The sequence below is a fragment of the Oncorhynchus clarkii genome, chromosome 4 (genome assembly GCF_045791955.1).
Source record: "Oncorhynchus clarkii lewisi isolate Uvic-CL-2024 chromosome 4, UVic_Ocla_1.0, whole genome shotgun sequence".
Classification (NCBI taxonomy): Eukaryota; Metazoa; Chordata; class Actinopteri; order Salmoniformes; family Salmonidae; genus Oncorhynchus; species Oncorhynchus clarkii.
In genome coordinates, this window is record NC_092150.1 from 86,352,423 (window position 1) to 86,496,601 (window position 144,179).

At 43.4% G+C, this 144,179-nt stretch overlaps 4 protein-coding genes across 13 annotated transcripts in view; 3 read left to right on the forward strand and 1 right to left on the reverse strand.

The window, feature by feature from the left end:
• Positions 1-2,155, forward strand: part of LOC139407402 (serine/arginine-rich splicing factor 5-like) — a 7,775-nt gene extending 5,620 nt beyond the window's left edge. For 4 of the 5 annotated variants that reach the window (XM_071151159.1, XM_071151157.1, XM_071151158.1 and 1 more), the window contains one exon: positions 1-2,155. This exon is cut by the window's left edge and continues 544 nt beyond it. The gene's annotated coding sequence lies outside the window, so the exon portion shown is untranslated. The other variant, XR_011634096.1, reaches the window with a different exon arrangement.
• LOC139407401 (hepatic sodium/bile acid cotransporter-like) lies at positions 2,151-10,187 on the reverse strand. The gene is made up of 6 exons (XM_071151155.1): positions 9,965-10,187; positions 9,698-9,784; positions 8,446-8,558; positions 4,820-5,024; positions 4,301-4,485; positions 2,151-4,029 (listed from the first exon to the last, which is right to left on the reverse strand). The coding sequence occupies exons 1-6, from the start codon at positions 10,166-10,168 to the stop codon at positions 3,813-3,815; spliced, it is 1,011 nt and encodes a 336-aa protein (XP_071007256.1). The 5' UTR covers positions 10,169-10,187; the 3' UTR covers positions 2,151-3,812.
• A 10,532-nt stretch (positions 10,188-20,719) lies between these two features.
• LOC139407400 (protein max-like) lies at positions 20,720-40,192 on the forward strand. Of its 6 annotated transcripts, none has more exons than XM_071151149.1 (6): positions 20,720-20,959; positions 21,366-21,392; positions 34,538-34,657; positions 34,952-35,023; positions 35,684-35,822; positions 38,634-40,192. In XM_071151149.1, exons 1-6 carry the CDS (start codon positions 20,924-20,926, stop codon positions 38,822-38,824), a joined length of 585 nt encoding a protein of 194 aa, XP_071007250.1. In that variant the 5' UTR covers positions 20,720-20,923; the 3' UTR covers positions 38,825-40,192. The 6 variants fall into 6 exon arrangements, with proteins under 6 accessions (XP_071007250.1, XP_071007251.1, XP_071007254.1 ...); XM_071151150.1 differs by having other exon boundaries at positions 20,759-20,959; positions 34,538-34,645; XM_071151153.1 differs by lacking the exon at positions 34,952-35,023 and having other exon boundaries at positions 20,791-20,959.
• A 16,781-nt stretch (positions 40,193-56,973) lies between these two features.
• On the forward strand, positions 56,974-92,934 carry LOC139407885 (RAB15, member RAS oncogene family). Its single transcript, XM_071151759.1, has 6 exons — positions 56,974-57,265; positions 82,400-82,460; positions 82,777-82,837; positions 85,760-85,837; positions 86,392-86,547; positions 91,420-92,934. Exons 1-6 carry the CDS (start codon positions 57,142-57,144, stop codon positions 91,576-91,578), a joined length of 639 nt encoding a protein of 212 aa, XP_071007860.1. The 5' UTR covers positions 56,974-57,141; the 3' UTR covers positions 91,579-92,934.
• Positions 92,935-144,179: the final 51,245 nt, after the last annotated feature.

A 144,179-nucleotide genomic window follows, 5' to 3' on the forward strand; every position in this document is an offset into this window, starting at 1 on the left:
ACCTACTTTTGTATGGTGAGTGTTCTCAGTAAAAGCGTGGCTCTTGCTGTGAACACAACGAGGGCTTCGTTTTCAATTTGAGCATCAAGTCTAAAACCTTCTGGGGGTTTTGGTTAGTATTTTTATTTGTAATAATGGATGGAATTCTTGGTAAGGTATTACATTTTTTTTATTTTTTATCATTCAACACTCGTGTGGTGACACCCCCCCCCCCCCCCCCCCCCCCTCTACCAGCTTTTGTTTGTCAGCTCTGATATCATGAGCTGTTGAGAATTCAAGTCCCGTTCCATGATGGCTATGAATGTGATTGGCTAAGGTTTTGGGTCGAACCATTCTGATCTCAGTGTAGGGTTCTTTTTTGGGGGGATTTGATTAGTTTTATGCTGTGATTTATTTGATTGAACGCCATTCTTCTTTTTTGGGGGGTTTATCAGATTGTGATCAGTTTTTTGGGGGGTGTATCAGATTGTGATCAGTTTTTTTGGGGTGTATCAGGTTGTGATCTGTTTTTTGGGGGGTGTATCAGGTTGTGTTTTGTTTTTTGGTGGGGTGTATCAGGTTGTGATCTGTTTTTTGGGGGGTGTTTCAGGTTGTGATCAGTTTTTTTTGTGGCGGCAATAAAGGTCCTCTTTAAGACGTCTGGTGAAAACATTGTGGCAGGCTGCGTTATTATTTCACCCGTTTTGTTTTGACCGTTTTAACGGAGTGGTTGTCTGTGTCTGTACTCTTTTGTTTCTATAAAGCATTATACACGTTTCCTTTCACAAGGTATTGTAATGAAGCGTCGACACAACCTAGAGAATAGTTTGGAGAATAACTATTTTTAATGCTAAATGAAGTCTTTTTTGTTTGTTTTGTTTTGTTTCTCTCTCCGTGTTCAATATGAGGGCTGTAATTTGTACTTAATTGAAAAAGAACAAGACACAGCAAACGACAAATGAAAACCGTTTTAAATAAAGCGCCCAGGGCATTTTGTATGTCAGAACTTGAGAATAAAGTTAAACTTCCACAAAGAGTTGTGCCACTGTTTGTAAAAATGTTCTTAGTCATGGATTTAGATTTTATTGTTTGAAACATTCAGTATTAAAACGTCACTTATTACAATGTTTTCTATAGCTTGTACACACAGACATACTGCACTAGCTTGCCTTGATCATAAATACACGTGTAGTACAGAGAGAACGTACTTATAATTACCAATTTCATTCCGGAAATGTGTCATACGGTAGTCAATTGGCGCAATCGCTCCACCTGTTCAAAACGACAGCAGCCGTGCCTCACCATCAATGGAGACACCGATTTGTAAATGCAGTTACTGGGGGTGTTTTCAAGTCGACTGTACTTATCGTAATGGTTCATAGTAAATCATCAGACTGATGTGATTGTTTCTGGATGCTCGAGAGAAATACTGATCATTCGGAGAGAGATACTGATCATTTGGAGCTTCCGGAACATTCTGTGACCGTTAGGGATCCCTGTTAGTTCAGCCGATGCAGCAGCCACTCTGCCTGGGCTACAAAAATGACTTGCATGATAAAACAGTACATCATAGTTACATTCTGCATTGTACATATGTGGTGTATAATACCACCATACAACAATATTACAATGTTTGTGTGCATATGCTTGTGTCTGAACCTTCGTGTGTGTCTCTTCACAGTCCCCGTTGTTCTACAAGATGTATTTTTATCTGTTTTTAAATCTAATTTTACTACTTGCATCAGTTACCTGATGTGGAATAGAGTTCCATGTAGTCATGGCTCTATGTAGGACTGTGCACCTCCCATAGTCTGTTCTGGACTTGGGGACTGTGAAGAGACCTCTGGTGGCATGTCTTGTGGGGTATGTATGGGTGTCAGAGCTGTGTGCCAGTAGTTTAGACAGACAACTTCTAGCCTTGATTTTTCACTCTTGATACCATATCTACAGTCTTTCACCTTTTAATGTGTATAGTGTTACATACTAGGTGTTGTCCAATGAATTCCTGTAATCACTCCGGCTTCAAATCAGGGTTGATTGAAAAAAGCTGTTCAAAAGAGGATAATGCATATCTTTGTACTCCCTGACGAAGGCCATGCAGCCAAATTGTGTCAAGTTTTTAATCTTTGTTTCCACTGATCATGCCATTCAAATAAAGGCATTTTAAGTAATTATATGAATAGTACCTTGGATCTCAGTTCATTCAGCTTGTCAACACTTCTTACAAAAACAAGTAGTGACGAAGTCTCTGCTCCACTTTGAACCATAAGAGATTGACATGCATATTATTGTTATATCTCCGTGTACATATAAGGGCCAGCCGTGCTGCCCTGTTCTGAGAAAAATTACAATGGTCTTAAGTCCCTTTTGTGGCACATGACCACACGACTGAACAGTAGTCCAGGTGTGACAAAACTAGGGCCTGTAGGACCTTCCTTGTTGATAGTGTTGTTAAGAAGGCAGAACAGCGCTTTATTATGGACAGACTTCTCACCAACTTAACTACTGTTGAATCAATATGTTTTGACCATGACAGTTTACCAACCAGGGTTACTCCAGACAGTTTAGTCACCTCAACTTGCTCAATTTCCACATTATTTATTACAAGATATAGTTGAGGTTTAGGGTTTAGTGAATGATTTGTCCCAAACACAATGGTTTAAGTTTAGGAAATATTTATGACTGACTTATTCCTTGCCATCCACTCCGAAACTAACTGCAGCTCTTTGTTGACTGTTAGTCATTTCAGTCGCTGTAGTAGCTGACGTGTGTAGTGTCTGCATCGTCTGCATACATAAACACACTGGCTTTACTCAAAACTAGTGGCATGTCGTTAAAGAATTTTAAAAGTAAGGGGCCTAGACAGCTGCCCTGGGGAATTCCTGATTTTACCTGGATTATGTTGGAGAGGCTTCCATTCTAGAACACCCTCTGTGTTCTGTTAGACAGGTAACTCTTTATCCACAATATAGCAGGGGGTGTAAAGCCATAATACAAGTTTTTCCAGTAGCAGACTATGGTCGATGATGTCAAAAGCCGCACTGAAGTCTAACAACACAATTGTCATCGTCCGGGTTAGGGAGGGTTTGGCCGGTAGGGATATCCTTGTCTCATCGCGCACCTGTGGCGGGCCGGGCGTAGTGCGCGCTAACCAAGGTTAGGTAGCGGAATGACTTTTGCTTCCCTCCAGGCCTGAGGGCACACATATTTATTTTGCTTCTTTGCACCCCATTATTTATATCTCCACTTTGCACATTCTTCTACTGCAAATCCACCATTCCAGTGTTTTACTTGCTATATTGTATTTACTTTGCCACCATGGCCTTTTTTGCCTTTACCTCCCTTATCTCATCTGCTCACATTGTATTATTGACTGTATGTTTGTTTTACTCCATGTAACTCTGTGTCATTGTATGTGTCGAACTGCTTTGCTTTATCTTGGCCAGGTCGCAATTGTAAATGAGAACTTGTTCTCAACTGGCCTACCTGGTTAAATAAAGGTGTTCTCAACTGGCCGACCTGGTTAAATAAAGGTGTTCTCAACTGGCCGACCTGGTTAAATAAAGGTGTTCTCAACTGGCCGACCTGGTTAAATAAAGGTGAAATAAAATAAATACATTAAAAAAAAATCATAAAACATCTCAGAGTGCTGATCTAGGATCAGTTTGGCCTTCTAACAAAATAAAGAATAAGACCGGGGATACCTGATCTTAGATCAGTACTCCTCCTCTGAGACACTTTGTGATGACAAAACTGATGTAATCATAAGGGACCTGATGTCCAGGTCTCAGACTAGATGCTTTTTGTAACTGTATATCATTCAAAGACAAGGGTCAGTCAAGCCCACCTTTATTTGTTGTTTTAAAGAACCTCTGGTGAACCCAGAAGAGGACGATGAGCAGTAAGGCCTCTCCCACTTGGAACACTATGTAGACTATAGGGAAGAGGTAGAGCGGACCAATCACATCGGGAGGGAACGCCACCTTCAAAATGGCGGAACACAGCTGGATGTTCTGACATCCCGTCTCCATGGCGATGGTCCTCTGCCCCCTGAGGAAAGAAGGAAGGATGTCCAAATAAGGATTTGATTGCTTGACATTGAATTCTAACTGAGGTAAATGAGTTTCTTTCCTCCAAGCATTTAGCATTAGACATCTACTGAGCTGGAATATACTTTTACTAGAGGAATAGGAAGATACGTTGTTTTTTTTTATTATAGAAAAACTTCACATGCAATCTATCAACATAATTATAATCTTGATCCTAATCTTCATCAATATCATAGTTTACCTTCAACATCATCCTCATCACCATGACTTACGATCTGTTGACTCTGAACAGGTATGAAAGGACGTATCCTAAAGTGTAGCCAATGAGGGGCATGAGGGCAGCAGTGGCCATTAGTTGAGGGGACAGGACGGTCAGCATCACATTCATTCTTCCTCTGGTCACGCTGGCCAATAGGCCGATCACTACCATGGATATCAACAGGAGGGACAGACCGATCTGAAGAGCAGGAGGACATTCAGCCACAAACTGTATATTATTATCAATTTATGCTGGGCTGTCTAAAACAACCTGTATGTTTTCAATGTTTTGAACTTTTAAAATGAGGCCCTTTACCAGATTTGTGTTTTTCAACAAGATTGTAAAATCGAACTGTAAACCTAACTACCCAGTTGAAGATATTACTCAAAAGCTAGCCTTGAAGCCCTCCAGGCTTCCCTAAAACAGGAAGGGAGTTTCCCTAAAACTCCTCCAAGGAAGGCATGACAACGACATGATTTTGGAGGTATGGCAACGTGAGACTACCCAAAACGCAGACCATTATCTGTCATACCTTGGTAATGGTCTTGGAGTACTGCGGCCTGTAGTAGTTGATGAGGATGCCGATGCCACAAGGGAACAGAGTCATGACCAGGGCCAGAGTGATGCCAGCGTAGGGGACAGCACTCTCCAGGTTGGAGAAGCCCTGGCAGTATAGGTAGAGGAGCAGTGGCATCATACCCAGGGCTAGGAATGTAGAGCAGGTAGTCATCACAATACTGAGGAGGGAGAGAGAAGGAGGGACGGAGAGAGAGACAGAGTGGGGGGGATAGAGAAAGGGAAGGAGAGAGAGGAGGCGGGAAAGGGGGAGAGAGAGGGATAGAAAGAGAGGGAGAGATAGTCGTGTATAAACAGCAGGGTTAGTTACATATGTGTGGGAAGGAGAGAGAGGAGGAGGGAAAGGGGGAGAAAGAGAGATAGAAAGAGAGGGGGAGAGGGAAAGGGATAGATAGAGAGAGGGAGAGATAGAAAGAGAGGGGGGAGAGAGAGAGATAGTTGTGTATAAACAGCAGGGTTAGTTACATATGTGTGGGAAGGAGAGAGAGGAGGAGGGAAAGGGGGAGAAAGAGAGATAGAAAGAGAGGGGGAGAGGGAAAGGGATAGATAGAGAGAGGGAGAGATAGAAAGAGAGGGGGGAGAGAGAGAGATAGTTGTGTATAAACAGCAGGGTTAGTTACATATGTGTGGGAAGGAGAGAGAGGAGGAGGGAAAGGGGGAGAGAGAGAGATAGAAAGAGAGGGGGAGAGGGATAGAAAGAGAGAGGGAGGAGAGAGAGAGGGAGAGATGGAAAGAGAGGGGGGAGAGAAAGAGAGAGGGAGGAGAGAGAGCGGGAGAGATAGAAAGAGAGGGGGGAGAGAAAGAGATAGTCGTGTATAAACAGCAGGGTTAGTTACATATGTGTGGGAAGGAGAGAGAGGAGGAGGGAAAGGGGGAGAGAGAGAGATAGAAAGAGAGGGGGAGAGGGAGAGGGATAGAAAGAGAGAGGGAGGAGAGAGAGAGGGAGAGATGGAAAGAGAGGGGGGAGAGAAAGAGAGAGGGAGGAGAGAGAGCGGGAGAGATAGAAAGAGAGGGGGGAGAGAAAGAGATAGTTGTGTATAAACAGCAGGGTTAGTTACATATGTGTGGGAAGGAGAGAGAGGAGGAGGGAAAGGGGGAGAGAGAGAGATAGAAAGAGAGGGGGAGAGGGAGAGGGATAGAAAGAGAGAGGGAGAGGGATAGAAAGAGAGAGGGAGAGAAAGAAAGAGAGGGGGGAGAGAGAGAGATAGTCGTGTATAAATAGCAGGGTTAGTTACATATGTGTGTATTTCCATTCTTCCTAACCTGGCGAACGTGATGTTATGGTACCAGAGCCACGCTCGATATTCCACATTGACGGAACGTGGAACAACACATAGCTGTGACCTTGAAATCACAACTCGGACATTTCTCTATTGGGTCAATGCCAAGGGGGCAGTCATCTCAATAGAAGTGTTAGTTGACAATGTCGGGAAAACTAAGTGCAAGTTTCAAAGGGTCAGAAGTCCATGTGTTGTGATTCTGGATGGCCAGAGACCTAGCAACAATGACGTTTCAGCTCCTTGTATCTTGATACCATGTCTTGTTTTGAGTTGTTTTGAATAATGGCATATCTAATCCTAATATGGTAATACATTCGCTAGTTAGCTAACCAAACAACTGTAACCATGTTTTTTCTGAGACTCATTGTGCAAATGTAGTTATGTTTTCAATAAACATTTGGAGACTAACTAAAGTCAGCAATCTAAGCCAAACCCCATCTGTTTTGTCCTATACTTCTGCAAGCATCTGTTTTGTTGCTAAACAACCAACTATAGTGTCATTCCGGTTGTTCTGTTATCTAGTTTGTCTTTTTCTGTGGATAATGTTATACTTTTTTTTAAAACAGTAAGAAAAATATCTGAAATCTGAATCTATTTGTCCTATAGCCTGACAGACAGCACTCGTGTATATGTCATCTCTGCACACATAAACAAGAGACTAGTGTGAGTAAAATATTTGGCAGTTGGCCATATTAATAATGAACAGTAGGCAAGTCCTTGAGACAGTCAGAGACAGTGTTCATTCAGATGATACCTACAGGGGGGGTAAGAGGAGTAAAATCTCCTCTGCATCTCTAGGTATCGTGTCCTAATGGAGGTTTCCAGGTACGTTTTGGGGTTAATGACTGACTAGGTGGTTAAAACGAGGGTGAAAGGTGTGACGTGGTATCTGATGACGTTGTTTAATATCTATGATAATTATGTTAAGGTCTTGGACGGGTAGTGGCCAATAGAGGAGTTGGGGATCTGCCAGTTCCAACTAAAACATGGGATGGAATCCATTCATGGGATGGATGGGGTGTCTGATGGTGGAATTCATTCATGGGATGGATAGGGTGTCTGATGGTAGAATTCATTCATGGGATGGATGGGGTGTCTGATGGTAGAATTCATTCATGGGATGGATGGGGTGTCTGATGGTAGAATTCATTCATGGGATGGATGGGGTGTCTGATGGTAGAATTCATTCATGGGATGGATGGGGTGTCTGATGGTAGAATTCATTCATGGGATGGATGGGGTGTCTGATGGTAGAATTCATTCATATAATAGTTTTATGATCTGGGTCAGGGATCATCAACTAGTTTCAGCCACGGGCTATTTTTTCTTAAGCGAACGGTCAGGAGGCCGAAATTCATAGTAACACACCAATAAGAAGAAGAGACTTGGGTCAAGAAACACAAACAATGGACATTAGACCGGTAGAAATCTGTCCTTTGGTCTGATGAGTCCAAATTTGAGATTTTTGATTCCAACCGCTGTGTCTTTGTGAGATGCAGAGTAGGTGAACGGATGATCTCTGCATATGTGGTTCCCACTGTGAAGCACAGAGGAGGAGGTGTGATGGTGTGGGAGTGCTTTGCTTGTGACACTGTCAGCATGGCTACCACAGCATTCTGCAGCGATACGCCATCCCATCTGGTTTGCACTTATCATTTGTTTTTCAACAGGACAATGACCCAACACACCTCCAGGCTGTGTAAGGGCTATTTGACCAAAAAGGAGAGTGATGGAGTCCTGCATCAGATGACCTGGCCCCCACAAACCCAAACTCAATGTAGGTCTGAAAACAGGGTGATTACCAAGGGTTTTCTAATGATCAATTATCCTTTTAAAATTATAAACTTGGATTAGTTAACACAATGTGCCATTGGAACACAGGAGTGATGGTTGCTGATAATGAGCCTCTGTACCCCTATGTAGATATTCCATTAAAAATCAGCCGTTTCCAGCTACTATAGTAATTTAGAACATTAACAATGTCTACACTGTATTTCTGATCAATTTGATGTTATTTTAATGGACAAAAAATGTTGCTTTTCTTTCAAAAACAAGGACATTTCTAAGTGACCCCAAACGTTTGAATGGTAGTGTATGTAAAATGAGATGTAGTTACCAGGAATATGTCAAATTTGGGGAACAGTCAGTGACTAATGAGACCAGTCTTTAGGGTGGAGACCCAGTCAGAAACAAGATGATTTTCACCTGAACGTTAATGCCACACTGTGATAACGGGAACATTTGGAGGAGAATAGATCAAAGTGTATAGAGGTTCATGTGAATAGTTAAGAATGTTGTCTACCTGAGGTTCACGTCTCCCTTCAGTGCCAGGGCCAGTATATTGGAGATGTTTCCCCCTGGACAGCATCCACAGATCAGCACCGCTACAGCCTCCATCGGCCCCAGCTGTAACACCTGAAGACACAGGACAGGACGCACACCTGAGGCTACACTGAACAGCTTGACATAGTCCTGTCCTGTCATTCCTGAAGGCCTGGGAGCCAGACTGTAAAACGCCAAGACAGCTATGGAAACTAATAACCTGAGCCAATGAGAAATACTAGCCTGAGCCAATGAGTAATACTAGCCTGAGCCAATAAGAAATACTAACCTGAGCCAATGAGTAATACTAGCCTGAGCCAATGAGAAATACTAGCCTGAGCCAATGAGTAATACTAGCCTGAGCCAATAAGAAATACTAACCTGAGCCAATGAGAAATACTAGCCTGAGCCAGTGATAAATACTAGCCTGAGCCAATGAGAAATACTAACCTGAGCCAATGAGAAATACTAGCCTGAGCCAATGATAAATACTAGCCTGAGCCAATGAGAAATGCTAACCTGAGCCAATTAGTAATACTAGCCTGAGCCAATGAGTAATACTAGCCTGAGCCAATGAGTAATACTAGCCTGAGCCAATAAGAAATACTAACCTGAGCCAATGAGAAATACTAGCCTGAGCCAATGAGTAATACTAGCCTGAGCCAATAAGAAATACTAACCTGAGCCAATGAGAAATACTAGCCTGAGCCAATGATAAATACTAGCCTGAGCCAATGAGAAATACTAACCTGAGCCAATGAGAAATACTAGCCTGAGCCAATGAGAAATACTAGCCTGAGCCAATGAGAAATGCTAACCTTAGCCAATGAGAAAAACCAACCTGAGCCAATGAGAAATACTAGCCTGAGCCAATGAGAAATACTAGCCTGAGCCAATGAGAAATACTAGCCTGAGCCAATGAGAAATGCTAACCTGAGCCAATGAGAAATACTAGCCTGAGCCAATGAGAAATGCTAACCTGAGCCAATGAGAAATGCTAACCTTAGCCAATGAGAAATGCTAACTGTAGCCAATGAGAAATGCTAACCTTAGCCAATGAGAAATGCTAACCGTAGCCAATGAGAAATGCTAACCTGAGCCAATGAGAAATGCTAACCTTAGCCAATGAGAAATGCTAACTGTAGCCAATGAGAAATGCTAACCTTAGCCAATGAGAAATGCTAACCGTAGCCAATGAGAAATGCTAACCTTAGCCAATGAGAAAAACAAACCTTAGCCAATGAGAAGGCAGTGAGGGGCATTACTCCGAACTGTGCCACCACTGCGATGGCTACTCCTTTAGGTTTCAGGATGTGGGTCTATAGAAATAGATTAATAACAATATTACATGTTATGAATATAATATTTAATATGTATACATTTCATAAACCTTAAAACTGCTTTAATCACAAAAAAAACATCAAAGAAAGAAAATGAAATGAACCACAAAAAGTCTGAAACAACCAGAAACTAGATATGAACACCATCATGAGAATCACCTTGATCTTGGACACCTCCATGGTACAGCCCAGTGAAACCATGGTGATGAAGAGGACCACTATGATGGTGAAGCTGATGGTCTGGTCTATTATGGGTGGCAGGGGGGGGAAGTGGGTTGGTGTGATGTTGAAAAGTAAACTGTCATTGGACGCCAGGTACTGATAAGAGAACACCCCCATGGCGGTGTCAATGGTATCTTCCATTTGTATCTTCTTCTCTGGTTGGAGCCTTTGACAGAGAGAGAAGGGGGGGGGGGGGGGTCATTCTATTTGGCAAAAATCCTTCAAATTCCAGTCCTTTGTCCTTAAAATACTATTGACTAAACCAATGCTTGCAGCATACTAGTCTAGCCTGTCTTGTAAATATAAAATGAAAGATTTACAGCAGGTAATACTCACATTCTGTATCTCACTATCTCCTAGTTAATGATCTGTTTTTGAATGCTGTTTGTTGCTTCTGCATGAGTTATGCAGGCAGTTTCATGTCTTCAGGTTAAATCTCTGTGACATTCAGAGACAGTACCGCCTTTTGCCTTTGCTTTCCCACCTCAAAGCATTACGCCCCTTCGGCTTTGATGCCAAGCTGCTCACCTCATCCCTCCCTACTCTCTATATCTCAGCCACATCCTCCCTTCCACTGCTGTGAGGGATGTTGTTTTTAGTATGCTGCCTGTAGACTGTGTTCACATACTGTTTAAACACACAATAACTACATACCACAACTCTCCTACCTCTGCTACTAGTAGTCCACGAGAATTTTGATGTAGAATTGGTATTTGAATACTATGGAAAACTGTAAAAAAAAAAAAAAGGGATGCACACACACAACATCTTGTGTTGAAGTGCCAAACATTATTCAACTGTTAAAGGAAGAAGGTCTTTCTTTACAAGGGAGCAGTCGGTAGGAGCTGTGTTCTTTTGAACGCATGGGAACTACCATATTGTAATCCCTTAATTAAAAGTAGACCATCGTTGTAAATAAGGATTCGTTCTTTAACTGACTTGCCTTGTTCAATAAAGGTAAAAATAAAAATAAGAAATGTCAAACCCTCATTTTTACTGAGAGTGTGCAAAAGTTGAGAATAGATGTAGGATCCAAATGGCCTCCTATTCCTAAAAAGTGCACTACCCTAATAAAAATCAGTGCACTATATAAAGAACAGGTTGCTATTTGGGATACAGCCTGTCACGTTGTATGAGTCTCTTTACAGTTCTGCCAGTGGATTATCCAGAAACATCCAACAGCATCAGATATGACACTAAACCCTGACTGCTTTCTCCTCTGAAAAGGAAACTACGAGCTGAAGTGAGAGTGTGAGTCAACTAATATAGCATTTTTCACAATCAACACCAATATTTAGGTGCTTACCTTCTAGGTGTATGTCCCCCTTCCCTTCACACTGCCTGCGTTCGGTCGGTGTTGTCAAATGAAGTCCTTGTGTGATGTGGTCTGTGTGTGTGTGTGTGTGTGTGTGTGTGTGTGTGTGTGTGTGTGTGTGTGTGTGTGTGTGTGTGTGTGTGTGTGTGTGTGTGTGTGTGTGTGTGTGTGTGTGTGTGTGTGTGTGTGTGTGACCTTATTGCAGCTGTATACAAAGCAATTAGATCTGCCATATAAAAACCCTGAAGTGCTGTGTTATGTCAGTATGTACTACTAGGTCACCATAGACAACGTAACCATTGACTCTGTATTCATGTATAATTACTGTCCAGTGTTAGGACGTGTTGTCTTATACACGGTAATAAACCAGAAGCAGAGAAACGACATTAATGCCTCTGAGCTGGAGTGTCCATTAGCGCCATCTAGTGTTTCCTTGAAGTACCCGGCTTGAAGACGACAAAAGAGGTGAAAACAGTAATACATCATTAATTCAGCACTGGACTGATGAACTCTGACAGCCCTAGTAAGTAGATAGTAGATTGCACTGATGAACTCTGACAGCCCTAATAAGTAGATAGTAGATTGTACTGATGAACTCTGACAGCCCTAATAAGTAGATAGTAGATTGCACTGATGAACTCTGACAACCCTAATAAGTAGATAGTAGATTGCACTGATGAACTCTGACAGCCCTAATAAGTAGATAGTAGATTGCACTGATGAACTCTGACAGCCCTAATAAGTAGATAGTAGATTGTACTGATGAACTCTGACAGCCCTAATAAGTAGATAGTAGATTGCACTGATGAACTCTGACAGCCCTAATAAGTAGATAGTAGATTGTACTGATGAACTCTGACAGCCCTAATAAGTAGATCGTAGATTGGACTGATGAACTCTGACAGCCCTAATAAGTAGATAGTAGATTGTACTGATGAACTCTGACAGCCCTAATAAGTAGATAGTAGATTGTACTGATGAACTCTGACAGCCCTAATAAGTAGATAGTAGATTGGACTGATGAACTCTGACAGCCCTAATAAGTAGATAGTAGATTGTACTGATGAACTCTGACAGCCCTAATAAGTAGATAGTAGATTGTACTGATGAACTCTGACAGCCCTAATAAGTAGATAGTAGATTGTACTGATGAACTCTGACAGCCCTAATAAGTAGATAGTAGATTGTACTGATGAACTCTGACAGCCCTAATAAGTAGATAGTAGATTGTACTGATGAACTCTGACAGCCCTAATAAGTAGATAGTAGATTGTACTGATGAACTCTGACAGCCCTAATAAGTAGATAGTAGATTGTACTGATGAACTCTGACAGCCCTAATAAGTAGATAGTAGATTGCACTGATGAACTCTGACAACCCTAATAAGTAGATAGTAGATTGCACTGATGAACTCTGACAGCCCTAATAAGTAGATAGTAGATTGGACTGATGAACTCTGACAGCCCTAATAAGTAGATAGTAGATTGCACTAATGAACTCTGACAGCCCTAATAAGTAGATAGTAGATTGTACTGATGAACTCTGACAGCCCTAATAAGTAGATAGTAGATTGTACTGATGAACTCTGACAGCCCTAATAAGTAGATAGTAGATTGCACTAATGAACTCTGACAGCCCTAGTAAGTAGATAGTAGATTGCACTGATGAACTCTGACAGCCCTAATAAGTAGATAGTAGATTGTACTGATGAACTCTGACAGCCCTAATAAGTAGATAGTAGATTGCACTGATGAACTCTGACAACCCTAATAAGTAGATAGTAGATTGCACTGATGAACTCTGACAGCCCTAATAAGTAGATAGTAGATTGCACTGATGAACTCTGACAGCCCCATAGTTGATTTCTTCAAACCAAGCTGCTTACCTATTGCAGATTCAGTCTTCCCAGCCTGGTGCAGGTCTACAATTTTGTTTCTGGTGTCCTTTGACAGCTCTTTGGTCTTGCCCATAGTGGAGTTTGGAGTGTGACTGCTTGAGGTTGTGGACAGGTGTCTTTTATACTGATAACAAGTTCAAACAGGTGCCATTAAGACAGGTAACGAGTGGTGGACAGAGGAGCCTCTTAAAGAAGAAGTTACAGGTCTGTGAGAGTCAAAAATCTTGCTTGTTTGTAGGTGACCAAATACTTAGTTTCCACCATAATTTGCAAATAAATTCATAAAAAAATCCTACAATGTGATTTTCTGGATTTTTTTCTTCTCATTTTGTCTGTCATAGTTGAAGTGTACCTATGATGAAAATTACAGGCCTCTCTCATCTTTTTAAGTGGGAGAACTTGCACAATTGGTGGCTGACTAAATACTTTATTGCCCCACTGCAAACAGTTGAGGTCGGACGTTTACATACACCACTTTATTTTAAGAATGTGAAATGTCAGAATAATAGCATTGCCTTTAAATTGTTTAACTTGGGTCAAACGTTTTGGGTAGCCTTCCACAAGCTTCCTACAATAAGTTGGGTGAATTTTGACCCATTCCTCCTGACAGAGCTGGTGTAACTGAGTCAGGTTTTTAGGCCTCCTTGCTCGCACAGACTTTTTTCAGTTCTGACCACATATTTTCTATAGGATTGAGGTCAGGGCTTTGTGATGGCCACTCTAATACCTTGACTTTGTTGTCATTAAGCCATTTTGCCACAACTTTGGAAGTATGCTTGGGGTCATTGTCCATTTGGAAGACCCATTTGCGACCAAGCTTTAACTTCCTGACTGATGTCTTGAGATGTTGCTTCAATATATCCACATAATTTTCCTTTGCTCATGATGCCATCTATTTTGTGAAGTGCACCAGTCCCTCCTGCAGCAAAGCACCCCCACAAAATGATGCCGCCACCCCCATGCTTCACGGTTGGGATGGTATTCTTCGGTTTCCCTCTTTTTCCACCGAACATAACGATGGTCATTATGGCCAAACAGTTCTATTTTTGTTTCATCAGACCAGAGGACATTTCTCCAAAAAGTACGATCTTTGTCCCCATGTGCAGTTGCAAACCGTAGTCTGGCTTTTTTATGGCGGTTTTGGAGCAGTGGTTCCTTCCTTGCTGAGCGGCCTTTCAGGTTATGTCGATATAGGACTCGTTTTATTGTGGATATAGATACTTTTGTACCTGTTTCCTCCAGCATCTTCGCAAGGTCCTTTGCTGTTGTTCTGGGATTGATTTGCACTTTTCGCACCAAAGTACGTTCATTTCTAGGAGACAGAACACGTCTCCTGAGCGGTATGTGTGTGCCCAAACTCTTGACTGGTACTGTATATACTGTATTCTATTCTACTGTATTGTAGTCAATGCCACTACGACATTGCTTGATGGATTATTTCTATATTTCTTAATTCCATTCGTTTACTTTTAGAGTTGTGTGTGTTGTGAATTTCTTTTAGATGCTACTGTATTGTTGGTGCTAGGAACACAAGCATTTCGCTACACCCGCAATAACATCTACTGAATATGTGTATGTGACCAATAACATTTGATTTGATTTGATTTGAATGACAAATACAAAAACAGAAATACCTTATTTACATAAGTATTCAGACCCTTTGCTATGAGACTCCATGCATCGGCAAGACAGAACAGCTGCCTCTGCTAAGGCAAGGGGTGGCGGTATGTGTCTATTTGTCAATAACAGCTGGTGTGCGAAATAAAATATTAAGGAAGTCTTGAGGTTTTGCTCGCCTGAGGTAGAGTATCTCATGATAAGCTGTAGACCACACTATTTACCAAGAGAGTCTATATGTTTCGTAGCTGTCTATTTACCACCACAAACCGATGGTGGCATTAAGACTGCACTCAACGAACTGTTATAAAGCCATAAGCAAACAAGAAAATGCTCATCCAGAGGTGGCGCTCCTAGTGGCCGGGGACTTTAATGCAGGGAAACTTCAATCCGTTTTACCTAATTGTGCAACCAGAGGAAAAAAACTCTAGACCACCTTTACTCCACACACAGAGATGAGTGCAAAGCTCTCTCGCCCTCCATTTGGCAAATCTGACCATAATTATATCCTACTGATTCTTGCTTACAAATAAAACGAAAGCAGGAAGTACCAGTGACTCGCTCAATATGGAAGTGGTCAGATGACGCAGATGCTACATGACTGTTTTGCTAGCACAGACTGGAATATGTTCCGGGACTCATCCGATGGCATTGAGGGGTATTCCACATCAGTCACAGGCTTCATCAAAAAGTGCATCGATGAAGTTGTTCCCACAGTGACAGTACGTACGTATCTCAACCAGAAGCTCTGGATTAAAGGCAACAAAGGGTAGAGCTGCCGCTTTCAAGGAGCGGGACTCAAACCTGGACGCTTATAAGAATTCCTGTTTATTCTTCCAGTGAAATACGGAACTGTTCCGTATTTTATGAAACGGATGGCATCCCTAAGTCTAAATATTGCTGTTACATTGTACAACCTTCAATGTTATGTCATAATTATGTACAATTCTGGCATATTAGTTCACAGTTTGCAACGAGCCAGGTGGCCCAAACTGCTGCATATACTCTGACTCTGCTTGCACTGAATGCAAGACAAGTGACACAATTTCCCTAGTTAATATTGCCTGCTAACATGAATTTCTTTTAACTAAATATGCAGTTTAAAAAATATATACTTCTGTGCATTGATATTAAGAAAGGCATTGATGCTTATGGTTAGGTACATTTTTCACGAATGTGCTTTTGTTAAATCATCACCTTTTTGGCGAAGTTGAAGTAGGCTGTGATTCAATGATAAATTAACGGGCACCGCATTGATTATATGCAACGCAGGACAAGCTAGTTAACCTAGTAATATCATCAACCATGTGAAGATTGATTGTTTTTTAAAAGATACGTTTAATGCCAGCTAGCAACTTACCTTGGCTCGAGCCTCCCAGGTGGCGCAGTGGTCTAAGGCACTGCATCGCAGTGCTAGCTGTGCCACCAGAGACAAGTAGCCCAGGCTCTGTCACAGCCGGCTGCTACATGTACATACTACCTCCATAAGCCTGACTAACCGGTGTCTGCATAAAGCCTTGCTACTGTTATTTTGTTGTTTTATTTCTTTGCTTACCTACACACACACACACACACACACACACACACAGAGAGAACACACACACACACACACACACACAGAGAGAACACACACACACACACACACACACACACACAGAGAACACACACACACACACACACACACACACACCAAATAAACTTTGATTTGATTTTCTTGTTGCGACAGGGTCCAAATATTGCTGTGATGATGGCACACTGTGGTATTTCACTGTGATATTTCACTGTGATATTTCACTGTATTTCACTGTGATATTTCACTGTGGTATTTCACTGTGATATTTCACTGTGGTATTTCACTGTGGTATTTCACTGTGATATTTCACTGTATTTCACTGTGATATTTCACTGTGGTATTTCACTGTGATATTTCACTGTGGTATTTCACTGTGGTATTTCACTGTGGTATTTCACTGTGGTATTTCACTGTGGTATTTCACTGTGATATTTCACTGTGGTATTTCACTGTGGAATTTCACTGTGGTATTTCACTGTGGTATTTCACTGTGGTATTTTACTGTGGTATTTCACTGTGGTATTTCACTGTGATATTTCACTGTGGTATTTCACTGTGGTATTTCACTATGATATTTCACTGTGGTATTTCACTGTGGTATTTCACTGTGGTATTTCACTGTGGTATTTCACTGTGATATTTCACTGTGGTATTTCACTGTGGTATTTCACTGTGATATTTCACTGTGGTATTTCACTGTGGTATTTCACTGTGGTATTTCACTGTGGTATTTTGTTTTTCAAATTCTTTGTGGATCTGTGTAATCTGAGGGAATCATGTGTCTCTAATATGGTCATACATTGGGCAGGAGGTTAGGAAGTGCAGCTCAGTTTCCACCTCATTTTGTGGGCGGTGTGCACATAACCTGTCTTCTCTTGAGAGCTATGTCTGTCTACGGCGGCCTTTCTCAATAGCAAGGCTATGCTCACTGAGTCTGTACAGAGTCAAAGATTTCCTTAATGTTTGGTCAGTCACAGTGGTCAGGTATTCTGTCGCTGTGTACTCTCTGTTTAGGGCCAAATAGCATTCTAGTTTGCTCTGTTTTTTTGTTAATTCTTTCCAATGTGTCAAGTAATTATCTTTTTGTTTTCTCATGATTTGTTTGGGTCTAATTGTGTTTCTGTCCTGGGGCTCTGTGGGGTGTGTTTGTGTTTGTGAACAGAGCCCCAGGACCAGCTTGCTTAGGGGACTCTTCTCCAGGTTCATCTCTCTGTAGGTGATGGCTTTGTTATGGAAGGTTTGTGAATCACTTCCTTTTAGGTGGTTGTAGAATTTAACGGCTCTTTTCTGGATTTTAATAATTAGCGGGTATCGGCCTAATTCTGCTCTGCTTGTATTATTTGGTGTTTTACGTTGTACAAGGAGAATATTTTTGCAGATTTCTGCATGCAGAGTCTCAATTTGGTGTTTGTCCCATTTTGTGAATTCTTGGTTGGTGAGCGGACTCCAGACCTCACAACCATAAAGGGCAATGGGCTCGATGACTGATTCAAGTATTTTTTAGCAAGATCCTAATATATATGTCAAACATTTTGTTCCTTCTTGCCTTGTCTCTCAGATTGTTCACAGTTTTGTGGAAGTTACCTGTGGCGCTGATGTTTAGGCCGAGGTATGTATAGTTTTTTGTGTGCTCTAGGGCAACAGTGTTAAGATGGAATTTGTATTCGTGGTCCTGGGAACTGGACCTTTTTTGCAACACCATTATTTTTGTCTTACTGAGATTTACTGTCAGGGCCCAGGTCTGACAGAATCTGTGCAGAAGATCTAGGTGCTGCTGTAGGCCCTTCTTGGTTTGTGACAGAAGCACCAGATCATCAGCAAACAGTAGACATTTGACTTCAGATTCTAGTAGTGTGAGGCCAGGTGCTGCAGACTGTTCTAGTGCCCTCGCCAATTCGTTGATATATATATGTTGAAGAGGGTGGATCTTAAGCTGCATCCCTGTCTCACCCCACAGCCCTGTGGAAAGAAATGTGTGCTTTTTGCCAATTTTAACCGCACACTTGTTGTTTGTGTACATGGATTTTATAATGTCGTATGTTTTTCCCCCAACACCACTTTCCATCAGTTTGTAAAGCAGGCCCTCATGCCGAACACTTTTTTTTTAAATCAACAAAGCATGAGAAGACTTTGCCTTTGTTTTGGTTTGTTTGGTTGTCAATTAGGGTGTGCAGGGTGAAAACGTGGTCTGTCGTGCGGTAATTTGGTCAAAAGCCAATTTGACATTTACTCAGTACATTGTTTTCACTGAGGAAATGTACGAGTCTGCTGTTAATGATAACGCAGAGGATTTTCCCAAGGTTGCTGTTGAAGCATATCCCGCGGTAGTTATTGGGGTTAAATTTGTCTCCACTTTTGTGGATTGTGGTGATCAGTCCTTGGTTCCAAATATTGTGAAATGTGCCAGAGCTCACTCTTTCTCTGCCTCTCTCTCTCTCTACCTCTCTCTCTTTGCCTCTCTCTCTCTCTCTGCCCCTCTCTCTCTTTCTCTCTCTCTGCCTCTCTCTCTCTGCCTCTCTGTCTCTCTGTCTCTCTACCTCTAACTCTCTACCTCTCTCTTTCTCTCTCTCTGCCTCTCTCTCTCTCTACATCTCTCTCTTTGCCTCTCTCTCTGCCCCTCTCTCTCTCTCTCTCACCTTTTTCAGTCCAGTGTGATTGTTAAATACAAAAACCATGTCACACGGCAAACATGACTATACACTTAACCCAGCTTTTTTTCTGCAATATTTATATATTTTGAAGTGAAACAACACTCAGGAAAATTAAAATTGATTTTTCTTGACATTTTAGTTGATCATTATTTTTTCTTCACGATAGCTGAACAACCACACGTTTGCTCCTCCTGTCTAGAATCACACGTCCCTTCAGCCGTCTTCCTAGCCCTCCTGTGGTACTTGCAGAACAGAAGAAGCTAGATGGAGAGCTCCCGAGTGGCGCGGCAGTCTAAGGCACTGCATCGCAGTACTAGACCCTGGTTTGATTCCAGGCTGTATCACAACCGGTTGTGATTGGAAGTCTCATAGGGCGGTGCACAATTGGCCCAGGGTTAGGGTTTGGCCAGAGCAGGCCGTCATTGTAAATAAGAATTTGTTTTTAACTGACTTGCCTAGTTGAATAAAGGTTAAATAAAAAAAATTGACTGTGTCCTAAATGACACTCAATTCCCTACATAGTGCACTACTTTTGACCAGAGCCCTATGGGACCTGTATAGTTAAAAGTAGTCCACTATATAGGAAGTAGGGTTCCATTTGGGAGACAAACATAGTGGTTCCGCAGCGCTGCCTGAATGCATTATTAAAGCCTGGCCTTTTGTGTTGTCATCCCTTTAAATGGACTGTTATGCTGCTACGGCCCTCTAACTGGGTGACCCTGTTTAGCCTACAGCTTTATGTACACTGCTGCTGCTGTGGGACAGGGCAAAAGAGGGAGGGAGGGGGGAGGGAGGGAAAGACAGGGGGTGGAAAAAGAGGGATGGCAGGAAAGGTCTGAATCTGTGTGGGTGGGGGGGATCTGGTCAGAGAGAGGGAGAGAGCTAGTCTGCGGATAGAATGAGGGATGAAGGGAGGGAAAGAGAGAGAGGATGGATGGGGGTCACTGCGAGTGTGTACGTGGTTGGTGGGGGTGTCGTTGGCAGCTGCCAGTGCCCTCCTGACCTGTTGGGGAATGGATGCTACTCTCACTATGCGTGTTTTTACACATTTGCCGATCCGCTGATGGAGCAGCTCAAATAATCCACTCTGTAAGCTCCTTATATAGAGTACAATTTTGTGGAGAAAAAAAGCCTAGATTATTCCCTATACGCTCAGGGCTGCCCCCACAATCTTTATGCAGAGTAGGGAAGCTTAATAGTTGACCTTGATGAAAAATACGTTCATTTTAAACAAGGAAACACTTTACAATCAGTAGATGCAATGTAAAGCACAGTTGCAGGATTTGCACAGCAAAGACAAATGTGGTAAAATAAATGTTCATGCCTATTACACATGTATATCGCAATTGTTTACTAAATAGAAAAATAAAGAAATAAAGAAGATAGTATTCAACATTGACAGTATAAAGAGGCCGATATCGCTATTGTAGCGATCCACGTGTCTCAATCGTTGCCCCACTGAAGCAGCTCCTGTCTAAACTACACATCCCAGCCTTCATTGCGAGGAAAAATAGAACGCTTTTGACGTTATTCTGACGCACTGCATTACGTTTCAGTTGTGGGTAATGTAGTTAATAGACAAGCCACATCATGGTTTTGAGTATTTGGTAATAATAGTACAAAAAAACTACAAATCCCATACACCTACAGGCATATTGCGGAACGGTAGCTGTCTGTGTTGAGGCAGTCACGTGTAAAATAGTGTTCTTTTAGTCTTATTTCTTTCGTTCTTGACTGTAGGGAGAAGAGGTCTTGTCTTGTCTGTGCATTTTCCTCATCGTCAGGTGTTTGCTTCATGTTGTGAGCTATCCTTTCATTTTAAATTCACCATTTCACCGAAGAATGAGTGATAACGATGATATCGAAGTCGATAGTGACGTGAGTAAATGTATATATTTCGTTACTTTGCTATAGCTTGTTGACTCGGTAACGAGCCATTTAAAAAAGCCTAGTATTGATGAACCCGTGGCTGCTAGCTAGTTGCTAACTACCCGTCTAGTACAGTAACTGGTAGCGAACTAACGTTAATCCACAAACACATCAACAGCTCATAAAAGGTTAGCTAGCTCAGCTAGTAGCAAGCACTAGCAGTGCTGACTCACAAATGGATTATGTTCACTTACCAGCGAGCTACAGATATTCTTTGCATTAGGTTTGCTGCAATTATATGAGGGGGGGGGGGGGGGTTATAATTGATTGCTAACTAAGTTAGCTAGTTAGCTAGATCAAGCTACATGGAATTGTGGCCTACAATCGTACTTTTCTGTTCTGTTTCTTTTTACAGGAAGACTCACCGAGATATCACAATGTGGTGCGTAATGTTAAATATATCCAAATGTATTGGAATTCTATCAAATGTATTGAAATGATGCCGTGATCATATCAAAATATTTTAATATATGTATATATATATATGTGTGTTCCTCCTGCTAGCTAACGTTAGATGATACACATTCCCGGTAAACTTAGCAAGTGATGGTGGGAATGGATACTGTGTCGGAATAAAAGGGTGTCCTGCATTTTTAGTGAGTGAGAATAAATCAACCAACCATGTTAACTAGCATGCAAACCTAGCCACATACCCCCCCCCCCCCCCTCTCCCGAATATACCATTACACACTACACACACGGAGGATGTAACTAGTAGCCAGAATGCAAGGAGGTAGCTGAAAACTGGGGGGTTTGGACAGGAGTTGGCAATTTGTCCTGTGGCAACTATGATTTTGCTTTTACATAATGCCTGGGATATATCCATCAAGCTGATGTTTTTGCTTTCACACATATCATCTTATCCATATATTGAAGTGTATGTTCATCCCACATGCGGCTAAAGGGGAGACACGGAATTTATGCTATATTTAGAATAAATCCAATCCTGAAAAACAAGGCAGCAAGCCGAAGCATAGGTACAAAAAATACTAACCAGCTTCTCCTAGGCTGTTCACGACCAGATGCGCTTTTGCCAAATTACACTTCTAGGTCATCTGTTTAATCATGAAGTGGCAATTAAATCGCCAATGTGATACTTTTGAAATGGTAATTTACTATATATAGCTGGCTAGTGACAACGGTGTCCGTTTAGTTAATAAATGACTGCATCGTCAAGTAAGGAAAGGAGAAGTCACGGAGCCACTGTTTTGTTTTTAGGGGATTCAGAGTGAAAATTATATCAAATTGTATTTATTTGTCACGGTCTACACCTGTCGTTTAAGAAGCACAACAGTGAAATGCTTACTTACAGGGCCGGTCCTAACAATGCAGAGTTAAAGATAAAACAAGAAGTATAAATAGTGACACAAGGATTAAAGAGTGTGTAACAATAACATGGCTATATACAGGGAGTACCAGTACCAAGTCAATGTACTATGTAATTGAGGTAGCTATGTACATATAAGTAGGGTTAAAGTGATTAGGCAACGGGATAGATAATAGACAGTAGCAGCAGAGTTTGTGGTGAGTGTGTATGGCGTCAGTATGGGTGTTGGTGTCGGTGCAAGAGTTTCGCTAAATAGTTAATCAAATGTTTACACAATCTTGTTTAGCAGTCTTATGGCTTGGGGGTAGAAGCTGTTTTAGGGTCCTGTTGGTTCCAGACATTGTACTTGTACAGCTTGATGTGCAGTAGCAGACAGAACAGTCTGGCTTGGGTGGCTAGAGTCTTTGACCATTTTTTGGGGCCTTCCTCTGACACCACCAGGTATAGAGGACCTGGATGGCAGGGAGCTCGGTCCCAGTGATGTACTGGGCCGTACTCACTACTAAGGTTGCACATTTTGGGGAATATTCAGAGATGGAAATTATCCATGGGAATTAATGGAAATGTATGGGGGAATATATGAGAATATATGGGAATTAATGGGAATATATGAATATTTATGGGAATGAATGAGAATATATGGGAATTAATGAGAATATATGGGAATTAACAAAGATATGCACATTAATATTAATACAATTTTAAATGTAATTGGATTTTTGCTTTGGATATATTTACCATATCATATGGAGACATAAACATAAACCTTTAACCTCATAAGTAGATATAATTACAAATGGTTAAATCCTTCATATATATATATATGTGTGTGTGTGTGTGTGTGTGTGTGTGTGTGTGTGTGTGTATGTGTATATATATATATATATATATATATATAGATATATATAGATAGATATAGATATATAGAGATATAGATAGTTACAAATTGAACTTTTAATTAAATGAGTTGACTCTTCACATAATTTCACTGAAAAACAAAAGAAAGGGAATATTGAATGATCCATCACATCTGTAAAATGATAGTCTAGAAACTAAAGCTCAGGCTTCCATGTCTTCTCCATGGACCTCCTCAATGACCACCTTTTGAACATCAGACTCTGAGGCTTCCTCTTCACTGTCACTTTCCAACCTTGTTGAGGATGACTCGTTGTCAGGCTCAAAAAGCCTCAAATTTGTCCGAATGGCCACCAATTTTTAAACCCTTGTATTGGTCAGCCTGTTGCGTGCTTTGATGTGTGTGTTCTCAAACAAGGACCAGTTGCGCTCTGAGATGGCTGATGTTGGTGGGATTTGGAGGATGAGGGAGGCAACAGGGGAAAGAGCCTCAGATCCACAAAGTTCCTTCCACCAGGTGGCTGATGAGATATGTTGGCACGACTGGCATATTGCATCTCCATCCCAAAGCTCTTGCTTGGAAGTGTACTTCGCCAGACTGCCAAGAACCTTGCCCTCATCCAGGCCAAGGTGGTGAGACACGGTAGTGAGACACGGTAGTGATGACACCATAGGCCTTGTTGATCTCTGCACCAGACAGGATGCTCTTACCCCTTTTTCTCCCCAATTTCGTGGTATCTAATTGTTGTCGTAGCTACTATCTTGTCTCATTGCTACAACTCCCTTACGGGGTCGGGAGAGACGAAGGCTGAATGTCATGCGTCCTCCGATACACAACCCAACCAGCCGTACTGCTTCTTAACACAGCGCACATCCAACCCGGAAGCCAGCCGCACCAATGTGTCGGAGGCTACACCGTGCACCTGGCAACCTTGGCTAGCGCGCACTGCGCCCGGCCCGCCACAGGAGTCGCTGGTGCGCGATGAGACAAGGAGATCCCTACCGACCAATCCCTCCCTAACCCGGACGACGCTAGGCCAATTGTGCGTCGCCCCACGGACCTCCCGGTCGCGGCCGGTTATGACAGAGCCTGGGCGCGAACCCAGGGACTCTGATGGCACAGCTGGCGCTGCAGTACAGCGCCCTTAACCACTGCGCCACCCGAGAGGCCTTGCCAGCATACTTAAGGTCCAACATGTACGCTGCGGGGTGTACGGGCTTCAGGCAGAGGTTTTCACGCTTTTTGATGTATTTCAGAACTGCTGTTCCCTCTGCTTGGAGCAACAGTGAAGTGGGCAGGGCAGTACGGATTTCTTCTCTTATATCTGCAAGCAGAGTCTGAACATCAGACAGGATGGCATTGTCTCCCTCAATCTGTCCAATGGCTACTGCTATAGGTTTCAGGCTGCTCTTGTAGAATACTGGTTGAGGGGTGGAGATGATGTAGTTAACTATTCCTTGCCCACGAACATTCAACCACCCATCAGAGATGATTGCAATACAGTCTGCTTTCTCTGATTTGCTCGACCTTCACTTGAACTCTGTTGAACTCTGCATCCAGCAAATGAGTAGTTAAAGCATGTCTGGCTGGAGGGGTGCATGCTGGGCGAAGAACATTCAGAAATCTCTTCCAACACACATTGCCTGTGAGCATCAGAGGTGAACCAGTTGCATACACGGCTCGAGCAAGACATTCATCAGCATTTCTCTGACTACGTTCCTCCATTGAGTCAAAAAACCTGATTCCAGGAGGACCATGAGCTGTTGCTATCAATAAGGTGTCTGATTCATCATTTTCACCTCGACTAGAAGTAGAGGGACTATTGTCAGAGGTTGCGCTGTTGTGAGCGCTGAGGGAACTTTATGCACTTGGCCAGATGATTCTGCATCTATGTTGCGTTCTTCACATATGATTTGGCACAGTGTTTGTAAATGTACACCGCTTTTTCTTCTACATTAGCTGCAGTGAAATGTCTCCACACATCAGAGTTCCTGTGGCAATTTCCTGTAAAGATTAGAAAAAAATAAGTTAATTCCCAAATACAATGTACACATAAATAGTTAATCAGTTAGATTAAACAACTCCTTTGTAAGATAAATGTTTTAAAAAGAAACGTGTATGGAAACAGGTGAATTAACACTCCTCAGTTAGCAGGCTCAAGCAAGCTAAAACCCACATGGTAGCAAAAAGTAACTAGTAGAAATTAACAAGTTAGAAATTATTTAAACTAGAGGTCGACCGATTATGATTTTTCAATGCCGATACCGATTATTGGAGGACCAAAAAAGCCGATACCGATTAATCGGCCTATTATTATTTTATTTTTTTCTAATAATGACAATTAATTAATATAATACATCAATAAAATCAATTTAGCCTCAAGTAAATAATGACACGTTCAATTTGGTTTAAATAATGCAAAAACAACGTGTTGGAGCTCAGAAGCTGAGTCAGATACTTAGATACTTGTATGCTCAGTCAGATTATATGCAACGCAGGACACGCTAGATAATATCTAGTAATATCATCAACCATGTGTAGTTAACTAGTGATTATGATTTATTGTTTTTTATAGGGTAAGTTTAATGCTAGCTAGCAACTTACCTTGGCTTACTGCATTCGCGTAACAGGCAGTCTCCTTGTGGAGTGCAACGAGAGAGAGGCAGGTCGTTATTGCGTTGGACTAGTTAACTGTAAGGTTGCAAGATTGAATCCCCCGAGCTGACAAGGTGAAAATCTGTTCTGCCCCTGAACAAGGCAGTTAATCCACCGTTCCTAGGCCGTCATTGAAAATAAGAATGTGTTCTTATCTTTATTTAACTAGGAAAGTCAGTTGTAAAAAAATTGACGCCCAAAAATACAGATTTCCGATTGTTATGAAAACTTGAAATCGGCTCTAATTAATCGCCCATTCTGATTAATCGGTCAACCTCTAATTTAAACGCACTTTGCTGAAAGGCTACTATTTACTAGTTAACAAAAAATGACAAAATATATTACATTTTATACAATGTACATATGTCACGTAAAATATGTTCACCCCACCCAGTATTGTAATCAACTTACCAGAGAGCATGTAGTCCTTGGCTCAGACTGTATGGTAGTGTGGACTCAATGGCATCTCGTTAGTGTGTAAGATCTTGAGAATCAGCTGTACATGTGATGGAAGAAATGCACTGCCCCATGTGATGGAAGAAATGCACTGCCCCATGTGATGGAAGAATGCACTGCCCCATGTGATGGAAGAAATGCACTGCCCCATGTGATGGAAGAATGCACTGCCCCATGTGATGGAAGAAATGCACTGCCCCATGTGATGGAAGAATGCACTGCCCCATGTGATGGAAGAAATGCACTGCCCCATGTGATGGAAGAATGCACTGCCCCATGTGATGGAAGAATGCACTGCCCCATGTGATGGAAGAATGCACTGCCCCATGTGATGGAAGAATGCACTGTGCATGCAGAGGGTTGCAATTCCATTGAATTGGGGATAGTTTAACCAAAATATGCCACAAGACCGAGAATTGCCTTGTATTTATCCCACAAAGGTTCACTGTTATAAGCTAACATTTTGGATGAATTTAAGCAACATTCCAAGGCTTACTCACCACCCTATATATAGATTTTTTTACGTGTTTATTTAAACCACTGTAAATCCACTCCACGGTGGCCAATCGATTTAAAGCTTGTCATCGTCATCATGGACGTCCCTAAGATGATCTGCGATAGTCTTCTCCTCATGAACCATACGCCGGATTCACTCCAGATTTTTGTATTTAAACACCTTACATCAGTCTTCAATGGTCGCACTGTACCTATAGATGCATGTTAGCACATATGCTAACGCTAAAAATAATGTTAAAAAAAATCTTATGTGAAATTGACTGCAGATTTGCTATATAGCCTCTAATAAATATAATAATGATTAGCTGCTTTGTTCAAAGTAACACTGAAAATATTTCACTCATTAGTCAAATTGACCTCTAAATTGGTATGCTATATGAACTCAATGTTAATGACTTTAGACTTCAAGTATAATTACCAGCTGCATTCAAAGATGACCAACTTCCAGCATTAAACTTCACTTGCGTCATCCTTGTGGTATTGAGAGAGAGAAACATGGTAATGCTGTCACTGATTGAACATACAGGAAAGATAGTGCTTGTTTTGTTACCAACTGATCTTGTCCTTTCATCTTCTGAACCCCATTCATTGCTGCTCGCAGCTATATTCTTGTCTGCGTGTTTCAGCTAGCTAGTGATTAGTGCCACGTTTACTGGACAGGTCACAGTGTACTTACTGGGCTGCTGGCAGGCTGAATGAATGACGCGGCCACGTTGCCTACCGGCGAAGAAAACGCGCATGCTGGTGGCAGGACATGCAGTACTTTTGCATACCAGCACATCGTGTTTTTCCCCCTGTCAGCTAGGCCAGTCTTTATCAAACTGATTCGCATCGACTTAACATTTAGCTGCAGAATGTTCTCGATACACAGTGAACACTAATCATCTAGGCAGGGCTTTTATGTCGTATTTTTCAAACTCCACAAATAGTACAACTTACAATATGATATTCAAAAAAACAATTATGTATCATGGTTGACCATTTGGATGAGGATTGGACTATGAGAACAATTAGACTGTTTTTGCACATCTCACTTTTCATGTAACCTACAAAATAATCTTTGTTGTCGACGGTTCCAATCGATTTCCTCATGTAAATCTGTTTTTAATGCGTCTCAAACGTGAGATGTGATGTGACCCATATCTGAGACATATCTTTTTAGTTTTTACATAGTTAACCCAGACATACTGGCTCCTGTAAGACAATAGCTTCCACTGGGACCCACCTAGTCAGTCCCCGAGGAACATTGTTATAAAGTGGAACACACACTGATAGGGATGAGACCTCTCGATAACAGGACATAGTGTACGGACACTGTGTGTGTGTATCAGCACCAGAAGTATCTAGCTGTTTAGTGACACGTTATTCTGAGTGTCAGAATGACCATGTTGGAAGTGCAGTCAGTGACCTGCTGTCTCTCAATGCAACACAGTTCTGAAGACTTTCAGCACAATGCAGGGTGCCACTGGTTTAGTTGGAGAACAGTTACTCTGCTATACTACTGTACTCTAGTCTACTTCACTATTCATTTGTCCCCCATGGCACCCTGTTCCCTGTATAGTGCACTACTTTTGGCTGGAGTCCTATGGGCCCTCGTCAAAAGTAGTGCACTACAAAGGAAAGTGTGCGCAATTTGGGATTCAAACACTTACTCCACTCAGCAACAATTTGGAGGTTTTCTTCCGTTTTTGTAATTGGTCGCTGAACGACCTATGGGAACCTCCTTCCCCTTTCACGCCATGTGATTTGAGATGCTTAATATCAAAGATGTTTATAGTCACGCCACACCCTTACTGTACCCATGTGACCTGTCACTATAAAAAGGCGATGTGGCGTTGTATTTTCTTCACTCTCACGTTTTTGTTTTTTTACATTATGAGATTGCTATTAATCCCTTTTTGGATTACTTTCTTACGGAATTGCGATTCTTCAACGACTCAAATCGGTGCAGTTAGTAGTTGATTTTTGGTGCTGTTAGTAGTTGATTTTTGGTGCTGTTAGTAGTTGATTTTTGGTGCTGTTAGTAGTTGATTTTTGGTGCTGTTAGTAGTTGATTTTTGGTGCTGTTAGTAGTTGATTTTTGGTGCTGTTAGTAGTTGATTTTTGGTGCTGTTAGTAGTTGATTTTTTTTGGTGCTGTTAGTAGTTGATTTTTTTGGTGCTGTTAGTAGTTGATTTTTTTTAATCAAATCCACTCACGTTATTGAGCCTGACCATATTAGCTAACTTTATTTTTGTTTGTTTTTTTTGTTGGGCATTTCCAGCCCTTTGATCCAGCGTTACCACTCTCTCGCTTGTAGTTCAGCTGTGATCACGGAGCTCAGCGACGCTGTAGTCTTCCGGGTCCTCGCTTGTAGTTCAGCTGTGATCACGGAGCTCAGCGACGCTGTAGTCTTCCGGGTCCTCGCTTGTAGTTCAGCTGTGATCACGGAGCTCAGCGACGCTGTAGTCTTCCGGGTCCTCGCTTGTAGTTCAGCTGTGATCACGGAGCTCAGCGACGCTGTAGTCTTCCGGGTCCTCGCTTGTAGTTCAGCTGTGATCACGGAGCTCAGCGACGCTGTAGTCTTCCGGGTCCTCGCTTGTAGTTCAGCTGTGATCACGGAGCTCAGCGACGCTGTAGTCTTCCGGGTCCTCGCTTGTAGTTCAGCTGTGATCACAGAGCTCAGCGACGCTGTAGTCTTCCGGGTCCTCGCTTGACCGAGTCCACCAACGCCGAGACTTGACAGTTCATGCTTGATTGTGCCGTTCAGATGACTTCATGTCGGCGGGAGTTCGAGCCCGGATCTTGATACATATTTAAGCGGGAGTCTCGACCCCGAAGCACGACGGTTGGAGTAACTTTCTCTCGACGCATCCGATACCAAAGGGCAATCGACGCATACACCGAGACACACCGAAACAAAAAGCTACCGTTGTCTTCGAGCACAGCCCTTTCCCTCCTTGGTAAATTGATACTCTGGCTACCTGAATTGCATCTTCTTCGTAAACCCTGTATTTCTAGTTGGAATGTGTTCAGGAAGTTGTGTCGACCGTGCAGAATCGCTATCGTCTCTGCCCAATTCCTGCTATTTTGACTTCCTCCAGGAGCTTATGGCTGCATGGAATACCTCAAGCTACATTGAAAGTATGTGGCAGATTGTGGCTGCATAACCAGGGACACGCCCTCCAGTATCATAGTTCATGAAAGGTGCCAGCAGGCTACGGCTCCCTTAAAACTCCTTCCGTACCTTCACGGGAGTTAGATGTTGTTCTATGATCACTGATAAGCCCACCATTTTTGAGGCCCTGTCTTCACTTAAACTATTTGAGCTCTGTCAATACAAAGTCTGTTTTGAAGAATTTACATTCCATCCTTCATGCCTCAGTTTAGCCGAAGATGGATCTAAGGCATTGCTTCGGCCGTATCCAACCTTCTTACCCGAGGTGCTTTCGTCATCACACGCTAACCAGCCCTTAATCGTAGCGGTATTTCGTCTGCCTCATCGCTCATCGTTGCGTACACTTTGCCGTGTTCGACGTCATGGCAACACACACAACCAGAGGGGTCTTCCTGGACTCGGTGTTGCTGAAATTTGGACCTCGTTGATACTTACTTATCAACTGCCAGTGCAACTGGCACACATAGTACAAGTCAAAAGTTGGACACCTTCTCAAGGGTTTTTCTTTGTTTATACTATTTTCTGCATTCTAGAATAATAGTGAAGACATCAAAACTATGAAATAACAAACATGGAATCAAAATATATTTTAGATTCTTCAAAGTTTTGCCTTTGCCTTGACGACAGCTTTGCACACTCTTGGCATTCTCTCAACCAGCTTCATGAAGTAGTTATCTGGAATGCATTTCAATTAACAGGATTGCCTTGTTAAGTTGCTTTGTGGAATTTCTTTCCTTAATGCGTTTGAGACAATCAGCTGTGTTGTGACAAGGTAGGGGTGGTATACAGAAGATTTGGTAAAATACCAAATCCATATTAAGACCCAGAGTTACCTCAGCTGCAGAGGATAAATTCATTGAACTGCACATCAGAAATTGCAGCCCAAGTAAATGCTTCAAGAGTTCAAGTAGAAGACACATCTCAACATCAACTGTTCAGAGGAGACTGTGTGAATCAGAACTTCATGGTCTAATTGCTGCAAAGAAACCACTACTAAAGGACACTAATAAGAAGAGACTTGCTTGATTGACACACTGTAGAATTCCATTCATTCCTATGGAGGAATGCTCCTTCTGGGGAGTGCCAATATGACCAGCCTCTCTCTGGCCAATACGCAGCATCAGCAATCCAGGGTTTATATACAGTACATAATTGGTTATCAGTCAGAGTCTAGGACCTTTTGGGAGCTACTGTTGCTCTGGGCCTAGCCCTAGTCACGTAACATCTTGTAAATATCTAAAGGCTACGAGTGTTTTTTACAGTGGGTGAGAATGTGCATAAAATAAACAATTTAACTTTGAGGCCTGACGGAGCGGGTTTGACGGAACGGGCCTGACGGAGCGGGTTTGACGGGCCTGACGGAGCGGGTTTGACGGAACGGGCCTGACGGGACGGGTTTGACGGAGCGGGTTTGACGGGTTTGACGGAGCGGGTTTGACGGAACGGGCCTGACGGGACGGGCCTGACGGAGCGGGTTTGACGGGCCTGACGGAGCGGGTTTGACGGGCCTGATAGTCACTCAGTGCAGTATATCTATTTGGTTGATGAAGCCTGTCAAACCTCTATTGTTCAGTCTAGTGTGTAGAGAGACATGGACTAACTATGGCTTGTGTCCCAAATGGCACCCTATACCCTATTGGTCCTGGTCAAAAGTAGTGTACTACATGGGGAATAGAGAGGCATTTGGGACACTAGCTATGTGTGTTAGGTAGATGAGGCCCTGGCAGCAGTATGGTGTGGCTGAGGGAGGGCTGTCTCCGTGTTAGGTAGATTAGGCCCTGGCAGCAATATGGTGTGGCTGAGGAAGGGCTGTCTCCGTGTTGGTTAGATGATCCCAACAAGATTTCTGTTGTGTGTGTGTGTTCTATAGAGACTAAAGGTGATCCTCACTAGACGGCAGATCACAGGGATAATTGAGGTTTGTGTTCAGAACAACAGGCTATATATAGCCATACGCCTAAACCACAAAATGTGCCCACTGTTAGGCCGTAAACAAACATTTTATGAAATGTTCCGTAACAAATACAATAGGCCTTTACAATACATAACAAAAACAGATAATCTGAAGACACATTTCACTGTATAAGAACACACCAGCATCAGTAAATTCATCTATACAGAGTCATCCCCCATGTTACAGTGCCAAATAACACATCCTCAAATTGTTAAATACCAGTCCTAACCCAGAACAGAACTCCTAATAATTTGTAATTTAGTCCTAGTTGTCAGGTGTAGGCGAATTAGAAACTGTAACACTAAAACACGATGCCACCCTTTCACCTCATCTGAATGGGTTTAGTGTCTTTCTCCACCCTGGTGTCAGTTCTAGTCAAACCCTGAAGAACACGGCTGCGCTGGGGTCAGTTCTAGTCAAACCCTGAAGAACACGGCTGCGCTGGGGTCAGTTCTAGTCAAACCCTGAAGAACACGGCTGCGCTGGGGTCAGTTCTAGTCAAACCCTGAAGAACACGGCTGCGCTGGGGTCAGTTCTAGTCAACCCTGAAGAACACAGCTGCGCTGGGGTCAGTTCTAGGCAACCCTGAAGAACACAGCTGCGCTGGGGTCAGTTCTAGGCAACCCTGAAGAACACAGCTGCGCTGGGGTCAGTTCTAGTCAACCCTGAAGAACACAGCTGCGCTGGGGTCAGTTCTAGTCACTCGTGGGGTGGGGTGGTGCCAGTGTTACTATACCAATTTGTAGAAATAAACAAAACCATAGAAATGAATGTAGAATATAATCATAAATTAATATTCTAGATCTATGGTGGCAGTCAGTTTCCTCCGTGAACAACTCCTTAGCTGCCTCGCCAACTCACTGCCTGCCCAGTCTTGGACGGGCCACACACACACACACAACTCTGAACTGGTGCTGGTAGGGATTCATGGGGACGGTTTGTCGCTGAAGCTTGGTGGGGACGGTTTGTCGCTGAAGCTTGGTGGGGACGGTTTGTCGCTGATGCTTGGCGGGGACGGTTTGTTGCTGAAGCTTGGTGGGGATAGTTTGTCGCTGAACTAGAGGTCGACCGATTTGTTTTTGTTTTTTTCAACGCTGATAGCGATTTTATTGGAGGACCCCAAAAAAAGCTGATACTGATTTAATAGGCTGAATTTGATGTATTTATTTATTTTTTGTATTTTTATTAATAAATTTTTTTAATGTATGTGTAATAATGGCAATTACAACAATACTGAATTAACACTTATTTTAACTTAATATAATACATCAATAAAATCAATTTAGTCTAAAAGAAATAATGAAACCTGTTCAATTTGGTTTAAATAATGCAAAAACAAAGAGGAAAGTAAAAGTGCAATATGTGCCATGTAAGAAAGCTAACGTTTCAGTTCCTTGCTCAGAACATGAGAATATGAAAGCTGGTGTTTCCTTTTAACATGAGTCTTAAATATTCCCAGGTAAGAAGTTTTAGGTTGTACTTATTATAGGACTATTTCTCTCTATACCATTTGTATTTCATATACCTTTGACTATTGGATGTTCTTATAGGCACTATAGTATTGCCAGCCTAATCTCGGGAGTTGATAGGCTTGAAGTCATAAACAGCACAATGCTTGAAGCACAGCAAAGAGCTGCTGGCAAATGCAGGAGTGCTGTTTGAATGAATGCTTACGAGCCTGCTGCTGCCTACCACCGCTCAGTCAGACTGCTCTATCAAATATCAAATCATAGACTTAATTATAATATAATAAAAACACAGAAATACGGGCCTTAGGGCATTAATATGGTCAAATCCGGAAACTATCATTTCGAAAACAAGACGTTTATTCTTTCAGTGAAATACGGAACCGTTCCGTATTTTATCTAACGGGTGGCATCCATAAGTCTAAATATTCCTGTTACATTGCACAACCTTCAATGTTATGTCATAATTACGTACAATTGTGGCAAATTAATTAAGGTTTTTGTTAGGAAGTTAGCACAGTTAGCAACGAGCCAGGCGGCCCAAACTGCTGCATATACCCTGACTCTGCTTGCACAGAACGCAAGAGAAGAGACACAATTCCCCTAATTAAAATAAATTCATGTTAGCAGGCAATATTAACTAAATATGCAGGTTTAAAAATATATACTTGTGTATTGATTTTAAAGGCGTTGATGTTTATGGTTAGGTACACGTTGGTGCAACGACAGTGCTTTTTTTCGCGAATGCGTTTGTTTACTTCGCCAAACGGGTGATGATTAGGCTGTGATTTATCATTGAATCAACAGGCACCGCATCGATGATATGCAACGCAGGACAAGCTAGATAACGACACATGGTTGATGATATTACTAGTTTAACTAGTGATTATGATAAGATTGCTTGTTTTTTATAAGATAAGTTTAATGCTAGCTAGCACCTTACCTTGGCTCCTTGCTGCACTCGCATAACAGGTAGTCAGCCCTGCCATGCAGTCTCCTCGTGGAGTGCAATGTAGTTGGCCATAATCGGTGTCCAAAAATGTCGATTACCAATTTGTTATGAAAACCTGTAATCGGCTGTCGACCTCTAGTCCTAACCTCCCTGGACCCCCCCCCCCCTGTGACTTTCTCTCATTGCAGGCAGACAAACGAGCACACCACAATGCACTGGAGCGCAAGCGCAGGGATCACATCAAAGACAGCTTTCACAGCCTGCGGGACTCGGTGCCCGCCTTGCAAGGGGAAAAGGTTGGTAGAGAGGTAAAAACCCAACGCTTTTAGGGAGAGGGGATCCTTTTGGGGAGGGAAGGATTGTTTTTGTTGTGTTCGTTCAGAGCAATGTATTTAGAGTTGGGACACCTTTTTTTTTTTAAATAGAATTTGGAGTGTTGTAATTCTAGACATTCCGTTACGTAGCATTGTTGAAATATTCCTCATGTAACGTTAATGGGGTTCTAACATGGCTGCCATAGAATGTTGTAGTGTCATGTAAAATGCATCATAATTCTCCTTCTGAACATTCTATCCCTCATGTAATGCATTGTCTTACATCAGGTGGCGTCAGTCCTACGCGACGCTCGTCCCTCAACAGGGACCAGTGCAGGCGGAATCGTCGCGCTGTCTGACGTAAGACTGCCGTGGAATGTTGATGGGGTGTTAACATGGCTGTCATTATTTTTCTAGTGTCATGTAAATCATCATAATGCAGAAACCTCAATGTCCCCACTCTCTAAATGCATGGCTCTCTGTGTGTCACGGACTTATCATTCTGAGGATTGTTCAAATGCAATATGGGTAAACAAAGTGAATGTAATTGCAATGTGTTATGATATCTTGAATGTTGAGATATGTGGGTTTGTGTTGCTGTAATTAATATTTGTAAATAATGCCACAGAAAACATAGCTACTTCCTTCAGTGTATCCAATAGATAGCTAGTTGTGATGGGAAGGAGAAGAGATGTGTTCTAAACAGACACACAGAGACACAGGCTAGCGGCAGGAAGTTATGACTAAATCTGTTGCTGCTTCCTGTTTTGACATCTCTTGACATTGAGGGCATCGGAGCGTGCCCAACTGCCCAGGCTATGATCAGGCACAGCACCCTGTTAACTTTTCAAACTAAAGAACCCCGTAGTAGCTGGGTGGGAGGGGTTAGTCGGGGTATTGCAGTAGCTGGGTGGGAGGGGTTAGTCGGGGTATTACAGTAGCTGGGTGGGAGGGGTTAGTCGGTGATGTCACTGCAACCCTTGCCTCATGTCAAATGAGTGTTTCCTTTGTTTCCAACAGCAATCTATCAAACAGGCGTCCCGAGCTCAGATCCTAGACAAAGCCACGGACTATATCCAGTACATGAGGAGGAAAAACCACACCCACCAGCAGGACATCGACGACCTGAAGAGGCAGAACGCACTGCTGGAGCAGCAAGGTGAGTATGATGGAGAATCTACTGTACCATCTACCTGTAGTAGGATGGAGAATCTACCGTACCTACGGACCATCTCTTCCTGTAGTATGATGGAGAACCTACCGTACCTACGGACCATCTCTTCCTGTAGTATGATGGAGAATCTACCGTACCTACGGATAATCTCTCCCTGTAGTATGACGGAGAACCTACCGTACCTACGGACCATCTCTCCCTGTAGTATGATGGAGAATCTACCGTACCTACGGACCATCTCTTCCTGTAGTATGATGGAGAATCTACCGTACCTACGGATCATCTCTCCCTGTAGTATGATGGAGAATCTACCGTACCTACGGACCATCTCTTCCTGTAGTATGATGGAGAATCTACTGTACCTACGGACCATCTCTCCCTGTAGCTTGTGTGTTTGTCTGCTTGTCTGCTTATGGGCCAAATGTTGACCTCTTCATTTCCCCCACCCCTTTCTGTATTCCCCCCTCCCTCGCTCTCTCTTCTCCATCCTCTTTCCTTTCTTTCTCCATCCCTCTTTCCTCCCTCTCCTCCTCTCTCTTTCCTCCTCCTCTCTCTTTCCTCCTCCTCTCTTTCCTCCTCCTCTCTCTTTCCTCCTCCTCTCTCTTTCCTCCTCCTCCTCTCTCTCTCCTCCTCCTCTCTCTTTCCTCCTCCTCTCTCTCCTCCTCCTCTCTCTTTTCTCCTCTCTCTCTTTCCTCCTCTCTCTCTCCTCCTCTCTTTCCTCCTCCTCTCTCTTTCCTCCTCCTCTCTCTCTCCTCCTCCTCTCTCTCCTCTTCCTCTCTCTCTCCTCTTCCTCTCTCTCCTCCTCCTCTCTCTCCTCCTCCTCTCTCTCCTCCTCCTCTCTCTTTCCTCCTCCTCTCTCTTTCCTCCTCTCTCTCTTTCCTCCTCCTCTCTCTTTTCTCCTCCTCTCTCTTTTCTCCTCCTCTCTCTTTCCTCCTCCTCTCTCTTTCCTCCTCTCTCTCTCCCCCCCTCGCGCTCTCTCTCTCCCCCCCTCGCGCTCTCTCTCTCCCCCCTCGCGCTCTCTCTCTCCCCCCTCGCGCTCTCTCTCTCCCCCCTCGCGCTCTCTCTCTCCCCCCCTCGCGCTCTCTCTCTCCCCCCCTCGCGCTCTCTCTCTCCCCCCCTCGCTCTCTCTCTCTCCCCCCCTCGCTCTCTCTCTCCCCCCCCTCGCTCTCTCTCTCCCCCCCTCGCTCTCTCTCTCCCCCCCTCGCTCTCTCTCTCCCCCCCTCGCTCTCTCTCTCCCCCCCTCGCTCTCTCTCTCCCCCCCTCGCTCTCTCTCTCCCCCCCTCGCTCTCTCTCTCCCCCCCTCGCTCTCTCTCTCCCCCCCTCGCTCTCTCTCTCCCCCCCTCGCTCTCTCTCTCTCCCCCCCTCGCTCTCTCTCTCCCCCCCTCGCTCTCTCTCTCCCCCCCTCGCTCTCTCTCTCCCCCCCTCGCTCTCTCTCTCCCCCCCCCTCGCTCTCTCTCTCCCCCCCTCGCTCTCTCTCTCCCCCCCTCGCTCTCTCTCTCCCCCCCCTCGCTCTCTCTCTCCCCCCCCTCGCTCTCTCTCTCCCCCCCCTCGCTCTCTCTCTCCCCCCCTCGCTCTCTCTCTCCCCCCCCTCGCTCTCTCTCCCCCCCCTCGCTCTCTCTCTCCCCCCCCTCGCTCTCTCTCCCCCCCCTCGCTCTCTCTCTCCCCCCCTCGCTCTCTCTCTCCCCCCCCCGCTCTCTCTCTCTCCCCCCCTCGCTCTCTCTCTCCCCCCCTCGCTCTCTCTCCCCCCCTCGCTCTCTCTCTCCCCCCCGCTCTCTCTCTCCCCCCCCTCGCTCTCTCTCTCCCCCCCTCGCTCTCTCTCTCCCCCCCTCGCTCTCTCTCTCCCCCCCTCGCTCTCTCTCTCCCCCCCTCGCTCTCTCTCTCCCCCCCTCGCTCTCTCTCTCCCCCCCTCGCTCTCTCTCTCCCCCCCCTCGCTCTCTCTCTCCCCCCCTCGCTCTCTCTCTCCCCCCCCTCGCTCTCTCTCTCCCCCCCTCGCTCTCTCTCTCCCCCCCTCGCTCTCTCTCTCCCCCCCTCGCTCTCTCTCTCCCCCCCCCCCTCGCTCTCTCTCTCCCCCCCCTCGCTCTCTCTCTCCCCCCCCTCGCTCTCTCTCTCCCCCCCTCGCTCTCTCTCTCCCCCCCCTCGCTCTCTCTCTCCCCCCCTCGCTCTCTCTCTCCCCCCCCTCGCTCTCTCTCTCCCCCCCCTCGCTCTCTCTCTCCCCCCCCCTCGCTCTCTCTCTCCCCCCCCCCCCTCGCTCTCTCTCTCCCCCCCCCTCGCTCTCTCTCTCCCCCCCTCGCTCTCTCTCTCCCCCCCTCGCTCTCTCTCTCCCCCCCTCGCTCTCTCTCTCCCCCCCTCGCTCTCTCTCTCCCCCCCCCTCGCTCTCTCTCTCCCCCCCCTCGCTCTCTCTCTCCCCCCCCTCGCTCTCTCTCTCCCCCCCCTCGCTCTCTCTCTCCCCCCCCCTCGCTCTCTCTCTCCCCCCCCTCGCTCTCTCTCTCCCCCCCCTCGCTCTCTCTCTCCCCCCCCTCGCTCTCTCTCTCGCTCTCTCGCTCTCCTCGCTCTCTCTCTCTCCCCCCCTCGCTCTCTCTCTCTCCCCCCCCCTCGCTCTCTCTCTCTCCCCCCCTCGCTCTCTCTCTCTCCCCCCCTCGCTCTCTCTCTCTCCCCCCCTCGCTCTCTCTCTCCCCCCCCCCTCGCTCTCTCTCTCCCCCCCCCTCGCTCTCTCTCTCCCCCCCCTCGCTCTCTCTCTCCCCCCCCTCGCTCTCGGTCTCTCTTCTCCATCCTCTTTCTATTGTCTCTCCCTTGCAGTGCGTGCCCTGGAGAAGGTGAAGGGGTCGACGCAGCTCCAGGCCAGCTACAGTTCTTCAGACAGCAGCCTGTACACCAACCCTAAAGGCAGCGCTGTGTCCGCTTTCGACGGAGGCTCTGACTCCAGCTCCGAGTCCGAGCCAGAGGAACCCCCCGCCCCCAGGAAGAAGCTCCGAGTGGAGGCCAGCTAGAGCGACGGGCTAGCCCACAGCGCCACGCCTGGCGTGGAGGGGTACTGCATGCACAGTTACTGGTCCAGTAGTCGGTGCTGCTCCTCTATTTCTCACTACCACCTCCTTCCCTCCCTCCCTCCCTGCATATCGCTGAATGTGCTCTCGCTGGAGAGTGGAGGCGCCATCCGTCCCTGCCGATCTGTCTATCCTAACGTTCTTTCATCACGCCATCCCCTGGGGAGGGAGGGAAGCCAGCTGGGAGGGAGGGAAGCCAGCTGGGAGGAAGAAAAGTAGACTGATTTTAGAATAGGACGTGCAAAGCTTCTGTTTTTTTTTTATTCCCCTGTCGGTTCCTTTCTTCCTTTTCTGTCCTCTCTCTCTCTTTCTGACTTCACAGCTTTGGTATCTCTCAGCAACTATCCAAAACCCCAACATGAGGCAGCTTCACTACCTAAAGGACTCGATGCTTTTGTACCCTCTACTACGTACTCTCTCCTCTCGGCTGAAAACTACGGAGAGGAGAGAGGGAGGCGTACTCCAAGCACTGAGAACACGTAATACTTTTGTTTATTTCATCAATTTATCTTGTTAAGAACCTGTTTAAGAATTTATACACACGCTTAGAAGAGTCGTCCTGTCGGTTGGAGAGGCATACCTTCAAAACATTTGTACTTTTTTTTTTTTTTCACACACACAAAAAAAATTACTTTTGATGTGATAAACAAACCTCAGGCCAACAGGATTGCAGATCTTTTCCATTTTGACACGTTTTAGAAATTAAATATCATCCCCCTTTGTGGAAAATAATTGATGTTATGAAAAAAGATTCCAAAACTTGTATTGTATTTCGTCCTTTAGCTTGAACTATAGTGAATGAATTTAGGTGGCAGAGCAAAAGTTAGGAATCTTGATAATAAAAAATAAAAATAAAAATGGTTATTGATTGGATGTTTTCAAGTTCTCTAAAAAAAAAAAATGTGATGCATTTTGTATTCTCACAAAATCATTGAAAAATACCAATTTGTCACTTGTAGTTTTCCTTCAAAGTATGGAATAGATATGGATTGTCAAAAGGTAGTCCATTTTTTATTTTTTTTTCAATATGAGGAGAAAATTAAGTCAATATGTTGTGAATTACACAGTAAAATCTTAAATGTCGCTGACTCAACTAAAAAAAGAAGCATTTTGCATCTAGGAAATGTGTATATTCCCCCCCCCCCCCCCCCCCCTTTTTTTTTAGGGTATGATTAGCGTATACTAGATAGATCTTTGATTCCATTCCATGGAAATTACAAGTATGTTGTACATACTGCCAAGAATTGTCTTGCAAGTTGAGGCCTACCTTTACTATGAGACTATAAATAAAACTATTTTATCCTTTAAAAAGTGTTTGGTGGTTAATTCTGTATTTTGTTGCATCCCCTCAGTGAAGTGGACAATATATCCCGAGCATTTATGGAGTTTATCTGAAGACCATTTTGTTAAATTTGTGATGACATTTTAGTTGTGTGTTTTAACTACTTGTTGCATTGTTGGCAGAAGATGGATCCAGTTTAATGCATAATTGATATCATTCACCAATACCTATTTTTCTTTGGAGTCAAACAAAATTGCAAATCACAGCTGGCCTGGTACATTGTGTCCTTCCACAACCCATTCGGGATGCACCGTTTCAGTTTTAAATGATTCGATATCTAAGAAAACGGACGACTGTAAGGCTGGGAATGATCACAAGTCAGTCATGACGTGGCTAGCTAGCTAATACGCTAGTGCACATGTCAAACAAGGCCTGCGGGACAAATAGTGGACACAAGGGAGTATAAATGAGTCAACAACTTTATGAAAGTGTAGCCCGATGCGCTCTCATTGGTGAATTCAACATCATTTGCGCTTCTTTCGTGTGTCTCGTTCACAGCGCGCAGCGGAGGGAAAGTGTACAGACACATGACACAGTCCTAGCTAGGCTACGGAAATGTTGCAGTCTGGGTTCGGTTTTTAAAGTTTGACAATGAATAACTAACTACACGTAGGCCAATTACAGCAGCATTTGAATAGTAGCCTAGGCTGGCTACTCCACTACAATACATTTTGAGTGCGGCATTCAACCGCACCGGTGATCCATGCAGTGTAAAACAAATACTTAACATTTTACGTTTAAACGTTACAACATATACATTTTGTTTTCTTCGTTATAAATACTTTTGATTTAGGCTCACAGTATTATACACATCTGCAAGCGTAGCAGAAAAGGATGGACAAATATTTATCTTGTTTTAAAGTTAATGCTATCTACAACATCATATATACACACACACACAGTGGGGCAAAAAAGTATTTAGTCAGCCACCAATTGTGCAAGTTCTCCCACTTAAAAAGATGAGAGGCCTGTAATTTTCATCATAGGTACACTTCAACTATGACAGACAGAATCCAGAAAATCACATTGTAGGATTTTTTTTATTAATTTATTTGCAAATTATGGTGGAAAATAAGTGTTTGGTCACTGTGTGTGTGTGTATATATGATGTTGTACAAACAATCAAGATTTCTGGCTCTCACAGACCTGTAACTTTTTTAAGAGGCTCCTCTGTCCTCCACTCGTTACCTGTATTAATGGCACCTGTTTGAACTTGTTATCAGTATAAAAGACACCTGTCCACAACCTCAAGCAGTCACACTCCAAACTCCACTATGGGCAAGACCAAAGAGCTGTCAAAGGACACCAGAAACAAAATTGTAGACCTGCACCAGGCTGGGAAGACTGAATCTGCAATAGGTAAGCAGCTTGGTTTGAAGAAATCAACTGTGGGAGCAATTATTAGGAAATGGAAGACATACAAGACCACTGATAATCTCCCTCGATCTGGGAGATCTCACCCTGTGGGGTCAAAATGATCACAAGAACGGTGAGCAAAAATCCCAGAACCACACAGTGAATTCACCTAGTGAATGACCTGCAGAGAGCTGGGACCAAAGTAACAAAGCCTACCATCAGTAACACGCTCGCCACCAGGGACTCAAATCCTGCAGTGCCAGACGTGTCCAGACCCGTCTGAAGTTTGCTAGAGAGCATTTGGATGATCCAGAAGAAGATTGGGAGAATGTCATATGGTCAGATGACACCAAAATATAACTTTTCGGTACAAACTCAACTCGTCGTGTTTGGAGGACAAAGAATGCTGAGTTGCATCCAAAGAACACCATACCTACTGTGAAGCATGGGGGTGGAAACATCATGCTTTGGGGCTGTTTTTCTGCAAAGGGACCAGGACGACTGATCCGTGTAAAGGGAAGAATGAATGGGGCCATGTATCGTGAGATTTTGAGTGGAAACCTCCTTCCATCAGCAAGGGCATTGAAGATGACACGTGGCTGGGTATACTTATTTTCCACCATAATTTGCAAATAAATTCATTAAAAATCCTACAATGTGATTTTCTGGATTTTTTTTCTCTCTCATTTTGTCTGTCATAGTTGAAGTGTACCTATGATGAAAATTACAGGCCTCTCTCATCCTTTTAAGTGGGAGAACTTGCACAATTGGTGGCTGACTAAATACTTTATTGCCCCACTGTAATATAAACTGAACGAAAATATAAATGCAACGTGCAACAATTTTACTGAGCCGAAATCAGGCTGTAATGTTTGGGTTTCACATGACTGGACAGAGATGTAGACATGGGAGGGCATAGGCCCACCCTCTAGGGAGCGAGGCCCAGCCAATCGGAAGGAGTTTGTCCCCACAAAAGGGCTTTATTACAGACAGAAATACACCTCCATTTCATCGGATGTCTGGGTGTCTAGTCAGATGATCCCGTAGATGAAGAAGTTGGATGTGGAGGTCCTGGGCTGTCCTGGGTTTCACGTGGTCTGGAGGTTGTGAGGCCGGTTGGATGTACTGACAGATTCTCAAAAATTACATTGGAGGCAGTTTATGATAACTGAACAATAATTTCTCTATTTGGCAACAGCTCTGATGGACATTCCTGCAGTCAGCATGCCAATTGCATGCTCCCTCAAAACTTGAAACATCTCTGGCATTGTGATACAGTGAATTACAAGTTAAATAATCTGTCTGTAAACAATTGTTGGAAAAACTACTTGTGTCATGCACAAAGTAGATGTCCTGACCAACTTGCCAAAACTATAGTTTGTTAACAAGACATTTGTGGAGTGGTTGAAAAACGAGTTTTAATGACTCCAACCTAAGTGTATGTAAACTTCCGACTTCAACTGTATGTGTGAACTCCTTCAAGACTGTTGGAAAGCATTCCTCGTGATGCTGGTTGAGAGAATGCCAAGAGTGTTTAAAACTGTCAAGGCAAAGGGTGGCTACTTTGTAGAATCTGAAATAAACAAATCTATAAAAAAATATAATATTTTATAACACTTATGGTTACTACATGATTCTATATGTGTTATTTCATAGTTTTGATGTCTTCACTATTATTCTACATTGTAGAAAATAGTACAAATTAAGAAAAACCTTTGAATGAGTAGGTGTCCAAACCTTTGACTGGTACAGTATATTTTTTGGGGGGTGGGAATTTACGCGTCCCCCCTTGCCGACCACTAAGGGGTGCACCCCGCAGTTTGGGAACCACTGCCTTAGGGCAGCACTGTGATTGTTTCTGTAGATTTACCTTCTTTGAAGAGGGTAGCAGGGGGAGCAGCCCGGCCTGCCAGAAGGAGTAGCAGCCACCAGTTTGTTACAACGACCCTGGAACCATCCCTCAAACCTCATCTGTCTGCTGGCCACCCACCGCTATGGAGACAGGGAGGAGGAGGAGGAGAGGAGGAGGAGAGAGGGAGTAGGAGGAAGAGGAGAGGAGAGGGGAGGGAGGAGGAGGAGAGAGGGAGGAGGAGAGAGAGGGAGGAGGAGGAGAGAGGGAGGAGGAGGAGAGAGGGAGTAGGTGGAGAGAGAGGGAGTAGGAGGGAGAGGAGAGGAGAGGTAAGGGGGGAGAGAGAGGGAGGAGGAGAGAGAGGGAGGAAGAGGGGAGAGGGAGGAGGAGGAGAGAGAGGGAGAAGGAGGAGAGAGGGAGGAGGAGGAGAGAGGGAGGAGAAAGAGAGATAGGCAGTAAGAGTGAGAAAAAGAGAGAAAGAGAGAGTAATGTGGTTGCTATTGTCACTTATCACAATGAAAGAAACTGACAACATTTTACGAACAGTCCCAGCAAGGCCATTTTCTATCCAGCCATACAGTGTAAATATAGCTTGGTTTGTATAACCAGCCTATTATGGTTCAATGTCCACAGTGAGATATGTTTGAGTTTCATCCAGCCCTTTATACTGTTTGAAAGCAGCCAGATGATGAAATCCACGAGGTTCCTATCAGAGAAGGGCTAATAATATGAATTGATATTTGCAAACAGAGAAATGTGGACCCGGTTGCTATAGCAACCACTAATTGGAGTCCTTCTAAAACACGAGGACTGGATCCTTATTGAATTGGTGTAAATACCAGCTGGAGTCTTCAATCCTGTCTGTTGTCCTAGGGACCTGGGCTAGAGAAGATAGCCTAGCGAAAATGACTTTACATTTATTTTGTGGTGTGGACTGATGCAGAGTGGGGTGGTATCAGTGTGGGGTGGTATCAGTGTGGGGTGGAGAGGTGTGGTGTGCAGAAGTGTGGGGTGGTATCAGTGTGTGGTGGAGAGGTCTGGACTGATGTAGAGTGGGGTGGTATCAGTGTGGGGTGGAGAGGTGTGAGGTGGAGAGGTGTGGGGTGCAGAAGTGTGGGGTGGTATCAGTGTGTGGTGGAGAGGTCTGGGCTGATGCAGAGTGGGGTGGTATCAGTGTGGGGTGGTATCAGTGTGGGGTGGAGAGGTCTGGACTGATGCTGTGGGGTGGTATCAGTGTGGGTTGATATCAGTATGGGGTGGTATCAGTGTGGGTGGATATCAGTGTGGGTTGATATCAGTGTGGGGTGGTATCAGTGTGGGGTGGATATCAGTGTGGGTTGATATCAGTGTGGGGTGGTATTAGTGTGGGTTGATATCAGTGTGGGGTGGTATTAGTGTGGGTTGATATCAGTGTGGGGTGGTATTAGTGTGGGGTGGTATTAGTGTGGGTTGATATCAGTGTGAGCTGAAGAGGTCTGGACCAAAATGGCACCCTGTTCCCTCTATAGTGCACTACTTTTGACCAGATCCCCATGGGCCTTGCTTAAAAGTAGGGGACTATTTAGGGGGTAGGGGGCCTCCGACCTACAGGGGCCTCTGTGTATCTCCTAAATGCTTTACGGTCTCTGGGGTTACTCTGGTTACCATTGATAAAGTAATCTGAATTATCTGGGGACAGGAAGTAGTGACATGGGATACCTCTGCAGAGGACACCAAGTGACATTGGGCATTTGCAGGGAACTGGCTGCTACAGAGGACAAAGTTAAACTGGCTGCTACAGAGGACAAAGTTAAACTGGCTGCTACAGAGGACAAAGCTAAACTGGCTGCTACAGAGGACAAAGCTACTGTCGGCATTTAGGCTTACCACCACAAATAACCCCTTTTAACTGTGTTAAAACAAACACACACACACACACACAAACACACACACACACAGTAGTTCTGGACGAGTCTATTACCATCAACTAACTCACGTTGTAGAGAACTCACCAGCAGGGTCTTGAGATCCAGCATGTGCTCCTTCCCCAGGATGACCACGGCAGCCGCCCCACAGAAGGTGTACCCTCCATGGGCCTCTAGCCCCGGGACGCCCCCTAGACCCCCCTCCCAGTTCTGACAGCTGGAGGGAGACAGAAAGGACAGTGAGTAAGCATTTACTGTCTTCCTATAGAACTACGGAAACACATGCTCACTACACAGTATAGGATCCCAAATCCTTGATATTATTCTATTCAACAAAGAATTACACTGATAGTACGACTACACAATTAAAACAAATAAATGTGATTTAAAGGTTTAATATAAAAATGACGTTAGGTCACGCCCAGGCTCTGTCGTAACCGGCCGCGACCGGGAGGTCCGTGGGGCGACGCACAATTGGCCTAGCGTCGCCCGGGTTAGGGAGGGCTTGGTCGGTAGGGGTGTCCTTGTCTCATCGCGCACCAGCGACTCCTGTGGCGGGCTGGGCGCAGTGTACGCTAGCCAAGGTGGCCAGGTGCACGGTGTTTCCTCCGGCGCATTGGTGCGGCTGGCTTCCGGGTTGGATGTGCGCTGTGTTAAAGAAGCAGCGGCTTTGTTGGTTGTGTATCGGAGGACGCATGACTTTCAACCTTCGTCTCTCCCGAGCCGGTACGGGAGTTGTAGCGATGAGACAAGATAGTAGCTACTACAACAATTGGATACTACGAAATTGGGGAGAAAAAGGGGTAAAATTCAAAAAAAAAAAAATGACGTTAGGAACGCTAGCCAGTTAAATAAGCCACAAATTAACTAAATGGTGTGTCTGTGTGGGACACGTGTTGTGTGGGACACGTTGTGTGGGACACGTTGTGTGGGACACGTGTGGGACATGTGTGAGCTCTATACTGCAGTACCTGACGATCCATGTACAGGGGGGAGAACAAGTATTTGATACACTGCCGATTTTGCATCATACCATGTGATTTTCTGGATTTTTGTTTTAGATTCCATCTCTCACAGTTGAAGTGTACCTATGATAAAAATTACAGACCTCTACATGCTTTGTAAGTAGGAAAACCTGCAAAATCGGCAGTGTATCAAATACTTGTTCTCCCCACTGTAGGTGTGTCCTGGAACAGTGTGGGTGTCATGATGTTGGTGAGAGGCGCCACTGACGCAGCACAGTACGCACTCCTACAACACCAGAGAGGTAGGAGTTAACACACAATACACCAGAGAGAGAGAGAGACAAGAAGAGGAAGAGGAGAGACAGATTTAACTTAAACAGGCTGTTGTAGAGAGGCTGTTGGTTAGGTGAGAGAGTGGCCTGAACTGCCACATTTCTGTCTGCTACCAAGATAGAGAAAGCAAATGAGTTAAACAGTGAGACATAGACAGAGAGGACAGCAGGGGTGAGAGAGAGAGAAATGGACAGGGAGACACAGAGGACAGCAGGGTGAGAGAGAGAGAAATGGACAGGGAGACAGAGGACAGCAGGGGTGAGAGAGAGAGAAATGGACACAGAGGACAGCCGTGGTGAGAGAGAGAGAAATGGACACAGAGGACAGCAGTGGTGAGAGAGGGAGAAACGGACACAGAGGACAGCAGTGGTGAGAGAGAGAGAAATGGACAGGGAGACAGAGGACAGCAGTGGTGAGAGAGAGAGAAACAGACACAGAGGACAGCAGTGGTGAGAGAGAGAGAAACAGACACAGAGGACAGCAGTGGTGAGAGAGGGAGAAACAGACACAGAGGACAGCAGTGGTGAGAGAGGGAGAAACAGACACAGAGGACAGCAGTGGTGAGAGAGGGAGAAACAGACACAGAGGACAACAGTGGTGAGAGAGGGAGAAACAGACACAGAGGACAGCAGTGGTGAGAGAGGGAGAAACAGACACAGAGGACAACAGTGGTGAGAGAGGGAGAAACAGACACAGAGGACAGCAGTGGTGAGAGAGAGAGAGAAAATGGACACAGAGGACAGCAGAGAAGAGGAAGTTTGGTTGTTATCACGTGTCAGCAGTGCTCCAGTCACAGTGAAACCATGGCGATGGAAAGAAGGCTGCTCAGCTGTCTCACCTGACGTCCACCTCTCCTCCTCCGTGCATCACAAAGGACCCATCTGTCTGCTTCACAGAGAACAGGAAGGAGAGCAGCTTCTCCCTGGGAGGATTCAAAACAACATCACACCTGCTGCTGCTACACCTAAGGTCATGTTGATTAGTTCAGTAGGCGGTACTATAATCGGAAACATTTCCTATCTTGGCTTCCTTTGGGGTTTTAATTTAGGTGTTAGAACTTTTTAGACGTTTAGACCATTCCCTACCCAGGCCCGATTGCTTCTGCCAAATTTCAGGCCGAGCCCAGCCCCGAAATAGCTTCCTACCTTAGCAAATCCATGCTGCTCTCGGGCTGTCACTCCCTGTACGCAGGCAGCTCGCTCTGCATGCACTCTGCTCATGGTGCTTTGAGTCAGTTAGTATCCATAGCAACGGCTACGCTTGAGCTGCTCTGCTCAATGAAGAGACATGAGAGAGCTGTTAGCTGTTAGCTACTTTATCACTCTAAACTACGACAAAACTCAAACATTGTTTTATATTTGATGACGTTGAAGCACTTCTGACACCATGTTATGATCTCAGTCAGATCTGACTGTACTTTGCAGCAGAGCAAATGCCCCTAGTTACTGATGAGACAACAGGCCCTGCCCGGCCCCTAGTTACTGATGAGACAACAAGCCCTGCCCGGCCCCTAGTTACTGATGAGACAACAGGCCCTGCCCGGCCCCTAGTTACTGATGAGACAACAGGCCCTGCCCGGCCCCTAGTTACTGATGAGACAACAGGCCCTGCCCGGCCCCTAGTTACTGATGAGACAACAGGTCCTGCCCGGCCCCTAGTTACTGATGAGACAACAGGCCCTGCCCGGCCCCTAACCCAATGTATAATGCCGAGGCCTGTTGGTTCGGGTAGCAGAGCTCTAGTTGGTAGTGACGGCCAGTAGGTTGGCATTATGGTTGGGGTGGTGTGTGTTGGGACAAGGTGTGTTACAGTGTCAGTATATATCTGTTATGTTAGTGTAGCAGAACAGTGGCTGTACTCTCTGAGGCAATGGAGGTGGGGACAGTGGCTGTACTCACTGAGGCGATGGAGGTGGGGACAGTGGCTGTACTCACTGAGGAGATGGAGGTGGGGACAGTGGCTGTACTCACTCTGAGGAGATGGAGGTGGGGACAGTGGCTGTACTCACTGAGGCGATGGAGGTGGGGACAGTGGCTGTACTCACTGAGGAGATGGAGGTGGGGACAGTGGCTGTACTCACTCTGAGGCGATGGAGGTGGGGATAGTGGCTGTACTCACTGAGGCGATGGAGGTGGGGACAGTGCCTGTACTCACTCTGAGGCGATGGAGGTGGGGACAGGTTCCTCCAGCAGCTCCAGACTGTGTAGGATCCAGTAGCACAACCAGGGCCTGCTGGCGTCTAGACACCACAGAGAGAACATCTATCTGACTTCCCTACAGTCAGACAGATTCTACACTACAGAGAGAACAGTCAGAGACTATAGTGACACAACCTACTGGCTTCAAGACACTTCGTGTAGGTTGACTCATAATCTGCTTGGTGGGCGGGTTGAGAGTCATGAAATATTGTGTGGATGAAAGGCGTGTGGGTGTGTTGGGCGGGTTGAGAGTCATGAAATATTGTGTGGATGAAAGGCGTGTGGGTGTGTTGGGCGGGTTGAGAGTCATGAAATATTGTGTGGATGAAAGGCGTGTGGGTGTGTTGGGCGGGTTGAGAGTCATGAAATATTGTGTGGATGAAAGGCGTGTGGGTGTGTTGGGCGGGTTGAGAGTCATGAAATATTGTGTGGATGAAAGGCGTGTGGGTGTGTTGGGCGGGTTGAGAGTCATGAAATATTGTGTGGATGAAAGGCGTGTGGGTGTGTTGGGCGGGTTGAGAGTCATGAAATATTGTGTGGATGAAAGGCGTGTGGGTGTGTTGGGCGGGTTGAGAGTCATGAAATATTGTGTGGATGAAAGGCGTGTGGGTGTGTTGGGCGGGTTGAGAGTCATGAAATATTGTGTGGATGAAAGGCGTGTGGGTGTGTTGGGCGGGTTGAATGAAGAGAAAACAATGCATTCAAATTCCATAAATGTATAATTCTGGATCATATCTGTAGGCTACATTGAGGGTTTTTTCCCCCATATTTTATCTGCCGCTAGTTGCGTAGCCTCAGCGTAAGCTTTAGGGTCTAACTGTAACTGCCTAATACACACCAATAGCCAAATGCTGTCGGGAACTTGGGCAGGAAAATGTTCACGTCGATCCACTGAGGCTAAAAGGACAATGTCAGAGTTTAATTCAATGAGAGAAAAGCTACGAAATGGAGAGTTGAAAATAAAGAGAAGAGAGGTGCAGAAAAGTAATGTTTGGGAAAGATTAGGTGGAGTGGGAAAACAGGACGATGGCAGGTTATGTTAACGTTATGTTATGTCTATGTTATGTTAACGTTATGTCTATGTTATGTTATGTCTATGTTATGTTAACGTTATGTTATGGCTATGTTATGTTAACGTTATGTTATGGCTATGTTATAACTATGTTATGTTAAAGTTATGTTATGGCTAGGTTATAACTATGTTATGTTAAAGTTATGTTATGGCTATGTTATAACTATGTTATGTTAACGTTATGTTAACATTATGTTATGGCTAGGTTATAACTATGTTATGTTAACTTTATGTTATGGCTATGTTATAACTATGTTATGTTAATGTTATGTCTATGTTATAACTATGTTATGTTAACGTTATGTTATGGCTAGGTTATAACTAGGTTATGTTAACGTTATGTTAATGTTATTAAGTTAACGTTATGTTATGGCTCTGTTATAACTATGTTATATTAACGTTATGTTATGGCTATGTTATAATTATGTTATGTTAACGTTATGTTATGGCTATGTTATAACTATGTTATGTTAACGTTATGTTATGGCTGTGTTATAACCAAGTTATGTTAACGTTATGTTTTGGCTATGCTATAACTATGTTATGTTAACGTTATGTTATGTCTATGTTATGTTAACGTTATGTTATGGCTATGTTATAACTATGTTATGTTAACGTATGTTATGGCTATGTTATAACTATGTTATGTTAATGTTATGTTATGGCTATGTTATGTTAATGTTATGTTATGTCTATGTTATAACTATGTTATGTTAACGTTATGTTATGGCTGTTTTATGTTAACGTTATGGCTATGTTATGTTAACGTTATGTTATGTCTATGTTATAACTATGTTATGTGAACGTTATGTTATGGCTAAGTTATGATAACGCTATGTTATGTCTATGTTATGTTAACGTTATGTTATGTCTATGTTATAACTATGTTATGTTAATGTTATGTTATGGCTATTTTATAACTATGTTATGTTAACGTTATGTTATAGCTATGTTATGTTAACGTTATGTTATGGCTATGTTATAACTATGTTATGTTAACGTATGTTATGGCTATGTTATAACTATGTTATGTTAATGTTATGTTATGGCTATGTTATGTTAACGTTATGTTATGTCTATGTTATAACTATGTTATGTTAACGTTATGTTATGGCTATTTTATGTTAACGTTATGGCTATGTTATGTTAACGTTATGTTATGTCTATGTTATAACTATGTTATGTTAACGTTATGTTATGGCTAAGTTATGTTAACGTTATGTTATGTCTATGTTATGTTAACGTTATGTTATGTCTATGTTATAACTATGTTATGTTAACGTTATGTTATGGCTATTTTATAACTATGTTATGTTAACGTTATGTTATAGCTATGTTATGTTAACGTTATGGCTATGTTATGTTAACGTTATGTTATGTCTATGTTATAACAATGTTATGTTAACGTTATGTTATGGCTATGTTATAACAATGTTATGTTAATGTTATGGCTATGTTATGTTAATGTTATATCTATGTTATAACTATGTTATGTTAACGTTATGTTATGGCTATGTTATAACTATGTTATGTTAACGTTATGTTATGGCTATGTTATGTTAACGTTATGTTATGTCTATGTTATGTTAACGTTATGTTATGGCTATGCTATAACTATGTTATGTTAACGTTATGTTATGGCTATGCTATAACTATGTTATGTTAATGTTATGTTATGGCTATGTTATAACTATGTTATGTTAACGTTATGTTATGGCTATCCAACTTGATTGGAGTCCAGCTGTGGTAAATTCAATTGATTGGACATGATTTGGAAAGACACACACATGTCTATATAAGGTCCCACAGTTGACAGTGCATGTCAGAGCAAAAACCATGAGTCATGAGGTCGAAGGAATTGTCCGTAGAGCTCCGAGAAAGGATTGTGTCAAGGCACAGATCTGGGGAAGGGTACCAAAAAATTTCTGTAGCATTGAAGGTCCCCAAGAACACCATTCTTAAATGGAAGAAGTTTGGAACCACCAAGACTCTTCCTAGAGCTGGCCACCCGACCAAACTGAGCAATCGAGGGAGAAGGGCCTTGGTCAGGGAGGTGACCAAGAACCCGATGGTCACTCTGACAGAGCTCTAGAGTTCCTCTGTGGAGATGAGAGAACCATCCAGAAGGACAACCATCTCTGCAGCACTCCACCAATCAGGCCTTTATGGTAGAGTGGCCAGATGGAAGCCACTCCTCAGTAAAAAGGCACGACAGCCCGCTTGGAGTTCGCCAAGTGGCACCTAAAGGACTGTCAGACCATAAGAAATAAGATTCTCTGGTCTGATGAAACCAAGATTGAACTATATGGCCTGAATACCAAGCGTCAGGTCTGGAGGAAACCTGGCACCATCCCTACGGTGAAGCATGGTAGTGGCAGCATCATGCCGTGGGAATGTTTTTCAGTGGCAGGGACTGAGACACTAGTCAGGATCGAGGGAAAGATGAACGGGGCAAAGTACAGAGAGATCCTTGATTAAAACTTGCTCCAGAGCTCTCAGGACCTCAGACAGGGACGATGGTTCACCTTCCAACAGGACAATGGCCCTAAGCACACAGCCAAGACAACACAGGAGTGGCTTCTTTGAATGTCCTCGAGTGGCCCAGCCAGTGCCCAGACATGAATCCGATCGAACATCTCGAGAGACCTGAAAATATCTGTACAGCGACGCTCCCCATCCAACCAGACAGAGCTTGAGAGAATCTGCTGACAAGAATGGGAGAAACTCCCCAAATACAGGTGTGCCAAACTTGTAGCATCATACCCAAGAAGACTCGAGGCTGTAACCGCTGCCAAAGGTGATTCAACAAAGTACTGAGTAAAGGGTCTGAATACTTATGTAAATGTGATATCAGTTATAAAAAACTAAAAAAATGTAAACTTGTTTTGCTTTGTCACTATTGTAGATTGACAAGGGGGTGGAAAAACGATTTAAATCAATTTTAGAATAAGGCAGTAACGTAACAAAGTGGGGAAAAAGTGAAAGTTTCTGAATACTTTCCGAATGCAATTGTGTTCGTTGTCCGTAGCTTATTCCTGCCCATACCATAACCCCACCGCCACCATGGGGCGCTCTGTTCACAACGTTGATATCAGCAAACCGCTCACCCACACGACGACATACACGTGTGTGGTTGTGAGGCGGGTTGGACGTACTGCCAAATTCTCTAAAACAACGTTGGAGACGGCTTATGGTAGAGCAATTGACATTGAATTATCTGGCAACAGCTCTGGTGGACATTCCTGCAGTCAAAATCAAATCAAATCTTATTGGTCACATACTGTACACATATTTGGCAGATATTATTGCGCATGTAGCGAAAAGCTTGTGTTCAATTGCACGCTCACTAAAAACTTGAGACGTGTGCCATTGTGTTGTGCGCCAAAACTGCCTTTTATTGTCCCCAGCACAAGGTGCACCTGTGTAATAATCATGCTGTTTAATCAGCTTCTCGATATGCCACACCTGTCAGGTGGATGGATTATTTTGGCAAAGGAGAAATGCTCACTAACAGGGATGTAAACAAATTTGAGCACAAAATTTGAGAATAATAAGCTTGTGTATGGAACATTTCTGAGCTCTTTATACACATGTTGCGTCTATATTTTTGTTCAGTGTAGTTCTTCAGTTTCAGATAAAACAGAATTTGGAATACTTAAGAGACTTCAACTTGCAATGGGTCGGAACATTGGCTCCAAAGTATAAATTCTTAACGCAACTTAGAAACTATGACGAGGATGACAGGAGGCAGGAGACCATTTTAGAATATGAGGCACATCTTCAGTTCTGACCAGTAGCAACGAAGAAGAATATCTTGATTAAGCCCCCCCCCCCCCCCCCCCCCCCCCCAAACCACTTGTTTTTTCCTACTAGCACTGATTTTGCTGATAGCTACTATGTTGAGGAAACATGTACTTACTGTGACATGCGGTTGACTCACCTAGCTATCTTTAGAAGAACACAAATAAGTGATGGAGATGAGTTCTGAGAGATGACATAAGCCCTTCTTCAGATAAATGGCATATATTATATATTGTATGTGGTCATCAATGATATGCTTTGTGGGAAATACTCTTAGGTAATTAGTTATTGTGCAGGCTCAGAGTTCCTACAGTTGTCTGCCTGGCAGTAGTCTCCATACCACATAAGCATCAGAGAGATGACGCAATCCCTTCTTCGGGTACTGGTAGTGCTGGTCTCTCAATAGAGTGGGCCTGAGGAGAAAACACAGAGTGGAAATCCATACACCGTACACATACATGGTTGCTAATAGGCTGAGCGCCAGTTTGGTTGTGCTATCATGCCAACTCACTGCCATGTATGGCTTGCAATGGAGTAGGCGAGAGTATAAACTGATCTGGGACCAGGGTACATTATGGCTGCTAAAGCTAGTGACACATCTATCACTCCAGTGTTAATGCTAAATTGTAATTATTATTTCGCCTCTATGGCCTATTTATTGCCTTTACCTCCCTGCTCTTCTACATGTGCACACACTGTACATAGATTTTGATATTGTTTTATTGACTGTACGTTTGTTTACGTGTAACTCTGTGTTGTTGTTTTTGTCACACTGATTTGCTTTATCTTCGCCAGGTCGCCGTTGTAAATGAGAACCTGTTCTCCACTGGCCTACCTGGTTAAATAAAGAAATCTGATATTGGCTTGGATACAAACATAACACAGGCTACACAATAAGCTAAATACATTTGGGGTACCTTAAACTACTAGGATACCTTTTATGCATAAAAATGCATTTTTTTTATACGTTTAAAGTGACTGTACATTCTACTTAGAGTGACTTCTTTAACAACTTCAGAAGTAAATCATCTCTCTCCTTTCTCCCAAATAACCAACTCAGTACTGTTGATCTGCAGGTGCCAACAGTGACACGTGCACATCCATTCCTCTGCGTCAAAGGCTGTGTGTGTGTCACATCACACCCGACACTCCCCCTCCTCTCCCGAGTAAGTAACCTTTCCTCAGAGGTGTGTGTGTGTGTGTGTGTGTGTGTGTGTGTGTGTGTGTGTGTGTGTGTGTGTGTGTGTGTGTGTGTGTGTGTGTGTGTGTGTGTGTGTGTGTGTGTGTGTGTGTGTGTGTGTGTGTGTGTGTGTGTGTGTGTGTGTGTAGAGGTGCATGTCATTAGAATCCGTCTGCTATGTTCAGTACAGGCTTAGTCACTGAGTTAGTCACAGATCAGCTGGCATTTCATTATTACCCTACTGTACAATAAAGAACATCACAACACCCCAGCAACCACGCAGACGTGAAGTCTTCAAGCACTACAGCATGTGGAAAGCATACGGTCCTTTCAAAAATGTTTGGACTAGGACGGATAATAACTTTACAGGCTAATCACAATTAAAATTAGAAGTTGTAATTTGTATTCAGATGTGCTGGTCTGTCTTCATCTAATCTCATATATATATATATATATATATACATATAGTGCATCCCTAATAAATATATCGATGAACATATCGTAATCGGATGATATTAGCTAAAAATGTCAACATCGATACCGGCCCGATGCCTAGTTTAACGGTGATGTTAAAAACCGATGTCAAGGCTGACGTGCCTACGTTATATAGGTACGCACATGGCATAATGACGCCGTGTAAAATGTTACGCTATACGTGCAACACAGCATTCCTAACCTCACCCACAATGTCTGCTGTGTGGATCGAGCAGTCAACAAGTGCAGCAGTCATTTGAAAGAGTAAGAACATTTCAGAGAGACAACTCAAAAGGCGAAATCGATTAACGCCAAGATAATGGAATTGATTGATTCAACCGTTTTCTGTCGCCGACTGGTTGAGCACGGGTACACACTACCAAGTGCGTAATTTTTCAGATGTCGCCCTAATGGAGTTACACAGTGATAGCGTCACTGCTATTAGCTTCCTGACTTACATACTATGGAACGCCGTTTGGGTCTTTGCGTGTCAAAAAAAGACACAGCAGCACTGTCAAAGCTGTACAAAAAAAGTCTACAAACAAGCAAACACCGGCCACGAACGATGTGTTTACAATACCGCGTTGGTAATAAGGCACAAAGTTTGACCACAACTTCTGGGGTAGCTAGCTTTAGCTTGATACCTAGCTAGCACCAATACAACCAGCACTGAAGGTGCGCGAGACAACTTTACCAGCATCATAGCATACAGCATCATAGCATACTTATCGATGAATCGCTGTGACATATGAAATACGAGTGATCGTGTAATCAATGTGTCATAACTTCGTAAAACATTTATGAACCCGTTAAATTATTACGTGACGTGCCGTCCTGATTGGTCAACAAGTGTGTTATTTGACATGTCAAATAGTGTTAAATAGTATATTTTTTGACACGCAAAGACCCAAACGGCGTTCCATTGAAATCCTGGTTGAGAATGAAACGACTTGACGAAACAGCACAGCAAGTAAGTGAAAGAAATAGGTTTTGATGATGTTTTACTGGTAATGGGGACATACGTAAATGCCAACAAATTAACTTTTTGGTCAGTGTTGTGTATGTGTGTAACCTTTATTTAATTTGCTGTCATATTAGTGCATGAATATTCTGATGAATCCTAAAATACATGCCTAGGGGTAGGGGTCATTTATGAAAAATGTGTTAACTCAATCCAACCATGCTTTATTTGTTATGTGGTAAAACGTCTACTAGAATCCTTTTCAGATAAACATGTAGGGTACTTGGCACATCATAAAATAACTATTATTTTAGGCTGTAGGAACTAGGATTTTAGGCTGTAGGAACTAGGATTTTAGGCTGTAGGAACTAGGATTTTAGGCTGTAAATAGCCCTATTTAATTTAGCTCATTTTAGGTAGCCCGTGTTTTCTTTGCACAATTACTCTTCCTGGTGTAGTTTACGGACAATAAAATAATAAAGGTGTTTCTTCTGTACTGTCGTGTTACTCCCGCGCTTTCTCAACCAACCATCTCGCGTGTCGGTGATGTCAAGTGAAAAGCGGATGCTGCTGGGAGCTTCCCCCGCCACCGCACCCATCAGAGGAGGAGTGGGCTGGGTGGAATCCCTTCTCTTATTCCTAGGCTTTGTTACTAAAGAGACCGCTCCTCTTGGTTTGATAGACAGAGCTGCTCACCGGTTCCTCGAAAGACTATCAAAAGACTTGATTGCATTTTGGGCCGACATGGGCTGGGGTGTAGCTGTGTTGCTTTTGGAAATTCGTTGCTGAGTTAGCTTTGCTGGCTGTTCTAATTTCTAAGACGCTATGGCTAAGCAGTATGATGTGCTCTTCCGACTCCTGCTTCTCGGAGATTCGGGGGTCGGAAAAACATGTTTATTATGCAGATTCACGGACAACGAATTTCACCCGTCTCACATTTCCACAATCGGTAAGACCATTCCTTTGATGCACGAATACATTATTTTATTTATTTTTTTTTTTGGGGGGGGGGGGGGTTGATCAGAATGCACCTAATCAGATCTGATTATCTCTATGCTAAATAGTGTAGTCGAATATAATTGTCGCTCTATCAATTAGCCTATTGAAAAGAGCATGTACATTATTCTACGTTTTCTTTGTGCAGAATGTACCAATTTGCTATTAGACATTTACAATTAGTCCCATTGTGTATTAACATGAAGTGTCCCTCTGTATCTCAAAGCATTGTATAATTCTATTGTTTTACATATCTGAGCTTTGATTACAAAACGAATTAGTTTCATTCATAGAAAATAGAAAAACACAAAAAAGAGGGGGGGGGGGGGGGGGGGGGGGGGTCCACTTGGTAAAATATCCAACTGCACTAATGATGACCACCAGTAGACTACACTTACTGCAGTTGCTACCTGGATACAGAGTGATACATGGTATACCACATCAGATGTTATCTGCAAACTATGAGCAGGATATTGAATATGTTTATGTTATTTTGAACAAAGTAAAAATGCATGAATACAAGTAGAGTATAACAAGAGGTTATGTAGCCTATGGGACTATCAGTAACTGTTAGAAACAATTGGGACACATTTGTTACACCATTTTTTTGTGAATAGCTGCTTTTTTTACTAGAAGAAATGCACGTGAACAAAAGTAAAGTGACATTTTTTTTGTGAGAAAATGTGTCACGTTTACCCACAGTTACCTCAGGGTAGCCTAGTGGTTAGAGCATTGGACTAGTAACCGAAAGGTTGCAAGTTCAAATCCCCGAGCTAACAAGGTACAAAATCTGTCATTCTGCCCCTGAACAGTTAACCCACTGTTCCTAGGCCGTCATTGAAAATAAGAATTTGTTCTTAGCTGACTTGCCTAGTAAAATAAAGGTAAAAAAACGACTTGTACCCCTGCACATTGCCTCGGTACTGGTACTCCTTGTTTATAACCTTGTTGTTTTTTTTATTGTGTTACACTTTCCTTTTTTATTCAGCAAATATTTGTCTTACGTTTTAACTCGACACTGTTGACACTGTTGGGAATGGACACTGTTGGGAATGGACACTGTTGGCACTGTTGGGAATGGACACTGTTGGGAATGGACACTGTTGGGAATGGACACTGTTGGGAATGGACACTGTTGGGAATGGACACTGTTGGGAATGGACACTGTTGGCACTGTTGGGAATGGGCACTGTTGGGAATGGACACTGTTGGCACTGTTGGGAATGGGCACTGTTGGGAATGGGCACTGTTGGCACTGTTGAGAATGGGCACTGTTGGGAATGGACACTGTTGGGAATGGACACTGTTGGGACTGTTGGGAATGGACACTGTTGGGAATGGACACTGTTGGCACTGTTGGGAATGGACACTGTTGGCACTGTTGGGAATGGACACTGTTGGGAATGGACACTGTTGGCACTGTTGGGAATGGACACTGTTGGGAATGGACACTGTTGGGAATGGACACTGTTGGCACTGTTGGGAATGGACACTGTTGGGAATGGACACTGTTGGCACTGTTGGGAATGGACACTGTTGGCACTGTTGGGAATGGACACTGTTGGGAATGGACACTGTTGGCACTGTTGGGAATGGACACTGTTGGGAATGGACACTGTTGGGACTGTTGGGAATGGACACTGTTGGCACTGTTGGGAATGGACACTGTTGGGAATGGACACTGTTGGCACTGTTGGGAATGGACACTGTTGGCACTGTTGGGAATGGACACTGTTGGCACTGTTGGGAATGGACACTGTTGGGAATGGACACTGTTGGCACTGTTGGGAATGGACACTGTTGGGAATGGACACTGTTGGGAATAGACACTGTTGGGACTGTTGTCACTGTTGGGAATGGACACTGTTGGGACTGTTGGGACTGTTGGGAATGGACACTGTTGGGACTGTTGGCACTGTTGGGAATGGACACTGTTGGCACTGTTGAGAATGGACACTGTTGGCACTGTTGGGACTGTTGGCACTGTTGGGAATGGGCACTGTTGGCACTGTTGGGAATGGACACTGTTGGCACTGTTGGGAATGGACACTGTTGGGACTGTTGGCACTGTTGGCACTGTTGGGAATGGGCACTGTTGGCACTGTTGGGAATGGACACTGTTGGGACTGTTGGGACTGTTGGCACTGTTGGGAATGGACACTGTTGGCACTGTTGGGAATGGACACTGTTGGCACTGTTGGGACTGTTGGCACTGTTGGGAATGGGCACTGTTGGCACTGTTGGGAATGGACACTGTTGGCACTGTTGGGAATGGACACTGTTGGGACTGTTGGCACTGTTGGGAATGGACACTGTTGGGACTGTTGGCACTGTTGGGAATGGACACTGTTGGCACTGTTGGGAATGGACACTGTTGGGACTGTTGGCACTGTTGGGAATGGACACTGTTGGCACTGTTGGGAATGGACACTGTTGGGACTGTTGGCACTGTTGGGAATGGACACTGTTGGCACTGTTGGGAATGGACACTGTTGGGACTGTTGGCACTGTTGGGAATGGACACTGTTGGCACTGTTGGGAATGGACACTGTTGGGACTGTTGGCACTGTTGGGAATGGACACTGTTGGCACTGTTGGGAATGGACACTGTTGGGACTGTTGGCACTGTTGGGAATGGACACTGTTGGCACTGTTGGGAATGGACACTGTTGGGACTGTTGGCACTGTTGGGAATGGACACCGTTGGCACTGTTGGCACTGTTGGGAATGGACACTGTTGGCACTGTTGGGACTGTTGGCACTGTTGGGACTGTTGGCACTGTTGGGAATGGACACTGTTGGCACTGTTGGGAATGGGCACTGTTGGGAATGGGCACTGTTGGGAATGGGCAGTGTTGCGAATGGGCACTGTTGGCACTGTTGGGAATGGACACTGTTGGGAATGGACACTGTTGGGAATGGACACTGTTGGGAATGGGCACTGTTGGGAATGGACACTGTTGGGAATGGGCACTGTTGGGAATGGACACTGTTGGGAATGGGCACTGTTGGGAATGGGCACTGTTGGGAATGGGCAGTGTTGGGAATGGGCACTGTTGGCACTGTTGGGAATGGACACTGTTGGGAATGGACACTGTTGGGAATGGACACTGTTGGGACTGTTGGCACTGTTGGGAATGGACACTGTTGGCACTGTTGGGAATGGACACTGTTGGGACTGTTGGCACTGTTGGGAATGGACACTGTTGGCACTGTTGGGAATGGACACTGTTGGGAATGGACACTGTTGGGAATGGACACTGTTGGCACTGTTGGGAATGGACACTGTTGGGAATGGACACTGTTGGCACTGTTGGGAATGGACACTGTTGGCACTGTTGGGAATGGACACTGTTGGGAATGGACACTGTTGGCACTGTTGGGAATGGACACTGTTGGGAATGGACACTGTTGGGACTGTTGGGAATGGACACTGTTGGCACTGTTGGGAATGGACACTGTTGGGAATGGACACTGTTGGCACTGTTGGGAATGGACACTGTTGGCACTGTTGGGAATGGACACTGTTGGCACTGTTGGGAATGGACACTGTTGGGAATGGACACTGTTGGCACTGTTGGGAATGGACACTGTTGGGAATGGACACTGTTGGGAATAGACACTGTTGGGACTGTTGGCACTGTTGGGAATGGACACTGTTGGGACTGTTGGGACTGTTGGGAATGGACACTGTTGGGACTGTTGGCACTGTTGGGAATGGACACTGTTGGCACTGTTGAGAATGGACACTGTTGGCACTGTTGGGACTGTTGGCACTGTTGGGAATGGGCACTGTTGGCACTGTTGGGAATGGACACTGTTGGCACTGTTGGGAATGGACACTGTTGGGACTGTTGGCACTGTTGGCACTGTTGGGAATGGGCACTGTTGGCACTGTTGGGAATGGACACTGTTGGGACTGTTGGGACTGTTGGCACTGTTGGGAATGGACACTGTTGGCACTGTTGGGAATGGACACTGTTGGCACTGTTGGGACTGTTGGCACTGTTGGGAATGGGCACTGTTGGCACTGTTGGGAATGGACACTGTTGGCACTGTTGGGAATGGACACTGTTGGGACTGTTGGCACTGTTGGGAATGGACACTGTTGGGACTGTTGGCACTGTTGGGAATGGACACTGTTGGCACTGTTGGGAATGGACACTGTTGGGACTGTTGGCACTGTTGGGAATGGACACTGTTGGCACTGTTGGGAATGGACACTGTTGGGACTGTTGGCACTGTTGGGAATGGACACTGTTGGCACTGTTGGGAATGGACACTGTTGGGACTGTTGGCACTGTTGGGAATGGACACTGTTGGCACTGTTGGGAATGGACACTGTTGGGACTGTTGGCACTGTTGGGAATGGACACTGTTGGCACTGTTGGGAATGGACACTGTTGGGACTGTTGGCACTGTTGGGAATGGACACTGTTGGCACTGTTGGGAATGGACACTGTTGGGACTGTTGGCACTGTTGGGAATGGACACCGTTGGCACTGTTGGCACTGTTGGGAATGGACACTGTTGGCACTGTTGGGACTGTTGGCACTGTTGGGACTGTTGGCACTGTTGGGAATGGACACTGTTGGCACTGTTGGGAATGGGCACTGTTGGGAATGGGCACTGTTGGGAATGGGCAGTGTTGCGAATGGGCACTGTTGGCACTGTTGGGAATGGACACTGTTGGGAATGGACACTGTTGGGAATGGACACTGTTGGGAATGGGCACTGTTGGGAATGGACACTGTTGGGAATGGGCACTGTTGGGAATGGACACTGTTGGGAATGGGCACTGTTGGGAATGGGCACTGTTGGGAATGGGCAGTGTTGGGAATGGGCACTGTTGGCACTGTTGGGAATGGACACTGTTGGGAATGGACACTGTTGGGAATGGACACTGTTGGGACTGTTGGCACTGTTGGGAATGGACACTGTTGGCACTGTTGGGAATGGACACTGTTGGGACTGTTGGCACTGTTGGGAATGGACACTGTTGGCACTGTTGGCACTGTTGGGAATGGACACTGTTGGCACTGTTGGCACTGTTGGGACTGTTGGCACTGTTGGGACTGTTGGCACTGTTGGGAATGGACACTGTTGGCACTGTTGGGAATGGGCACTGTTGGGAATGGGCACTGTTGGGAATGGGCAGTGTTGGGAATGGGCACTGTTGGCACTGTTGGGAATGGACACTGTTGGGAATGGACACTGTTGGGAATGGACACTGTTGGGAATGGGCACTGTTGGGAATGGACACTGTTGGGAATGGGCACTGTTGGCACTGTTGGGAATGGACACTGTTGGGAATGGACACTGTTGGGAATGGGCACTGTTGGGAATGGACACTTTTGGGAATGGGCACTGTTGGGAATGGGCACTGTTGGGAATGGGCACTGTTGGGAATGGGCAGTGTTGGGAATGGGCACTGTTGGGAATGTGCACTGTTGGGAATGGACACTGTTGGGAATGGACACTGTTGGGAATGGGCACTGTTGTGAATGGGCACTGTTGGGAATGGGCACTGTTGGGAATGTGCACTGTTGGGAATGGACACTGTTGGGAATGGACACTGTTGGCACTGTTGGCACTGTTGGGACTGTTGGCACTGTTGGGACTGTTGGCACTGTTGGGAATGGACACTGTTGGCACTGTTGGGAATGGGCACTGTTGGGAATGGGCACTGTTGGGAATGGGCAGTGTTGGGAATGGGCACTGTTGGCACTGTTGGGAATGGACACTGTTGGGAATGGGCACTGTTGGGAATGGGCACTGTTGGGAATGGACACTGTTGGGAATGGGCACTGTTGGGAATGGACACTGTTGGGAATGGGCACTGTTGGGAATGGGCACTGTTGGGAATGGGCACTGTTGGGAATGGGCAGTGTTGGGAATGGGCACTGTTGGCACTGTTGGGAATGGACACTGTTGGGAATGGACACTGTTGGGAATGGACACTGTTGGGAATGGGCACTGTTGGGAATGGGCACTGTTGGGAATGTGCACTGTTGGGAATGGGCAGTGTTGGGATTGGGCACTGTTGGGAATGTGCACTGTTGGGAATGGACACTGTTGGGAATGGACACTGTTGGGAATGGGCACTGTTGGGAATGGGCACTGTTGGGAATGGGCACTGTTGGGAATGTGCACTGTTGGGAATGGACACTGTTGGGAATGGACACTGTTGGGAATGGGCACTGTTGGGGTTTGTAAATAAGCATTTCACTGTGAAGTCTACACCTGTTGTATTCAGCGTGTGTGACCAATGATTTTATTTTGATTTGAAATACACTGCTCAAAAAAATAAAGGGAACACTAAAATAACACATCCTAGATCTGAGTGAATGAAATATTCTTATTGAATACTTTTTTCATTATATAGTTGAATGTGTTGACAACAAAATCACACAAAAATTATCAATGGAAATCAAATTTATCAACCCATGGAGGTCTGGATTTGGAGTCACACTCAAAATGAAAGTGGAAAACCACAAAACAAGTCAAAATGAGGCTCAGTAGTGTGTGTGGCCTCCACGTGCCTGTATGACCTCCCTACAACGCCTGGGCATGCTCCTGATGAGGTGGCGGATGGTCTCCTGAGGGATCTCTTCCCAGACCTGGACTAAAGCATCCGCCAACTCCTGGACAGTCTGTGGTGCAACGTGGCGTTGGTGGATGGAGAGAGACATGATGTCCCAGATGTGCTTAATTGGATTCAGGTCTGGGAATCGGGCGGGCCAGTCCATAGCATCAATGCCTTCCTCTTGCAGGAACTGCTGACACACTCCAGCCACATGAGGTCTAGCATTGTCTTGCATTAGGAGGAACCCAGGGCCAACCGCACCAGCATATGGTCTCACAAGGGGTCTGAGGATCTCATCTCGGTACCTAATGGCAGTCAGGCTACCTCTGGCGAGCACATGGAGGGCTGTGCTGCCCCCCAAAGAAATGCCACCCCGCACCATGACTGACTCACCGCCAAACCGGTCATGCTGGAGGATGTTGCAGGTAGCAGAACGTTCTCCACGGCGTCAAATATCCAACTGCACTAATGATGACCACCAGTAGACTACACTTACTGCAGTTGCTACCTGGATACAGAGTGATACATGGTATACCACATCAGATGTTATCTGCAAACTATGAGCAGGATATTGAATATGTTTATGTTATTTTGAACAAAGTAAAAATGCATGAATACAAGTAGAGTATAACAAGAGGTTATGTAGCCTATGGGACTATCAGTAACTGTTAGAAACAATTGGGACACATTTGTTACACCATTTTTTTGTGAATAGCTGCTTTTTTTACTAGAAGAAATGCACGTGAACAAAAGTAAAGTGACATTTTTTTTGTGAGAAAATGTGTCACGTTTACCCACAGTTACCTCAGGGTAGCCTAGTGGTTAGAGCATTGGACTAGTAACCGAAAGGTTGCAAGTTCAAATCCCCGAGCTAACAAGGTACAAAATCTGTCATTCTGCCCCTGAACAGTTAACCCACTGTTCCTAGGCCGTCATTGAAAATAAGAATTTGTTCTTAGCTGACTTGCCTAGTAAAATAAAGGTAAAAAAACGACTTGTACCCCTGCACATTGCCTCGGTACTGGTACTCCTTGTTTATAACCTTGTTGTTTTTTTTATTGTGTTACACTTTCCTTTTTTATTCAGCAAATATTTGTCTTACGTTTTAACTCGACACTGTTGACACTGTTGGGAATGGACACTGTTGGGAATGGACACTGTTGGCACTGTTGGGAATGGACACTGTTGGGAATGGACACTGTTGGGAATGGACACTGTTGGGAATGGACACTGTTGGGAATGGACACTGTTGGGAATGGACACTGTTGGCACTGTTGGGAATGGACACTGTTGGGAATGGACACTGTTGGCACTGTTGGGAATGGGCACTGTTGGGAATGGACACTGTTGGCACTGTTGGGAATGGGCACTGTTGGGAATGGGCACTGTTGGCACTGTTGAGAATGGGCACTGTTGGGAATGGACACTGTTGGGAATGGACACTGTTGGGACTGTTGGGAATGGACACTGTTGGGAATGGACACTGTTGGCACTGTTGGGAATGGACACTGTTGGCACTGTTGGGAATGGACACTGTTGGGAATGGACACTGTTGGCACTGTTGGGAATGGACACTGTTGGGAATGGACACTGTTGGGAATGGACACTGTTGGCACTGTTGGGAATGGACACTGTTGGGAATGGACACTGTTGGCACTGTTGGGAATGGACACTGTTGGCACTGTTGGGAATGGACACTGTTGGGAATGGACACTGTTGGCACTGTTGGGAATGGACACTGTTGGGAATGGACACTGTTGGGAATGGACACTGTTGGGACTGTTGGGAATGGACACTGTTGGCACTGTTGGGAATGGACACTGTTGGGAATGGACACTGTTGGCACTGTTGGGAATGGACACTGTTGGCACTGTTGGGAATGGACACTGTTGGCACTGTTGGGAATGGACACTGTTGGGAATGGACACTGTTGGCACTGTTGGGAATGGACACTGTTGGGAATGGACACTGTTGGGAATAGACACTGTTGGGACTGTTGGCACTGTTGGGAATGGACACTGTTGGGACTGTTGGGACTGTTGGGAATGGACACTGTTGGGACTGTTGGCACTGTTGGGAATGGACACTGTTGGCACTGTTGAGAATGGACACTGTTGGCACTGTTGGGACTGTTGGCACTGTTGGGAATGGGCACTGTTGGCACTGTTGGGAATGGACACTGTTGGCACTGTTGGGAATGGACACTGTTGGGACTGTTGGCACTGTTGGCACTGTTGGGAATGGGCACTGTTGGCACTGTTGGGAATGGACACTGTTGGGACTGTTGGGACTGTTGGCACTGTTGGGAATGGACACTGTTGGCACTGTTGGGAATGGACACTGTTGGCACTGTTGGGACTGTTGGCACTGTTGGGAATGGGCACTGTTGGCACTGTTGGGAATGGACACTGTTGGCACTGTTGGGAATGGACACTGTTGGGACTGTTGGCACTGTTGGGAATGGACACTGTTGGGACTGTTGGCACTGTTGGGAATGGACACTGTTGGCACTGTTGGGAATGGACACTGTTGGGACTGTTGGCACTGTTGGGAATGGACACTGTTGGCACTGTTGGGAATGGACACTGTTGGGACTGTTGGCACTGTTGGGAATGGACACTGTTGGCACTGTTGGGAATGGACACTGTTGGGACTGTTGGCACTGTTGGGAATGGACACTGTTGGCACTGTTGGGAATGGACACTGTTGGGACTGTTGGCACTGTTGGGAATGGACACTGTTGGCACTGTTGGGAATGGACACTGTTGGGACTGTTGGCACTGTTGGGAATGGACACCGTTGGCACTGTTGGCACTGTTGGGAATGGACACTGTTGGCACTGTTGGGACTGTTGGCACTGTTGGCACTGTTGGGAATGGACACTGTTGGCACTGTTGGGAATGGGCACTGTTGGGAATGGGCACTGTTGGGAATGGGCAGTGTTGCGAATGGGCACTGTTGGCACTGTTGGGAATGGACACTGTTGGGAATGGACACTGTTGGGAATGGACACTGTTGGGAATGGGCACTGTTGGGAATGGACACTGTTGGGAATGGGCACTGTTGGGAATGGACACTGTTGGGAATGGGCACTGTTGGGAATGGGCACTGTTGGGAATGGGCAGTGTTGGGAATGGGCACTGTTGGCACTGTTGGGAATGGACACTGTTGGGAATGGACACTGTTGGGAATGGACACTGTTGGGACTGTTGGCACTGTTGGGAATGGACACTGTTGGCACTGTTGGGAATGGACACTGTTGGGACTGTTGGCACTGTTGGGAATGGACACTGTTGGCACTGTTGGCACTGTTGGGAATGGACACTGTTGGCACTGTTGGCACTGTTGGGACTGTTGGCACTGTTGGGACTGTTGGCACTGTTGGGAATGGACACTGTTGGCACTGTTGGGAATGGGCACTGTTGGGAATGGGCACTGTTGGGAATGGGCAGTGTTGGGAATGGGCACTGTTGGCACTGTTGGGAATGGACACTGTTGGGAATGGACACTGTTGGGAATGGACACTGTTGGGAATGGGCACTGTTGGGAATGGACACTGTTGGGAATGGGCACTGTTGGGAATGGGCACTGTTGGGAATGGGCACTGTTGGGAATGGGCAGTGTTGGGAATGGGCACTGTTGGCACTGTTGGGAATGGACACTGTTGGGAATGGACACTGTTGGGAATGGGCACTGTTGGGAATGGACACTTTTGGGAATGGGCACTGTTGGGAATGGGCACTGTTGGGAATGGGCAGTGTTGGGAATGGGCACTGTTGGGAATGTGCACTGTTGGGAATGGACACTGTTGGGAATGGACACTGTTGGGAATGGGCACTGTTGTGAATGGGCACTGTTGGGAATGGGCACTGTTGGGAATGTGCACTGTTGGGAATGGACACTGTTGGGAATGGACACTGTTGGCACTGTTGGCACTGTTGGGACTGTTGGCACTGTTGGGACTGTTGGCACTGTTGGGAATGGACACTGTTGGCACTGTTGGGAATGGGCACTGTTGGGAATGGGCACTGTTGGGAATGGGCAGTGTTGGGAATGGGCACTGTTGGCACTGTTGGGAATGGACACTGTTGGGAATGGGCACTGTTGGGAATGGGCACTGTTGGGAATGGACACTGTTGGGAATGGGCACTGTTGGGAATGGACACTGTTGGGAATGGGCACTGTTGGGAATGGGCACTGTTGGGAATGGGCACTGTTGGGAATGGGCAGTGTTGGGAATGGGCACTGTTGGCACTGTTGGGAATGGACACTGTTGGGAATGGACACTGTTGGGAATGGACACTGTTGGGAATGGGCACTGTTGGGAATGGGCACTGTTGGGAATGTGCACTGTTGGGAATGGGCAGTGTTGGGATTGGGCACTGTTGGGAATGTGCACTGTTGGGAATGGACACTGTTGGGAATGGACACTGTTGGGAATGGGCACTGTTGGGAATGGGCACTGTTGGGAATGGGCACTGTTGGGAATGTGCACTGTTGGGAATGGACACTGTTGGGAATGGACACTGTTGGGAATGGGCACTGTTGGGGTTTGTAAATAAGCATTTCACTGTGAAGTCTACACCTGTTGTATTCAGCGTGTGTGACCAATGATTTTATTTTGATTTGAAATACACTGCTCAAAAAAATAAAGGGAACACTAAAATAACACATCCTAGATCTGAGTGAATGAAATATTCTTATTGAATACTTTTTTCATTATATAGTTGAATGTGTTGACAACAAAATCACACAAAAATTATCAATGGAAATCAAATTTATCAACCCATGGAGGTCTGGATTTGGAGTCACACTCAAAATGAAAGTGGAAAACCACAAAACAAGTCAAAATGAGGCTCAGTAGTGTGTGTGGCCTCCACGTGCCTGTATGACCTCCCTACAACGCCTGGGCATGCTCCTGATGAGGTGGCGGATGGTCTCCTGAGGGATCTCTTCCCAGACCTGGACTAAAGCATCCGCCAACTCCTGGACAGTCTGTGGTGCAACGTGGCGTTGGTGGATGGAGAGAGACATGATGTCCCAGATGTGCTTAATTGGATTCAGGTCTGGGAATCGGGCGGGCCAGTCCATAGCATCAATGCCTTCCTCTTGCAGGAACTGCTGACACACTCCAGCCACATGAGGTCTAGCATTGTCTTGCATTAGGAGGAACCCAGGGCCAACCGCACCAGCATATGGTCTCACAAGGGGTCTGAGGATCTCATCTCGGTACCTAATGGCAGTCAGGCTACCTCTGGCGAGCACATGGAGGGCTGTGCTGCCCCCCAAAGAAATGCCACCCCGCACCATGACTGACTCACCGCCAAACCGGTCATGCTGGAGGATGTTGCAGGTAGCAGAACGTTCTCCACGGCGTCTCCAGACTCTGTCACGTCTGTCACGTACTCAGTGTGAACCTGCTTTCATCTGTGAAGAGCACAGGGCACCAGTGGCGAATTTGCCAATCTTGGTGTTCTCTGGCAAATGCCAAACGTCCTGCACGGTGTTGGGCTGTAAGCACAACCCCCACCTGTGGACGTACCACCCTCATGGAGCCTGTTTCTGACCGTTTGAGCAGACACATGCACATTCGTGGCCTGCTGGAGGTCATTTTGCAGGGCTCTGGCAGTGCTCCTCCTTGCACAAAGGCGGAGGTAGCGGTCCTGCAGCTGGGTTGTTGCCCTCCTACGGCCTCCTCCACGTCTCCTGATGTACTGGCCTGTCTCCTGGTAGCGCCTCCATGCTCTGGACACTACGCTGACAGACACAGCAAACCTTCTTGCCACAGCTCGCATTGATGTGCCATCCTGGATGAGCTGCACTACCTGAGCCACTTGTGTGGGTTGTAGACTCCGTCTCATGCTACCACTAGAGTGAAAGCACCGCCAGCATTCAAAAGTGACCAAAACATCAGCCAGGAAGACTACAGACCACTGAGAAGTGGTCTGTGGTCACCACCTGCAGAACCACTCCTTTATTGGGGGTGTCTTGCTAATTGCCTATAATTTCCACCTGTTGTCTATTCCATTTGCACAACAGCATGTGGAATTTATTGTCAATCAGTGTTGCTTCCTAAGTGGACAGTTTGATTTCACAGAAGTGTGATTGACTTGGAGTTACATTGTGTTGTTTAAGTGTTCCCTTTATTTTTTTGAGCAGTGTATATACATAATCTACATGCCTGGTCATTTTACTGCAATATAATATATATATTATAGTTACTAATAGTATAAAAGTCATTTTACTTCAATATAATATATATATTATAGTTACTAATAGTATAAAAGTCATTTTACTGCAATATAATATTTATATTATAGTTACTAATAGTATAAAAGTCATTTTACTGCAATATAATATATATATTATAGTTACTGATAGTATAAAAGTAATTTTACTGCAATATAATATATATATTATAGTTACTAATAGTATACAAGTAATTTTACTGCAATATAATATATATATTATAGTTACTAATAGTATGAAAGTAATTGCCATGCAAAATACTGTAATTTCACCTACTCTTCATCCTTTGTCATTGCTTTGCCTCGGTCCAACCCTTGTAGAGAGAGAGAGAGAGAGAGAGAGAGAGCATTAAAGCAGTGGCCTACGGACCCAACAAGGTTTTTCCCTATAGTGAATATGGGCTGTCATACTCCATTCCCCAAATGAACAGCTCCTCACTCTACTCCACTGCCTTCCTATTGAGCCCGGTGAGCTATCAGAACCGCCCCGTTCTCCTCTTTACCGACCTGTACCAGTCATTCTCCTATCTTCCCAGTCAAGGCAGGTTTTCCTTTCTGTGACTGAACTCCTCCTCCCCGGGTTCAGGGACATCACAGAGAAATATCAGATTATGTTCCAAATGGAACCCTATTCCCTATATAGTGCACTACTTTTGACCAGGGCCCTATTCCCTATATAGTGCACTACTATTGACCAGAGCCCTATTCCCTATTATAGTGCACTACTATTGACCAGAGCCCTATTCCCTATATAGTGCACTACTTTAGACCAGGGCCCTATTCCCTATATAGTGCACTACTTTAGACCAGGGCCCATACCATGGTCAAAAGTAGGGTGCCATCTGGGACACATATACAGTTCTCCCTCTGCAGAGGAAGGTAGTATTATAGGAAGTAATTGGTTGCCTTAACCGTGGCCACGGGAAGTAGTGTGTGTGTGTGTGTGTGTGTGGGGGGGGGGGGGGGGGGGGGGGAGGGGGGCTCTGCAGGCCAGTGAAGTTCTTCCACACCGATCTCAACCAACCATTTCTGTATGGACCTCACTTTGTGCAAGGAGGCATTGTCATGCTGAAACAGGAAAGTTCCTTCCCCAAACTGTTGCCACAAAATTGGAAGCACAGAATCGTCTAGAATGTCATTGTACGCTGTATCGTTAAGATTTCTATTCACTGGAACTAAGGGGCCTCAACCATGGAAAACAGCCCATTATTCCTACTCCACCAAACTTTACAGTCGACACTATGCATTGGGGCGGGACGCGTTCACCTGGCATTCGCCAAACCCAGATTCGTCCGTCGGACTGACAGATGGGGAAGCGTGATTCATCACTCCAGAGAGCGCGCTTCCACTGCTCCAGAGTCCAATGGCGGCGAGCTTTACACCACTCCAGTCAACGCTTGGCCTTGCGCATGGTGATCTTAGGCTTGTGTGCGGCTGCTCGGCCATGGAAACCCATTTCATGAAGCTCCCGACAAACAGTTCTTGTGCTGACGTTGCTTACAGAGGCAGTTTGGCACTCAGTAGTGAGTGTTGCAACCGAGGACCGTTCCCGTTCTATGAGCTTGTGTTGCCTCCCACTTAGCGGCTGAGCCGTTGTTGCTTCTAGATGTTTCCAATTCACAATAAGAGCACTTAAAGTTGACCGGGGCAGTTCTAGCAGGGCAGAAATCTGACGAACTGACTTGTTGGAAAGGTGGCATCCTATGACGGCACCATGTTGAAAGTCACTGAGCTCTTCAGTAAGGCCATTCTACTGCCAATGTTTGTCTATGGAGATTGCATGGCTGTGTGCTCGATTTTACACACCTTTTAGCAAAGGGTGTGGCTGAAACAGCTGAATCCACTAATTTGAAGAGGTGTCCACATACTTTTTAATATTCAGTATAGTGTATGGATAAATAGGTGTACGGTAATCTAGACCCAAACGTGTATATATATTTTTCCCAGGGTATTCTGCTATTGACACACTAGTTGAATTATGCAACAGAACGTGACAACAACAATAATAAGCAGGCAGTGTAGACAGCGCAGGTGAATGTAGGCAGGCCTTGTCAGAGGATGTTATTGGGGTTGCAGACTTGTTCCACCCCTTTATGCTAATGTATCAAATATACAAATACACCACACTAATTATGCAAATGATGTACTTTTATTTATTTTAACACTGAATATCAAATAAATACCTGACACCATTAGAAAATGTATATATGAGATAATTCTAAGCGTTTTGATGACTGTTGCCAGAGTACATTATCAACATTATCAACATTCTAGGATAGAATTTTGGAAGAACCCATTTCTAGAGTTCTATGGTGTTCTCTGTCTAAAGTTCTAGAACCTGGAGTGTTCTTCATAGAACTACATCCCTAGTGATATCTCTGTGGTGTTCTCTGTCTAAAGTTCTAGAACCTGGAGTGTTCTTCAGAGAACTACATCCCTAGTGTTATCTCTGTGTTGTTCTCTGGCACAAAGCATATTGTGTTCTAGAATATAGTGTTCTGTTCTCTGTCCACTGCTCCAGCTTGCCCAGCCGGCTACGTCAGATCAAATAACTGGGTGGGTTGCAGGTGCAGCCAGGTATTCCAGCCAGGAGTGGAGTGGTAATATGTCTGTCTGTCTGCTATAAGACAGTGCTTCTGTACACAGGGTTACAGATGGCCACTCATGTGCCTGTCTGCTATCGGCTGTCTACCAAATGACATCCTATTCACTAAATAGTGCACTACTCTTGACCAGGGCCCATAGAGCTCTGGTGAAAGGTTGTGCACTATGTTGAGAATAAGGAGCCATTTGGGATGCGGTCTGTCTAAGGACCTCTATGGGAGATCAAACAAACCAAATTGAGTCCACAGAGAGGCATAGATCCAGACCGACTGACCAACACTGGCTAACACCACTCTGACTATCAATATAGTGTATACACACACACACACACACACACACACACACGTTGGTTTTACTATCCTTGTGGGGACCAAACAATTGATTTCCATTTAAAATCCTATTTTCCTAACCTAACCCTAACCCCAATGCCCTACCCCTAATCCCTAAACCTAACCCCAGTCCCCTAATCCTAACCCCAATGTCCTACCCCTAAACCTAACCCCAATCCCCTAACCCCAATTCCTTAACCCTAACCCCAAAACCTCAACCTAACCCTAAGCCTGAACCTAACCTCTAAGCCTGAACCTAACCTCTAAGCCTGAACCTAACCTCTAAGCCTGAACCTAACCTCTAAGCCTGAACCTAACCTCTAAGCCTGAACCTAACCCCTAAGCCTAAAATATCATTTGTTATAGCTGCCTCCATGATTTGTATTTCAGTTTGCCTTCAAATACTCAAGTAGGCCCACATGTTCTTCAAATACTCAAGTAGGCCCACATGTTCTTCAAATACTCAAGTAGGCCCACATGTTCTTCAAATACTCAAGTAAACCCACATGTTCTTCAAATACTCAAGTAGGCCCACATGTTCTTCAAATGCTCAAGTAGGCCCACATGTTCTTCAAATACTCAAGTAGGCCCACATGTTCTTCAAATACTCAAGTAGGCCCACATGTTCTACAAATACTCAAGTAGGCCCACACGTTCTTCAAATGCTCAAGTAGGCCCACACGTTCTTCAAATACTCAAGTAGGCCCACATGTTCTTCAAATGCTAAAGTAGGCCCACACGTTCTTCAAATACTCAAGTAGGCCCACATGTTCTTCAAATACTCAAGTAGGCCCACATGTTCTTCAAATACTCAAGTAGGCCCACACGTTCTTCAAATACTCAAGCAGGCCCACACGTTCTTCAAATACTCAAGTAGGCCCACACGTTCTTCAAATACTCAAGTAGGCCCACATGTTCTTCAAATACTCAAGTAGACCCACACGTTCTTCAAATACTCAAGTAGGCCCACATGTTCTTCAAATACTCAAGTAGACCCACATGTTTGTCAAATACTCAAGTAGGCCCACATGTTCTTCAAATACTCAAGTAGGCCCACACGTTCTTCAAATGCTCAAGTAGGCCCACATGTTCTTCAAATACTCAAGTAGGTCCACATGTTTGTCAAATACTCAAGTAGGCCCACACGTTCTTCAAATACTCAAGTAGGCCCACATGTTCTTCAAATACTCAAGTAGACCCACATGTTTGTCAAATACTCAAGTAGACACACATGTTCTTCAAATACTCAAGTAGACCCACACGTTCTTCAAATGCTCAAGTAGGCCCACATGTTCTTCAAATACTCAAGTAGGTCCACATGTTTGTCAAATACTCAAGTAGACCCACATGTTTGTCAAATACTCAAGTAGACCCACATGTTCTTCAAATACTCAAGTAGGCCCACATGTTCTTCAAATACTCAAGTAGGCCCACATGTTCTTCAAATACTCAAGTAGGCCCACGTCTTCATCAAATACTAAAGTAGGCCCACACGTTCTTCAAATGCTCAAGTAGGCCCACATGTTCTTCAAATACTCAAGTAGGCCCACATGTTCTTCAAATACTCAAGTAGGCCCACACGTTCTTCAAATACTCAAGTAGGCCCACGTCTTCATCAAATACTCAAGTAGGCCCACACGTTCTTCAAATGCTCAAGTAGGCCCACATGTTCTTCAAATACTCAAGTAGGCCCACACGTTCTTCAAATGCTCAAGTAGGCCCACGTCTTCATCAAATACTCAAGTAGGCCCACACGTTCTTCAAATGCTCAAGTAGGCCCACATGTTCTTCAAATACTCAAGTAGGCCCACACGTTCTTCAAATACTCAAGTAGGCCCACACGTTCTTCAAATACTCAAGTAGGCCCACACGTTCTTCAAATACTCAAGTAGGCCCACATGTCCTAAATAGTGTTTCTATTAATATCTTCTTCTGAATATTTGTGTTCATTTCAAGTTTAGACTCTCAACTAAGAGCTGTGACTGTGTTTTTGACAGTTACCATTACCACTATTGGCAGACTCACTAAAGGTTAGAGACAGTGATTTAATAGAACAATAACATTCTTCCCTGTGTTCCCACAGCCTGACAGATACCAGGTGTTCTAGCTGTAGATGGCTATGACTAAAATTATGTTGTACCTTACGCTAGGTAGGGCTCAGAGTTGACCTGTCAGGTCATGTGATCCGGTGATGCTGTACCTTACGCTAGGTAGGGCTCAGAGTTTACCTCTCAGGTCATGTGGCCCGTAGGAACTCCTGCCCCCCTCTTGTTCTGTTAGTTTAGAACTGTAGACCTGAATGCATTAATGTTATTAATTTAATAAGGTTCAGGTTAACACACTATTACCATGTGTCCGTCTGGTGGTCCTCTGTAGCTCAGTCGGTAGATCATGAGGCATGAATCACCAAGACAGTGGGTTTGATTCCCAGAACTACCCGTATGTGAAATATTTCAGCACTCATGACTATAAATGTCTTTGGATAAAATCATCTGCTAAGTGGTATATATATTATTGCCACTTTATGTGCAACCTCCACTACCTCCAATGGTCACCGCAGTAAGCAGCTACCGCCAGGCAGCCATGATTTAGGAGACATGTTTAATCACACGATCCATGCATTTAATCTCCCTCGCCTGAGCGGTCGGCCTGTCAATGACCTGTGAACTCCTTGGAGCCTCTGGCTGTCATATTGGCTGTGAGGGATAGTAGGAGGTGTGTGTGTGTGTGTGTGTATACCTGTTTTCCGTGTGTGTGTGTGTGTGTGCGTGTGTGCGTGTGCGTGCGTGCGTGCATGCGTGCGTGCCCTATATCATGAAACAATAAGCAGCTTTTCGAACCCACATCTACTACGTTCCTGGCCCGTCACCCACCATCAGCCCCCCCACCACTGTTAAGTGCTGCTTATTATGGGATAGCTACAATAAAGGGGATGCCCTGGACATGGCTCACTGACAGAGATAGGATACGTCCCAAATAACACCCTATTCCCTATATAGTGCACTACTTTTGACCAGGGCCCATAGTGTTCTGGTCAAAAGTAGTGCACAATATAGGGCAATAGGGTGTCATTTGGCACGCACATATACTTATGCATTCATAGAAATGGTTGGCTAATTGCTACGCTAAGTAGAAACACTGTTGTCAGTATGTTGAATTAAACTGTTGGGTGTGATGAACATAGATCTACTGAATACTATATGACTGTGTGATACAACTCTGGGTTAAACACACTGTAAACACAAAATACTATATCAACTCTGGGTAAAACACACTGTAAACACTCAATTCTATATAAACTCTGGGTAAAACACACTGTAAACAGTAAATACTATATCAACACACTGTAAACACTAAATACTATATCAACTCTGGGTAAAACACACTGTAAACACTAAATACTATATCAACTCTGGGTAAAACACACTGTAAACACTAAATACTATATCAACTCTGGGTAAAACACACTGTAAACACTAAATACTATATCAACTCTGGGTAAAACACACTGTAAACACTAAATACTATATCAACTCTGGGTAAAACACACTGTAAACACTAAATCAACTCTGGGTAAAACACACTGTAAACAGTAAATACTATATCAACTCTGGGTAAAACACACTGTAAACACTAAATACTATATCAACTCTGGGTAAAACACACTGTAAACACTACATACCGTATGACCGTCTGATACAACTCTGGGTAAAACCTACTTAATAGGTCTAGTTGAAAGCTGCTTGTTTTCTTTGCCTTACTTGCCCCAAGGTGGACGCTTTAGTTTATTCTCCCTCCCTTCCCCTGTCCTTTTGTATGTTTCAGTGCTGCCAATGTAGTTTACAATGGACAAGCTTGCTGTTTGTGTCCTAAGCATAGAGTCCCCTGAAGACTACAGTACTGTGAATGGCTTGGCATGGCCTTAGTGAGGAGAATCACTCTGATTCACTCTTATAGGGTTTGCAAAATTCCGTTAACTTTCCCCAAAATTTCCAGGTTTTCCAGAATCCTGGTCGGTGGATTCTGGGATTTAATTCCCACCTGAATCTAGGAATTTTGATACCAGGATTTCTGGAAAAGCTGGGATTTTTTTTGGTGCGGAAAAGTTACTGGATTGTTGCAACGTCTCTCACACTGTGTGACAGATCCAGAGATGTGACTGTAGACTCCTATGGTGTCACTGTCTACAGCCATTTATATTTTAGTCTTTTTAGCAGACTCTCTCTCCTAATCCTAAATGATTTTGCAGTCAGTGCATTCAACTAAGGCAGGTAAGACAACCACATTAGCACAGTCACAGCCATGTTTTAGGGTAAGACAGGCCCCGCTCTCCCCAGTTGTCCCAGCATCTATGTGTCCAACATAAAATCCTGTCTGTCAGTATTAGGCCCACTACCTACAGTACACTCCTGTCGTGTCATCACCTGATGAAGGTAGAAGTGAGCTGTGTCCAAGGTCATTAGACCAGTCACCTCCTTGTACCGATTAATCCTGTACAGCTTCTCCGCCTTGCAGACTGTGATGAAACGCTTACCGTGACAAATTAGCCACGGCTTTCTCAGAGGGGAGCTGTATTTGAGCTGTCATTGTCACGGCCGGGTGTGATGTGTGATGGGCTGTAGAGTCATAGACGGTGTCCATTTCATTCACAGAGACACAGACACTGTGACAAAAGACTTTGGGTCTGCAAGTCGACCGGTACACACCTAGTGATCCTATTGTAGCGACCTCATCAAGGGTGGCGAGCGGCGCCAGCAGTTTAAGGCACTGCATCTCAGTGCTGGAGGTGTCACTACAGACCCTGGTTCGACCCTGGGCTGTAAGCACATCCGGCTGTGATTGGGAGTCCCATAGGGCGGCGCACAATTGGCCCATTGTCGTTAGGGTTTGGCCGGTGTAAGTGTCCCTGTCGGGGTCGTGTCCCTGCCGGGGTCGTGTCCCTGCCGGGGTCGTGTCCCTGCCGGGGTCGTGTCCCTGTCGGGGCCACCCCCCGGAACTCGCTACAATATGAAAACCCCTCTCACCTTATACAAGAATATTTTTCTTCTTCAAATCCGATGTTTGAACACTACTGTGATGTATTCTATCAGATCTTGCTTAGATAGCTGAGCCAACACTTCCCATTCATCTATTCTAGAGGACATCTTAGATAGCTGAGCCAACACTTCCCATTCGTCTATTCTAGAGGACATCTTAGATAGCTGAGCCAACACTTCCCATTCATCTATTATAGAGGACATCTTAGATAGCTGAGCCAACACTTCCCATTCATCTATTCTAGAGGACATCTTAGATAGCTGAGCCAACACTTCCCATTCATCTATTATAGAGGACATCTTAGATAGCTGAGCCAACACTTCCCATTCATCTATTCTAGAGGACATCTTAGATAGCTGAGCCAACACTTCCCATTCATATATTCTAGAGGACATCTTAGATGGCTGAGCCAACACTTCCCATTCATCTGTTTACTCCATGTGTAACTCTGTGTTGTCTGTTCACACTGCTATGCCTTATCTTGGCCAGGTCGCAGTTGCAAATGAGAACTTGTTCTCAACTAGCCTACCTGGTTAAATAAAGGTGAAATAAAAAATAAAAAAATATTCTAGAGGACATCTTAGATAGCTGAGCCAACACTTCCCATTCATCTATTCTAGAGGACATCTTAGATAGCTGAGCCAACACTTCCCATTCATCTATTCTAGAGGACATCTTAGATAGCTGAGCCAACACTTCCCATTCATCTATTATAGAGGACATATTAGATAGCTGAGCCAACACTTCCCATTCATCTATTCTAGAGGACATCTTAGATAGCTGAGCCAACACTTCCCATTCGTCTATTCTAGAGGACATCTTAGATAGCTGAGCCAACACTTCCCATTCATCTATTCTAGAGGACATCTTAGATAGCTGAGCCAACACTTCCCATTCATATATTCTAGAGGACATCTTAGATGGCTGAGCCAACACTTCCCATTCATCTATTCTAGAGGATATCTTATATAGCTGAGCCAACACTTCCCATTCATCTATTCTAGAGGACATCTTAGATAGCTGAGCCAACACTTCCCATTCGTCTATTCTAGAGGACATCTTAGATAGCTGAGCCAACACTTCCCATTCATCTATTCTAGAGGACATCTTAGATAGCTGAGCCAACACTTCCCATTCATCTATTCTAGAGGACATCTTAGATAGCTGAGCCAACACTTCCCATTCATCTATTATAGAGGACATCTTAGATAGCTGAGCCAACACTTCCCATTCATCTATTCTAGAGGACATCTTAGATAGCTGAGCCAACACTTCCCATTCATATATTCTAGAGGACATCTTAGATGGCTGAGCCAACACTTCCCATTCATATATTCTAGAGGACATCTTAGATGGCTGAGCCAACACTTCCCATTCATCTATTCTAGAGGACATCTTAGATAGCTGAGCCAACACTTCCCATTCAACTATTCTAGAGGACATCTTAGATAGCTGAGCCAACACTTCCCATTCATATATTCTAGAGGACATCTTAGATGGCTGAGCCAACACTTCCCATTCATCTATTCTAGAGGACATCTTAGATAGCTGAGCCAACACTTCCCATTCATCTATTCTAGAGGACATCTTAGATAGCTGAGCCAACACTTCCCATTCATCTATTCTAGAGGACATCTTAGATAGCATATACTTTGAAGCTGCACGTCACTCACTCCCAGATCACTGAATGCAGGGATGACTCCAGGAGAGAAGCAAAAGGAAAGATGTAGAGGGAGAGACGGGGAGAGCGAGAAGCATCGAAAGAGTGAGGGGAAGAGAGAGAGAGAGATGCTTGGAGAGAAGCAAGACACAGAGAGAGAAAGAGGGAGAGAACGAGAGCCTTCATGTCTGTGTTTTTTCCTGCTTTCACTCCTCCCAGCCCCAGGCAAGACAAGCCAGTGACCTTTCACTGTGCCACGGTCTGCATACTCCTTCCCTAGTCGCACAGTCCTAGTTGTCACACAGTCCTAGTTGTCACACAGTCCTAGTTGTCACACAGTCCTAGTAGTCAGACAGTCCTAGTAGTCACACAGTCCTAGTTGTCACACAGTCCTAGTTGTCACACAGTCCTAGTAGTCACACAGTCCTAGTAGTCACACAGTCCTAGTTGTCACACAGTCCTAGTTGTCACACAGTCCTAGTAGTCACACAGTCCTAGTTGTCACACAGTCCTAGTAGTCACACAGTCCTAGTAGTCACACAGTCCTAGTTGTCACACAGTCCTAGTTGTCACACAGTCCTAGTAGTCACACAGTCCTAGTAGTTGCACAGTCCTAGTAGTCACACAGTCCTAGTTGTCACACAGTCCTAGTAGTCAGACAGTCCTAGTAGTCACACAGTCCTAGTTGTCACACAGTCCTAGTTGTCACACATTCCTAGTTGTCAGACAGTCCTAGTTGTCAGACAGTCCTAGTTATCACACATTCCTAGTTGTCACACAGTCCTAGTTGTCACACAGTCCTAGTAGTCACACAGTCCTAGTAGTCACACAGTCCTAGTAGTCACACAGTCCTAGTAGTCACACAGTCCTAATAGTCACACAGTTCTACACTCTTAGAAAAAAGGGTTCCCTTAGGATAACCCTTTTTTGTTCCAGGTAGAACCCTTTTTTGTTCCAGGTAGAACCCTTTTTGGTTCCAGGTAGAACCATTTTGGGTTCCAGGTAGAACCCTCTGTGGATAGGGACATATGGATCCCAAAAGGGTCGTACCTGGAAACAAAAGGTTTCGACCTGGAACCAAAAAGGGTTCTCCTGTGAGGACAGCCGAAGAACCATTTTAGGTTCTAGGTAGAAACCTTTTCTTTAAAAAAAAAGTGTTGCTTTACTGTTTCAACAGACCTCTCTGTCTCTCCCTGAAGTGGAGTGAACTCCAGTCTAGGCCCAGGCCTGTGAGAGAGTGTCTATAGTGTTTAAGATGAGTGTCTGAGTGCAGAGACTGTATCAAGCCATCACACGGCAGTATGAAAAGTAGGCCTGTGAGAGTGTCACTAGTTGTCTATCGTGTTTTAGATATGCGTGCCGAGATGAGACTCATTTCGAATGAACACACTGAAGTACAAAAGCAATATGTCACATCTATCAGAGTATCTTTCTCATGGGAGTGCCCTGTCAACAGAAGAGGTGTATATCACCCACAATGGGCATCTCACGGGTTAAGTCTGAGGGTCTGAGAGTGTGGCTACAGGGTCGACAGATGAGCTTCAGTGCCAAAGCCCTTATCAAGTGAACACACTGCAGTTTAAAAGCAGTATTTCTGTCATCTACGCTGCTCATTTTCAATGGAGGGCCTGCTCAGGCTGAGTAGAGGAGGAATGTAACTGATGAAAAACACACCACAGGCAGAGTATCAGAGTGTCTGAGGGACTGAGTATTGATTTGCCACAGTTAACCCTTCACTGGAGTGGAGCCTAACATCATGAGTAATGGTTTGTGAGTCTTTTATCTTTTTTAGTTGGGGTTCATTGGTTAGAGCTGTTTGTTGACTGTTGGGGTGGTTAAATGCCATGTATGTTTACCTACGTATTAGTCTGAGAGAGGATTTCAGATCGGACAAAAACATATTAGTCTAATAGTTTAGGATAGAAAACATATTAGTCTAATAGTTTAGGATAGAAAACATATTAGTCTAATAGTTTAGGATAGAAAACATATTAGTCTAATAGTTTAGGATAGAAAACATATTAGTCTAATAGTTTAGGATAGAAAACAGAAGAGAAAATCTCAGCTCCCCCCCCCCCCTTACCACGCCTCACCCCCCCCCCGTACCACGCCTCACCCCCCCCCCCTTACCACGCCTCACCCCCCCTTACCTTACCTCACCTCACCTCACCCCCCCTTACCACGCCTCACCTCACCCCCCCTTACCACGCCTCACCTCATCTCACCCCCCCCCCTTACCACGCCTCACCTTAACCTCGCCTCACCTTAACCTCACCTCACCTTAACCACGCCTCACCGCCCCCCATTACCTCGCCTCACCTTAACCTCACCCCCCCCTTACCATGCCTCACCTTAACCACGCCTCACCCCCCCCCTTACCATGCCTCACCTTAACCACGCCTCACCCCCCCCCCCTTACCATGCCTCACCTTAACCACGCCTCACCTTAACCTCGCCTCACCTTAACCTCACCTCACCCCCCCCCCCTTACCTCACCTCACCCCCCCTCCCTACCACGCCTCACCTTAACCTCGCCTCACCTCTCGACACATTAAATAGGATTAATTAATCTGAGGTTTCCATACGCACAATATTGACTTGTCTGTTCTTTGTCTCTCCTCAGGAGTCGATTTCAAAATGAAGACGCTAGAGATAGACGGCATCAAAGTGAGGATACAGATTTGGTAAACCAAAAGCAGCCGCATTCATATTCTACATTGACACCATGTTAGTCATTTAGGAGGACACTCGTGTTCAGGCTTACAGTGGCTGACATACGGCTGCTTACAGACGGGACACTCATCAAGTTCAGACAAAAGGACATCCCCTCTCTGTAGTGCACAAAAACCCTTTGCAATGACTCGTACCTCAAGATAAAAAATAATAATTTTTGAACTCACAAAGATCCACCGTGGATCGAAACAGCCTGATATTATCACTATTCACTGGCCTGTATGGTTATTTTCTAAGAGAGGGTGATTGACTTTTGATTTGTTCCAGGGACACAGCAGGACAGGAGAGATATCAGACCATCACTAAGCAGTACTACAGACGAGCACAGGTATGATAACTACTATTCCTCATGATATTGCAGGTACGAGGTCAGATCAGGTATGATAACTACTATCCCTCATGATATTGAAGGTACGAGGTCAGATCAGGTAAGATAACTACTATTCCTCATGATATTGAAGGTACGAGGTCAGATCAGGTAAGATAACTACTATTCCTCATGATATTGAAGGTACGAGGTCAGATCAGGTATGATAACTACTATTCCTCATGATATTGCAGGTACGAGGTCAGATCAGGTATGATAACTACTATCCCTCATGATATTACAGGTACGAGGTCAGATCAGGTAAGATAACTACTATTCCTCATGATATTACAGGTACGAGGTCAGATCAGGTAAGATAACTACTCTCTCTGCTAGTTAGTGTCATAGTAACAGTTTCCTGGTGCTAGTTAGTGTCATAGTAACAGTTTCCTGGTGCTAGTTAGTGTCATAGTAACAGTTTCCTGGTGCTAGTTAGTGTCATAGTAACAGTTTCCTGGTGCTAGTTAGTGTCATAGTAACAGTTTCCTGGTGCTAGTTAGTGTCATAGTAACAGTTTCCTGGTGATAGTTAGTGTCATAGTAACAGTTTCCTGGTGCTAGTTAGTGTCATAGTAACAGTTTCCTGGTGATAGTTAGTGTCATAGTAACAGTTTCCTGGTGATAGTTAGTGTCATAGTAACAGTTTCCTGGTGATAGTTAGTGTTATAGTAACAGTTTCCTGGTGATAGTTAGTGTCATAGTAACAGTTTCCTGGTGATAGTGTCATAGTAACAGTTTCCTGGTGCTAGTTAGTGTCATAGTAACAGTTTCCTGGTGATAGTTAGTGTCATAGTAACAGTTTCCTGGTGATAGTGTCATAGTAACAGTTTCCTGGTGCTAGTTAGTGTCATAGTAACAGTTTCCTGGTGATAGTTAGTGTCATAGTAACAGTTTCCTGGTGCTAGTTAGTGTCATAGTAACAGTTTCCTGGTGATAGTTAGTGTCATAGTAACAGTTTCCTGGTGCTAGTTAGTGTCATAGTAACAGTTTCCTGGTGCTAGTTAGTGTCATAGTAACAGTTTCCTGGTGCTAGTTAGTGTCATAGTAACAGTTTCCTGGTGCTAGTTAGTGTCATAGTAACAGTTTCCTGGTGCTAGTTAGTGTCATAGTAACAGTTTCCTGGTGATAGTTAGTGTCATAGTAACAGTTTCCTGGTGCTAGTTAGTGTCATAGTAACAGTTTCCTGGTGCTAGTTAGTGTCATAGTAACAGTTTCCTGGTGCTAGTTAGTGTCATAGTAACAGTTTCCTGGTGCTAGTTAGTGTCATAGTAACAGTTTCCTGGTGATAGTTAGTGTCATAGTAACAGTTTCCTGGTGCTAGTTAGTGTCATAGTAACAGTTTCCTGGTGATAGTTAGTGTCATAGTAACAGTTTCCTGGTGATAGTTAGTGTCATAGTAACAGTTTCCTGGTGATAGTTAGTGTTATAGTAACAGTTTCCTGGTGATAGTTAGTGTCATAGTAACAGTTTCCTGGTGATAGTTAGTGTCATAGTAACAGTTTCCTGGTGCTAGTTAGTGTCATAGTAACAGTTTCCTGGTGATAGTTAGTGTCATAGTAACAGTTTCCTGGTGATAGTTAGTGTCATAGTAACAGTTTCCTGGTGATAGTTAGTGTCATAGTAACAGTTTCCTGGTGATAGTTAGTGTCATAGTAACAGTTTCCTGGTGATAGTTAGTGTCATAGTAACAGTTTCCTGGTGCTAGTTAGTGTCATAGTAACAGTTTCCTGGTGATAGTTAGTGTCATAGTAACAGTTTCCTGGTGCTAGTTAGTGTCATAGTAACAGTTTCCTGGTGATAGTTAGTGTCATAGTAACAGTTTCCTGGTGATAGTTAGTGTCATAGTAACAGTTTCCTGGTGCTAGTTAGTGTCATAGTAACAGTTTCCTGGTGCTAGTTAGTGTCATAGTAACAGTTTCCTGGTGATAGTTAGTGTCATAGTAACAGTGTCCTTTCCCTTCCCTTCCTTTCCCTCCCCTTCCCTTCCCTTCCCTTCCCTTCCTTTCCCTCCTCTTCCCTTCCCTTCCCTTCCTTTCCCTCCCCTTCCCTTCCTTTCCCTTCCCTTCCCTTCCCTTCCCTTCCCTTCCTTTCCCTCCCCTTCCCTTCCTTTCCCTTCCCTTCCCTTCCCTTCCCTTCCTTTCCCTCCCCTTCCCTTCCTTTCCCTTCCCTTCCCTTCCTTTCCCTTCCCTTCCTTTCCCTCCTCTTCCCTTCCCTTCCCTTCATTTTCCTTCCCTTCCCTCCTCTTCCCTTCCCTTCCTTTCCCTCCTCTTCCCTTCCCTTCCTTTCCCTCCCCTTCCCTTCCTTTCCCTTCCCTTCCCTTCCCTCCCCTTCCCTCCTCTTCCCTTCCCTTCCCTTCCTTCCCTTCCCTTCCCTTCCCTTCCCTTCCCTTCCTTTCCCTGCCCTTCCTTTCCCTTCCCTTCCCTTCCCTTCCTTTCCCTCCTCTTCCCTTCCCTTCCTTTCCCTCCCCTTCCCTTCCTTTCCCTTCCCTTCCCTTCCCTCCCCTTCCCTCCTCTTCCCTTCCCTTCCCTTCCTTTTCCTTCCCTTCCCTTCCCTTCCCTTCCCTTCCCTTCCCTTCCCTTCCCTTCCCTTCCTTTCCCTCCTCTTCCCTTCCCTTCCCTTCCCTTCCCTTCCCTCCCCTTCCCTCCTCTTCCCTCCCCTTCCCTCCCCTTCCCTTCCTTTTCCTTCCCTTCCCTTCCCTTCCCTTCCCTTCCCTTCCCTTCCCATCCCTCATCTCCTTCCTTCCTCTCTTCTCTCCTCGCCCATCCTCTCCCCTCCCCTTCCCTCTCCTTCCCTTCCCTTCCCATCCCTCATCTCCTTCCTTCCTCTCTTCTATCCTCGCCCATCCTCTCCCCTCCCCTCTCCTTTCCTTTTCTCCTCTCTTCAGGGAATCTTCCTGGTTTACGACATCACAAGTGAGCGATCCTTCCAGCACATCATGAAGTGGGCCAGCGATGTGGACGAGGTGAGATCAAGGGAGTCGGGGGTCAGAGGTTCAGGCCAAAATGTTTTATAATGGCACAGGTGCTTTTGTCAAATCATACGGAATGACTCTGTCTCGCTTTCTCTTCCCTCTCTGTCTCGCTTCCTCTTCCCTCTCTGTCTCGCTTTCTCTTCCCTCTCTGTCTCGCTTTCTCTTCCCTCTCTGTCTCGCTTTCTCTTCCCTCTCTGTCTCGCTTCCTCTTCCCTCTCTGTCTCGCTTTCTCTTCCCTCTCTGTCTCGCTTTCTCTTCCCTCTCTGTCTCGCTTTCTCTTCCCTCTCTGTCTCGCTTTCTCTTCCCTCTCTCCCCCTCCCCCGCTCTATCCCTCCCCCTCTTCCTCCCTCCCTCCCTCCCTCGCTCCCTCCCTCCCTCCCTCCCTCCCTCCCTCCCTCCCCATCTCCCTCCCCATCTCCCCATCTCCCTCCCTCCCCATCTCCCTCCCTCCCCATCTCCCTTTCTCACCCCCTGTCCCCCTCCCCCGCTCTATCCCTCCCCTCTTCCTTTCTCCCCATCTCCCTCCCTCCCTCCCTCTCTCTCAGTATGCCCCTGATAACATCCAGAGGATCCTCATAGGGAACAAGTCAGACGAGGAGGAGAAGAGACAGGTTGCTACAGGACAGGGCAACAAGCTGGCCAAGGATTATGGGATGGACTTCTTTGAGACAAGTGCCTCCACCAACTATAACATCACAGAGGTGAGTGGCTGACAGCTCCTGAACAAACACTGTGTATGGTCGCCTGTCTGTCACAGGCCAACGCCAAGCACCACGACCGGACTACTGGTACGCAAACGATTAATGACGGTGTAGTGGAACAACATTTCATCCTGAGTCACTTTGTCTTAGTCTGTATCTCCCAGAGTCCAAGTGATATACACAGTACATATATATATATATATATATACACACACAGTACATATATATATAGAGTACCAGAGTACCAGTCAAAAGTTTGGATACACCTACTTATTTGAGGGTTTTTCTTTATTTTGACGATTTTCTACATATTTGAGATTCTTCAAAGTAGCCCACCTTTTCCTTGATGACAGCTTTGCAAACTCTTGTTTAACAATTGTTTTGGTCACTACATGATTCCATATGTGTTATTTCATAGTTTTGATGTCTTCACTATTATTCTACAATGTAGAAAATAGTAACAAATTAAGAAAAACCCTTTAATGAGTAGGTGTGTCCAAAATGTTGACTGCTACTGTACATATATACACACTACTGTTCAAAAGTTTGGGGTCACATAGAAATGTCCTTGTTTTCCATGAAAACATACATGAAATGAGTTTCAAAATGAATAGGAAATATAGTCAAGACGTTGACAAGGTTATAAATAATGATTTTTTTATTGAAATAATAATTGTGTCCTTCAAACTTTGCTTTTGTCAAAGAATCCTCCATTTGCTGCGATTACAGCCCTGCAGACCTTTGGTCTTTTGAAGCGATTTCACCCCAAGCCAGTTTGTGCTGTTCTGTGAAGGGAGTAGTACAGAGTTGTACGAGATCTTCAGTTTCTTGGCAAGTTCTCGCATGGAATAGCCTTCATTTCTCAGAACAATAATAGACTGAAGAGTTTCAGAAGAAAGTTCTTTGTTTCTGGCCATTTTGAGCCTGTAATTGAACCCACAAATGCTGATGCTCCAGATACTCAACTAGTCTAAAGAAGGCCAGTTTTATTGCTTCTTTAATCAGAACAACAGTTTTCAGCTGTACTAACATAATTGCAAAAGGGTTTTCTAATGATCAATTAGCCTTTTAAAATGATAAACTTGGATTAGCTAACACAACGTGCCATTGGAACACAGGAGTGATGGTTGCTGATATTGGGCCTCTGTACGCCTATGTAGATATTCCATAAAAAATCTGCCGTTTCCAGCTACAATAGTAATTTACAACATTAACAATGTCTACACTGTCATGTTCTGACCTTAGTTCTTTTGTTATGTTTTTGTTTTAGTATGGTCAGGGCGTGAGTTGGGTGGGTTGTCTATGTTTCTTTTTCTATGTGGTGTTTTTGTGTTTGGCCTGGTATGGTTCTCAGTCAGAGGCAGGTGTCGTTAGTTGTCTCTGATTGAGAATCATACTTAGGTAGCCTTTTCCCACCTGTGGTGTGGGTGATTATTTTCTCTCTGTGTGTGTGTTAGCTTAGGGTCGTTGTCCTGTTGGAAGGTGAACCTTCTCTCCAGTCTGAGGTCCTGGGTGCTCTGGAGCAGGTTTTCATCATGGATCTCTCTGTATTTTGCTCCGTTCATCTTTCCCTCGATCCTGACTAGTCTCCCAGTCCCTGTCACTGAGAAACATCCCGACAGCATGATGCCGCCACCACCATGCTTCACTGTAGAGAACTGTTTCGGTTATTTGTTATTTCACATTGTTATCTTGTATTTTTCAGTGTTCTATTAAAATAATCATGAACGCGTACCACGCTGCGCATTGGTCCTCCGATCCTTCCTACTCCTCCTCAGAGGAGGAGGAAGAAGACTGTTACATACACTGTATTTCTGATCAATTTTATGTTATTTTAATAGACAAAAATGTAATTTAAAAAACAAGGACATTTCTAAGTGACCCCAAACTTTTGACCGGTAGTGTATGTATACAGGGCATTTGGAAAGTATTCAGACCCCTTTCATGATATTGTTACACTACAGCCTTATTCTAAAATGGATTAAATTAAATAAAAATCCTCATCAATCTATGAGATCCCATAATGACAAAGAAAAAGAAGGTTTATAGAAATGTTTGCAAATGTATAAAAAAAAAAACAGAAATACCTTATTTACATAAGTATTCAGACCCTTTGCTATGAGACTCAAAATTCAGCTCAGGTGCATCCTGTTTCCATTGATCATCCTTGAGATGTTTCTACAACTTGATTGGAGCCCACCTGTGGTAAATTCAATTGATTGGACATGATTTGAAAAGGCCATGAGGTCGAAGAAATTGTCCGTAGAGCTCTGAGACAGGATTGTGTCGAGGCACAGATCTGGAGAAGGGTACCAAAACATTTCTGCAGCATTGAAGGTTCCCAAGAACACAGTGGCCTCCATCATTCTTAAATGGAAGAAGTTTGGAACCACCAAGACTCTTCCTAGAGCTGGCCACCCAGCCAAAATGAGCAATTGGAGGAGAAGGGCCTTGATCAGGGATGTGACTAAGAACCCGATGGTCACTCTGTCACTCTCCAGAGTTCCTCTGTGGAGATGGGAGAACCTTCCAGAAGGACAACCATCTCTGCAGCACTCCACCAATCAGGCCTTTATGGTAGAAGGCGAGGTCAGTACAGGTGCATCAAAGCTGTCACTTAGAGGATGAAAACAGCTTCTATCTCAAGGCCATCAGATTGTTAAATAACCATCCCTAGCACATAGAGGCTGCTGCCCTATATACATAGACTTAAAATCACTGGCCACTTGTATTTATTTATTTTATTTTATTTCACCTTTATTTAACCAGGTAGGTTAGTTGAGAACAAGTTCTCATTTACAACTGTGACCTGGCCAAGATAAAGCATAGCAGTGTGAACAGACAACACAGAGTTACACATGGAGTAAACAATAAACAAGTCAATAACACAGTAGAAAAAAGGGGAGTCTATATATACATTGTGTGCAAAAGGCATGAGGAGGTAGGCGAATAATTACAATTTAGCAGATTAACACTGGAGTGATAAATGATCAGATGGTCATGTACAGGTAGAGATACTGGTGTGCAAAAGAGCAGAAAAGTAAATAAATATAAACAGTATGGGGATGAGGTAGGTAAATTGGGTGGGCTATTTACCGATAGACTATGTACAGCTGCAGCGATCGGTTAGCTGCTCAGATAGCTGATGTTTAAAGTTGGTGAGGGAGATAAAAGTCTCCAACTTCAGAGATTTTTGCGATTCGTTCCAGTCACAGCTAGCAGAGAACTGGAAGGAAAGGTGGCCAAATGAGGTGTTGGCTTTAGGGATGATCAGTGAGATACACCTGCTGGAGCGCGTGCTACGGGTGGGTGTTGCCATCGTGACCAGTGAACTGAGATAAGGCTGAGCTTTACCTAGCATGGACTTGTAGATGGCTTTAATAACGGAACAGTAGTCACTATAATAATGTTTACATATTTTGGATTACTCATCTCATATGTATATACTGTATTCTATTCTACTGTATCTTAGTGTATGCCACTCTGAGATTGCTCGTCCAAATATTTATATATTCATAATTCCATTCTTTTACTTTAGATTTGTGTGTATTGTTGTGAAATTGTTAGATATTACTTGTTAGATATTACTGTTGGAGCTAGAATCACAAGTATTTCGCTACACTGCAATAACATCTGCTAACACGTGCATGTGACCAATATAATTTGATTTGATTTGAGTGGCCAGACGGAAGCCACTCCTCAGTAAAATGCACGAAAGCCCACTTGGAGTTTGCCAAAGGGCACCTAAAGACTCTCAGACCATGAGAAACCAGATTCTCTGGTCTGATTCAGGCTTGGCCTGAATGCCAAGCGTCACGTCTGGAGGAAACCTGGGACCATCCCTATGGTGGCAGCAGCATCATGCTGTGGGGATGTTTTTCAGCGGCAGGGACTGGGAGACTAGACAGGATCGAGGGAAAGATGAAAGGAGCAAAGTACAGAGAGATCCTTAATGAAAACCTGCTCCAGAGTGCTCAGGACCTCAGACTGGGGCTAAGGTTCACCTTCCAACAGGACAACGACCCTAAGCACACAGACAAGACAACACAATAGTGGCTTCGAGACAAGTCTCTGAATGTCCTTGAGTGGCCCAGCCAGAGCCCGGACTTGAATATGATCGAACATCTCTGAAGAGACCTGAAAATAACTGTGCAGTGTCGCTCCCCATCCAACCTGACAGAGCTTGAGAGGATCTGCAGAGAATAATGGGAGAAACTCCCCAAATACAGGTGCGCCAAGCTTGAAGCTTCGTACCCAATGAAACTCGAGGCTGTAATTGCTGCCAAAGGTACTTCAACAAAGTACTGAGTAAAGGGGCTGAATACTTATCTAAATGTTATATAAGTTTTTCATTTTTTATAAATTTTGCAAACATTTCTAAAAACCTGTTTTTGCTTTGTCATTATGGGGTATGGTGTGTAGATTGATGAGGGGGGGGGGGACAATTTAATCAATTTTAGAATAGTCAAGGGGTCTGAATACTTTCTGAAGGCACTGTATACAGTTATATATCCAGGCTGTATCACATCCGGCCGTGATCGGGAGTCCCAGAGGGCGGCGCACAATTGGCTCAGCGAGTCCGGGTTTGGCCGGTGTCGGCCATCATTGTAAATAATAATTTGTTCTTAACTGACTTGCCTAGTTAAATAAAGGTTACATTTAAAATATGTATACAGTGATATATATATATATATATATATATATATATATATATATATATATATATATATATATATATATATATATATATACAGTGATATATATACATAAAACAGATTTGCACTAACAGTTAAATTAGTCTTCAGCATTGCAAAAACGAAACATTTCACTTCTCTGTTTTCCTTGTGCCATGTTGCCACCCCTCCACCCCAGTCCTTCACACGATTGGCTGAGCAGGTCCTGGCAGCCAATAAGAAGGACCTGGACCTCCTAAGGGCGTCGGTCACAGACGAGCTCAACCTCGCCGCCCTGGAGGAGGAGGAGGGCATCACAGACGGGGCCGCCGCCTCACAGAAGGGCTGCTGGTGTTAAGGGCTGGGCCTGGTCAAAAGTAGTGCACTATGTAGGGAATATGGTGAAAAAAGTAGTGCCCTATGTAGGGAATAGGGTGAGAAAAGTAGTGCCCTATGTAGGGAATAGGGTGAAAAAAAGTAGTGCCCTATGTAGGGAATAGGGTGAAAAAAAGTAGTGCCCTATGTAGGGAATAGGGTGAAAAAAAGTAGTGCCCTATGTAGGGAATAGGGTGGAAAAAAAGTAGTGCCCTATGTAGGGAATAGGGTGAAAAAAAAGTAGTGCCCTATGTAGGGAATAGGGTGAAAAAAGTAATGCCCAATGTAGGGAATAGGGTGTCACTTCTTATGTAAAGACTGGGTCTGGATGTGTCTCAAAACACACCCTATTCCCTATGCGAGATCTGGTTTAAAGTAGTGCACTTTGTTGGGAATAAGGTGGAGGGTGACACTTATCTTCTTCATGTTAGAACCTGATTAACGTAGCCGATTGCCTTTCTACCATCATAGGTGGTGTACTGGCATTTGATAGGTTTTTTTTAAATTGTATTTTTCATTGTAGTTGTTAGGTTTTGCCACAAGAGGGTGCTGCTGATACATGCTGCATTTTATACAAAGCTTTCAGTATTTAGAGTACACCGCAGGGCTGTTGATAAAGTGGGCACGACCCATTACACTGTTTCCCTTTATAGTACACTGCTCGGCTAAACTCAGACCTACTGCACCATAGGGAATACACTGTTTGTGGTACAGACAATGTTCCATTTAGTTTCAGCCTCGTCATTTTGTTTCTCGAGGCAACTTTCAATGACAATGTACATAATACTCCTAGTTTAATTTAACGTATTACCATTACAGGCCTGTATAAAGTGTTGACATTTTTGATGGTCTTAAAATATCCCCTCTATGGTTCTATCTACGATGACGTATTTTTGTTTTCTTCTGTCATGTTATCCAGACTAGCAACGGACCAGCGAGAGATCTGCATGCGTCCACACTTCGAGCCTCATATTTTTATTTTCTTGCAACTTCAATGAAGTTAATTATTCAACTGGTCATTTATTAAACACTTAATTCAGCATTTGACCAGAGTGGTCTGGCGTTATTATTCTTAACCTGGCCTATTCTCTCTACGACTGACACAATGTTAATAGTGCTACCATCAACAAAAACTCATGTTTATGTGTGCAAGTGATAATATGGTATGTAGTATTGAATGAAATGCTGAACTATGATTTCTAGATACAGATGAAATGTATGTCTGTTTTGTTTGGTGATGGGGGGTGCGGGGAGTACGTTTTGAATTGCATTTGGTGGATATATATAACGTGCAACATTGTACTTATTTCACGTGTTTATTGAATAAATGCTTGAAGATGAATGACTCTTCGTGCTGCTTCACAGTTGTGCGTCACAGTTGTAGTATTGATTTCTACCACTAGGTTGTAGAGTTGGATCACTCGTGTTTCACAGCACATGATCTCTTCACATCCGTGTCACTGTCAAATACCTGAAATAATCTGAAAGTCAAAATAACTGTATGACTGTTGACTGTTTGTGTCACAAGTACACGTAGTTCTATGAGGACTTTTCCTAAAAAAAAAACGTTTTAAACTGTTGTCTTTTATCATGACAAATCTGCTGATCGTGATGATACAAGCGATCTATCATTGCTCAGCCCGAGGTGACAGTGAGGATGAATCTGCATAATGTTGAAAATGGATTATGTGGATGTGTTGCTGTGACATGTGGTTTACTGAAACGGCAGCTCTGGACATAGAACCGGAGCGAACAGAACGGACGTGGAACCTCTAACCATGACAATTTGACTAGTAGACACATGGCTACACTCGCAATGGCTGCCTAGTATTGGGATGCAATCATTTTCGTCTTAGATAGTTGGCTATGGTGAGAGGCAACAGTTTGTTTCTGCTAACTTGCTAGAAATCTGTTTTACTGTATGATTTAGCTTGATCAACAACTGCTGTGTCTTGGTCAAGTTTAAAGAGGAGTTGAGTAAATAACTAAGCCACTAAAGTCTGGTTGCTTTACAACTGGTCACCATCTCCCTCGCACAGTTTTGCGCCAATCAGTTTCTCCACAGATGGATGAGCCCACCTGGATGATGCCGAGAGTGTACAAAGCTGTCATCAAGGCAAAGGGTGGCTACTTTGAAGAATCGGGTGGTTGTTGTCCTTGATGATCTTTTTGGCCTTCCTGTGACATCGGGTGGTGTAGGTGTCCTGGAGGGCAGGAAGTTTGCCCCCGGTGATGCGTTGTGCAGTCCTCACTACCCTCTGGAGAGCCTTACGGTTGTGGGCGGAGCAGTTGCCGTACCAGGCGGTGGGTGATACAGCCTGACAGGATGCTCTCGATTGTGCATCTGTAGAAGTTTGTGAGTGCTTTTGGTGACAAGCCGAATTTCTTCAGCCTCCTGAGGTTGAAGAGGCGTTGCTGCGCCTTCTTCACCATGCTGTCTGTGTGGGTGGACCATTTCAGTTTGTCTGTGATGTGCACGCCGAGGAACTTAAAACTTACTACCCTCTCCACTACTGTCCCGTCGATGTGGATAGGGGGGTGCTCCCTCTGCTGTTTCCTGAAGTCCACAATCATCTCCTTTGTTTTGTTGATGATGAGTGTGAGGTTACTTTCCTGACACCACACTCCGAGGGCCCTCACCTCCTCCCTGTAGGCCGTCTCGTCGTTGTTGGTAATCAAGCCTACCACTGTAGTATTGTTCGCAAACTTGATGATTGAGTTAGAGGCGTGCATAGCCACACAGTCGTGGGTGAACAGGGAGTACAGGAGAGGGCTCAGAACGCACCCTTGTGTGGCTCCAGTGTTGAGGATCAGCGGGGTGGAGATGTTGTTACCTACCCTCATCACCTGGGGGCGGCCCGTCAGGAAGTCCAGTACCCAGTAGCACAGGGTGGGGTCGAGACCCAGGGTCTCGAGCTTGATGACGAGTTTGAGGGTACTATGGTGTTAAATGCTGAGCTGTAGTCGATGAACAGCATTCTCACATAGGTATTCCTCTTGTCCAGATGGGTTAGGGCAGTGTGCAGTGTGGTTACGATTGCGTCGTCTGTGGACCTATTGGGGCGGTAAGCAAATTGGAGTGGGTTTAGGGTGTCAGGTAGGGTGGAGGTGATATGGTCCTTGACTAGCTCAGTTACCTTAGCTTTCTTGGGAACAGGAACAATGGTGGCCCTCTTGAAGCATGTGGGAACAGCAGACTGGGATAAGGATTGATTGAATATGTCCGTAAACACACCAGCCAGCTGGTCTGCGCATGCTCTGAGGACGCGGCTGGGGATGCCGTCTGGGCCTGCAGCCTTGCGAGGGTTAACACGTTTAAATGTTTTACTCACTTCGGCTGCAGTGAAGGAGTGTCCACAGGTTTTGGTTGGGGGCCATGTCAGTGGCACTGTATTGTCCTCAAAGCGGGCAAAAAAGTTATTTAGTCTGTCTGGGAGAAAGACATCCTGATCCTCGACGGGATTGGTTTTCTTTTTGTAATCCGTGATTGACTGTAGACCCTGCCACATACCTCTTGTGTCTGAGCCGTTGAATTGCAACTCTACTTTGTCTCTATACTGACGCTTAGCTTGTTTGATTGCCTTGCGGAGGGAATAGCTACACTGTTTGTATTCGGTCATGGTTCCGGTCACCTTGCCTTGGTTAAAAGCAGTGGTTTGCGCTTTCAGTTTCGAGTGAATGCTGCCATCAATCCACGGTTTCTGGTTTGGGAATGTTTTAATAAACACTGTGGGTACGACATCGCCGATGCACTTGCTAATGAATTCGCTCACCGAATCAGCGTATTCATCAATGTTGTTGTTGGACGCAATGCGGAACATATCCCAATCCACTTGATCGAAGCATTCTTGAAGCGTGGAATCAGATTGGTCGTACCAGCTTTGAACAGACCTGAGCGCGGGAGCTTCTTGTTTTAGTTTCTGTCTGTAGGCTGGAAGCAACAAAATGGAGTCGTGGTCAGCTTTTCTGAAAGGAGGGCGGGGGAGGGCCTTATATGCGTCGTGGAAGTTAGAATAGCAATGATCCAGGGTTTTACCAGCCCTGGTTGCGCAATCGATATGCTGATAGAATTTAGGGAGTCTTGTTTTCAGATTAGCCTTGTTAAAATCCCCAGCTACAATGAATGCAGCCTCAGGATATGTGGTTTCCAGTTTTCAAAGAGTCAAATAAAGTTTGTTCAGGGCCATCGATGTGTCTGCTTGGGGAGGGGAATGTATATGGCTGTGATTATAATCGAAGAGAATTCCCTTGGTAGATAATGCAGTCGACATTTGATTGTGAGGAATTCTAAGTCAGGTGAACAGAAGGACTTGAGTTCCTGTATGAACCCGATCGAACATCTCTGGAGAGACCTGAAAATAACTGTGCAGTGTCGCTCCCCATCCAACCTGACAGAGCCTGAGAGGATCTGCAGAGAAGAATGGGACAAACTCCCCAAATACAGGTGAGCCAAGCTTGTAGCATCATACCCAAGAAGACTGCTGTAATCGCTGCTAAAGGTCCTTCAACAAAGTACTGAGTAAAGGGTCTGAATACTTATGTAAATGTGATATTTCAGTTTTTATTTTGTATACATTAGCAGAAATGTCTAAAACAGTTTTTGCTTTGTCATTATGGGGTGTTGTGTGTACATTGATGAGGGAAAAAAACGATTTCATCAATTTTATAATAAGGCCGTAACCTAACAAAAAAGTCAAGGGGTCTGAATACTTTCCGAACGCACTGTAAACCAGGGCCTGCCATGTAGAAGGTAAGAGGTGGATTGGGACTAGGGTATGACTCTGTAGAAGGGGAGAAGTGGATTGTGGGTATGACTCTGTAGAAGGTGAGAGGTGGATTGTGGGTATGACTCTGTAGAAAAAGAGAGGTGGATTTTGGGTATGACTCTATACAAGGTGAGGGGTGGATTGTGGGTATGACTGTAGAAGGTGAGAGGTGGATTGTGACTAGTGTATGACTCTCTAGAAGGTGAGAGGTTGATTGTGGGTATGACTCTGTAGAAGGTGAGAGATGGATTGTGAGTATGACTCTACAGAAGGTGAGAGGTGGATTGTGGGTATGACTCTGTAGAATGGGAGAAGTGGATTGTGGGTACGACTCTGTAGAAGGTGAGAGATGGATTGTGGGTATGACTCTGTAGATGGTGAGAGATGGGTTGTGGGTATGACTCTATAGAAGGTGAGAGGTGGATTGTGGGTATGACTCTGTAGAAGGTGAGAGGTGGATTGTGGGTATGACTAAGTAGAAGGTGAGAGGTGGATTGTGGGTATGACTCTGTAGAAAAAGAGAGGTGGATTTTGGGTATGACTCTATACAAGGTGAGGGGTGGATTGTGGGTATGACTGTAGAAGGTGAGAGGTGGATTGTGACTAGTGTATGACTCTCTAGAAGGTGAGAGGTTGATTGTGGGTATGACTCTGTAGAAGGTGAGAGATGGATTGTGAGTATGACTCTACAGAAGGTGAGAGGTGGATTGTGGGTATGACTCTGTAGAATGGGAGAAGTGGATTGTGGGTACGACTCTGTAGAAGGTGAGAGATGGATTGTGGGTTTGACTCTCTAGAAGGTGAGAGGTGGATTGTGGGTATGACTCTCTAGAAGGTGAGAGGTGGATTGTGGGTATGACTCTGTAGATGGTGAGAGATGGGTTGTGGGTATGACTCTATAGAAGGTGAGAGGTGGATTGTGGGTATGACTCTGTAGAAGGTGAGAGGTGGATTGTGGGTATGACTAAGTAGAAGGTGAGTGGTGGTTTGCGGGTATGACTCTATAGAAGGTGAGAGGTGGATTGTGGGTATGAATCTGTAGAAGGTTGAGAGGTAGAGACCCCCAAGGGGGGTTTTTCAATGTTGTTTCTGTAATGTAAGTTATAATATAGGAAACCTCGCTAGTGTAGATGGATGTCACTCCTACATGTATGTGCTCATCGATGTTGACCTCCAGTGGGTTCATCCCCACCTGGAATTCCTAGTGTAACAGTATAACTTTAGACCGTCCCCTCGCCCATACCCGGGCGCGAACCAGGGACCCTCTGCACACATCAACAACAGTCACCCACAAAGCATCGTTACCCATCGCTCCACAAAAGCCACGGCCCTTGCAGAGCAAAGGGGAACTACTACTTCAACGTCTCAGAGCAAGTGACGTCACCGATTGAAATGCTATTTAGCGCGCACCGCTAACTAAGCTAGCGGTTTCACATCGGTTACACTAGGACACACACAAACAAATGCATACCAATGTAGCTCTCCAGAACCAGGGTAAGAGAATGGAGTTGACCAGGGCTGATCTTGAATCAGATCCCCTCTGTCCTTATAATATTGTTCATTATGATCTTACATTTTGCAAAATCTTAGTCTGAAATGTTCTCTTGGGTCAAAGTGAATTGTTATCTTGGGACCTAGATACTTCTATCAGCTGGTATAGATAAAAAATCATGGCGATGAGCTTCCAAATGTGCTCAGTGAAGTTGATTTCCCTCCAGTGGCCACCACCACTCTCCAGCCTGGTAATGGACATCCTAGGTTGTCAGGGAGACAGAAAGATGTACTGGCAGACTAGGCAACATAATCAAATGCAAATGTTGTAGCTAGTGGTGTAATTACCTTGACATGTGTTTCGGATAGACAGAGTCCACACAGTGTTCTTTATTCGAAATGGAAAAGTTAAATAAATAGAACGGAATCAAGCTAATTTATACAGTAAAACCAGTTGCTAGCCAGTTAGCCGAACACTCTGTTGCCTTTCACTATAGACAGCGATCTAAGATCGCTAGCTAGCTACATATTAGCCATCATATTGCTAGCCTTTTGTTTCAGCAGCTTGCTTGCCAGCTATATTTATTTTATTTATTTTTATTTCACCTTTATTTAACCAGGTAGGCAAGTTGAGAACAAGTTATATGCTATAGCTATATGGAGCCCACCACCCAGTTACAACATTTGGGAGGCGCACAGCGATGTGGTACAGAGGTCAATTTGGCCTACAGAGTTTCTGATCTAGCATAAATTGTCTCTTAGTCGTAGCAACAGTAACTATGGGGTTGAGTTGTGGGAGAGAAGCAGCGAATCAGCATCCAAAAACGCCAGATTCATAGGCAGTCAGACAACAGTCTTTCTAGTCATTCTATGGCTCTGAATCTATATCTGTTCATACCATGGCATTGTTGAATAATCCTTTCTGATTGGCTTGAACGACATTCTAGAGTGTGCATTATTTCCCTATAACGCACTGTATATTTGCGCGGTAGAATTCAATGGCTATTGTTCATTTTTACATGTTTTGTTTGAGCTGCTTTTGAAAGCAAAAGTCGAATAGAAAATATTATTGGTATTGTTGAATTCAATTTTAATAATAGGAAGCTAGGATGATGGTTTGGTTAGTTAAACTAGGAAGTGTGTTTGCTTGGTTACAACAGCAACTACTGTAGCTATCTCGTATACTTGCTATCAATTTCCACCGGCAAATGTGTTAAATTATAGCCATGGTATAACAGGAATAATCAACACGGGGATCTATGCGTTCTCTTGAAAATAATGCCACTCTTGTGGAAGGCACAGGAGGCTGCTGGGTTGAGGACGGCTCACAATAACATCCGGAACAGAACCAATGGAATGGCGTCAAACACCTAGAAACCACGTGTCTGATACCATTCCATCCATTCCGCATTCATTATTTTCTATAGAACGCACAGCCCCTCGTTGATTATCCCATGACACACGCACACTCTCTCTGGTTAAATCCCAATTACATTGACATTTTAATAACATATCAGACACTCTTATCCAGAGAGACTTACAGTAGTGAGTCATTTAACAGACTCTCTTATCCAGAGAGACTTAAAGTAGTGAGTCATTTATCAGACTCTCTTATCCAGAGAGACTTACAGTAGTGAGTCATTTAGCAGACTCTCTTATCCAGAGAGACTTACAGTAGTGAGCCATTTAACAGACTCTCTTATCCAGAGAGACTTACAGTAGTGAGTCATTTAACAGACTCTCTTATCCAGAGCCACTACAGTAGTGAGTCATTTAACAGACTCTCTTATCCAGAGCCACTACAGTAGTGAGTCATTTATCAGACTCTCTTATCCAGAGCCACTACAGTAGTGAGTCATTTAACAGACTCTCTTATCCAGAGCCACTACAGTAGTGAGTCATTTAACAGACTCTCTTATCCAGAGCCACTACAGTAGTGAGTCATTTAACAGACTCTCTTATCCAGAGCCACTACAGTAGTGAGTCATTTAACAGACTCTCTTATCCAGAGACACTACAGTAGTGAGTCATTTAACAGACTCTCTTATCCAGAGCCACTACAGTAGTGAGTCATTTAACAGACTCTCTTATCCAGAGACACTACAGTAGTGAGTCATTTAACAGACTATCTTATCCAGAGCCACTACAGTAGTGAGTCATTTAACAGACTCTCTTATCCAGAGCCACTACAGTAGTGAGTCATTTAACAGACTCGCTTATCCAGAGCCACTACAGTAGTGAGTCATTTAACAGACTCTCTTATCCAGAGCCACTACAGTAGTGAGTCATTTAACAGACTCTCTTATCCAGAGCCACTACAGTAGTGAGTCATTTAACAGACTCTCTTATCCAGAGCCACTACAGTAGTGAGTCATTTATTAGACTCTCTTATCCAGAGCCACTACAGTAGTGAGTCATTTAACATACTCTCTTATCCAGAGCCACTACAGTAGTGAGTCATTTAACAGACTCTCTTATCCAGAGCCACTACAGTAGTGAGTCATTTAACAGACTCTCTTATCCAGAGCCACTACAGTAGTGAGTCATTTAACAGACTCTCTTATCCAGAGCCACTACAGTAGTGAGTCATTTAACAGACTCTCTTATCCAGAGCCACTACAGTAGTGAGTCATTTAACAGACTCTCTTACCCAGAGCCACTACAGTAGTGAGTCATTTATTAGACTCTCTTACCCAGAGCCACTACAGTAGTGAGTCATTTAACAGACTCTCTTATCCAGAGAGACTTACAGTAGTGAGTCATTTATTAGACTCTCTGATCCAGAGCCACTACAGTAGTGAGTCATTTATTAGACTCTCTGATCCAGAGCCACTACAGTAGTGAGTCATTTATTAGACTCTCTGATCCAGAGCCACTACAGTAGTGAGTCATTTATTAGACTCTCTTACCCAGAGCCACTACAGTAGTGAGTCATTTATTAGACTCTCTTATCCAGAGCCACTACAGTAGTGAGTCATTTATTAGACTCTCTGATCCAGAGCCACTACAGTAGTGAGTCATTTATTAGACTCTCTTACCCAGAGCCACTACAGTAGTGAGTCATTTAACAGACTCTCTTATCCAGAGCCACTACAGTAGTGAGTCATTTATTAGACTCTCTGATCCAGAGCCACTACAGTAGTGAGTCATTTATTAGACTCTCTGATCCAGAGCCACTACAGTAGTGAGTCATTTATTAGACTCTCTGATCCAGAGAGACGCATACACCTTTTTTTCCCGTATTGGTCCCCTGTGGGAATTGAACCAACAACCCTGGAGTTGCAAGCGCCATGCTCTACCAACAGAGCCCCACGCAACCAATTATGGTTAGATACATCTCTCCTTCCTCCCAATGTGTGCACTTGTTCACTCCCCTCCACTGAGTTGAAATGAGTGGTATAAAGAAATATGTTGCTTTTAGATTTGTGGGAAGTAGTGAATGAGTGCACACTTCAGGAGAAAGGAGATATTGTTGAGACACACCCTCTCTCTGACACGCACGCACGCGCACGCACGCACACACACACACACGCACGCACACACACACGTGCTCTCTCCGACGTGCTGGGAACTAGTCCACTAAGCTAATTCCTGTGATTCATGTTGTGGCGTGTCAGTGTGTCAGAGAGAGCGGTGCTCATCATCACCCTGACGCCTTTTCACCCGACCTCCCCTCCCCTCCTCTCCCACGACATGCCTCCTCTGGGTGGAAGTGAATGGAAGTGTAGGGGTGAGGGGGGGGGGGGGGGTGATATAGCAGTTCTGTGAAGATTCCTTCCCCCTGTTCAGTCCTCATGTCCTCACACCCCACCAACATTTTCTGTCCAGTAACTAATTAAAAACACCCTTCTGCCTGCCTGACCTGAAAAACCCTCTCCCATGCCTCTCTCGCTCACACACACACACACACACACACACACACACACACACACACACACACACACACACACACACACACACACACACACACACACACACACACACACACGTTCGTACGTTTCAAGTAGGTCCAATTCTGCTTGGTGGTAAGACAGAGGGGGAGCGTAGATGCTTGAGAGAGAGAGATTATCATCCTCCAGAGGGTTATTTATAGAGACCAGAGGAAGAAAACTGTGGCACCCTATTCCCTATTGGCCCCTGGTTAAAAGTAGTGCACTACGTGTGTCAGTGCCGTTTAAGACGAGGGAGGACGATTATTTTTTTTCTTCATGAGCATGGCCTTATTTCTATTACAGCATATTGGAATGACTGTTCTTCATATTCCATTCACCCAGTTCAATGTAACAGCGATAGGTTTAGGCTTCTACACGATACTCTAATTCTCCCTAAACCCATCCTGCTACAACCTAGTCTATGTATGAAAGTTTACAATATAGTTGCAGACAGCCTTGCACACTCTGGCCTGCATTTAGTTGATATAGGGTGTGACAAAAGAATGGCCCCGGAGGGGATGGCTGCCGTTTTACGGGCTCCTAACCATTTGTGATATATATATATATACTGTATATATATATTTTTTTGTACATAATGTTGATGCTACTGTCTCTTATGACCAAAAAAAGAGCTTCTGGACATCAGAACAGCGATTACTCACCTCGAACTGGACAAATATTTTTTATTTAATGAGTCTGATGCGAAGGGTATTGCTCCCGGACAAGGAACGAAATAAGGAAATACAGTCGGGCGCAAATCACGGTGCTCCGTTGAGAATTCCGTAAGTAAATGAGCAACCCGCCTCTACCATTCGTTCTATTGGTCAATGTGAAATCACTTGAGAATAAACTGGATGAGCTCCGTTCGAGACTATTCTACCAACGGAACATAAAAACAACTGTAATATCTTAATATCTTTCACCGAGTCGTGGCTGAACGACGACACGGAACACGTTTCCTCAGGATAGCCAGAAAAATATGCTCTGTGTTATTTGGGGCAAAAGGAGAGGAGAGTGAGGAGAGTGGAGGAGGAAGTAGGGAGGAGAGGAGGGGGGCTGAGTGGAGGAAGTAGGGATGAAGGAGGGGGGCTGAGTGGAGGAAGTAGGGATGAAGGAAAGGGGCTGAGTGGAGGAAGTAGGGAGGAAGGAAAGGGGCTGAGTGGAGGAAGTAGGGAGGAGAGGAGGGAGGGAGGCTGAGTGGAGGAAGTAGGGATGAAGGAAAGGGGCTGAGTGGAGGAAGTAGGGAGGAGAGGAGGGGGGCTGAGTGGAGGAAGTAGGGAGGAGAGGAGGAGGGGGGCTGAGTGGAGGAAGTAGGGATGAAGGAAAGGGGCTGAGTGGAGGAAGTAGGGAGGAAGGAGGGGGGCTGAGTGGAGGAAGTAGGGAGGAGAGGAGGGAGGGAGGCTGAGTGGAGGAAGTAGGGAGGAAGGAGGGGGGCTGAGTGGAGGAAGTAGGGATGAGAGGAGGGAGGGGGCTGAGTGAAGGAAGTAGGGAGGAAGGAGGAAGGGGGGCTGAGTGGAGGAAGTAGGGAGGAGAGGGGGGAGGGGGGCTGAGTGGAGGAAGTAGGGAGGAGAGGGGGGAGGGGGCTGAGTGGAGGAAGTAGGGAGGAGAGGAGGGAGGGGGGCTGAGTGGAGGAAGTAGGGAGGAAGGAGGGGGGCTGAGTGTGCATGTGGCGGAGGGAGATGTGAGGATATGGGATATATGATGCAGGCGGGGGAGTTTGGCGTGGGTGGTAGGTGGAGATTGGGACGAAGAGTTGTGTGTGTTTGTGTGTGTCTGTTTCTGTGTGTGTGTATGTGCATGTGTCTGTTTCTGTGTGAGTGTGTGTCTGTTTCTGTGTGAGTGTGTGTCTGTTTCTGTGTGTGTGTGTTTCAGTGTGTGTATGCATGTGTGTGTGTGTGTGTGTGTGTGTGTGTGTGTGTGTGTGTGTGTGTGTGTGTGGTGTATGTGTGTATCAGGGTCCAGTAGCACCTCTTCAGTGTGCTACTGGACCCTGTAGTGATGTCATCCTCCCACCTCTTCTCTTCTCCGTGGTTGTGCGTTCGCTCCAGTGTGAGTCACTCTCCTCCTTCCCCTCCAGAGCTCCCTAACGGGAGAGGAGAAGTCACCACTGCTGAATGATAAACAGGAATTTTCTGGTGCTGAATTCGTCCTCTGCTCTGATCTCTTTTAAAATACATTTTTATTTTTTTATACTGCTCAGCTTCAAAAGACACTCTATACACACTTATGCAGACTAAAACACACACACACACACACACACACACACACACACACACACACACACACACACACACACACACACACACACACACAAAGGTGTGTGCATAATTAAAAGTGAGTCAGACAGAACTGTAAGCTAGACTACCAGTCAATGGGTGAAACAAATGTGGTCAATATTTGAGTATTTGGTGTTTGGATAACTATTAATGGCTAAGAGCTGCTAATAAGAAATGTATGGGAAAGACTGCTGCAATAATTCACTTGTTTTTAACTAGGACAGAGGAATTTGAATTTTTCCGACATAATATACAGTTGAAGTCGGAAGTTTCCTTAGCCACCTTAGCCAAATACATTTAAACTCAGTTTTCCACAATTCCAGACATTCAATCCTAGTAAAAAAAATCTGTCTTAGGTCAGATAGGATCACCACTTTATTTGAAGAATGTGAAATGTCAGAATAATAGTAGAGATAATTATTTATTTCAGCTTGTATTTCTTGCATCACATTCACAGTGGGTCAGAAGTTTACATACACTCAATTCGTATTTGGTAGCATTGCCTTTAAAATGTTTAACTTGGGTCAAATGTTTCGGGTAGCCTTCCACAAGCTTCCCACAATAAGTTGGGTGAATTTTGGCCCATTCCTCCTGACAGAGCTGGTGTAACTGAGTCAGGTTTGTAGGCCTCCTTGCTCGCACACGCTTTTTCAGTTCTGCCCACAAATTTTCTATGGGATTGAGGTCAAGGTTTTGTGATGGCCACTCCAATACCTTGACTTTGTTGTCCTTAAGCCATTTTGCCACAACTTTGGAAGTATGCTTGGGGTCATTGTCCATTTGGAAGATCCATTTGCGACCAAGCTTTAACTTCCTGACTGATGTCTTGAGATATTACTTCAACATATCCACGTAATTTTCCCACCTCATGATTCCATCTATTTTGTGAAGTGTACCAGTCCCTGAAGCTTAGCTTGTTTGATTGCCTTGCGGAGGGAATAACTACACTGTTTGTATTCGGTCATGTTTCCGGTCTCCTTGCCCTGATTAAAAGCAGTGGTTCCGCTTTCAGTTTCGAGCGAATGCTGCCATCAATCCACGGTTTCTGGTTTGGGAATGTGTTAATAGTTGCTGTGAGTACGACATTGCTGATGCACTTGCTAACAAACTCGCTCACCGAATCAGCGTATTCATCAATATTGTTGTTTTACGCAATTCCGAACACATCCCAATCCACTTGATCGAAGCAGTCTTGAAGCGTGGAATCAGATTGGTCGGACCAGCGTTGAACAGACCTGAGCGCGGGAGATTTCTGTTTAAGTTTCTGTCTGTAGGCTGGAAGCAACAAAATGGAGTCGTGGTCAGCTTTTCCTGAAAGGACGGCGGGCGAGGGCCTTATATGCGTCGCGGAAGTTAGAATAACAATGATCCAGGGTTTTACCAGCCCTGGCTGCACAATCGATATGCTGATAGAATTTAGGGAGTCTTGTTTTCAGATTAGCCTTGTTAAAATCCCCAGCTACAATGAATGCAGCCTCAGGATATCTGGTTTCCAGTTTACATAGAGTCAAATAAAGTTCGTTCAGGGCCATCGATGTGTCTGCTTGGGGGAGGGGGGGGGGGGGGGGGATATATGCGGCTGTGATTATAATCAAAGAGAATTCCCTTGGTAGATAATGCGGTCGACATTTGATTGTGAGGAATTCTAAGTCAGGTGAACAGTAGGACTTGAGTTCCTGTATGTTGTTATGATCACACCACATCTCGTTAATCATAAGGCATACCCCCCCCGCCCTTCTTCTTACCAGAAAGATGCTTGTTTCTGTCGACGTGATGCGTGAAGAAACCAGCTGGCTGTATCGACTCCGATAGCGTGTCTCGAGTGAGCCATGTTTCCATGAAGCAAAGAACGTTACAGTCTCTTATGTCTCTCTTGAATGCTACCCTTGCTCGAATTTCATCTACCTTGTTGTCAAGAGACTGGACATTGGTGAGTAGTATGCTAGGGAGCGGTGCGCGATGTGCCCATCTCCGGAGCCTGACCAGAAGACCGCTTCGTCTGCCCCTTTTACGGCGTCGTTGTTTTGGTTCGTCGGCTGGGATCCGATCCATTGTCCTGGGTGGTGGGCAAAATAGAGGATCCGCTTCGGGAAAGTCGTATTCCTGGTCGTAATGTTGGTGAGTTGACTTTGCTCTTATATCCAATAGTTCCTCCCGACTGTATGTAATTAAACCTAAGATTATCTGGGGTACCTAGTTTCCTAGGAACGCGAAGCGAGGCGGCCATCTCTGTCGGCTCCCGAAGCAACTTTAGGTCAAAGAGTCCATAGTACCAAAGGAACTTATAGGTCTAACAGAACAGACTGATAGCAATACAATCTGTACCAAAGGAACTTATAGGTCTAACAGAACAGACTGATAGCAATACAATCTGTACCAAAGGAACTTATAGGTCTAACAGAACAGACTGATAGCAATACAATCTGTACCAAAGGAACTTATAGGTCTAACAGAACAGACTGATAGCAATACAATCTGTACCAAAGGAACTTATAGGTCTAACAGAACAGACTGATAGCAATACAATCTGTACCAAAGGAACTTATAGGTCTAACAGAACAGACTGATAGCAATACAATCTGTACCAAAGGAACTTATAGGTCTAACAGGACAGACTGATAGCAATACAATCTGTACCAAAGGAACTTATAGGTCTAACAGAACAGACTGATAGCAATACAATCTGTACCAAAGGAACTTATAGGTCTAACAGAACAGACTGATAGCAATACAATCTGTACCAAAGAGCCTCAGAATATATTAGAGGAAAACAATAAACAATAAACAATAAAACAAAGCAAACTGGATGGAATACAGGGAAAAATGCACCAAAATATTTCTCTTATCTTCAACATAGAAATCCAATAAGAATTTACTGAAACTTGTTACAAATGAAAGTCACCCAAGGTACTTTAAACTTGTGTTTACATTTCAGTCTCCTCCATCTCCTTTAGCAGAAACTAATTGTATGGATGTTTTTCTTATTAATAATGTAAAATTAACAGCTGTACAGAAAGACTCATGTGAAGGCCACATTACAGAGGAGGAACTTCCTGATGCTATTAAAGCATTTAAGTCCGGGGAAACTCCAGGGCTGGATGGCATAGCAAACTTTTTTTTATATACTCAGAGGACCGTTAATTAGCATGTTTTAACCACTCCTATGTAAATGGTAGATTATCGGACACTCAACAAGAAGGTCTGATTTAATTATTACTGAAACAGGATCCAAGTGGTAAATGTAAAGATCCAGTCCATTTAAGAAATTGGAGGCCTCTTACATTTCAATGTGTGATGCAAAAATTTGAGCAAAATGTATAGCACATATAATTAACAAGTATTGTCAGATGTTATTCATCCTAATCAGACAGGTTTTTTACATGGACGATACATTGGAGATAATATAAGACAAGTACTGGAAACAATAGAACACTATGAAAAATCTGGGAAAACAGGCCTGCTGACTTTGAAAAGAGTCAGCAGGTCATAGCTGACTTTGAAAATACTTTTGATAAAGTACGACTGGAGTTTATATATAAATACCTGGAACATTTCAATTTTGGAGAATCTCTTATAAAATGGGTTAAAGTCAAGTATAGTAACCCTAGGTGTGAAATAGTAAATAATGACTACTTCTCAGAAAGTTTTAAACTGTCAAGAGGAGTAAAACAAGGTTGTCCACTATCTGTATATCTATTTACTAAGGCCAATGAAATGTTAGCTGTTAAAATCAGATCCAACAATACTATCAAGGGGCTAGAAATCCAGGATGTAAAAACGAAGGTGTCATCGTACGCTGATGATTCATGTTTTCTTTTAAATCCACAATTTGAATCCCTCCACAGCCTCATAGAGGGTCTGGATTATTTTAGAATTAGAATCCCTCCACAGCCTCATAGAGGATCTGGATTATTTTAGAATTAGAATCCCTCCACAGCCTCATAGAGGATCTGGATTATTATAGAATTAGAATCCCTCCACAGCCTCATAGAGGATCTGGATTATTTTAGAATTAGAATCCCTCCACAGCCTCATAGAGGATCTGGATTATTTTAGAATTAGAATCCCTCCACAGCCTCATAGAGGATCTGGATTATTTTAGAATTAGAATCCCCCCACAGCCTCATAGAGGATCTGGATTATTTTAGAATTAGAATCCCTCCACAGCCTCATAGAGGATCTGGATTATTTTAGAATTAGAATCCCCCCACAGCCTCATAGAGGATCTGGATTATTTTAGAATTAGAATCCCTCCACAGCCTCATAGAGGATCTGGATTATTTTAGAATTAGAATCCCCCCACAGCCTCATAGAGGATCTGGATTATTTTAGAATTAGAATCCCTCCACAGCCTCATAGAGGATCTGGATTATTATAGAATTAGAATCCCTCCACAGCCTCATAGAGGATCTGGATTATTTTAGAATTAGAATCCCTCCACAGCCTCATAGAGGATCTGGATTATTATAGAATTAGAATCCCTCCACAGCCTCATAGAGGATCTGGATTATTTTAGAATTAGAATCCCTCCACAGCCTCATAGAGGATCTAGATCATTTTCGAATTAGAATCCCTCCACAGCCTCATAGAGGATCTGGATTATTTTAGAATTAGAATCCCCCCACAGCCTCATAGAGGATCTAGATGATTTTAGAATTAGAATCCCTCCACAGCCTCATAGAGGATCTAGATCATTTTAGAATTAGAATCCCTCCACAGCCTCATAGAGGATCTGGATTATTTTCGAATTAGAATCCCTCCACGGCCTCATAGAGGATCTAGATCATTTTCGAATTAGAATCCCTCCACAGCCTCATAGAGGATCTGGATTATTTTAGAATTAGAATCCCCCCACAGCCTCATAGAGGAGCTAGATCATTTTAGAATTAGAATCCCTCCACAGCCTCATAGAGGATCTGGATTATTTTAGAATTAGAATCCCTCCACAGCCTCATAGAGGATCTAGATCATTTTAGAATTAGAATCCATCCACAGCCTCATAGAGGATCTGGATTATTTTAGAATTAGAATCCCTCCACAGCCTCATAGAGGATCTGGATTATTTTAGAATTAGAATCCCTCCACAGCCTCATAGAGGATCTAGATCATTTTAGAATTAGAATCCCTCCACAGCCTCATAGAGGATCTGGATCATTTTAGAATTAGAATCCCTCCACAGCCTCATAGAGGATCTAGATCATTTTTCGAACCTCTCTGGATTACAACCAAATTATGATCAGTGTACTATATTACGTATTGGATCACAAAAAAATACTACTTTTATATTACCATGTAGTTTACCAATAAAATGGTCTGATGGTGACGTGGACATATCAGTATACAGTATACATACAGTATACATACAGTATACATACAGTATACATCATTTCAGTATACAGTATACATACAGTATACATACAGTATACATACAGTATACATCTTATCAGTATACATATCCCGAAAGAATGAAATTATCTCACTCCAATAAATTTTTGTAGAAAGATCTGTTTCACCTGTCCTCATTATTGTCTCCACCCCCTCCAGGTGTTGCTTGTTTTTCCCAGTGTATTTATCCCTGTGTTTCCTGTCTCTCTGTACCAGTGTATTTATCCCTGTGTTTCCTGTCTCTCTGTACCTGTGTATTTATCCCTGTGCTTCCTGTCTCTCTGTACCAGTGTATTTATCCCTGTGTTTCCTGTCTCTCTGTGCCAGTGTATTTATCCCTGTGTTTCCTGTCTCTCTGTGCCAGTGTATTTATCCCTGTGTTTCCTGTCTCTCTGTACCAGTGTATTTATCCCTGTGTTTCCTGTCTCTCTGTGCCAGTGCATTTATCCCTGTGTTTCCTGTCTCTCTGTGCCAGTGTATTTATCCCTGTGTTTCCTGTCTCTCTGTGCCAGTGTATTTATCCCTGTGCTTCCTGTCTCTCTGTGCCAATGTATTTGTCCCTGTGTTTCCTGTCTCTCTGTGCCAGTGTATTTATCCCTGTGTTTCCTGTCTCTCTGTGCCAGTGTATTTATCCCTGTGTTTCCTGTCTCTCTGTGCCAGTGTATTTATCCCTGTGTTTCCTGTCTCTCTGTGCCAGTGTATTTATCCCTGTGTTTCCTGTCTCTTTGTGCCAGTGTATTTATCCCTGTGTTTCCTGTCTCTCTGTACCAGTGTATTTATCCCTGTGTTTCCTGTCTCTCTGTGCCAGTGTATTTATCCCTGTGTTTCCTGTCTCTCTGTGCCAGTGTATTTATCCCTGTGTTTCCTGTCTCTCTGTGCCAGTGTATTTATCCCTGTGTTTCCTGTCTCTCTGTGCCAGTGTATTTATCCCTGTGTTTCCTGTCTCTTTGTGCCAGTGTATTTATCCCTGTTTTTCCTGTCTCTCTGTGCCAGTGTATTTATCCCTGTGTTTCCTGTCTCTCTGTGCCAGTTTGTCTTGTATGTTTCCAATTCAACCAGCGTTTTTCCCGATTCTCCTGCTTTTTGCATTGTCCTTTTTCCAGTCCACCTGGTTTTGACTCTTGCCTGTTTCTGGACTTTGTACCCGTCTGTCTGACCATTCTGCCTGCCTTGACCACGCGCCTGTCTGCCACTCTGTACCTCCTGGACTCTGATCTGGTTTTGACTTTTTTGCCTGTCCACAACCATTCTCTTGCCTACCCCTTTGGATTAATAAACATTGTAAGACTCCAACCATCTGCCTCCTGTGTCTGCATTTGGGTCTCGTCTTGATAGTCAACAGTGAAGAGGCGACTCCGGGATGCTGGCCTTCTAGGCAGAGATCCTCTGTCCAGTGTCTGTGTTCTTTTTCTCATCTTAATCTTTTATTTTTATTGGCCAGTCTGAGATGGCTTTTTCTTTGCAACTCTGCCTAAATTCTTAACTTATTTCATCTGTTGCCTAATAAACAGAATAGTTGCCTGAGTCGTAGCGGGAGGACCGCACACCGTGACTCCAATTGTATTTCCATATGATGGTTATTATTTCAATATTTGTGCATAAAGGCAATTTCACTGCCATTTCTCGCATAATTAATTTTACAGAGACAAAAAGATCCCACCATGTCTAACTAACAAATCAGCATTCATAAAAACATTTTTTTTTGTATATACAGTATGACTCTCTAACAGTGGTGTAAAGTACTCAAGTAAAACAACTTTAAAGTACTACTTAAGTAGTTTATCTGTACTTTACTTTACTATTTATATTTTTGACAACTTTTACTTCACTACAGCCTAAAGTACTCATTACATTTTGAATACTTAACAGGAGAACATCCCTGGTCATCCCTACTGCCTCTGATCTGGAGGACTCACTAAACAGAGACCATCCCTGGTCATCCCTACTAGCCTCTGATCTGGAGGACTCACTAAACAGAGAACATCCCTGGTCATCCCTACTGCCTCTGATCTGGAGGACTCACTAAACAGAGAACATCCCTGCTCATCCCTACTGCTTCTGATCTGGTGGATAACTAAACAGAGAACATCCCTGGTCATCCCTACTGCCTCTGATCTGGTGGAGTCACTAAACAGAGAACATCCCTGGTCATCCCTACTGCCTCTGATCTGGAGGACTCACTAAACAGAGAACATCCCTGGTCATCCCTACTGTCTCTGATCTGGAGGACTCACTAAACAGAGAACATCCCTGCTCATCCCTACTGTCTCTGATCTGGAGGACTCACTAAACAGAGAACATCCCTGCTCATCCCTACTGCTTCTGATCTGGTGGATAACTAAACAGAGAACATCCCTGGTCATCCCTACTGCTTCTGATCTGGTGGATAACTAAACAGAGAACATCCCTGGTCATCCCTACTGCCTCTGATCTGGTGGAGTCACTAAACAGAGAACATCCCTGGTCATCCCTACTGTCTCTGATTTGCTGGACTCACTAAACAGAGAACATCCCTCGTCATCCCTACTGTCTCTGATCTGGTGGACTCACTAAACAGAGAACATCCCTGGTCATCCCTACTGTCTAATCTGGTGGACTCACTAAACAGAGAACATCCCTGGTCATCCCTACTGCTTCTGATCTGGTGGAGTCACTAAACAGAGAAAATCCCTGGTCATCCCTACTGTCTCTGATCTGCTGGACTCACTAAACAGAGAACATCCCTCGTCATCCCTACTGTCTCTGATCTGGTGGACTCACTAAACAGAGAACATCCCTGGTCATCCCTACTGTCTCTAATCTGGTGGACTCACTAAACAGAGAACATCCCTGGTCATCCCTACTGCTTCTGATCTGGTGGACTCACTAAACAGAGAACATCCCTGGTCATCCCTACTGTCTCTGATCTGGTGGACTCACTAAACATCGAACATCCCTGGTCATCCATACTGCTTCTGATCTGGAGGACTCACTAAACAGAGAACATCCCTGCTCATCCCTACTGCTTCTGATCTGGTGGATAACTAAACAGAGAACATCCCTGGTCATCCCTACTGCTTCTGATCTGGTGGATAACTAAACAGAGAACATCCCTGGTCATCCCTACTGCCTCTGATCTGGTGGAGTCACTAAACAGAGAACATCCCTGGTCATCCCTACTGCTTCTGATCTGGTGGACTCACTAAACAGAGAACATCCCTGGTCATCCCTACTGTCTCTGATCTGGTGGATAACTAAACAGAGAACATCCCTGGTCATCCCTACTGCCTCTGATCTGGTGGAGTCACTAAACAGAGAACATCCCTGGTCATCCCTACTGCTTCTGATCTGGTGGACTCACTAAACAGAGAACATCCCTGGTCATCCCTACTGTCTCTGATCTGGTGGACTCACTAAACAGAGAACATCCCTGGTCATCCCTACTGCTTCTGATCTGGTGGACTCACTAAACAGAGAACATCCCTGGTCATCCCTACTGCTTCTGATCTGGTGGACTCAGTAAACAGAGAACATCCCTGCTCATCCCTACTGCCTCTGATCTGGTGGACTCACTAAACAGAGAACATCCCTGGTCATCCCTACTGCCTCTGATCTGGACTCACTAACCACAAATTCTTCATTTGTAAATGAGTGTTGTCTATCCATAAATTTTAAAAAGACAATGGTGACGTTTGGTTTGCTTAATAGAAGGAATTTGAAATTATTTACACTTATTTACACTTTATTTACACAATTATTCACACTTATTTACACTACACATTATTTACACAATTATTTACACTTTACACTATTTACACAAGAGAGACCTAAGACCACAGCATAGCAAGGCAGCAACACATGACAACACAGCATGGTAGCAACACAACATAACAACAACATGGTGGCAACACAACATAACAACAACATGGTAGCAACACAACATGACAACACAGCATGGTAGCAACACAACATAACAACAACATGGTGGCAACACAACATAACAACAACATGGTAGCAACACAACATAACAACAACATGGTAGCAACACAACATGACAACACAGCATGGTAGCAACACAACATAACAACAACATGGTGGCAACACAACATAACAACACAGCATGGTAGCAACACAACATAACAACAACATGGTGGCAACACAACATAACAACAACATGGCAGCAACACAACATAACAACAACATGGTAGCAACACAACATGACAACACAGCATGGTAGCAACACAACATAACAACAACATGGTGGCAACACAACATAACAACAACATGGTAGCAACACAACATAACAACAACATGGTAGCAACACAACATGACAACACAGCATGGTAGCAACACAACATAACAACAACATGGTGGCAACACAACATAACAACAACATGGTAGCAACACAACATGACAACACAGCATGGTAGCAACACAACATGACAACAACATGGTGGCAACACAACATAAGGTAGAAACATTATTGGGCACATAAAAAAAATTAAAAAATGAATAATAATATAAAAATGGAAACAGTTACACAAGGAATAAATACACAGTGAATAACAAATAAAAATAACATGATATATACAGGGACTACTAATATAGAGAGAGCACCGATGTGTAGGGGTATGAGGTAATTGAGGTAGCTACTGTAAGTACATATACTGTAGGTAGGGGTAAAGTGACTAGGCAACATGATAATTAGACAGTAGCAGCAGTGAGTGTGTGTGTGTGTGTGTGTATGTGTCATTAGTATGCATGTGTTATGTGTGTGTGAGCGTATGTAGTGTTTGTGTATACAGTGAATTCGGAAAGTATTCAGACCCCTTGACTTTTTCCACATTTTGTTACATTACAGCCTTATTCTAAAATGGATTAAATAAAAACATGTCCTCGTTAATCTACACACAGTACCCCCATAATGACATCACAATACCCCATAAGCACATCACAATACCCCATAATGACATCACAATACCCCATAAGCACATCACAATACCCCCATAATGACATCACAATACCCCATAAGCACATCACAACACCCCATAATGACATCACAATACCCCATAATGACATCACAATATCCCACAATGACATCACAATACCCCTGGGATGATGGTGTTGATGACAGCCATTTCAAATCATTTCATGGCTTTTAATGAGGGTGCTATGGGGCAATATTCATTTAGGCAGGTTATCTTGGGAGTTTTTGGGCACGGGGACTCTGGTGGTCTGCTTGAAACAAATGTTTTTTTTCAGACCGGGTCAGGGAGGGGTTAAAAATGTCAGTGAAGACACATGCCAGCTGGTCAGCGCATGCTCTGAGTACGCATCCTGGTTTTCCATCTGGCCCCGCAGCCTTGCAAATATTAACCTGCTTAAAGGTCTTACTCACATCAGTGATCATTTCTAAATGGAGTATGCATAGATACGACAGCGAGTTGCAGCAGTGTAAAAATAAAGGGGGGGGCGGAGGGTCAATGTAAATAGTCCTGGAGACATTTGATTCATTGTTCAGCAGTCTTATGGCTTGGGGGCTGTTAAGGAACCTTTGCCTTTTGGTCCTAGACTTGGCGCTCTGGTACCGCTTGCCGTGCAGAAGCAGAGAAAACAGTCTATAACTTGGGTGACTGGAGTCTTTGACAATTTTTTGGCCGTTCCTCTGACACCGCCTAGTATAGAGCATATGAATGCTTATTGATGTCACCTGTTAAATCCATTTCAATCAATGTAGATGAAGGGGAGGAGACAGGTTAAAGGAGGATTTTAAAGCCTTGAGACAATTGAGACATGGGTTGTGTATGTGTACCATTCAGAGGGTGAATGGACAAGACAAAATATTTAAGTGCGTTTGAACGGGGTTTTGTAGTCGATGCCAGGCGCACCGTTTTGAGTGTGTCAAGAACTGCAATGCTGCCGGGTTTTTCACACTCAACAGTTTCTCGTGTGTATCAAGAATGGTCCGCCACACAAAGGACATCCAGCCAACTTGACCCAACTGTGGGAAATATTGGAATCAACATGGACCAGTATCCCTGTGGAACGCTTTAGAGACCTTATAGAGTCCATGCCCCAACGAATTGAGGCTGTTCTGAGTGCACAACATTCCATCGATACATTCCCTAACAACATTCCATCGATACATTCCCTAACAACATTCCATCGATACATTCCCTAACAACATTCCATCGATACATTCCCTAACAACATTCCATCGATACATTCCCTAACAACATTCCATCGATACATTCCCTAACAACATTCCATCGATACATTCCCTAACAACATTCCATCGATACATTCCCAAACAACATTCCATCGATACATTCCCTAACAACATTCCATCGATACATTCCCTAACAACATTCCATCGATACATTCTCAAACAACATTCCATCGATACATTCCCTAACAACATTCCATCGATACATTCCCTAACAACATTCCATCGATACATTCCCTAACAACATTCCATCGATACATTCCCTAACAACATTCAATCGATACATTCCCTAACAACATACCATCGATACATTCCCTAACAACATTCCATCGATACATTCCCTAGCAACATTCCATCGATACATTCCCTAACAACATTCCATCGATACATTCCCTAACAACATTCCATCGATACATTCCCTAACAACATTCCATCGATACATTCCCTAACAACATTCCATCGATACATTCCCTAACAACATTCCATCGATACATTCCATAACAACATTCCATCGATACATTCCCTAACAACATTCCATCGATACATTCCCTAGCAACATTCCATCGATACATTCCCTAACAACATTCCATCAATACATTCCCCAACAACATTCCATCGATACATTCCCTAACAACATTCCATCGATACATTCCCTAACAACATTCCATCGATACATTCCCTAACAACATACCATCGATACATTCCCTAACAACATTCCATCGATACATTCCCTAACAACATTCCATCGATACATTCCCTAACAACATTCCATCGATACATTCCCTAACAACAATCCATCGATACATTCCCTAACAACATTCCATCGATACATTCCCTAATAACATTCCATCGATACATTCCCTAACAACATTCCATCGATACATTCCCTAACAACATTCCATCGATACATTCCCTAACAACATTCCATTGATACATTCCCTAACAACATTCAATCGATACTTTCCTTAATAACATTCCATCGATACATTCCCTAATAACATTCCATCAATACATTCCCTAACAACATTCCATCGATACATTCCCTAACAACATTCCATTGATACATTCCCTAACAACATTCAATCGATACTTTCCTTAATAACATTCCATCGATATATTCCCTAACAACATTCCATCGATACATTCCCTAACAACATTCCATCGGTACATTCCCTAGCAACATTCCATCGATACATTCCCTAACAACATTCCATCGATACATTCCCTAACAACATTCCATCAATACATTCCCTAACAACATTCCATCGATACATTCCCTAGCAACATTCCATCGATACATTCCCTAACAACATTCCATCAATACATTCCCTAACAACATTCCATCGATACATTCCCTAACAACATTCCATCGATACATTCCCTAACAACATTCCATCGATACATTCCCTAACAACATTGCATCGATACATTCCCCAACAACATTCCATCGATACATTCCCTAACAACAATCCATCGATACATTCCCTAACAACATTCCATCGATACATTCCCTAACAACATTCCATCGATACATTCCCTAACTACATTCCATCGATACATTCCCTAGCAACATTCCATCGATACATTCCCTAACAACATTCCATCAATACATTCCCTAACAACATTCCATCGATACATTCCCTAGCAACATTCCATCGATACATTCCCTAACAACATTCCATCGATACATTCCCTAACAACATTCCATCGATACATTCCCTAACAACATTCCATCGATACTTTCCTTAATAACATTCCATCGATACATTCCCTAATAACATTCCATCGATACATTCCCTAGCAACACTCCATCGATACATTCCTTAATAACATTCCATCGATACATTCCCTAGCATTATTCCATCGATACATTCCTGAATAACATTCCATCGATACATTCCTTAATAACATTCCATCGATACTTTCCTTAATAACATTCCATCGATACATTCCCTAATAACATTCCATCAATACATTCCCCAACAACATTCCATCGATACATTCCCTAACAACATTCCATTGATACATTCCCTAACAACATTCAATCGATACTTTCCTTAATAACATTCCATCGATACATTCCCTAATAACATTCCATCAATACATTCCCTAACAACATTCCATCGATACATTCCCTAACAACATTCCATTGATACATTCCCTAACAACATTCAATCGATACTTTCCTTAATAACATTCCATCGATATATTCCCTAACAACATTCCATCGATACATTCCCTAACAGCATTCCATCGGTACATTCCCTAGCAACATTCCATCGATACATTCCCTAACAACATTCCATCGATACATTCCCTAACAACATTCCATCAATACATTCCCTAACAACATTCCATCGATACATTCCCTAGCAACATTCCATCGATACATTCCCTAACAACATTCCATCAATACATTCCCTAACAACATTCCATCGATACATTCCCTAACAACATTCCATCGATACATTCCCTAACAACATTCCATCGATACTTTCCTTAATAACATTCCATCGATACATTCCCTAATAACATTCCATCAATACATTCCCTAGCAACATTCCATCGATACATTCCTTAATAACATTCCATCGATACATTCCCTAGCAACATTCCATCGATACATTCCTGAATAACATTCCATCGATACATTCCTTAATAACATTCCATCGATACTTTCCTTAATAACATTCCATCGATACATTCCCTAATAACATTCCATCAATACATTCCCTAACAACATTCCATCGATACATTCCCTAACAACATTCCATTGATACATTCCCTAACAACATTCAATCGATACTTTCCTTAATAACATTCCATCGATAACATTCCAATAACATTCCATCGATATATTCCCTAACAACATTCCATCGATACATTCCCTAACAACATTCCATCGGTACATTCCCTAGCAATGGGATCTTGGGAGCTTTTGGGCACGGGGACTTTGGTGGTCTGCTTGAAACAAATGTTTTTTTTCAGACCGGGTCAGGGAGGGGTTAAAAATGTCAGTGAAGACACATGCCAGCTGGTCAGCGCATGCTCTGAGTACGCATCCTGGTTTTCCATCTGGCCCCGCAGCCTTGCAAATATTAACCTGCTTAAAGGTCTTACTCACATCAGTGATCATTTCTAAATGGAGTATGCATAGATACGACAGCGAGTTGCAGCAGTGTAAAAATAAAGGGGGGGGCGGAGGGTCAATGTAAATAGTCCTGGAGACATTTGATTCATTGTTCAGCAGTCTTATGGCTTGGGGGCTGTTAAGGAACCTTTGCCTTTTGGTCCTAGACTTGGCGCTCTGGTACCGCTTGCCGTGCAGAAGCAGAGAAAACAGTCTATAACTTGGGTGACTGGAGTCTTTGACAATTTTTTGGCCGTTCCTCTGACACCGCCTAGTATAGAGCATATGAATGCTTATTGATGTCACCTGTTAAATCCATTTCAATCAATGTAGATGAAGGGGAGGAGACAGGTTAAAGGAGGATTTTAAAGCCTTGAGACAATTGAGACATGGGTTGTGTATGTGTACCATTCAGAGGGTGAATGGACAAGACAAAATATTTAAGTGCGTTTGAACGGGGTTTTGTAGTCGATGCCAGGCGCACCGTTTTGAGTGTGTCAAGAACTGCAATGCTGCCGGGTTTTTCACACTCAACAGTTTCTCGTGTGTATCAAGAATGGTCCGCCACACAAAGGACATCCAGCCAACTTGACCCAACTGTGGGAAATATTGGAATCAACATGGACCAGTATCCCTGTGGAACGCTTTAGAGACCTTATAGAGTCCATGCCCCAACGAATTGAGGCTGTTCTGAGTGCACAACATTCCATCGATACATTCCCTAACAACATTCCATCGATACATTCCCTAACAACATTCCATCGATACATTCCCTAACAACATTCCATCGATACATTCCCTAACAACATTCCATCGATACATTCCCTAACAACATTCCATCGATACATTCCCTAACAACATTCCATCGATACATTCCCAAACAACATTCCATCGATACATTCCCTAACAACATTCCATCGATACATTCCCTAACAACATTCCATCGATACATTCCCAAACAACATTCCATCGATACATTCCCTAACAACATTCCATCGATACATTCCCTAACAACATTCCATCGGTACATTCCCTAGCAACATTCCATCGATACATTCCCTAACAACATTCCATCGATACATTCCCTAACAACATTCCATCAATACATTCCCTAACAACATTCCATCGATACATTCCCTAGCAACATTCCATCGATACATTCCCTAACAACATTCCATCAATACATTCCCTAACAACATTCCATCGATACATTCCCTAACAACATTGCATCGATACATTCCCTAACAACATTCCATCAATACATTCCCTAACAACATTCCATCGATACATTCCCTAACAACATTCCATTGATACATTCCCTAACAACATTCAATCGATACTTTCCTTAATAACATTCCATCGATATATTCCCTAACAACATTCCATCGATACATTCCCTAACAACATTCCATCGGTACATTCCCTAGCAACATTCCATCGATACATTCCCTAACAACATTCCATCGATACATTCCCTAACAACATTCCATCAATACATTCCCTAACAACATTCCATCGATACATTCCCTAGCAACATTCCATCGATACATTCCCTAACAACATTCCATCAATACATTCCCTAACAACATTCCATCGATACATTCCCTAACAACATTCCATCGATACATTCCCTAACAACATTCCATCGATACATTCCCTAACAACATTGCATCGATACATTCCCCAACAACATTCCATCGATACATTCCCTAACAACAATCCATCGATACATTCCCTAACAACATTCCATCGATACATTCCCTAACAACATTCCATCGATACATTCCCTAACTACATTCCATCGATACATTCCCTAGCAACATTCCATCGATACATTCCCTAACAACATTCCATCAATACATTCCCTAACAACATTCCATCGATACATTCCCTAGCAACATTCCATCGATACATTCCCTAACAACATTCCATCGATACATTCCCTAACAACATTCCATCGATACATTCCCTAACAACATTCCATCGATACTTTCCTTAATAACATTCCATCGATACATTCCCTAATAACATTCCATCGATAACATTCCCTAGCAACACTCCATCGATACATTCCTTAATAACATTCCATCGATACATTCCCTAGCATTATTCCATCGATACATTCCTGAATAACATTCCATCGATACATTCCTTAATAACATTCCATCGATACTTTCCTTAATAACATTCCATCGATACATTCCCTAATAACATTCCATCAATACATTCCCCAACAACATTCCATCGATACATTCCCTAACAACATTCCATTGATACATTCCCTAACAACATTCAATCGATACTTTCCTTAATAACATTCCATCGATACATTCCCTAATAACATTCCATCAATACATTCCCTAACAACATTCCATCGATACATTCCCTAACAACATTCCATTGATACATTCCCTAACAACATTCAATCGATACTTTCCTTAATAACATTCCATCGATATATTCCCTAACAACATTCCATCGATACATTCCCTAACAGCATTCCATCGGTACATTCCCTAGCAACATTCCATCGATACATTCCCTAACAACATTCCATCGATACATTCCCTAACAACATTCCATCAATACATTCCCTAACAACATTCCATCGATACATTCCCTAGCAACATTCCATCGATACATTCCCTAACAACATTCCATCAATACATTCCCTAACAACATTCCATCGATACATTCCCTAACAACATTCCATCGATACATTCCCTAACAACATTCCATCGATACTTTCCTTAATAACATTCCATCGATACATTCCCTAATAACATTCCATCAATACATTCCCTAGCAACATTCCATCGATACATTCCTTAATAACATTCCATCGATACATTCCCTAGCAACATTCCATCGATACATTCCTGAATAACATTCCATCGATACATTCCTTAATAACATTCCATCGATACTTTCCTTAATAACATTCCATCGATACATTCCCTAATAACATTCCATCAATACATTCCCTAACAACATTCCATCGATACATTCCCTAACAACATTCCATTGATACATTCCCTAACAACATTCAATCGATACTTTCCTTAATAACATTCCATCGATAACATTCCAATAACATTCCATCGATATATTCCCTAACAACATTCCATCGATACATTCCCTAACAACATTCCATCGGTACATTCCCTAGCAATGGGATCTTGGGAGTTTTTGGGCACGGGGACTTTGGTGGTCTGCTTGAAACAAATGTTTTTTTTCAGACCGGGTCAGGGAGGGGTTAAAAATGTCAGTGAAGACACATGCCAGCTGGTCAGCGCATGCTCTGAGTACGCATCCTGGTTTTCCATCTGGCCCCGCAGCCTTGCAAATATTAACCTGCTTAAAGGTCTTACTCACATCAGTGATCATTTCTAAATGGAGTATGCATAGATACGACAGCGAGTTGCAGCAGTGTAAAAATAAAGGGGGGGGCGGAGGGTCAATGTAAATAGTCCTGGAGACATTTGATTCATTGTTCAGCAGTCTTATGGCTTGGGGGCTGTTAAGGAACCTTTGCCTTTTGGTCCTAGACTTGGCGCTCTGGTACCGCTTGCCGTGCAGAAGCAGAGAAAACAGTCTATAACTTGGGTGACTGGAGTCTTTGACAATTTTTTGGCCGTTCCTCTGACACCGCCTAGTATAGAGCATATGAATGCTTATTGATGTCACCTGTTAAATCCATTTCAATCAATGTAGATGAAGGGGAGGAGACAGGTTAAAGGAGGATTTTAAAGCCTTGAGACAATTGAGACATGGGTTGTGTATGTGTACCATTCAGAGGGTGAATGGACAAGACAAAATATTTAAGTGCGTTTGAACGGGGTTTTGTAGTCGATGCCAGGCGCACCGTTTTGAGTGTGTCAAGAACTGCAATGCTGCCGGGTTTTTCACACTCAACAGTTTCTCGTGTGTATCAAGAATGGTCCGCCACACAAAGGACATCCAGCCAACTTGACCCAACTGTGGGAAATATTGGAATCAACATGGACCAGTATCCCTGTGGAACGCTTTAGAGACCTTATAGAGTCCATGCCCCAACGAATTGAGGCTGTTCTGAGTGCACAACATTCCATCGATACATTCCCTAACAACATTCCATCGATATATTCCCTAACAACATTCCATCGATACATTCCCTAACAACATTCCATCGATACATTCCCTAACAACATTCCATCGATACATTCCCTAACAACATTCCATCGATACATTCCCAAACAACATTCCATCGATACATTCCCTAACAACATTCCATCGATACATTCCCTAACAACATTCCATCGATACATTCCCAAACAACATTCCATCGATACATTCCCTAACAACATTCCATCGATACATTCCCTAACAACATTCCATCGGTACATTCCCTAGCAACATTCCATTGATACATTCCCTAACAACATTCCATCGATACATTCCCTAACAACATTCCATCAATACATTCCCTAACAACATTCCATCGATACATTCCCTAGCAACATTCCATCGATACATTCCCTAACAACATTCCATCAATACATTCCCTAACAACATTCCATCGATACATTCCCTAACAACATTGCATCGATACATTCCCTAACAACATTCCATCGATACATTCCCTAACAACATTGCATCGATACATTCCCCAACAACATTCCATCGATACATTCCCTAACAACAATCCATCGATACATTCCCTAACAACATTCCATCGATACATTCCCTAACAACATTCCATCGATACATTCCCTAACTACATTCCATCGATACATTCCCTAGCAACATTCCATCGATACATTCCCTAACAACATTCCATCAATACATTCCCTAACAACATTCCATCGATACATTCCCTAGCAACATTCCATCGATACATTCCCTAACAACATTCCATCGATACATTCCCTAACAACATTCCATCGATACATTCCCTAACAACATTCCATCGATACTTTCCTTAATAACATTCCATCGATACATTCCCTAATAACATTCCATCGATACATTCCCTAGCAACACTCCATCGATACATTCCTTAATAACATTCCATCGATACATTCCCTACCATTATTCCATCGATACATTCCTGAATAACATTCCATCGATACATTCCTTAATAACATTCCATCGATACTTTCCTTAATAACATTCCATCGATACATTCCCTAATAACATTCCATCAATACATTCCCCAACAACATTCCATCGATACATTCCCTAACAACATTCCATTGATACATTCCCTAACAACATTCAATCGATACTTTCCTTAATAACATTCCATCGATACATTCCCTAATAACATTCCATCAATACATTCCCTAACAACATTCCATCGATACATTCCCTAACAACATTCCATTGATACATTCCCTAACAACATTCAATCGATACTTTCCTTAATAACATTCCATCGATATATTCCCTAACAACATTCCATCGATACATTCCCTAACAGCATTCCATCGGTACATTCCCTAGCAACATTCCATCGATACATTCCCTAACAACATTCCATCGATACATTCCCTAACAACATTCCATCAATACATTCCCTAACAACATTCCATCGATACATTCCCTAGCAACATTCCATCGATACATTCCCTAACAACATTCCATCAATACATTCCCTAACAACATTCCATCGATACATTCCCTAACAACATTCCATCGATACATTCCCTAACAACATTCCATCGATACTTTCCTTAATAACATTCCATCGATACATTCCCTAATAACATTCCATCAATACATTCCCTAGCAACATTCCATCGATACATTCCTTAATAACATTCCATCGATACATTCCCTAGCAACATTCCATCGATACATTCCTGAATAACATTCCATCGATACATTCCTTAATAACATTCCATCGATACTTTCCTTAATAACATTCCATCGATACATTCCTGAATAACATTCCATCGATACATTCCTTAATAACATTCCATCGATACTTTCCTTAATAACATTCCATCAATACATTCCCTAACAACATTCCATCGATACATTCCCTAACAACATTCCATCGATACATTCCCTAACAACATTCCATCGATACATTCCCTAACAACATTCCATCGATACATTCCCTAACAACATTCCATCGATACATTCCCTAACAACATACCATCGATACATTCCCTAACAACATTCCATCGATACATTCCCTAACAACATTCCATCGATACATTCCCTAACAACATTCCATCGATACATTCCCCAACAACATTCCATCGATACATTCCCTAACAACATTCCTTTGATACATTCCCTAACAACATTCCATCGATACATTCCCTAACAACATTCCATCGGTACATTCCCTAGCAACATTCCATCGATACATTCCCTAACAACATTCCATCGATACATTCCCTAACAACATTCCATCAATACATTCCCTAACAACATTCCATCGATACATTCCCTAGCAACATTCCATCGATACATTCCCTAACAACATTCCATCAATACATTCCCTAACAACATTCCATCGATACATTCCCTAACAACATTCCATCGATACATTCCCTAACAACATTCCATCGATACATTCCCTAACAACATTGCATCGATACATTCCCCAACAACATTCCTTTGATACATTCCCTAACAACAATCCATCGATACATTCCCTAACAACATTCCATCGATACATTCCCTAACAACATTCCATCGATACATTCCCTAACTACATTCCATCGATACATTCCCTAGCAACATTCCATCGATACATTCCCTAACAACATTCCATCGATACATTCCCTAACAACATTCCATCGATACATTCCCTAGCAACATTCCATCGATACATTCCCTAACAACATTCCATCGATACTTTCCTTAATAACATTCCATCGATACATTCCCTAATAACATTCCATCGATACATTCCCTAGCAACATTCCATCGATACATTCCTTAATAACATTCCATCGATACATTCCCTAGCAACATTCCATCGATACATTCCTGAATAACATTCCATCGATACATTCCTTAATAACATTCCATCGATACTTTCCTTAATAACATTCCATCGATACATTCCCTAATAACATTCCATCAATACATTCCCCAACAACATTCCATCGATACAATCCCTAACAACATTCCATTGATACATTCCCTAACAACATTCAATCGATACTTTCCTTAATAACATTCCATCGATACATTCCCTAATAACATTCCATCAATACATTCCCTAACAACATTCCATCGATACATTCCCTAACAACATTCCATTGATACATTCCCTAACAACATTCAATCGATACTTTCCTTAATAACATTCCATCGATATATTCCCTAACAACATTCCATCGATACATTCCCTAACAACATTCCATCGGTACATTCCCTAGCAACATTCCATCGATACATTCCCTAACAACATTCCATCGATACATTCCCTAACAACATTCCATCAATACATTCCCTAACAACATTCCATCGATACATTCCCTAGCAACATTCCATCGATACATTCCCTAACAACATTCCATCAATACATTCCCTAACAACATTCCATCGATACATTCCCTAACAACATTCCATCGATACATTCCTTAACAACATTCCATCGATACTTTCCTTAATAACATTCCATCGATACATTCCCTAATAACATTCCATCGATACATTCCCTAGCAACATTCCATCGATACATTCCTTAATAACATTCCATCGATACATTCCCTAGCAACATTCCATCGATACATTCCTGAATAACATTCCATCGATACATTCCTTAATAACATTCCATCGATACTTTCCTTAATAACATTCCATCGATACATTCCCTAATAACATTCCATCAATACATTCCCTAACAACATTCCATCGATACATTCCCTAACAACATTCCATCGATACATTCCCTAACAACATTCCATCGATACATTCCCTAACAACATTCCATCGATACATTCCCTAACAACATTCCATCGATACATTCCCTAACAACATACCATCGATACATTCCCTAACAACATTCCATCGATACATTCCCCAACAACATTCCATCGATACATTCCATAACAACATTCCTTTGATACATTCCCTAACAACATTCCATCGATACATTCCCTAACAACATTCCATCGGTACATTCCCTAGCAACATTCCATCGATACATTCCCTAACAACATTCCATCGATACATTCCCTAACAACATTCCATCAATACATTCCCTAACAACATTCCATCGATACATTCCCTAGCAACATTCCATCGATACATTCCCTAACAACATTCCATCAATACATTCCCTAACAACATTCCATCGATACATTCCCTAACAACATTCCATCGATACATTCCCTAACAACATTCCATCGATACATTCCCTAACAACATTGCATCGATACATTCCCCAACAACATTCCATCGATACATTCCCTAACAACAATCCATCGATACATTCCCTAACAACATTCCATCGATACATTCCCTAACAACATTCCATCGATACATTCCCTAACTACATTCCATCGATACATTCCCTAGCAACATTCCATCGATACATTCCCTAACAACATTCCATCGATACATTCCCTAACAACATTCCATCGATACATTCCCTAGCAACATTCCATCGATACATTCCCTAACAACATTCCATCGATACTTTCCTTAATAACATTCCATCGATACATTCCCTAATAACATTCCATCGATACATTCCCTAGCAACATTCCATCGATACATTCCTTAATAACATTCCATCGATACATTCCCTAGCAACATTCCATCGATACATTCCTGAATAACATTCCATCGATACATTCCTTAATAACATTCCATCGATACTTTCCTTAATAACATTCCATCGATACATTCCCTAATAACATTCCATCAATACATTCCCCAACAACATTCCATCGATACATTACCTAACAACATTCCATTGATACATTCCCTAACAACATTCAATCGATACTTTCCTTAATAACATTCCATCGATACATTCCCTAATAACATTCCATCAATACATTCCCTAACAACATTCCATCGATACATTCCCTAACAACATTCCATTGATACATTCCCTAACAACATTCAATCGATACTTTCCTTAATAACATTCCATCGATATATTCCCTAACAACATTCCATCGATACATTCCCTAACAACATTCCATCGGTACATTCCCTAGCAACATTCCATCGATACATTCCCTAACAAAATTCCATCGATACATTCCCTAACAACATTCCATCAATACATTCCCTAACAACATTCCATCGATACATTCCCTAGCAACATTCCATCGATACATTCCCTAACAACATTCCATCAATACATTCCCTAACAACATTCCATCGATACATTCCCTAACAACATTCCATCGATACATTCCCTAACAACATTCCATCGATACATTCCCTAACAACATTCCATCGATACATTCCCTAACAACATACCATCGATACATTCCCTAACAACATTCCATCGATACATTCCCTAACAACATTCCATCGATACATTCCCTAACAACATTCCATCGATACATTCCCTAACAACATTCCATCGATACATTCCCCAACAACATTCCATCGATACATTCCCTAACAACATTCCATCGATACATTCCCTAACAACATTCCATCGATACATTCCCTAACAACATTCCATCGATACATTCCCTAACAACATTCCATCGATACATTCCCTAACAACATTCCATCGATACATTCCCTAACAACATTCCATCGATACATTCCTTAATAACATTCCATCGATACATTCCCTAACAACATTCCATCGATACATTCCCTAACAACATTCCATCGATACATTCCCTAACAACATTCCATCGATACATTCCCTAACAACATTCCATCGATACATTCCCTAACAACATTCCATCGATACATTCCCTAACAACATTCCATCGATACATTCCCTAACAACATTTCATCAATACATTCCCTAACTACATTCCATCGATACATTCCCCAACAACATTCCATCGATACATTCCCTAATAACATTCCATCGATACATTCCCCAACAACATTCCATCGATACATTCCCTAACAACATTCCATCGATACATTCCCTAACAACATTCCATCGATACATTCCTTAATAACATTCCATCGATACATTCCCTAACAACATTCCATCGATACATTCCCTAACAACATTCCATCGATACATTCCCTAACAACATTCCATCGATACATTCCCTAACAACATTCCATCGATACATTCCCTAACAACATACCATCGATACATTCCCTAACAACATTCCATCGATACATTCCCTAACAACATTCCATCGATACATTCCCTAACAACATTCCATCGATACATTCCCTAATAACATTCCATCGATACATTCCCTAATAACATTCCATCGATACATTCCCTAATAACATTCCATCGATACATTCCCTAACAACATTCCATCGATACATTCCCTAACAACATTCCATCGATACATTCCCTAACTACATTCCATCGATACATTCCCTAGCAACATTCCATCGATACATTCCCTAATAACATTCCATCGATACATTCCCCAACAACATTCCATCGATACATTCCCTAACAACATTCCATCGATACATTCCCTAACAACATTCCATCGATACATTCCCTAACAACATTCCATCGATACATTCCTTAATAACATTCCATCGATACATTCCCTAACAACATTCCATCGATACATTCCCTAACAACATTCCATCGATACATTCCCTAACAACATTCCATCGATACATTCCCTAACAACATTCCATCGATACATTCCCTAACAACATTCCATCGATACATTCCTTAATAACATTCCACCGATACATTCCCTAACAACATTCCATCGATACATTCCCTAACAACATTCCATCGATACATTCCCTAACAACATTCCATCGATACATTCCCTAACAACATTCCATCGATACATTCCTTAATAACATTCCATCGATACATTCCCTAACAACATTCCATCGATACATTCCCTAATAACATTCCATCGATACATTCCCTAACAACATTCCATCGATACATTCCCTAACAACATTCCATCGATACATTCCTTAATAACATTCCATCGATACATTCCCTAATAACATTCCATCGATACATTCCCCAATAACTTTCTCCAATGAGCAACTCAAACATCCACTAATAGGCACGTACGTACATGAAATACTATGTTTAACACTTAACAAAACCAAGTGCATCAAATGACGTCTATTTTAAGTCCTGTTGATTGCATTACGCCCTGTGGTGAGAGAGACAAAGGCCTTGTGTATGTGAAAACAACTTTTGTGTAGGGACCCGGGTCGAGAGGAACCTAGTGAATGGGAGCCTTTCTTCCCATTCCACTATATCCAGGAGACCACGGAATAGGAATTCCTCAATGAGAGGTCACTCATAGTAAAGGGTCTGATGTCTATGTAAATGTGAAATCATTTTTTTATTTTCAATAAATGTCAAAATAATTTCTTTGCTTTGTCATTATGGGGTAATGTGTTGATTTATGAACTACATTTTTTTCAATCACCAATGTTAGTTAGAATAAAGCTGTAATGTAAGACAATGTGGAAAAGTCAAGGGGTCTGAATACTTTACGAATGCACTGTACATGTGCCAGGCTCGTAGCGTCATACCCAAGAAGACTAGAGGATGTAATCACTGCCAAAGCTGCTTCAACAAAGTACTGAGTAAAGGGTCTGAATACTTATCTAAATGTGATATTTCCATTTTTTTTAAAAATATATTTTGGAATACATTTGTAAACATAAAAAAAAACAGTTTTGCTTTGTCATTATGGGTATTGTGTGTAGATGGATCAATTTTAGAATAAGGCTGTAACATAACAAAATGTGGAAAAAGTCAAGAGGTCTGAATACTTCTGAATGTATGTGTAAATGTAAATGTAAACGCTGGCGGTGTGGTCAGCATTTTACGCTCCAAAATCCCTTAATCCCAAAGAAAGAGGAATTAATTTAACAAGACCTGAAGTATCGGCCCCGCTGAGCCTCATGACCCCTCTTACCTCTAGATTACCATTCAGAAGAGAGAAAATGCAACATTTACACCTCTCACCTAAACAAACCCACTCTTTAGCAGATCTATGAGACGGCCGTTTTATACTTTAATCCCTAATCCATAGAAATATCCAGCAGCATGTGGTTAAATTACAACAATTATTCTTCACACTAATCCCATGAAGTTAGCTTTGTTTTCCTTAGAGGACAATAGCAGCACACCACTCAACACACACACAGATTATCAACCCATGACAGATTGAAGTAGGTGTTATCAGTGTCCATAGTAATAATACTGAAATAGTTTGGTTTTAATTAACATAATCTGTCTCCCTTTGTTTTTATTAGATTATTTTCTAATCCTGGGTGACACTTTGGAATAATGACCGACTGTTCTGCAGCTCAGTGAAGAAGAGATAGTGTGTGGGCTGGTCTATCTGCTTCATCTATGGAGTCAGCAATGATAAACTAGTGAGAGAGAGAGAGAGATCTGACTTGGCTGTGACATCATCTATTGTAGATATACTGTAGCCCCCCAAAAGCCATTTTTTGACCTTGCCTTGCATGTTGCTTGCTTGTGTCAAATCTGAATTGTGTACAGTGTATAAACTAATGATTTATATATACACTTGGTGACTGACAGGGGGCACTATTTTGAAGCCACAGCACCTCTATCTTGGCACTCCCAAAACACCATTGTACACTGGTGGGGAAGCTATAGTGTACCACAGTATGAGTCAAAATACCCATAAAACTTAGCGGTTAAACAGAGAAATGGTTCCAATTGTTCTTCTACTATTCATTCATTTTTCCTAAAGGGGATTTTTTTTAGAAACACTTAAAATAAGGTCTGTGTTTTGTGTAGGTTTACCTTGGCGAGATGTTTTGATAACAGTGTAAATCTCTCTCGAACAAGGTGACTTATATTAATATATGTGTTTGTATCCCCCCCCCCCCCCCAAAAAAAAAATGCTAATTAGCTGCTAATGTGGCTATCATACAGAACTACAAATGCCTTGATGCTATGAAGGAGACTGCCAAATCGAGGCAATGGTAAGAATCTCTGGATTAACTATCTAAAGTTAACTCCATTTTGTAATTCATAAAATGGCAAAATGTCCTTAAATTGACAATTCTGTGAACTGTCTTGGGCAAGTTTGAAATTGACACAATACCTGTTAGCAAAGGTGTCAGCTAGAGATGACGTGCAGGAGCTTGCAGGGATTTGTAGTTTTGCGTGATGTCTACTTTGATGGTAATTAGCATTTTTGAATCTGTGAGTAAATAGAACCGAATATATTGATAAAAGTCACCCTTGTTCGAGACAGATTTCCACGGTAATCAAAACCTCATGCCACGGCAAAACTACACAAAACACAGCCCTTATTTTAAATGTTTTGAAAATCCCCTATAGGAGGAATGAATGGTGAAAAAACGACTGGAACCATTTCCCTATTTAACCACTAGGTTTTATGGGCATTATGACATGTCCACTGTGGGGCCCTCTAGAAATGCATTTATTATTGTCTACATTTGTTTTTGCCACATTAAGTCTATTATTACAGACACCTTAAAGCATACTTTGAAATTATATTTTGTGAGGTAAACATACATTTTTTTAAATTTTTTATACTTAAATACATGTAAGTTTGTCCTTGAAAATGTTTCTTGAAATACTGCAGAACTCCATTCATTCCTATTGGACAGGAAGAGGGGGGTTTTCTCTGCCCAAAATCTATCCATGAAAATAAACCAACAAAGTGAGGCATTTTTATTTGGAGGTCAAAGAGAGTGTCGAATTTGGATTGAATTGCTAATTTGCTACGTGAGGCTTTTTTAATCGAATATACATTTTGGAATAATTAGGTTGTTATGAATGTACTGATAAGTGGACGCACGTGGCATTTCGTAAATAAAAAAATACTATCTTAGTTGTGTCTGTTTTCATAGAGATAGATAGAGGACTCATCATGGATATAATCTGTTTTAGCATGGACTTTGCCATTGAGGGCTTCCACCATTTTAAAGTAGTCAACTGGGTGGGGATTACTATCAGCTGGGAGCAATCAACCAATGAAGAAAAACATTGACTACTTTTATAAGAAGATAGCCTCAATGGCACTGCCCATGCTGTCAAAGACGATCTAATGTCTAAACGGTGGCTTCAAAACCTCTCATTGGCCATTATTAAATAGCATCAGCAATCCAGGATGTATATATATATCATTGGTAGAAAGTAGAAAACCCAGCGCTACAGTAACAACACTGGTAGAAACAAGCCATTGATTCAAGGCATACGCTATCACATTTACAAAACAAGTCCATCACAGTAATCTTGTTTCGTAGGTCTAGCCTATGTCTTATCAAAACACTGTTGTCACTGGAAGCCAGTGCTATATTCTAATCTATGTTGACTGCAGATGAGGCTGGTGGGAGAAGCTATAGGAGGGTGGGTTTATTTTAATGAATGGAATGGAATTAATGATAAGGAGACAAACATTTTTTATTTATCTCACCTTTATTTAACCAGGTAGGCCAGTTGAGAACAAGTTCTCATTTACAACCGCGACCTGGCCAAGATAAAGCAAAGCAGTTCGACACATACAACAACACAGAGTTACACATGGAGTAAACAAACATACAGTCAACAATACAGTAGAAAAACAAGTCTATATACAATGTGTGCAAATGAGGTAAGATAAGGGAGTTAAGGCAAAAAATAAGCCATGGTGGCGAAGTAAATACAATATAGCAATTAAACACTGGAATGGTAGATGTGCAGTAGATGAATGTGCAAAGTATAAATACTGGGGTGCAAAGGAGCAAGATAAATAAATAAATACAGTAGGGGATGAGGTAGTTGTTTGGGCTATTTACAGATGGGCTATGTACAGGTGCAGTGATCTGTGAGCTGCTCTGACAGCTGATGCTTAAAGCTAGTGAGGGAGATATGAGTCTCCAGTTTCAGTGATTTTTGTAGTTCGTTCCAGTCATTTGCAGCAGAGAACTGAAAGGAGAGGCGGCCAAAGGAGGAAGTGGCTTTGGGGGTTACCAGTGAGATATACTTTCTGGAGTCGAGGATCGGTAGCATGTTCAGTTTTACGAGGGTATGTTTGGCAGCATGAGTGAAGGATGCTTTGTTGCAAAATAGGAAGCCAATTCTATATTTCATTTTGGATTCTAGATGCTTAATGTGAGTCTGGAAGGAGAGTTTACAGTCTAACCAGACACCTAGGTATTTGTAGTTGTCGACATATTCTAAGTCAGAACCGTCCAGAGTAGTGATGCTGGACGGGCGGGCAGGTGCGGGCAGCAATCGGTTGAAGAGCATGCATTTAGTTTTACTTGTATTTATTAAGAGCAGTTGGAGGCCACGGAAGGAGAGTTGTATGGCATTGAAGCTCGTCTGGAGGGTAGTTAACACAGTGTCTAAATGTAAATGGCTAGCTAGTTAGCGGTGGTGCGCGCTAATAGCTTTTCAATCGGTTATGTCACTTGCTCTGAGACCTTGAAGTAGTGGTTCCCCTTTGCTCTGCAAGGGCTGCGGCTTTTGTGGCGTGATGGGTAACGATGCTCCGTGGGTGTCAGTTGTTGATGTGTGCAGAGGGTCCCTGGTTCGAGCGAGGGGACGGACTAAAGTTATACTGTTACATAAAGAAGGGCCAGAAGTATACAGAACGGTGTCGTCTGCGTAGAGGTGGATCAGAGACTCACCAGCAGCAAGAGCGACATCATTGATATATACAGAGAAGAGAGTCGGCCCAAGAATTGAACCCTGTGGCACCCCCATAGAGACTGCCAGAGGTCCGGACAACAGGCCTTCCGATTTGACACACTGAAATCTATCGGAGTAGTTGGTGAAACATGTGGTTTCCATGTGTTTGATACTGTTCCATTTATACCTGGGGTGGGTATAAACCCTCCCCAGGTATAAACCCTCAGCCCTTGAATTATGTTTTACATCGTAACATCCAAATATCCCTTTCCCAAACGAGGGAGTGATGATCAGAGAGACAAAGTCCACTCTGCACATGTTTGGACCCATCTACTTGCCATTGTTTTCAAAGACACCTTTCTGTCTGCAGTCCAAACACGTTATTTTTTTACCCTCTCAGCCCTTTCGCTAGCCAATTTCCCTTGGTGGAATTTCCGGATACAGTTTGAACGTCATCTTAAGTGGAGGTCCAATTCACTAACGTAAACCCCTAGGCCCTCGATTAAAGTAGTAAAACAGTAAGCAATATTTACCTATTACAAGTAATTTCGGTACCATTAGCTAAATAAGGCCTACCAGTGAACAGCTGAGATGTCAAAGCACCATCAGTGCAAAGTGAAAGCCAAGGGGTGATGTTGTTGTTGTTGTTGATGGCATATCATCCGTTTGTAATTCTGGCACCATAATGTTTCCAATAACTTTCTTTTGATTTGAACTGAAAAGAAACGCTAAAACTACAGAAAAACTGAAATGCATTTGGTGGTATTCATGGCCCTACAGCATACATGACCAGTGTAGCTGGCTGCTGTTGTTGCCAGAGCAACGGGACGGGTCCCCATCCTTTGCCAATCAGCGTTCGTTTCCTTCCTGCTCATCGCGAGAGCTTTGTACTGTGTTTGATTGAAGAGTTGCAGTGACCTCATCCCTCCAGCAGCTGCTGCGACGAGGACCTCTTTTCCTGCAACTTTTTGTATGAACTTCGAAGTTGAACAATCGCAAAAGGAAGCAGACACTTGGAGTAAGCGGGAACATCGCGTAAGAAAATATAATAATACTATTTTGTTGACGTTTTCGTGGTGTAAATCTAAAAAGTCGACTCGCACTTTTAAAAATATTTTTCGTGGCCAAACATTGTGATAACAGTTTTCCCTGGAATCTGTGTCTTACAACCGCGGAGGTGGGGAGAAGAAAGGTGAGTTTTCTGCTACGCTTTGATTCATATAAGAGTATATAGCATGCCACGATGCACTGTGCTGTGGCGAACAGGAGGAGATATTCAGAAAACTGACGGATGTAAACGTGCTGTTTGGGCTATTCAACTAACTAAGCTAAATGTAGATCAAATTACTTTGTAAATGTAGATAAAAACAGTTATAGGTAGATACAATACACGTTAGCTTGTGAGGAGAGGCTGGAAATTGGAAGTGGTGAGTTTAGATACGATGAAAGGTGATGGTGCAAGGTGTACGAGCGAGAGTAGTGTTAGTAAATGTTGTTTTATATGCGTTCCGTTGCTTCCTCAATGCCACAATCTCTATCGAAGACATACTGATGCGGCTACCATTTTCACCTCGCTCTTGAAGCACAACGTTGCACATTTTGAATCGGGTAGAATAATCTGATTTTCTTGACAACGGGTTTCCCTTGACATCTCTCGCTCCCTCTCCTTCTCTTCACAACAAGATGAGCACACGCTACTGCTGCCTAGATTGAACCAGTTGTCCCCTTGGTTTGGGAACCATGGCATGTGGGGGCAATTTGATATTGTTTAGCTCAGGGGTCTCCAACCCTTTCTAGCATGACAGTTAAACATTTCGCGAGCTTCACATGATCTTTTCTAGCTTTCAAAGAGGGCACGTCTCTCCTCCCCTCTGCAGCTCTTCCCCAGGTCCTTAGTGCACAAGAGAAAGTAGTGCACTAATGTCAATAAACCTGCTAATGGTTAACACAATCTGTGATCCCCTCCCCCAAAACATAAAATAACAATATTTTATATTTTTCCAAAATGTTTTTCAGTTTTATTTAGCCTTGTTTTATATATATATATATATATATATATATATATATATATATATATATATATATATATATATATATATATATATATATATATTTGGTTTTTCACTCAAAATTTCAATTGTTAATAGAGAAAATAGGATGTTCTGAGTCTGTCAATGATTGCATCACATCAGAAGACAACATTTTTAGGTCTGGAAGAATTTGCGATTTGAGTGTAATTCCACTTTAATTGAGCATCTGGCCCTTTAATTACACATCTAGTGTGCCATCTAATGTACTGGTCTAGCATGGTTCTGTACTTCTGCTGCTCATTTAATGGCAAATAACAAATAATGGATACAAATGATATACTTACTCATGATATACTTCTGCCAGGTAAGTCTACTTTGCAGTTAACATTTAATTGACAAGGTTTTAGGGGGAAGCTAATTTCTATCATCCCACAAGACGGTTATCACATCAACTGCTAGTGATCGGCATTTCTAGTCTTTTCTGTGAGCTGGATCATTTGGCTCCCAAACAGCTCTTTGTTCAGTAATGCTTAGAAATTGAACTAAAAACCACAAAGTCACTAATTTAAAGCCTTAAACTTTGCCTACCATTATCTCAGATTGTGAAATGTGAGTTCAAATACATTTTTTCCAGACCTTAAATAATAATATTTAACCTTTTTAACTAGGCAAGTCAGTTATGAACAAATTCTTATTTTACAATGACAGCCTACCCCCGGCCAAACCCTCCCTTACCCCGGCCAAACCCTCCCTTAACCCGGACGACACTGGGCCAATGGTGAGGCGCCCTATGGGACTCCCGATCACGGCCGGTTGAACCAGGGTCTGTAGTGACATCTCTAGCATTGAGATGCAGTGCCTTAGACCGCTGCTCCACAGATGGCCTGCAAAAGAAAGGAAGAATATTTTACTCATTGAAATAATGTGTGTGGAGCAATGAGTCTCTCACTATCGTTCCTGAGGAATTACCACCTTCAGAGAATGTTTTTTTTATAAGATAATTGATGTCTGGAGCTCAATAAGTAATAATAAGAGTATACAAATCAGGAAGACAAATGAAAAATCTTGGCACACCTGTATTTGGGGAGTTTCCCCCATTCTTCTCTACAGATCCTCTCACGCTCTGTCAGGTTTTAGGGGGAGCGTCACTGCACAGCTATTTTCAGGTCTCTCCAGAGATGTTAGATTGGATTCAATTCTGGGCTCTGGCAGGGCTACTCAAGGACATTCAGAGACTTGTCCTGAAACCACTCCTGCGCTGTCTTAGTTGTGTGCTTAGGGTCGTTGTCCTGTTGGAAGGTGAACCTTTGCCGCCAGTCTGAAGGTTTTCATCAATGATCTCTCTGTACTTTGCTCCGTTCATCTTTCCCTCAATCCATGATATATATATTATGGTTGACAATAAGAAAACACAGTGGCAGAATGAAGTCAACCACACCTTTTTTTTGTTTCATCACAAAACCGGATAGCACCTTCTGTCTGGTGAAGTCCACAAAGCATATTGCATGTACAGTAACAGACAGTTGCATGACATACAGCCCGGTCAAGCTAGTTAATGTTTCTGACATTTTCGGACCACTAAACAACTATTGATTTAGAACCACAGAGAGTTGGCGCGAGTCGCAAAGAGAACAGGCACGTAAAATTTTGAGCTTCACGTGCAAAACAGCATTCCTAAACTAGCCCACCACAATGTCTGCTGTGTGGATCGAGCAGTCAACAAGTCGAGCAGTCATTTGAAAGAGTAAGAACATTTCAGCGAGGCAACACAAAGACGAATTCCATTAAAGCCAAGATAATGAAATGCATTGCCCTTGACAATCAACCGTTCTCTGCGTGGGTGACATTGGCTTTCACCGACCCGGTCGAGCACCAGGACACACTACAAAGTGCGCTATTTTTCAGATGTTGCCCTACCGGAGTTACACAGTAAAAGCATCATGATATACGTACTACGGAATGCCATTTGGGTCTGCAAACACCAGTCACGAACGATGTGATTTACAATACCGCGTTGGTAATAAAGAACAAAGTTTCACCACAACTTCTGAGGTAGCTAGCTTTAGCTTGGTATCTAGCTAGCACAAATACAACCAGTCTGAAATCAATGACCAATAGAACCTGCAGTCATTTTCATTGTTCTTATCAATGATTTAGGAATCCTTGTAAGTATTAGCTAGGTTGCCACTTGTTTGCCTATTGAACTTCAGTTCAGGAAAATAAATAGCTAGCCAGCTACTTAACCCTGTTGACCAAAGCTAACGTTATAAGCAGCCAGCTAGCTTCATCTGGCTAGTGAGGCTCGACCATACCGGGCTATGTTTTGTGTAGCTAGCCACAATAAGGATTAGGCACAAAAGTGGAATTTGCGGTCTGCCTTCAAAATAAAAGTACGTCATTGACAGTGATGCAATTGAATACAAAGAGTAGAATTATGCCTTACTTTCATTTTGAAGCCTAACCGCAAAGTCCACTATTGTGGCGAATCCTTATTGTGGCTAGCTTCACATAGATGGGTGAACCATTAATCAAATTAGAACTGTTTTATAAATTAAAGTTATTTTAGATTATATCACCTACAATGATGGCCCGGACAACGCTGTGCCAATTGTGCGTGCCCTTTGGGACTCCCAATCACAGCCGGATGTGATACAGCCTGGATTCGAACCAGCGGTTGTAGTGACACCTCTTGCACTAAGATGAAGTGCCTTAGACCGCTGTCTGTGTGTTAACTATTTAACTGTACTAGAATGTTTTAAAAGGCTGCAACATTTTTAAAATATCTGTATCTGTTGTTTTTTTTTTGCTAAGAAAGTTTCGGACATTGGTAATTGGCCCCAAAAAATGTTTGTAGGGGGGAGGACCATTCACAGCTGAGCTAGCTCAGATTAGCTCAACTCTGATTGGCAATTAAAAAAAAAGACTTTTTTTGTCAATGGAGGCCAGATGCTCGCTGGCTTCCCTTGCCTTCAATGCTACGTGGTGGCAACTCTTTTGAACCCGACAGAATCAGATTGTCGCTCTACGTGTCGGCCATCTGAGGGGCCACTGATTCCCTCGCTCTCTTGAGAGATACATTCAACCTCTTGTGAAGCTACTGGAGATCAAGACAAAGGAGGGTAGAGGAGCAATCATTGGATGAGTAGTTTGTGAGCTGAACAGATGCTGTTAGATTACAATATTTATACTTTTTTTCCTGACCATTCAGAACAGTGTAAACAACACAAAGAAGTGTACCAGAGAGTCCGTTGTAACGGAGATAAAAAACAAACATTATATGCAGCCTTTATTACAGCAGATTAAACAGTTGCATGCGATTTGTGAATTGCGGTTTATTTATTGTTTACACTAATTATTCAAAACTCCCTTTTTTTGTTATTTAATTTTAAAATTAAAATGCTTGATTACATTTCAAAGCATGAATGTCTCATGCTGTGTGATGGCACAAAGTAATGAGTGATTGATACAGTAGCCTATATATTAAAATATAAGCCTACGTAAGTTATGGTATTAAGACTAAACAGGACGTGCTCTTAGGCCTACAGCTCAATGGTGGTTATACGAGGCTGCTATACGAATCATACTAATGATAACAACTTTACATATTATTATAATGATGATCATAATAATTGTAACAATAACAATAAGAAAGAGTATAGTAGTGAGAGCTGTGTGCATATTATGTTTGACAAACAGGTGTTGTTGGATTACGATATTATCTTTCTGCCTGTTTGGAACAGTGTTAACAACACTAAATAAATGATAAGTCGTGCCAGTGTATTCTAACGGAAAAAACAAATTGTAAATGTTTTACCTCATAGCAAAGATTTAAAAACAGACAAATCTGTGAAATAGTTTTATCTGACATTTTGTCGTTGCGTGAGGCTTGGTGCTTACGGAATCAGTAGGCTATTAAACAAACACTCAAACAGGCAACAGACCCAAGATCTGCCTTACATCTGTATATACACAGTACCAGTCAAAAGTTTGGACACCTACTCATTCAAGGTTTTTTCTTTATTTTGACTGTTTTCTACCTTGTAGAATAATAGAAGACATCAACACTATGAAATCATGTAGTAACCAAAAAAAAGTGTTAAATAAAAACATGTTTTATAAATGAGATTCTTCAAAGTAGCCACCCTTTGCCTTGATGACAGCTTTGCACACTCTTGGCATTCTCTCAACCAGCTTCATTAGGAATGCTTTTCCAAAAGTCTTGGAGTTCCCACATATGCTGAGCACTTGTTAGCTGCTTTTCCTTCACTGTGTGGTTTAACTCATTCCAAACCATCTCAATTGTGTTGAGGTCGGGTGATTATGGAGGCTCGGTTATCTGACGGTGCACCATCACTCTCCTTCTTCGTCAAATATCCCTTACACAGGCTGGAGGTGTGTTTTGGTCATTGTCCTGTTGAAAAACAAATGATAATCCCACTAAGCGCAAACCAGATGGGATGGTGTATCGCTGCAGAATGTTGTGGTAGCCTTGCTGGCTAAGTGTGCCTTGAATTCCTAATAACTCACTGACAGTGTCACCAGTAAAGCACCCCCACATCATCACACCTCCTCCTCCATGCTTCACGGTGGGAAATACACATGCAGAGATCATCTGTTCACCTACTCTGCGTCTCACAAAGACACGGCGGTTGGAACCAAAAATCTCAAATTTGGACTCATCAGACCAAAGGACAGATTTCCACCGGTCTAATGTCCATTGTTTGTGTTTCTTGGCCCAAGCAAGTCTCTTCTTATTGGTGTCCTTCAGTAGTGGTTTCTTTGCAGCAATTCGAACATGAAGTCCCGATTCACAAGTCCCGAGTCTCCTCTGAACAGTTGATGTGTTTGTTACTTGAACTCTGTGAAGCATTTATTTGGGCTGCAATATTTGAGGCTGGTAACTCTAATGAACTTATCCTCTGCAGCAGAGGTATCTCTAGGTCTTTCCCTCCTGTGGTGGACCTCATGAGAGCCAGTTTCATCATAGGTGTTGATGGTTTTTGCGACGGCACTTGATGAACTTTCAAAGTTCTTGACATTTTCCGGATTGACTGACCTTTGTCTTTATTTGAGCTGTTGTTGCCATGTTATGGACTTGGTATTTTACCAAATAGGGCTATCTTCTGTATACCCCCTACCTTGTCACAACACAACTGATTGGCTCAAACGTATTAAGAAGGAACGAAATTCCACAAATGAACTTTTACTAAGGCACACCTGTTAATTGAAATGCATTCCAGGTGACTAACTCATGAAGCTGGTTGAGAGAATGCCAAAAGTGTACAAAGCTGTCATCAAGGCAAAGGGTGGCTACTTTGAAGGATCTCCTATATTAAATATATTTAGATTTGTTTAACACTTTGTTTTGGTTATGAAGAGTTCTGACTTCTAAACTTGAAACATTGTTTATCATCAGGTATCCTATGGAAAGGAGAAGGGCCACGGTCTGGTTTCTACACCAGAAGTTAGTGGTTATCTGTAGGAGGAATGCATATGGTGGATTTAATTAAGGTTGGATATGAACCAGGGGTTTGGAGTGTTACTGATTAAGGGAAAGGCCATCACATGGCTGCGGTCACTGATGAGGGTGGAGAGCTGGGGTTTAGTGAGGAATGGGGGTTGAGGTCAGGTCACTGATGAGGGTGGAGAGATGTGGGAAATGGGGGCTCAGGTCAGGTCACTGATGAGGGTGGTGAGATGTGGTTTAGTGGGGAATGGGGGCTCAGGTCAGGTCACTGATGAGGGTGGAGAGAGGTGGTTTAGTGAGGAATGGGGTTTGAGGTCAGGTCACTGATGAGGGTGGGGAGCTGAGGTTTAGTGAGGAATGGGGGTTGAGGTCAGGTCACTGAGGGTGGAGAGATATGGGGGTTGATGTCAGGTCACTGATGAGGGTGGAGAGAAGTGGTTTAGTGAGGAATGGGGGTTGAGGTCAGGTCACTGATGAGGGTGGAGAGATGTGGTTTAGTGAGGAATTGGGGTTGAGGTTAGGTCACTAAGGGTGGAGAGATGTGGTTTAGTGAGGAATCGGGGTTGAGGTCAGCTCACTGATGAGTGTGGAGAGATATGGGGGTTAAGGTCAGGTCACTGATAATGGTGGAGAGATGTGGTTTAGTGAGGAGTGGGGGCCCAGGTCAGGTCACATTAAGGGAGAAGGAACAGCTTATTACCCACATCACTTAATTTCCTTCCTAGCAATAAAGATGTCATGTTTAGAGGGAAGGAGGAGGTCCCATGTATTGGAGTACATGGACATGGTGGGAACCAGTCTTTGTCTGTTCAGCTGTCTGACCTGTTGGTTTGAGCTCTTATAGTTGTCCGTCCATTTTTACTATGTTATTTAGAACCTAACAGTTACTACATGATTCCATATGTGTTATTTCATAGTTTTGATGTCTTCACTATTATTCTACAATGTAGAAAATAGTACAAATTGAAAAAAAAACCTTGAATGAGTAGGTGTGTTATAAGTTTTGTCTGGTACTATATATGGATTATTTATAAAGCCAGGGACATCTAACAGTTAGGTTATTGATTGTAGACCTAATTACGTTGGTTTGCTCTCTCCTCAATTTTCTTAGACAATTAGGCTAAGACCTATTTGCACAGGACTAGTATTACTAGAGAACGTTGGTTATGTAAATATTACCCCAGAATGTCTGTGTTTATTCCAGAGGACGATTCGGACTGGATTCGTTTTTCTCTAAACTAATTCTATATATAGATTTTTCTCTCCAATAAACTGATTGCTATGACGGAAGCCTGGAGGTTGTTTTTCTTCTAGGTGTGAAGATAGTCCAGACGATAACAAGGTGACACCGATAACTCCAGCTTGAGTCCCAAGTTTCCACAGCATCTTTGGTATAGTGTCGCCATGATATTTGAATTGAGGAAGTTTGTTCAGAATCATTAGGATCCCCCCCCCCCCCCCCACCAGCCTTCAGATGTGAGCATAGTCTTAAACTTGCACTTCAGATGTGAGCATAGTCTTAAACTTGCACTTCAGATGTGAGCATAGTCTTAAACTTGCACTTCAGATGCGTTTTCAGTCTATTGAAGGTGAAAGTGAACTTATCATTTTCAAACGTGTAGGTCAGTTGTATGCTGATTTGTGATTTTATTAAACAACAAGCTTTATGTTAAATAGACACAATATATATATATTTTTAAACTGACACATTTGGCAAGATTCAATTCATACACACACAAAAACACATGAACAAAATCATTCACCTTGAATGTTGGTACATGTAGGCCCTTCATATATAGGCCATGTACAGCGGTAAATTCACTCTATCCAAACCGTTATTGTTTTCTTGCTCAAACCGCCTGTCAAACTCAGACATTTCTCTCAACACAAAGATGTCGATTTGCACGGGTCTAATATTATCAGAGGACGTCGGAGTTGGTTATTCTGTCTGGATTTGTTTCTCCCCAGCCATGTACAAATGACTGACATGGCTGATTCCGACAGGACTAAAATGACAGATGTGATGTTTTGTGCTTGTGCACATAATTACATTCCCCTAACCACCCTCAGTAAAACGAATCCCATCCCAATAGGGTTTAAAGCATTGTTTTCAATCCCAATATACTGGTTAATTTAGCTATTATGCACATAGCAACATAG

Coding starts and splice junctions, on each gene's coding strand:
- LOC139407401 (XM_071151155.1), bottom strand. CDS start 10,168: ATGGAAGATACCATTGACACCGCCATGGGGGTGTTCTCTTATCAGTAC. Junction 5,025..8,445: donor AAGGGAGACGTGAACCTCAG/GTAGACAACATT, acceptor CTCCCTCCTCAG/TATTGTGATGACTACCTGCT. Junction 4,486..4,819: donor ACTCCAAGACCATTACCAAG/GTATGACAGATA, acceptor CCTGCTCTTCAG/ATCGGTCTGTCCCTCCTGTT.
- LOC139407400 (XM_071151149.1), top strand. CDS start 20,924: ATGAGTGATAACGATGATATCGAAGTCGATAGTGAC. Junction 20,960..21,365: donor ATATCGAAGTCGATAGTGAC/GTGAGTAAATGT, acceptor TTCTTTTTACAG/GAAGACTCACCGAGATATCA. Junction 34,658..34,951: donor GGGAAAAGGTTGGTAGAGAG/GTAAAAACCCAA, acceptor GTCTTACATCAG/GTGGCGTCAGTCCTACGCGA.
- LOC139407885 (XM_071151759.1), top strand. CDS start 57,142: ATGGCTAAGCAGTATGATGTGCTCTTCCGACTCCTGCTTCTCGGAGAT. Junction 57,266..82,399: donor GTCTCACATTTCCACAATCG/GTAAGACCATTC, acceptor GTCTCTCCTCAG/GAGTCGATTTCAAAATGAAG. Junction 85,838..86,391: donor GGGCCAGCGATGTGGACGAG/GTGAGATCAAGG, acceptor CCTCTCTCTCAG/TATGCCCCTGATAACATCCA.